Here is a 144,179-nt window from a genome sequence, read left to right as displayed (position 1 = left end):
TGGGCAGAGTCAACACGGATTTATGAAAGGGAAATCGTGTTTGACAGATCTATTCGAATTTTTTGAGGTTGTAACGAGCAGAATAGATAAGGGGGAACCAGTGGATGTGTGTATTTGGATTTACAGAAGGCATTCGATAAGGTGCAACACAAGAGGTTATTAAACAAAATTAGGGCTCATGGGATTGGGGCAATATATTAGCATGGATTGAGGATTGGTTAACGGACAGAAAACAAAGAGTAGGAATAAACGGGTTATTTTTGAGTTGGCAGGCTGTAACTAGTGGGATACCGCAAGGATCAGTGCTTGGGCCTCAGCGATTCACAATCTATATCAACGATTTGGATGAGGGGACAAAATGTAATATATCCAGGTTTGCTGATGATACAAAGCTGGATGGGAATGGGAGTTGTGAGGAGGATGCAAAGAGGCTTCAAAGGGATTTAGACAGGCAAAGTGAGTGGGCAAGAACATGGCAAATGGAATATAATTTGGAGAAATGTGAAGTTATCCACTTTGGTTAAAAAAAATAGAAAAGCAGAGTATTTTTTAAATGGCGAGAGACTGGGAAATGTTCGTGTTCAGAGGGACCTGGGTGTCCTTGTGCATGAATCACTGAATGTTAACATGCAGGTACAGCAAGCAATTAGGAAAGTAAATGGTATGTTGGCCTTTATTACAAGAGGATTTGAGGATAAGAGTAAAGACTTCTTACTGCAATTATATAGGGCCCTGGTGAGACCACACCTGGAGTATTGTGTACAGTTTTGGTCTCCTTATCTAAGGAAGGATATACTTGCCATAGAGGGAGTGCAACGAAGGTTCACCAGACTGATTCCTGGGATGGGGGGATTGTCCTATGAGGAGAGATTGAGTAGACTAGGCCTATATTCTCTAGAGTTTAGATGAGAGGTAATCTCACTGAAACATACAAAATTCTTACAAGGCTTGACAGGATAGATGCAGGGATGATGTTTCCCCTGGTTGAGGAGTCTAGAAACAGGGGTCACAGTCTCAGAATAAGGGGTCGGCCATTTAGGACTGAGATGAGGAGAAATTTCTTCACTCAGAGGGTGGTGAATCTTTGGAATTCTCTACTCCAGAGGGCTGTGGAGGGTCAGTCGTTGAGTATATTCAAGACAGAGATAGATTTTTGGATATTAAGGAAATCAAGGGTTTGGGGAAAGTGGAGTTGAGGTAGAAGATCAGCCATGATCTTATTTAATGGCGGAGCAGGCTCGAGGGGCCAAATGGCCTATTCCTGCTCCTATTTCTTATGTTCTCATGTTCTAATTCTCACCCCAAGTTAAAAACAAGACTTAGACAGGATTAAAGAGGATAAACGGCACAGAAATAGGCCATTCGGCCCAACATAGAAACATAGAAGATAGGAGCAGGAGTAGGCCATTCAGTCCCTCGAGCCTGCTCTGCCATTTAATGAGCTCATGGCTGATCATCCAAATTCAGTACCCTGTCCCTGCTTTCTCCCCATATCCCTTGATCCCTTTAGCCTTAAGAAATATATCTAACTCCTTCTTGAATATATTTAATGAATTGGCCTCAACTGCCTTCTGTGGTAGAAAATTCCACAGGTTCACCACTCTCTGGGTGAAGAAATTCCTCCTCATCTCAGTCCTAAATGGCTTACCCCTTATCTTTAGACTGTGACCCTTGGTTCTGGACTCCCCTGCCATCGGGAACATCCTTCCTGCATCTAGTCTCTCCAGTCCTGTTAGAATTTTATAAGTTTCAATGAGATCCCCTCTCATTCTTCTAAACTCCAGCGAATATAAGCCCAATCGACCCAACCTCTCCTCATACGTTATTCCTGCCATCCCAGGTATCAGTCTGGTGAATCTTCGCTGCACTCTCTCCATGGCAAGAACATCCTTCCTCAGATAAGGTGACCAAAACTGCACACAATACTCAAGGTGTGGTCTCACCAAGGCCTTGTACAACTGCAGCAAGACATCCTTGCTCCTGTACTGGAATCCTCTCGCTATGAAGGCCAACATACCATTTGCCTCCTTAACCGTCTGCTGCACCTGCATGCTTACCTTCAGCGACTGGTGCACTAGGACACCCAGGTCTCGTTGCACTTCCCCTTCTCCCAATCTACTGTCATTCAGATAATAATCTGCCTTCCTGTTTTTGCCACCAAAGTGGATAACCTCGCATTTATCCACATTATACTGCATCTGCCATGCATCTGTCCAATCGCCCAACCTGTCCAAATCATACTGGAGTTTCTCGGCATCTTCCTCACAGCACACACGCCCACCCAGCTTTGTGTCGTCTGCAAACTTGGAGATATTACATCTAGTTCCCTCGTCTAGATCATTAATCTAGACCATGCTGGCGTTTACGCTCCACTCAAGCCTCCTTCCGTTTTTCCTCATCTAATTTTATCAACGTAAGCCTCTGTTCCCTTTTCCCTCATATGCTTGTCCAGCCTCCCCTTAAATGCATCTGTACTATTCGCTTCAGCCACTCCCTGTGGTAGCGAGTTCCACATTCTCACTACTCTTTGGGTAAAGAAGTTTCTTCTGAATTCCCTATTGGATTTCTAGGTGACTATCTTATATTGATGGCCTCCAGTTATACTCTTCCCCACAAGTGGAAACATTCTTTCTGTATCCAGTCTATCAAAACCTTTCAGAATTTTAAAGACCTCTATTAGGTCACCCCTCAGCCTTCTTTTTTCAAGAGTAAAGAGACCCAGCCTGTTCATCCTTTCCTGATATGTATATCCTTGAATTTCTGATATCATCCTTGTCAATCTTCTCTGCACCCTCTCCAATGCCTCTATATCCTTTTTATAATATGGCGACCAGAACTGTACGCAGTACTCTTAAGTGTGTTCTAACCATGGTTCGATACAGGTTTAGCATAACTTCCCTACTTTTCAATTCTATAACTCTAGAAATAAACCCTAGTGCTTGGTTTGCTTTTTTTCTGGCCTTGCTAACCTGTGGCGCAACATTTAGTGATTTGTGTATTTGTACTCCAAGATCCCCTTGTTCCTCTTCCCCATCTAGACTCGCACCCTCCAAGTGATAAGTGACCTCCATATTGTTCCTATCAAAATGTAATACCTCACATTTTGCTGTGTTGAACTTCATTTGCCAATTATTTGCTCATTCTGCAAGTTTATTAATGTCCTCCTGTAATTTGTCGCAATCTTCCTCAGTCTTGACTATTTCCCCCAATTTGGTATCATCCGCAAATTTAGAAACTGTGGGCTAGAAATTCAGTTGGTTGCGCCAGCCGTTAGCGCCTTAGGAGGAGTAGATGTCGAACGCTAGGCGCTTAGCGCCCGGGCGCAGCACGATCTGCGCCTCGCCCCAACTTCAGTAGACATTTAGCGTCGGCGCAAAGTCTTTGCGTGCGCTCAGCTGCGCGCGCAGATCATGACATCATTTCCTCGTGCAACGCCCTTTGTGCGCCCCAACCGGATCTTCAGTCGTGCCACCCCATTGTGCGCGTGGCGGCCCTAGCGACTGTTGACTGGAACGGTGCTCAGCCGATGCGGGCTGCGGGGAGCGCAAATTAAAGAGCACTTCCCCTGCACTATAAAAGGCTGCCATTTTGCAGCACTCATTCTTGTGAAACGGATATTTGGAGAGAGACCAAGGTAGAGAGCTTACTGCTTTGGCCCAACACTAGGACAGGTACTTCTGGCTTCAGGCCACAGCTTTGCAATTGTCTTTGCCTTCACTGATATCTCATTGTTTGCCAGCATATTATGGGGGCTGCAATGGGTGTCAACGCTGGCTTTCTGCATTACGTCCAAAGGGCTCACAGACGCCGTGAGAGAGTGGCAGCCCTGGCTAGACGGAGAGGGGGCAACAGGCGTCGGCAAGGGAGGCCTTACCCACCCAGGGTATACCGCCAGCAGTTCTCCTATCTCAACATGTCTGACGAGCAGTGTGTTAGGAGGCTGCGATTCCGAAGGGAGGTGGTCACAGAGATCTGCCAGCTGCTTCAGAGAGATCTGCAGCCACAGCTGAGGTGCAGGACGTCTCTGTCGGTGGCAGTGAAGGTGACGGTGGCTCTCAACTTCTATGCCACTGGCTCCTTCCAATCCGCTGCTGGGGACATTGCTAACATCTCCCAGTTCGCCGTGCATTGCTGCATCCGCCAGGTGACCAATGCCCTTTTCAGAAGGAGACTTCACTTCATCTCCTTCCCCATGACCCTGGACAAGCAGCAACAGCGTGCAATGGGGTTTGGAAGAATAGCGGGCTTCCCCATGGTGCAGGGTGCCATTGACTGCACGCATGTGGCTTTGCGGGCACCTCTGGAGAATGCCGAGGATTACCGCAACCGGAAGGGCTACCATTCCCTCAACGTACAGCTGGTGTGTGACCACAGGCAGCTCATCCTAGCTGTCAATGCCCGCTTTCCAGGCAGCAGCCACGATGCCTTTACCCTGCGACAGGCTAATGTGGCTGACATGTTCCAGGCACAGCCTCACCCAAGAGGATGGCTTATCGGGGACAAAGGCTATCCTTTGTGTACCTGGCTCATGACCCCGCTCCGCGCGCCCAGGACCCCTGCTGAAGAGGCATACAACGATAGCCATCAAGCGACCAGGAACATCATCGAACAAACAATTGGCGTCCTGAAGCAACGGTTCCGCTGCCTGGATCGTTCCGGCGGAGCCCTGCAGTATTCGCCGGAGCGAGTCTCCCATTTCGTGGTCGTTTGCTGCATGCTGCACAACCTGGCTATCCGCAGGACTCAGGCACTGCCACCACAGATTGGAGCACCACCTCAGGAGGAGGAGCAGGAGGAGGAGGACCAGCACAGGAGGGAGGCACAAGGTGCAAGGGCCGCCCGTCTGCGGCTTATTGAACGTAGGTTCTAGGCCCCCTCTCAGGGAATGGCTTGTGCCAATGAAAGAACATGAATGCAGCCGCTCCGCAAGCCCTCAGCCGGTCAAGGCAACAAAAACTTCAAAGTTCAAACATGGACAATCTGAATAAAGAAAATTGTTTATTCCACAAACTCTGTGCCCTTCCCACATGACAAACAAAAACAGAAAAAAAAAAACAAAAACAGTCAGACACATAACTCGCTCCCACAACCTGGAGAGGATTAACAAAACAGTGAAACAAAAATGACCGTCATCCTCGGCCTTCGTAAAAAACAAACACAACATCCTCGGCCTTCATAAAAACAAACACAACATCCTCGGCCTTCAAAAAAACAAAACATTTGCCCACACCTTCTACTTTTTGGCCCGCGAGGGCGATGCCTTGCGCATACTTGTGCGGCCCCTGCCCGCCCTGCTGCTCCTCCTCAATTGGAGCCCAGTGGCTGCAGCAAGGCTGGGGGAAGGCTCCTGAGGGGCACATGGCGAGACGGCAGATGCCCTTGGGGGTCGGCCTGCACGAGCTCTGGCCCTCGAGGGGCCGGCTGGTGACTGCTGCAGCTGTGGCTGGGCGGCATCAGTGTGTCCAGCAGCTGGTGGCAGCTGCACTGGTGGAGTGGCAGTGTCGGCTGCAGGAATGGGGGCAAGCTGGCTGATGGCAGGCGCTCGCTGGTCGCCTGATACAGTGGCAGTCGCCTGGGCCAGCACTGCAGCATGCGCAGCAAACTGCTGAAGGACAGCCCGCTGGGCAGCTGCAGCGCGGCGGGTGCCATGGCGATGCCTGGCTGATGCAGCCAGTGTGGCACCAGTTAGTGCCCGTGTTGCCCTGGTCTGTGACCGCATAAGACCAGCCAGTGACTGGACGGCACGACTGAGCACTTGGGTACTCGCCGACTGTGCTGCCCCGAATTCCTCCACACTCCCAGCCAGTGACTGGACGGCACGACTGAGCACTTGGGTACTCGCCGACTGTGCTCCCCCGAATTCCTCCACACTTCGAGCCAGTGACTGTATGGAGTCAGGCATCTGTGCCACTACCCCCATGAGCTCCGTGTGCCTGCGCTCCGAGTCGACGGCCATTTCCTCTAGGAGGCGCACCTCCTCTGCGCTGACCGTCGCAGGACTGGAGGCCGCACTCACCCTCTGGGGAGAAGGCCGCCGAGCTTCCCCACCCCTCCCGCGTTGCTGCAGGCCGCTGGGCCCAGGAACTTGACTCTCCTCCGACCCTTCCCCCAGGCTCCCCTCCAGGGAAGCCGTGTCCCCTACATCGCCATGGGCTGTCGCGGCTGAGGGTGCCACTGATGGGCCGGCTACCTCTTCCTCCTCCTCCTCCTCCTCTTCCGAGGGGCTGTCACTGGCAGCTTCAGGGGCCGCCTCCTCACCTGGCGATTCACCATCTGAAAGCAGGAAGGCACAAGAGTAGCTTTACAGTGAGGACAGGGCGTCAGCGAGGGAGGCATGAGTGGTGCCATTCACCGCATTGGTCGGACAGTGGCAAAGGATGTTGATCTGATGCGCAAGTGGAACGAGAGAGGTCCAAAAGGTGATGTCCTTACCATTGGTGCCCAGAACAGGGTCGGCATCTCCAGTGGCAACGGGGCCAATCACACGGACTCCCATAATGCGCTCCACGCGCTGGTCTAGGTCGGTGAGCTCTTGGTGCTGAGGTCGGCCTCCCCTGGTCGCAATCTGGCTATGCTTGTTGTTAGCCAGCTTGGCCTGCAAGAGAAAGGACGGCCTCTAAGTACGGTGTGTAGCCCTGATCTTGTCTGCACTGCCTCCCATGGTCGAATAGCTTGGACATTGTGTAGCCCTGATCTTGTCTGCACTGCCTCCCATGGTCAAATAGCTTGGACAGTGTGTAAAGTGCAGAATGTGCAATTGATGTTCATGCCAGTCCCATAGCTGCTGGATGAGGGCTGGCCATTAGGGCTTTCAGGTCCCTTTGTCCATAATGTGAGGTGCACATGCAAGGATGAGGAGGACACTGGAAAGGGTACTCACCCTGACAATCCGAGTGAGGTCGTTGAACTTTTTCCTGCATTGTACAGGATTCCTGGCAACCACACTGTTGGATGTCACCCTGTTGGAGACCTCCCTCCAGGCTTTGCGGTAGACGCTGGGCACCGGCTTCTTGCCACTGTCAGGAAACAAAACATGGCGTCTTCGCTCCACTGCGCTAACCAGCAGCCTCAGGTCACCTTTGCTAAAGCGCAGCGCTCTCTCCCGGGCCTTCTGCATCGTCCTGGGCGGTAAACAGTTGCAGCAGCAATGCTCAGGCCTAGGTGGAGGGCTGCAGTGTCCAGGGCATGGCAGCCAAACAAATCGACCCTTCCCCCTTTAAGAGATGGCCGGCGCCAGCGTGTCTGCCGTCAATGAAGAAATCACCGCACCTGCGCTGCGCCCAGCCTCGGCGGTATCACTCAGCACCACCGGCTTAGCGCCTAAAGATAGTCGTGCATCGCCAGTTTTAGCGCTGCAGCAACCTCTTAGGGCGATGCTACTGAATATCGGCGAAGTGGCCTCGGCTTTGCGCCGGGCACAAACTTTAGCGGCCGCCCGACTTTACCGCCCCAAAAGTGGCTATACTGAATTTCTAGGCCTGTGTTTTTGATTCCAAAATTCTAAATTGTTAATGTAAATTGTGAACAGCAGTGGTCCCAGCACTGATCCTTGTGGAACACCACTGCCCACCCTCTGCCACTGTGAATAGCTACCCTTTGCTCCTACTCTCTGCTTTCTGTCTTAAAGCCAGCAAGCAATCCATTCTGCTACTTGTCCCCTGACTCCGCATTCTCTGACCCTCATTAGTCTATAATGGGGTACCTTATTGAAGGCCTTTTGAAAATCCAGATAAATTACATCTACTGCATTACCATTGTCTACTCTCTCTGTTACCTCTTCAAAAAATTCAATAAGGTTGGTGAAGCAAGATTTTCCCTTTTGAAATCCATGCTGACTATTCATTATTATACTTTTTGGTTTCAAGACGTTCTTCTATTTTCTCCTTTAGTAGGGATTCCATTATTTTTCCTACCACCGATGTTAAGTGGACTGGTCTATAATTCCCTGGACATGTTCTATCCCCCTTCTTAAATATAAGTATTATGTTAACTACCCGCCAGTCCTCTGGCACTACTTTTTCTAACAAATTATTAAATACGTGTAGTAATGCCTCTGCTATCTCTTCCCTAGATTCTTTTAAAATGCATGGATGCAATCCATCTGGACCAGGGGTTTTATCCTCTTTGAGTTTGATTAGTTTAATATATTCCCTTTTTAAATTTTAAATGCACTTATCTCATTACTCATCTCATCATCCAATGTCATGTCTACCTGTTCTATCTCCCTGGTAAATACCAAAGTGAAATAATGATTTAATATTTCTGCCATCTCCCTGTCGTTACCTATGGTATTGTCCTGTCTGTCCCATAATGGCCCTATTTCCATTCTAACCTTCCTTTTTTTATTGATGCGCCTGTAAAATATTTTACTATTTTGTTTTATGTTCCTTGATAATTTAATTTCATAGTTCTTCTTTGCCTTCCTAATTGTTTCTTTGACTTCTCTCCTAATCCCTTCGTATTCTCTCTTATCATGCACTCCTCCGCTGTCTATGTACTTAATGTATGCCTTACCCTCAATTGTTTCCTTATGTCTTTATTCATCCATGGAGACTAATGAGTGTTTAGTTTGTTCTTTCCTTTTAGCGGAATATATTTTTCCTGCACACTGTTTTAAATGTTTCCCATTGTCATTCTACATTGTTGTTTGCCAATATTGTTGCCCATTTTATCTTTCCAAGTTCTATTCTCAGCCCCTGAAAATCAGCTTTTCTCCAATCTATTAACCTGTTTTTTGTCATACTTATGTCCTTCTCTATCATCATCTTAAAGCGTATTATATTATGGTCACTATTGCCTATATGTTCCCCTACTTTTACTTCTCTTATCTGCTCTGGCTCATTCCCCATAACTAGATCCAATAATGAATCCTCCCTTGTTGGGCTTTTTACATATTGGGTTAGAAAGGAGTGGTGTAGACATTGTAGGAACTCCATTCCCTTATCCCCTTTACCTACCTCTTCTGTCCAATTAATATCTGGGTAGTTGAAATCCCCCATGATTATTATTCTATGTTTTTTTACTAATTTCTCTAATTTGTTGGTATAGTTCTTCCTCCACCTCCCTTCCACTTTTAGGTGGTCTGTAGACTATGCCTATTAGTGTGATTGATCCTTTATTATCTTTTATCTCTATCCATATTAATTCTATTTTTGTCTTGCTGATATCTACTTCCCTTTTTCTACTGCCATTGTGTTGTCCCTAATAAGTACAGCTACTCCCCTTTTTCCCTCTCTATCTTTTCTAAATATGTTGTACCCTGCAATGTTGAATTCCCAGTCCTCATTTTTCTGTAGCCATGTCTCAGTAATCCCTACTATGTCTGGTTCCTCCCAATGCATGATTGCCTCCAGCTCCCCTCTTTTATTACAGACATTGTGTACATTGCTGTACAGACAGTTGACTCATTTTTAATAGGAGTTCCTTTCACTTTATGTTTAACCATCTTTTTAGACTCCTGTTCTATTAACTCTATTTGCTCCCTTGCCGTCAATATCCTCCCTTTATTCTTTCCTATGCTCACTTTTCCTGTTTTGTTTATAATTAGGCTGCTTAAGTTGTTTGTAGATCCCTCCCCACTTCTTACTTGTTTAAAGCCTTTGCCACCTCCCTATTTACCCTCTCTGCTTGGACACGGGTCCCATCCAGGTTCAGATGGAGCCCGTCCCATTGGTGCAGCTCCTTCCTGTCCCTGAACTGGTGCCAGTGTCCCATGAAGAGGAACCCCTCTTTCCCACACCAGCCCTTTAGCCACGTGTTAATACTCCTGATCTGTCTGCTTCTATGCCAATTTACACGTGGCTCTGGCAATAATCCAGAGATTATTACCCTCGAGGTCCTGCTTTTTAATTTAGATCCTAACTCCTGATACTCTTTCAGCAGGACCTCCTCCCTGTTCCTACCTATGTCGTTTGTTCCAACATGGACCACGACAACTGTATTTCCACCCTCCCTTTCTAAGTTCCTCTTGAGCTGCCGTGAGATATCCCTTGCCGTGGCACCAGGTAGGCAACACACCCTTCAGGATTCTTGTTCTTGGCTGCAGAGGACACTATCTATCCCCCTAATTATAGAGTCCCCTATCACTACCACATTTCTATTCTGCTCTTCCCCCACTTGGACAGCCTTCTGAGCCACGGTGCCTTGGTCTGCATTGTGGCTGTCCTCCCTGCAGTCTTTCTCCTTGTCCTCACAGGTAGTGAGTACGTTGTACCTGTTGGACTGGACCAGTGTCTGCGGGACCTCCTTCTCAACCTCTCCTAAATCCCCGCTACCCATCTCCCTAACAGTCACACCCTCCCTTTCATGAACCTGTGCTTTCCTCTGGGGTGTGACTGTATTCTGGATAAAACTGTCAGAAATTCCTCTCCCTCCCTTATGTGTCGGAGTGTCTCCAACACGCACTCCAGCTCAATGACTCTGAGCCAGAGAGATTAGAGATGGAGACATCTCCCGCAGACGTGTTTGCTCGGGACAGTCTCGCTGTCCACCAACTCCCACATATTGCAGTCCAGGCACACAACCTGCCCTGCCATATCTTAGACTAGCCTTATTTTATTTATTTAATTAGTTAAAAGTCTTTAATCAAGAATTATTCAGTTATATTAATTAGTTTCACTGGTTAAGCTATAAATTTAATACAGTATGTTATAGTTTCCTGCTCCTAATTTAAACTGCTCTCTTAGTTTAGAGAAAAAAAAACTTAATACTCACCAACCAATCGCCTACCTGCTGTCCTGTCATGTCACACCTTGTTTTTTTTGGAAATCGTAGAAGATTCTGCTGCTGCTGCCCCCGCCTCCGATTAGGTCCGCGCTGTTCTTCCTCTCTCTCCTTTATGTCTTGCCACCGCCACTGCCTCTGATTAGGTCTGCGCTGTTCCTCCCCTCTTTCCTTTATGTCCTGCCACTGCCACTGCCTCCAATTAGGTCTGCGCTGTTCCTCCTCTCTCTCCTTTATGTCCTGCCGCTGCCACTGCCTCCAATTAGGTCTGCGCTGTTCCTCCTCTCTCTCCTTTATGTCCTGCCGCTGCCACTGCCTCCAATTAGGTCTGTGCTGTTCCTCCTCTCTCTCCTTTATGTCCTGCCTCCGCCACTGCCTCCGATTAGGTCCGCGCTGTTCCTCCTCTCTCTCCTTTATGTCCTGCCACCGCCACTGCCTCCGATTAGGTCCGCTCTCTCCTTTATGTCCCGCAGCCGCTGCTGCCTTCTTGTATTTTCTTCTGACATAATTGCTTCTAATTCCCCCAATTTATTTCCCACATTTTAAGCATTGCAATAACTGCACTTTATCTTTGTTTTGTTTGTATTAATGCTATTCCTTTTCTCTTGTTTTTTTTGTCCAAACTAACTCCTCGTTCCTTTATCTCAGTCTTTTTCCTGCTTGTAGCTAGTCAATTTTTTTTCCTCCTGTGATCCCTTTACTCCTTCTGCATGCTGTCCTTGCTAAATTTTTTAAAGACTACTAATTAGGCTGTCCAAGACACGGAACAACTATGCAAAGCATGCTCTGCTCAGATGACGGCCAATTTTGCATCAAAGTTATAAAACCACGGTTAGGACCTCGATTTACATATTGAATGTATGTAGCATGTTTCAGGAGGGTGCCATGCACACTTGGAAGTCGCCGATGCACTTCTGAGAGACATGAGGTGCAAGAAATTGCAGTCTGTGGCGACACGCCACCACTGGACATAATCCGCTCACGGCGGCACGGACAGTTTAAGCAGACGCCCCCAGCCGGGGGCCCTTTCCTCCAGCAACTTGTTTCCCGCAGGGACAGGCTGCCGGGAGCACTTCCTGTCTGGGGAGTATTTAAGTGGTTGCGCGGGCTTTTCCAGTTCCTCTTTGCCATGAGGTTGATTAAAGCAGTTGTGTTTCACTAACTCTGGTCTCGACTCCCACGTTTGCCGCGGTATCTCAACAAGCCCATAATTCATTCCCCCAACGCTAATTTTTTGCCTAAAATAACAGCCGCAACTATGTTCAATTTCTAACCCTACCAACCTTAATCTCCTAAACTCCTTTTACAGGATTTTAAGTCTTTCCTTTCTGATATTTTTGACTGAGTGTTCTCCCTCCCCTTCTATACTCTTTTCAGGCTTTCTGGAATGTTCCTTACCCCAGCACCTGGGGGCAACAAACCATCCAGGAGTCTCGGTCTGGATTTAAAAAGATAGTATCCACCCTTCTAACTCCTGAATCAATTATTCCTATCACATTTCTAACTAAATTGCTAATCTCCCACCCCCAAGCCATTTCATTTTTTTTTTGGTGCCATTATAATCCATCTGATAATCTTGCCCAGAGTCCTCATCCTTTCCACAGGAAGCCAATATTTCAAACTTGTTGGAAAGGATCATTTGCTTGGGACAGTCCTGTCCTAAACTGCCCCCCACTCCCTTTTTTTGACCCACGAATAGACACCACTCTTTCCACTACCACTGCCAGCTCCCATGAGAGACAGTGTGACTACCATCTGAAACCGTTCCCCTCCCTGAAGTGTTGGATTGTCTTCATCTCTACCTCAGGTTCTGAGAACAGAGTAGCAGGCAGAACAACAAATCAGAACATTCATGGGGAAACAGACAAGGCAACAAATGGATCCATTATTGGAGCAGCAAGCACCACTGAATTAATGGACCAGTGGGTAGAACAATAAACCAATTGGGCCACACCAACAAATGAATAAATTCATGAGCCGCAGGCCCAGTGAACTAATTCCCATTTTCGATCTTTACCACTGCTGTTTCCTGCTCGGTAGATTCTAGCTGACTTCTGTTTGCTGGTTTCACTGACAGTTTACTTCCCTAACGTTATGAGTGACTAGCATATATTTGCTGAGTGTAAAGTTAAGTTTAAAAAAAAACTAAAAGCCTCTTTCAGACCACATGAGGCTTTCAGTTTGTTCAGACACTTAAAAAGTTGACATCATGTACTTGCGTTGTAGAATTACATACACAGAATCTACAGCATAGAGACAGACCATTCTGGTCTGTGCCAGTGTTTGTTATCATCAGTGTGAGTGCTTATAAACATTCCTGTTCTTTAAAAAGTCAGTGGCTTCGTCACCATGAAATGACTTGGAGCAGAGTAGTGATTTGGGTAAAAATAAGCAGAGTGGGCCAGGAAGGGACAAAGAGCTTAACAAAGGTAACAGCGCATTAGAGACTAAGGTGACATCAGGGAAAAATAGAAGAGATAGGTGGAGTCAACACGAATTTATGGAAGAGAAATTGTGTTTGACAAATCTGTTAAGAATTTTTTGAAGTTGTAATTAGCAGGGTAGATAAGGGGGAACCAGTGGATGTAACATATTTGGATTTTCAAAAAACATTCGATAAGGTGCCACACAAGAGGTTATTACACAAGATTAGGGCTCGTGGCATTGGGGGTAATATATTAGCATGGATTGAGAATTGAATAATGGACAGAAAACAGAGAGTAGGAATAAACGGGTCATTTTCGGGTTGGCAGGCTGTAACTAGTGGGGTACTGCAAGGATCAGTGCTTGGGCCTCACCTATTTACAATCTATATTAATGACTTAGATTAGGGGACCGAGTGTAATGTATCCAAGTTTGCTGATGATACAAAGTTAGGTGGGAAAGTAAGCTGTGAGGAGGACGCAAAGAGGCTGCAAAGGGATATAGACAGGTTAAGTGAATGGGCAGGAACATGGCAAATGGAATATAAAGTGGAGGAGTGTGCAGTTATCCGCTTTTGTAGGAAAAACAGAAATGCAGAATATTTTTTAAATGGTGAGAGACTGGGAAATGTTGGTGTTCAGAGGGCCCTGGTGGGTGTCCTGTACATGAATCACATAAAGTTAACATGCAGGTACAGCAAGCAATTAGGAAAGCAAATGGTATTTTGCCTTCATTACAAAGGGATTGGAGTATAAGAGTAAAGGGGGGAGAAATTCAGTATCGCCCCGTTTGGGGCGCAATTATTGGCCGGGCGCAAAGTTTAGCACCTGCCGCTAATTATCGTCTCCGACTGCAAACTTGGCTTCTATCGCCCCCGGAGGTGATTGGAGCGCTAAATCAGGCACTACACACCTCTCTTAAGGCGTTAACGCCGAGGAACGAGGCGCTACCTCAGAGTGCTGGCAAAGCTCATGTGATGTCAGTCAGCAATGGAACACAGACACACTGGCGCCGGCCAGTTCTTAAAGGGGAGGGTCGATCTTGCACTCCAGCCTTGAATCTCGTCCTGGAGAGTTCTGTACATCAAATCTGCTGGAAAGAACAATGGAGAGGCCCAGGGAAAGAGCTCAGAGTGCAGCCCCCAAAGTCTCTTCTAAATCGATGCAAGGAAGATCAAATCAAAATGAACCTGCAAAGTGCTGCTCAGTACCCAAAACTCCTCAACACAGCATTGAATCTCTCCAGAAGTATCTCTCAGTCAGAATGCATGGTTCAAAAATGTCGCCGACAAAAAAAGGCAGGAAGCGGCCACCTTTAAATAGCACTCCCCCAGTCCCTTCCCGATTGCAAAATGCTCCCCTCAACTGTTGTTACTAGCGGCAGGCGGTAAGGCAGGGAGCGTCCGGGGCGTTGCACGCTCGATTGACGTCACGATCGGCGGGCGCAGGAGATCGTGGCGGGAGTGTTTAGCGCTGCCACAAAATGTCTGGTCAATTTCGCGAGCAGCACAAACATAGCTGCGCCCAGGCGCCAGTTCCTTTGTGCCCCATTAGTGCCCTCTTAAGGCGCTAATGGGAGGCGCAAACCAATGGAATTTTTCCCCCTAGGAATCTTACGGCAATTATACAGGGCCTTGGTGAGACCACGCCTGGAGTACTGTGTACAGTTTTGGTCTCCTTTCCTAAGGAAGGATAAACTTGCCTCAGAGGGAATGCAATGATGGTTCACTCGACTGATTCCTGGGATGTGGGGATTGTCCTCTGAGAGATTAAGTTGACTGGGCCTATATTCTCTAGAGTTTAGAAGAATGAGAGGTGATCTCATTGAAATATATAAAATGCTTAAGGGGCTTGACAGGGTAGATGCTGGGAGGTTGTTTCCCTTGGCTGGGGAGTCTAGAACTAGGGATCACAGTCTCAGAATAAGGGGTCGGCCATTTAAGACTGAAATGAGGCGAAATTTCTTCACTCCATGAGTTGTGAATCTTTGGAATTCTCTACCCCTAAGGGCTGTGGATGCTCAGTTATTGAGTGATGTAATAAAACTCACTACGCACTTGGTTTGAGCATAAAGCAAGGCTTTAATCAACTTGTTTCAGAACATGGAGGTCTTCACTAGTTCCTTGTCTTATAAAATGTCCCTGGCAAGCTGGGCCCACGCCCAAGTATTTATACTCCTTGGACGGCGCCACCAGCTGGCCGTCTAGCATTATTTCACAAGTAGTTTCTTGATGAATGATGAGATTTATAACATTCTTCCTGCCTAAAAGATTTGGAAGTCCGACGACTTCCTCTTAGCGGATTAGGCGGACCACGAATAGCCGCAGTCTTTTAGGTTTTTGTTTATGGCTCGAAGGCATGTCTCTCCAGACCATGTCTTGGTCTCTGGGCTGTTTGATCCATACCGGTGGATCGACAGGGCTCGTGTTGCTCTGATCGACCCGAGGGAGGCTGGGGAGATCGTGACTCCGGGTGCGGGTCCCCACCGGCGCAGAACTGCCTTCATCCTGTTGGATAGCCGGGGATTGACCGGCGTCCTGGCCTCGGGTGGCCATCCCACGGGGAGCGCTCGGCTCCCCGAGTGGATCCGGTGGGGCAGCTGGCAGATCTCTCGATGTCCCAGGTAGGGCGTCATCTTCGGGGGAGCGTAGAGTGGACTCCCGGCCATCAGGGTACCGCACATGCACGTACATGGGGTTGACATCAGTGAGTTCTACCTCGTTGATGAGAGGATCGTTTTTAGATGATCGGACGAATCTTCGGAGCAGCACGGGGCCAGGAGCTGCCAACCATGATGGTAGAGACATCCCATGGGTGGAGCGACACTGGAAGCTGAAGAATCACTCGTGAGGTGTGACATTGGCAGAGAAAGGAGAGACCTGATGGAATGCAACACGTCAGGGAGCATAGTTTCCCACTGCTGGTCTGGTAGGTTGCGTGACCGTAGCACAAGACGAACAGTTGTATCTCTCAACCTGTCCGTTACCTATAGGATGGTACGATGTCGTTTTACTTGTGGCGATTCCCCGTTGGGAGAGATAACTTTTGAGTTCGCTTGACATGAAGGAGGGACCCCTATCAGAGTGGATGAAATTGGCCGTACCACAAAGGGAAAAGACTTGATCAAGGCATTTGATCACTGTGGAAGTATGCATATTGGGACAGGGGAAAGCAAAGGGAAAGCGTGAATATTCATCCACCATAGTCAGTAAGTAGGTGTTTCGCGTTGAGGAAGGCAATGGCCCTTTAAAGTCAATGCTGAATCGCTGCATAGCGTGTATGAGCGAGCCATCCGATGGACGGAAGAATTGCGGTTTTAATTCCGCACAAATTCTACAGGAGGAGCACGTTCTTTTCACATCTTCCATAGAAAATGGGAGATTTTTAGATCGCACAAAGTACGGGTAACGCCAGGATGGCATAAGTCAGTATGAAGGTCCGCCAGAGTCGAAGTTGACATAGAAGAGCAGAATGCCCGCGTGAGGGTATCAGGGGCCACATTCTCTTTGCCGGGTCGATAATGTATGGTGTATCCAAAGGCGGCCAATCCATCCTCCAGAGTTGTATTTTGTTATTCTTGATCTTAGTGCGTTTCCGGTTATCCAGCATAAAGGCCACAGTGCGCTGATCGGTTATAAGTGTGAAATGGCGACGAGCGAGAAAATGACTCCATTTACGTACCACTTTGATGATGGCCGCAGCCTCTTTCTCGACAGGAGGATAATGGAGCTCGCTACCCTGCAAAGTTCTGGACAGAAATGCAACGGGTCGACCACCTTGATTCAAGGTAGCAGAGATCGTCACATCCGATGCATCGCACTCGACCACGAAAGGAAGATTTTCATCAATGGAACGAAGCGTGGCTTTTTCCAGTTGTCACTTGAGGAGGTTGAAAGCTGAAATAGCCGTTGCCTCTAATGGAAATGACTTTGCGTGAAGCAGGGGCTGGATCTTGTCAGAGAAGTGGGGTATCCATTTCGCATAATAGGCGAACATGCCGAGTGCCCGACGAAGAGAGGCGAGATTCGTAGGGGGTGGGAGCTCCTGAAGCGGACGAAGTCACTCTGGATCCGGTTTGATGACACCGTTGCCCACCCAGTAGCCAAGGATGTTGACTGATGGTACTGATTTCACAGATTTGGACTCATTTAAGGTTAAGTTGCGATGACGGAGAACGTCAAAAAATTTCTGGAGGTTGGCATCATGCTCCTTCTGGTCATGACCAGCAATGCTGATATTATCTAGATATGGAAAAGTGTCAGTTAAGTTCTCCTGTTTGATTAGGCTATCCATTGCCCGTTGAAAGACGGCCACCCCATTGGTGACCCTAAATGGAAGGCGACAAAACTGGTAAAGCCAACCATTGGCCTCAATGGCCGTATACTTCTTGTCAGAGTCCTTCAACGGCACTTGATGATATGCGCTCTTTAAATCAAAAGTTGAAAATACCTTGTAGTTGGCAAGGTTATTGACCATGTCATCGATGCGTGGTAGTGGGTAGGCATCCGGGTCGGTATACTGGTTAATAGTTTGCGAGTAATCGATGCAAAGACGTTTCTTGTGTTGCTTCAGAGGATTTTTAACAATGACGACTTGAGCCCACCAGGAAGATGAACATGGCTCAATGATACCGTCAGCTAGAGGGCGACAGATTTCTTTCTCGATAAAGGATCGATCATCTTGGCTGAAATGTCATGATTTAGTGACTATGGGGGGAAAGATTGGCAAACAAGGAGGGCTTGTCGAGTGAAGCCGCCGAAAGCGCACAAAATGGTACTGTGGAAATTGTAAGCTCCGGCTTTGACCCTCCAAACTCGAAAATGAGTCTTTTGTGTTGTTTCTGGAAATCCTGTCCCAGGAGCACATCACTGCAAGGTTCTTGAGCACCCCGTGCCGGGTGGCGAAATAAGTACGGCCATTGAGAATAAGGTCGACAAGACAAAAGCCGGAAGAATTGGTTGTCAGTGTTGTCAGAGCCATTGCAATTTCCCTGTCTGAGGGGTAAATACGCAGTTTTAACTTACTGACAGCCCGCTCACTAATGAAGCTGTCAGAGCTGCATGAGTCGATTAGTGCACTCAAAATGTGTCCATTTATTGAAACCTTCGTGGCTGCATGGGACAAACTTTGGGGGAAAACAGCTGTGATGGGAGGAGGGGCAGTTTTACCCTTGACAGCTGTAACCTTAGTAGTGGTTCTTGGGGGAGGAGCAGCTTTATAGATTGCAGCTGTAACCTTAGTAGTGGCTCTTGCGGGAGGAGCAGTTTCATAGATAGTAGCTGCAAAACTAACAGGAACTCTCGACCGGTATACCTTAGAAAAGTGGCCTTTCTTACTAACAGCGGCTCTTGACTGGCATACCTTAGAAAAGTGACCTTTCTTGCTGCAATGATTGCAGGTCGCGTTACGAACAGGACAAAATTTCCTATAATGGAACGCACCTCCACAGAAGAAACACTTCCTTCCAGATTGCCAAGATGCCGCTAGGGTGGGGTCGTCATCAGTGTAGGTTTCTAGGGTAGGGTTGTCATCAGCCGGGTTGGAGTCGTCATCCGTGAGGGCTTCCGCCCGAAGCCTATCGAAGGAGTCACTAAAAGTGATAGCAGCAGCCCGTGCACGTGGTGAAAGATAGGTATCTGCATTCCTCTTTGCTAAGTCCAGAGAACATGCCTGGTCATAGGCAGCCTGTAACTTGAGGGTTTTATTCTCCAACAGACGCTGACATATGAAGGGAGACGCAATCCCATTAATAAAAGAATCATGAATTAACTCCTCCTGGTACTACTCAGCTGTAACAGGTTTAAGATTTCAATCCTTGCTGAGCCTGCAAAGTTTCTGAAGGAATTCGTCAAGTGACTCTCTGGGTTGTTGTCGAGTTGTGGCCAGTAGATGCCGAGAAAAAATTTCATTTGGGGATTGACATATAGCTGCTGTCGTATTTGGATAGTGACGTCATAGTCTACACAGTCTTCGATATAATCAAACACATGAGGGGATACATAATTAGCAAGCATTCGTAACTTGTTAGGAACATTCTCACCACACTCCTCAAGGAAGTTGCTAAAGGTACGATACCAGTGTTTCCATACATTAGCGGCTGTAAGTGAATTCGGGTCCAGGTCGAGACGGGCGGGTCTGAGTAGCTTCTCCATGATGGATCGATTACTTGTCTGAGTTCCCTTCTACGGTTCGAGTCGTAGCTGGCAGTTCCCGAATCACCCAAAGCGTGGAGTCGATATCAAGTTGATTAAACTGACGTAATAAAACTCACTACGCACTTGGTTTGAGCATAAAGCAAGGCTTTAATCAACTTGTTTCAGAACATGGAGGTCTTCACTAGTTCCTTGTCTTACAAAATGTCCCTGGCAAGCTGGGCCCACGCCCGAGTATTTATACTCCTTGGACGGCGCCACCAGCTGGCCGTCCAGCATTATTTCACAAGTAGTTTCTTGATGAATGATGAGATTTATAACATTGAGTACATTCAAGGCAGGGACTGAAGGGATATGGGCATAGTGTGGTAAAGTAGAGCTGTGGTAGAAGATCAGCCATGATATTATTGAATGGTGGAGCTGGCTTGAATGGCTGAATGACCTACTCCTGCTCCTATTTCTTATGTTCTTATGCAATAAAAGGTCACTGCGACGAAAGCAACCAGAAAGAGGTTGTAGTGCAGTTAAGTGGGTGGTAGGAATGGGTGTGGGAGGTCAAAGGTTACAATGACCGGGTATGAGACCTGAGAGATCATTGGTCGCAAGTCATACTGTAAAGGTAGTGTGAGCCCTTAAGTAGTAGACTTAACGTTAGAAACATAGAAAAATATGAGCAGGAGTAGGCCATTCGGCCCTTCGAGCCTGCTCCACCATTCAATATGATCATGGCTGATCCTCTATCTCAATACCATATTCCCGCTCTCTCCCCATACCCCTTGACACGTCTTGCATCTAGAAATCTATCTATATATACTTAAATATATTCAGTGACTTGGCCTCCACAGCCTTCTGTGGTAGAGAATTCAACAGGTTCACCACCCGCTGAGTGAAGAAACTTTTCTTCATCTCAGTCCTAAATGTCCTACCCCATATCCTGAGACTGTGACCACTCGTTCTAGAGTCCCCAGCCAGGGGAAACATCCTCCCTGCATCCAGTCTGTCTAGCCCTTTCAGAATTTTATATGTTTCAATGAGATCCCCTCTCATTCTTCTAAACTCTAGTGAATACAGGCCTGGTCAACCCAATCTCTCCTCATACGACAGTCCTGCCATCCCAGGAATCAGTCTGATGAACCTTCGCTGCACTCCCTCTATGACAAGTATATCCTTTCTTGGGTAAGGAGACCAAAACTGCACACAGTACTCCAGGTGTGGTCTCACCAAGGCCCTGTATAACTGTAGTAAGACATCCTTGCTCCTGTACTCAAATCCTCTTGCAATGAAGGCCAACATACCATTTGCCTTCCTAACTGCTTGCTGCACCTGCATGTTTGCTTTCAGTGACTGGTGTACAAGGACACCCAGGTCCCAATCTATCACCATTTAAATAATACTTTGCCTTTCTCTTTTTCCTATCAAAGTGGATAACTTCACATTTATCCACATTATACTGCATCTGCCATGTATTTGCCCACTCACTCAACTTGTCTAAATCGCCTTGAAGCCTCTTTGCATCCAATTCACAATTCCAACTAGTTTCATGTCGTCAGCAAACTTGGAAATATTATATTTGGTTCCAGCATCCAAATCATTGATATATATTGTGAATAGCTGGGGCCCAAGCACTGATCCCTGCGGTACCCCACTAGTCACCGCCTGCCACCCCGAAAAAGACCCATTTATTCCTACTCTGTTTCCTGTCTGTTAACCAATTTTCAATCCATGCCAGTATATTACCCCCAATCCCATGTGCTTTAATTTACACACTAACCTCTTATGTGGGACTTTATCAAAGGCCTTCTAAAAATCCAAATACACCACATCCACTCATTCTCCCTTATCTAGTCTACCAGTTACATCCTCAAAAAACTCCAGTAGGTTTGTCAAACATGATTTCCCTTTCATAAATCCATGTTGACTTTATCTAATCCCGTTGATATTTTCTAAGTGTCCTGTTATCACATCTTTATAATAGACTCTAGCATTTTCCCTACTATTGATGTTAAGCTAACCGATGTGCAGTTCCCTGTTTTCTCTCTCCCTCCTTTTTTAAATAGTGGGGTTATATTTACCACCCTCCAATCTGCAGGAAATGTTCCATAATCTAAAGAATTTTGGAAGATGACAACCAATGCATCCACTATTTCCATGGCTACCTCTTTTAGTGCTCTGGGATGCAGATTATCAGGCCCTGGGGATTTATCGACTTTCAGTCCCATTAATTTCTCCAGCACTATTTTTTTACTAATACTAATTTCCTTTAATTCCTCCTTCTCACTACACCCTTGGTTCCCTAGCATTTCTGGGAAGTTATTTGTGTCCTCTTCCGTGAAGGCAGAACCAAAGTATTTGTTTAATTGCTCGGCCATTTCCTTGTTCCCCATTATAAATTCTCCTGTTTCTGACTGAAAGGGACCTACATTTGTCTTCACTAATATTTTTCTTTCTACACACTTAGAAAAGCTTTTACAATCCGCTTTTATGTTCCTTGCAAGTTTACTCTCATACTCTATTTTTCCCCTCTTAATCAATCTCTTGGTCCTTTTTTGCTGAACTCTAAACTGCTCCCAATCCTTAGGCTTGCTACTTTTGCTGGCAAATTCATATGACTCCTCTTTGGATCTAATACTATCCTTAATTTCTTCTGTTAGCCATGGTTGGGCTGCTTTTCCTTTTCCTTTCATGTTTTTGCGCCAGAAGAGAATGTATAACTGTTGCAGTTCATGCATTCGTTTCGTAAATGTTAGCCATTGTCTATCCACCATCATGCCTTTTAATGAAGCTCCCCAATCTATCATAGCCAACTCACTCCTCATACCTTCGTAGTTTCCTTTGTTTAGAGTTAGGACCCTAGTTTCAGATTGGACTTCTTCATTTTCCATCTTAATGAAGAATTCTATCATGTTATGGTCACTCTTCCCTAAAGGACCCCGCACAACAAGGTTATTAATTAACCCCTTCTCATTGCACAATACCCAATCTAGGATAGCCTGTTCCATAGTTGGCTCCTCAATTTAAACTTTAAATAGGTAATTGCCAGCAAGGAGAAGAGTCAGCAGAGAGTGAGGCCAAATTTCCACTCCAACACCCACGAACATTCCATGGAGTGCTCCACCAAAAGGCTGGTTTTTCAACTTATTTCCCTACATTAGCACTTAAGCAGAACTTTGCAGGAGTCAACTGGCAACCAGATAAAAAATATGGAACAAATATAATAAGTTCCTTATTTCTAAGCAAGAAATTAACCACAGAACCTCCCTGTTGGCAAGCACCAGACTGCAGCTGCAATAAATAAAAGCCTGGCACATTCACACTCTATTGCAGCCCAAGTCCCAGCCTACAGACTTTGCACCCCCATTGTTTCCATTGAAAATACCTGCACACCCCTTCCCTCCCCTCATAAAGCTGATAAAACTTAGCTTCTCACTACTAAAACTAAACCCTTAAGTCGGAAGAAAATAATTTTGCTGGGAAATAAGGGACCTTAGATGACATATGCTGTCATTGAAATTGTCAATGCTGAATATGAAGTCCTATCCGGCAGAATTGTTTTGCATAGTTGTTATTTCTCTTCCAAACCTCCAGAAGCTGCCAAATCCTTGTTGTGGCCTCCAACGAAATGGCATGGATTCCTGCTGAACAGCCTTGCTGTTGTCAAAAGCTTCAACTGTTTGCAGTGACTTAAGATGTGCAGCCTTGTGATAACTCACCCATCACCATTCTTCATTTATAAGCTTACACTTAAGAGTGTCTGGAGTCTACTCACCCTTGGAACATCCGATCCTGTTTTTATCCAATATCTATTTCCACTCACTTTACAATAGTCACTGGATGGCAATCAGGAGTGCAAACTCTGGCTGATTTTTCTCTCTCTCCCTATCCCAGGGACAGTACTGCCACCCTGGATCAGATCAGACAACTCAGCACAGATTGAGGATTGAACCTGGAATATTCTTAGTCTATATGGCTCAACCACAGTGCACTTAGCCATTCAACTATTGTGGTGTCAACTGTTACCTCTGCGTTAGAAGGTTGTGGGTTCAAGCCCCACTTGAGCATATATTCTGGGCTTGAGCACATAATCTGGGCTGACACTTCAGTGCAGTACTGTCGGATGTGCTGTGATTTGGATGTCTCGGGTGGAAGTCAAAGATCCCATGCCACTTTTCGAGGAAGAGCAGGGGAGTTCTCCTGGTGTTCTAGCCAAAATGTATTCTTCAACCAACATCACTAAAACAGATTATATGGTCATTATCTCAATGCTGTTTGCAGGACTTTGCAGCGTGCAAATTGTCTGCTGCGTTTCCTACATTACAACAGTGACTACGCTTCAAGAGTACTTCATTGGTCATGAAGCACATTGGGACATCCTGAGGTTATGAAAGGCACAATATAAATTCTTTCTTTCTTATTAGGGTAACACTGGGTGTCTTTCTGAACAGAAAAATCATCTAATTTGGTGTCATCATAAACTTGTCAGTGCGTTCTTTACTTCTCACAATCAACATGCAGATATCCAGAAGAAAAAATTGCTGATGTCTTTGGGAAGTTCTTGAAGGAAGAAGCCATTGGGACCATGGCCATTAATAATGGCAGGTTTCCTTCTGATACTAACAAAAAAAACAGTTGCAGGCGTAAAAATAAACTGCCTGCTGAAACTTTCAATTTCTTTGTGGTGGGATGTAATGTTAAAAAAATTAGGATGAAAGGGAAATGCAGAATTGTGTATAAATTGTGGGTCAGATTTTTTTTTTAAATACTAGATGTTAGTGTCGCTGGCAAGGCTGGCATTTATTGCCCATCCCTAGTTCCCCTGTGAATTCTCTGTAGTGGGCCGCCTTCTGGAATAATTTGATATAACTAAATGGCTTGCTAGGCCACTTAAGAGGGCAGTTAATAGTCATCCACTTTGGTGTGGGCCTGGAGTCACAGGCTTCCTTCCCTAAAGGACATTAATGAACTAGTTGGATTTTTACGACAATCTGACAGCTTCATGGTCACTTTTTACTTCCAGATTTTCGTTTAAACTGAATTCAAATTCTGTGTTGGGATTTGAACTCGCATTCATATCTGGATTATTAGTCCAGCCTCTGAATTACTAGTCCAGTAACATAACCACTACGTTACCATACCCCTAATACTCGTGTGAGGATCATTACATGTTGATTTAATCACGGCAAATCTCGTTGATGTGATTTTTAAATGCAACTGCAACCTCTATTTTGAAGTCACCTACAAGGATGATTCCAGTTCTATTGCTGTTTAACTTTGTGTTTGAATTGCTGATTTTTGTTTTAAGTGAAGGTGGTACTGCATTACAGTTCCTGTTTTTTCTCAACACTTTTCTCATGTTAACAGCCGGATGAGTATCCATAAGCAGAGTTACAAAGTCAGGACTGTTGCAGATATCTTCTTGGGTACAGTGGTGCCAGTCACGACCTTAAGCAGGCTAAGCGCCTATTTTTTTATGGAAGTTGACTCCCACTGCCCAACACCTCTTCATGTGGTAGTGCGACCCAGGAGTTTAACATTGAACCCAAGCCCATGAAATTCAAACAGAACAAACCAGAGAAGAAGACACCTTAGCACAAATTGAATGCAGTTAACTTTGCTTTTTGGGCCAGACTGCTAGGATTTGTGGGCTGCAAGTTGACATCATCGGGGCCCACCAAGGAAAACTTGGCTTCCCCCCTCCCTTGACGGGGATTCCCCACCTGAAGCCCTCTGATGGACTTTTCTGTGAGTCCCTCACGGCACCTTCCTGCCACCCAAATTCCCACTCCTGCCCACCGGTCAGACAGTGATTACTCATTTCCTCCAAATCAAAGGTGTTGCCATGGGTACCCACATGGGTCCTAGCTATGCCTGCCTTTTCGTGGGCTATGTGGAACAATCTTTGTTCCAGTCCTACTCGGGTCCCCTCCCTCACCTCTTTTTCCGATACATTGATGACTGTATCGGTGCCGTTTCCTGCTCTCGCCCCGAACTTGACAATTTCATTCACTTTGCCTCCAATTTCCACCCTTCCCTCACCTTCACATGGTCCATCTCGGACTCTTCCCTTCCCTTCCTCGACTTCTCCGTCTCCATCTCTGGGGATAGGTTATCGACCAATATTTACTCCAAGCCCACTGACTCCCACAGCTACCTGGACTACACTTTCTCCCACCCCGCTTCCTGTAAGGACTCTATTCCATTCTCCCAGTTTCTCCGCCTCCGCCGTATCTGCTCCGACGACGCCACCTTCCACACCAGTGCTTCAGACATGTCTTCCTTTTTCCGCAACCGAGGATTCCCCTCTACTGTGGTTGACACTGCCCTCGACCGTGTCAGTTCTATCTCCCGCACTTCTGCCCTCACCCCTGCCCCTCCCTCCCGGAACCACGATAGGGTTCCCCTTGTCCTCACCTTTCACCCCACCAGCCTCCACATTCAACGGATCATCCTCCGGCATTTCCGCTACCTCCAAAGTGATCCCACCACCAAACGTATCTTCCCCTCCCCTCCCCTTTCAGCATTCCGCAGGGACCGCTCCCTCCGAGACACCCTAGTCCAATCCTCTATCACCCCAAACAGCCCTTCCTCTTCGCCTGGCACCTTCCCGTGCAAGCGGAGGAGATGTAACACCTGCCCCTATACCTCCCCCCTTCCCACTGTCCAGGGCCCCAAACACCCCTTCCAGGTGAAACAGCGATTTACTTGTACTTCTCGCAATCTAGTATACTGTATTCGCTGCTCACGATGCGGTCTCCTCTACATTGGGGAGACCAAATGCAGATTGGGTGACCGCTTTGCGGAACACCTCCGTTCAGTCCGTAAGGGTGACCCCGAGCTTCCGGTCGCCTGTCATTTTAATTCACCGCTCCATTCCCACTCGGACCTCACCGTCCTTGGCCTCTTGTATTGTTCCACGGAAGCTCAACGTAAACTCGAGGAACAGCACCTCATCTTCCGATTAGGCAGTCTGCAGCCTTCCGGACTCAATATCGAGTTCAACAATTTCAGATCATAAGCTCGGCCCCCATTTCATTTTCTCTTGTAATTGTTCCACTCCTTTCCCCCCCGCCCCCTTTCCTTTTGTTTCTCTCTCACACCTGGCAGCTATCTTTTGCCCTGCCAGTACACTTTACACCTAATCCCAGCCTATTACCACCTCGTCTAGCTTCTAATCTCTTTTACTTCTTTTGTTTCTTTTATTCTTTTGTCCGATCGCAGCCCTGCCTCCGATCTAGTTTCTTTTCTTTCCAGTTTTGAAGAAGGGTCCAACCCGAAACGTCAACTCAAATTTCTCTCCACGGATGTTGCCTGGCCTGCTGAGTTTTTCCAGCATTTTCTGTTGTTATTTCGGATTTCCAACATCTGCAGTATTTTGCTATCGTACTAGTGATTACCGCCATGTTCAGGCGGAAGATCGATCTTGCTTATGTAAATAAGGCCCGGGAACTAAAATCTCCCCAGGCCTAAGCATGCAAGCTCGTCGGTAACCCTGGAACCCCCATGCACTGATCCCACCTATAGTTAAAATTGAGGCCCTCCAGTCAAGTACCATTTAATATGGCGGTGAGGCAATACATACAGCTACTACTACTACAATTCTGTTAACACACCTTGCCCCATATTCCAGCTTAGATCATGCGACTTGAAACATTATAGTCATGTTGCATTCCAATTTACTGGCCAAAATATCAGTTTGCTGGATTCTAACTTATGATTGAAGGATATAGCCCTGGATGACCAACTTGGTCATATTACAAACACCTCTCTAAATAAGGCCATTACTCATATAAATAATTGTTGCCTGCATCATGGTGAGGGATACAACACATGCAGGATGCCTGGGGTTATGATGGTTTTACTGTCCACTACTTATAGTGGGCAAGTCGCGATAACACCAATGCATCCGCTTTAAGCAGTGTGGTCTGTACCCTGTGCGATCACCTCACAGATGCCTCCTTTCCAGCTAGACAGCACAACTCTCTCCAGTTTTTCTTTCGTACTCAGATCCCTCAAACTAGGGATCAAACTCGTGACTCCTTTCTGCACTGCCTTCACTTGAATGTCTTCCTTGTTTCTCAGTAACCAGATCTGGGTACAGTACTCGAGTTGTAGTCTGACCAGAGCACTTTGACCAGGTTGATCATCAATTGCTCTAAATTCTACTGTTTTGACTATGTATTCTATTGTTCTTGGCTGTGTACTTTCCAGCATTTTGCCTTTTAAGCCAAAAATAATTTCTGCTGGAAGAGTTACAGAATTTTATATAGGAAAATAAAAGTAGTTCTAGGGACTTCAACAAACATTGTTGATTGCTGCTTTGCATTGATCGGACATGTTGAGCATTCAGTCTTCTCGGACTCCTAGGTCTCTTTCAACTTCATTCATGGAGTATTTTTGTTGCCCATTTTTCCTTCCTATATGCAATAACTTAAACCTGTTTGCATTAAATGTCATCTGCTATTGTTCTGCCTGCTCCCATGTTTCGTTTCGCTCATTCTGTAGCTTCTGGGCTACCTCCCTCAATTCCACTGCCCCATCTCATTTGATATCATCTGCAAATTTGCATTAAGTTTCAGAATACAAGTCATTGATGTAAATTAGAAACAGTTGTGGTCCCAAGACGGAGTTCTGGGCACCCCTGGCATTACCATTCGAACCAGTAACCATTGTTTTCTACCCTTCAGCCTCTTTCTTATCCAAACCCAGATTTTCTCTGAATCCGCACAGCTTTGATCTTATTTAATAACCTTTAGTGTGGAACTTTATCAAATGCCTTCTGGATTTCTAAGTGTCCAACATGGACAGTTTACCACAGTTAACTTGGGTTGTCACTTCCTCAAAGAAATCAAAGAGAATGGTCAGGCAGAATCTTCCTTGTCCAAAATAGTGTTGACTTGTTTACTAGGTTGTCAAGCAAGTCTGATGACATCATAAAACACAAGTAAAGCTCAAGTAATTTATAAATAGCAACAGAACAGAAGATTGAATTTCCAACCTTAAATTCTGCTAGCTCTTTAATAATGCATACAACTCAATTTTATTTCTTTTTGAAGTGGCTTGAGATGTATTACAGCGATGCTTCTTGGCAGCATTAGTAATGCATTTATCATCCAATTTTAATTGAGTTACAATTTGTTTTTGACACCAGCACATTAAAATTACAGAGAACTATGGTGCTCTTTGTACTCTTGGAAAAATGTTAACAATTGTGGCCAGCTCCCCTATGACACTTGAAAACCTCAACTTGAAACTTGCATGTAGAGGTGAAGATGCATGAAATTTGCATGTAAAAGTTGCTGGAAATTTGAAAATATTTTTGTCACATATCTTGGAAAATCAATCATTTTTCAAAATGATATTAAATATCAAATGTACATTTGCTGTCAATACCACACCATCTAGGCCTATATGCAAATCATTTATGTACACCATGCACAGAACTGGCCTTAGAACTGAACCATGGGACACCCACTTCCAACCACACTGAAAAACTGTCGTTAATACCAATGTTATTTTCCCCCATTCCAACCAATTTTTAATCCAAGTTGCTATCCTCTCCTAATTCCATATCCCTTAATCTTCTTTAATTAACTCCGACATAGTTCCTTGTTAAAGACTTTCCTAAAGTCCATATTCACTACATCCACTACATTTCCCCCAACTACCATGGCTGTTACTCCCTCAAAGAATTCTATGAGGTTTGTCAAGCTTTAGTTTCCTGGAGCACTGAGTCTGCTTCTGGGGAAGGTGGGACCGGTACAAGTCGGAGAGGTTGCACCTGAACCGGAACGGGACCAAAATCCTTGCGGGGAGGTTTGCTAGTGCTGTTGCGGGGGGTTTAAACTAACTTGGCAGGGGGATGGGATACGGAGTGGAGCTATAGTAGGGGGTGACGCACAGCCAAATATAGAGGAAAAAACAAGTCAGCCTGGAAGGCAGAGCAAATATGTAACGGCACAAGGGAGTATGGTAAGGTTGGATGGCATTTATTTTAATGCAAGGAGTCTTGCGAGTAAGGCAAATGATTTGAAGGTGTTGATGAACACATGGGAGTATGATATTGTTGCTATCACAGAGACATGGTTGAGGGAGGGGCAGGACTGGCAGCTCAATATTCCGGGGTATAGAATCTTCAGGTGAGACAGAGCAGGGTAAGAGGAGGGGGGTGTCGCAATATTAATCAAGGAGTCAATTACTGCAGTAAGGAGGGATGATATCTTAGCAGGGTCCTCTAATGAGGCCATATGGGTAGAACTTAAAAACAAAAAGGGGGCAAGCACTTTGCTGGGAGTGCACTATAGGCCCCCAAACAGTCAGGGGGAGATAGAGGAACAGATATGTAGGCAAATCTCAGAGCAGTATAGAAAGAATAGGGTAATAATAGTAAGGGATTTCAACTTCTCCAATATTAACTGGGATTGTCAGAGTGTGAAAAGCTTAGAGGGTGCGGAATTCTTAAAGTGCATCCAGGAGAGCTTTTTGAGCCAGCATGTAGAAAGTCCTACAAGACAGGGGGCGGTACTGGACCTAATTCTAGGGAATGTAGCCGGGCAAGTGGTAGAAGTGTCAGTGGGAGAGCATTTTGGTGACAGTGACCATAATTTGGTGAGATTTAAGGTAGTCATGGAAAAGGACAAAAATGGACCGGAAATAAAGGTTCTAAATTGGGGGAAGGCCGATTTTTAATATGATAAGGCAGGATCTGGCCAAAGTGGACTGGGATCAGCTACTTGTAGGAAAATCCACATCAGAGCAGTGGGAGTCTTTCAGAAAGGAAATAGAGAAAGTACAACACCAACATGTTCCAGTAAAGGTCAAGGGTGGGACCAACAAACCCAGGGAACCCTGGATGTCAAGGGATATATAAGAATGGATTAGGAAAAAAAGGGAGGCTTTTGGCAGATACAAAGGACTAAAAACAGTGGAAGCCCTAGAGGAGTATAGAAAGTGCAGGGGGTACTTAAAAAATAAATTAGGAGAGCGAAGAGGGAGCATGAAAAAACACTGGCGGGCAAAATAAAGGAAGATTCCAAGGTGTTTTATAAGTATATTAAGGGCAAGGATAACCAGGGAAAGAGTAGGGCCCATTAGGGACCAAAGTGGCAATCTGTGTATAGAGCCGGAAGATGTAGGTGAGGTTTTAAATGAATATTTTGCATCTGTGTTCACTATGGAGAAGGACGATGTAGGCATAGAAATCAGGCAGGGGGATTGTGATATACTTGAACAAATTAGTATTGAGAGGGAGGAGGTACTAGCGGTTTTAGTGGCCTTAAAAGTGGATAAATCACCAGGCCCTGACGGGATGTATCCCAGGCTGCTGTGTGAGGCAATGGATGAGATTGCAGGAGCTCTGACACAAATTTTCAGAACCTCTCTGGCCACAGAGGAGGTGCCAGAGGACTGGAGAACAGCTAACATAATACCATTGTTCAAGAAGGGTAGTAGGGATAAACCAGGGAATTACAGGCCAGTGAGCCTAACATCAGTGGTCGGGAAATTATTGGAAAAAATTCTGAGGGACAGAATTAGTCTCCACTTGGAGAGGCAGGGATTAATCAGGGATAGTCAGCATGGCTTTGTCAGGGGGAGATCATGTCTGACCAATTTGATTGAATTTTTCGAGGGGGTGACTTGGTGTGTGGATGAGGGTAGTGCAGTTGATGTAGTCTACATGGACTTCAGTAAGGCTTTTGACAAAGTCCCGCATGGGAGACTGGTCAAGAAGGTAAGAGCCCATGGGATCCAGGGCAATTTGGCACATTGGATACAAAATTGGCTTAGTGGCAGGAGGCAGAGGGTGATGGTTGAAGGTTATTTTTGTGACTGGAAGCCTGTGTCCAGTGGTGTACCGCAGGGATTGGTGCTGGGTCCTTTGCTGTTTGTAGTGTACATTAATGATTTAGATATGAATGTAGGAGGTATGATCAGTAAGTTCGCAGATGACCCGAAAATTGGTGGAGTGATAAATAGCGAGGAGGGAAGCCTCAGGCTAAAGGATGATATAGGCGGGATGGTTAGATGGGCAGAACAGTGGCAAATGGAATTTAACCCTGAAAAGTGTGAGGTGATGCATTTTGGGAGGACTAACAAGGCAAGGGAATACACAATGAATGATAGGACCCTAGGAAGGACAGAGGATCAGAGGGACCTTGGTGCGCATGTACATAGATCCCTGAAGGCAGCAGGACAGGTAGATAAGGTGGTTAAAAAGGCATATGGGATACTTGCCTTCATTAGCCGTGGCATAGAATATAAGAGCAGGGAGGTTATGATGGAGCTGTACAAAACGCTAGTTAGGCCACAGCTGGAATACTTTGTGCAGTTCTGGTCGCCACACTATAGGAGGGATGTGATTGCATTGGAGAGGGTGCAGAGGAGATTCAGCAGGATGTTACCTGGGCTGGAGCGTTTCAGCTATGAAGAGAGACTGGACAGGCTGGGGTTGTTTTCCTTAGAGCAGAGAAGGCTGAGGGGGACCTGATTGAGGTGTACAAAATTATGAGGGGCATAGATAGGGTAGATAGAAAGGAACTTTTCCCCTTAGTAGAGGGGTCAATAACCAGGGGGCATAGTTTCAAGGTAAGGGGCAGGAGGTTTAGAGGGGATTTAAGGAAAAACTTTTTCACCCAGAGGGTGGTTGGAATCTGGAACTCACTGCCTGAAAGGGTGGTCGAGGCAGGAACCTTCACAACATTCAAGAAGCATTTACATGAGCGCTTGAAACGCCATAGCATACAAGGCCTCGGACCAAGTGCTGGAAAATGGGATTAGAATAGAGAGGGCTTGATGGCCGGCGTGGACATGATGGGCTGAAGGTCCTCTTTCTGTGCTGTATGACTCTATGGGCTGGATTTTCATTCAGCAGTCGGGAAGGAGGCGGGACAATAACTTTCGGGTTTTAGTCCCGCCTCCATCGACATCGGGCCAATCCACGCGATTTTCCCTTGATTGAGCTTGTTCAGCCCGCCTAGCGGGCTGAGCAGGCCAATTAATGGCCACCCGGCAACAGGTGATGTCATAGACTGAAATTTCATCCGTCAAGAGGTGTCGACAGATGACATATCAGTGTTTCACAGCTGTTTGAAGCTGTCAAACACTGACAGTCTGACTTCTTCCCTGAGTCCTTCTACGCAGACTCAGTTAGAACTCTCAGCGGCACTGAAAACTGCAGGCTGTCACTTTTGACAGATCGCAGCCATTCTGCTTTCAGTGCCGGCTGAGTGATGGACTCCCGACGCCTAGAGGAAGAAAGGTTGTTAAGGTAAGTACAGGTAATTTAAACATCTTTACACACTTTAGAGACGCCAAACACACTCATGCACCCATCACTCACCTGAACACCGACATCGCGACCCCTCCAAGTCCTTCAACCCGATGGCCTGCCTGCTCTAACCTGGCGTGGTTTGGAGCCGTCGGGAATCCCACAGGACACCCCTCAAAATAGGGATTAGGCTAAAAACTGCCTGTTAACTGGCAGTTAATTGGCACTAATCCCTTTCCGCCTCAGGTCGGCGGGTCCCAGTGCGGGGCGGGTACCCGCCTCCTTTGAAACTTACGTGGAGGCGGGTTTTGGGCGGGATGGTGTCGGGACCCCCGAATTCGGGATTTTAGCCCGCCGCACGCCTAAAAGCCTGCCTCACGGCACACTGAAAATCTGGCCTATGACTCTATGATTGTCCTTTTTGAAATTGCAAGAAGTACAAGTAAATCGTTGTTTTGAGTGTTTGGGGCCCTCGACAGTGGGAAGGGAGGAGGTAAAAGGGCAGGTGTTGCATCTCCTGCGCTTGCACGGGAAAGTGCTGGACGAAGGAGATGGGGTACTGGGGGTGATAGAGGAGTGAACCAGTGAGTCGCGGAGGGAGCGGTCTCTTCGGAATGCTGAAAGATTGTGAGAGGAAGTTGTGTTTGGTGGTGGGATCACGCTGGAGGTGGCGGAAATGGCGGAGGATGATCCGTTGAATTTGGAGTCTGGTGGGGTGAAAGGTGAGGACAAGGGGAACCCTATCGTGGTTCCGGGAGTGAGGGGAGGGGGTGACAGCAGAAGTTCGGGAAATAGAACGGACAGGGTCAAGGGCCATTCAACCACAGGGAATCCTCAGATGAGGAAAAAGGAAGACATGTCAGAAGAACTAGTATGGAAGGTGGCATCGTCAGAGCAGATGTGGCGGAGACGGAGAAACTGGAAGAATGGAATAGTGTCCTTACAGGAAGCGGGGTGGGAGGGAGTGCAGTCCAGGTAGCTGTGGGAGTCAGTGGGCTTATAGTAAATGTTTGTCAATAGCCTATCCCCAGAGATGGAGACAGAGAAGTCAAAGAAGGGAAGGGAAGAGTCGGAGATGGACCATGTGATGGTGAGGGAAGGGTGGAAATTGGAAGCAAAGTGAATTAAATTTTCTAGTTCAGGGCGAGAGCAGGAAACGGCACCGATAAAGTCATCAATGTCCCGGAAAAAGAGGTGAGGGAGGGGACCTGAGTAGGACTGGAACAAAGAATGTTCCACATATCCCACGAAAAGGCAGGCATAGCTAGGACCCAAAATAACAACAGAAAATGCTGGAAAAACTCAGCAGGCCAGGCAACATCCATGGAGAGAAAATAGAGTCAACTATAGCTAGGACCCATGCGGGTTCCCATAGCACCACCTTTAATTTGGAGGAAGTGAGTGGAGTCAAAGGAAAGTTGTTCAATGTCAGAACAAGTTCAGCCAGGCGAAGGAGGGTGGTGGTGGAGGGGGACTGCTTGGGCCTCTGTTCAAGGAAGAAGCAGAGCGCCCTCAGGCCATCCTGGTGTGGGATGGAGGTGTAGAGGGATTGGACGTCCATAGTGAAAAGGAGACGGTTGGGGCCAGGAAACTGGATACTGTTAAAGTGGCGGAGGGGCGTCGGAAGAATCGCGGATGTAGGTGGGAAGAGACTGGAGAAGGGGAGAAAAAATAGAGTCAAGATAGGAAGATAAGTTCCGTGGGGCAAGAACAGGCTGAAACGATGGGTCTACCAGGGCAGTCCTGTTTGTGGATCTTGGGAAGGAGGTAGAAGCGGGCTATGCGGGGTTGGGGAACTATAAGGTTGGCGGCCGTGGAGGGTAGATCGCCAGAGGAGATGAGATCAGTGACAGTCTTGGAAACAACGGCTTGATGTTCGGTAGTGGGATCATGGTCCAGCGGGAGGTAGGAGGAGGTGTCGGAGAGTTGGCATTCAGCCTCCGCTAGGTAGAGGTCGGTTCGCCAAATAACAACAGTGCCACCCTTGTCAGCAGGTTTAACTTTTTCCAGTTCTGATGAAGGGTCATTGACCTGAAACGTTGGGCTCAATTTTAACTCAGCCGTCAGGTGGGCTTTGAGGCGTGTGGGGGGTTAAAATTGCAAAACCTGGGGGTCGGGACCGCCCCCCCGCCTGGTTCCCGACACCTAGCCATTTTAACCCAGGCGTGTCTGATGGTCCCGAATCAGTCCCGCCTGTCTTTAGGGCCCTTAAACAGCACTAATTGGCCTTTATAATCCCATTTTAACAGGCCCTTGCCTGTTTAACCCTTTTCCCACGTAAAACACGCCTGGTGGGGATCACGCCTGTGAAACCTGGTGTGAGCACTATTGGCTTGCTGACTATCAGCTGCAGGTCAACCATTAAAGAGGAGATTTGATCAGTCATCATTTGCAGGTGGCAGGACTTTGTTGTCTCAGGCCTGGGGCAACTTTTACCAGGCTTAACCACACCTGTGGAAGGTTGGAGCCTCACACACTTCTCCAGTGTGACCTCCTGCGAAACCCCTCTCGCCACCCTCACTCAGCGCTTCCTCAACTGAGGCATCTACCAGAAGCATGGGAGGCCTTTTTTTCCTTCCCTTCTTGGCATTAGAGAACCAGCAGAACCAGGAACAACAGCAGCACCAGCAGCAGCAGCGACAGGCTGCTGCTCACCCACCTGAGGCAGCACAGGAGATACCCCCCAAACAGGGTCTACAGACACAGGGTCAGCTACCTCAACATGACTGAGCAGCAGTGCCAAAGGTGGCTCCGACTTTCGCGACAGGTAGTGATTGACATCTGCGCAATGATACAGCAAGACCTGCTGCCCAGAGGACCAGGTGGACACTCCTTACCAGTGGCCATCAGAGTCACCACCGCACTCAACATTTTTGCCTCAGGCTCATTCCAGGGATCAGCAGCAGACATCAGCGGCATCTCCCAGTCGGCCGCACACACTTGCATCACGCAGGTAACCGATGCCCTCTTTGCCCTCACGCACAATCACATCCATTTCACCAGGGATCGTGCAAATGTGATGGCACGAGTGGTTGGATTAGCTCATCTGGCAGACTTTCCAAGGGTGCAGGGCATCATTGACTGCACACATGTGGCCCTTAGTGTACCCTATAGTAATCTGGGATGTTATGATTAAGGTTATCCACCAGGTGGTGCTGTAGCCAATGCTGCTGCTAAGGTCAGAGGTTTGCTTCCTGTTAAGGTTGGAGGTTTGCTTCCTATCAAGGTCAGCAAAGGTGCAATGCCTGGATGCAAGCCTGCTTGGTTGTTTCGCAGTCGTTTAATAAAGTACTCTTATTAATCCTAATACCTCGCCTCTTCGAGTCCTTGTCTCACTACATGGATTTATCACATACCCCATCGCAATCCAGGTATTTTTGTCAACCGCAAGGGCTTCCACTCCCTTAACGTTCAGCTGGTGTGTGACCACAAGAAGGAGATTGTGCATGTTTGTGCCAAGTACCCTGGCAGTTGCCATGACTCCTTCATACTGCGGCAGTCTAGTGTGCCTCCGCTATTCAGTCTGCCAGACCAACTTCACGGATGACTGCTTGGAGACAAGGGCTATCCCCTGAGGACTTGGCTAATGATGCCGTTGAGGCCAGCCAACGAAGCTGAGGAGCGCTACAACTCCAGCCACATTTCCACTAGATCCGTAATCGAACAAACCATCGGCTTGCTGAAGATGCGCTTCAGATGCCTGGATAGATCAGGTGGAGCCCTACAGTACTCAGCAGCCAGGATCGTCGTGGTTTGCTGTGCACTCCACAACATGGCACAGCGTCATGGCTTGCAGATTCCTGAGGACCAAGTGGCTCCTCACATACCCTCCTCAGACGATGACGAAGAAAAAGAAGGAGGATGAGGATGAGGAGGAGGAGGAGGAGGAGGAGGATCCTGCAGAGGCCCATCAACCAGCGGCAGCATTACGTGAGAACATTGCTGCCCGGGATGCAAGGAACGCACTCATCCTGGCCAGATTTGCTTAGCCTAGTAAATCAAACTCTTTTGCCTCGCAGCTTCTTACCTGAGCATCGACAATGGCCAAACCCTGCGGATTCCGAGCTATTTGACCAGCATCCTGACAACTGCAAGTAATCCTAAGCCCTCAATGTGAAAGCCTCATTCGCGAAATGACACACGCCATAACTGCAGCAGTTGCCATCAGAATTTTTATGCAAAACAAACTGGTGGCATTTTTACAAAATACACATTTCACCCAAGTGACTACCCTTGTGGCTATTTGTGCTTTATTTTCCTCTTACGCGTGCTCCTACGTAGTGGTTCCCCTGTGGCTTCAGCAGATGTGGAGGCCCCTTGCTCACTTTCCTGCTGCTCCTGTCTCGACACCTTTGGTGGGCGTCCTCTGGGGTGGTGAGCCTGTGAGGAATCATCAGTAGTCTGCTGCTCCTGCGGCTGTGCAGGAGTTGAGAAGTCTGTCTCAGTTGGGTGTGGACTCCGGCGGGGCTCTGACCGAGGGTTCTGCAGTGGCATGGAAGTGTGAGCGCTTGGAGAGGAGCCCCCACTTCCTTGAGGTCTGCCACCAACCTCCCTCTCATGGGTCAGGTCCCCCTCAGTGCCTGCAAGTGGCTTGAGAGCACCTTGCTGCACATCAGGGGAGCCATGGGTACCCGTTCCTACAATGGCAGTCCTACTCAGAAGGACTTCCACGAAGGTCTGGTTTCTCTGTTCAATAGATGCCCATCACTCCTCAAGAGATGTCATTCTATTCTGAACACTCACCATGTTTTCCATACCCTGGCGACTAACCTCCTCCATGGCCGTAGCCCTCCTCTCCTCTACCGCAGCCCTCCTCTCCTCTACCGTAGCCATCCTCTCCTCTGTGGTAGTCAGCCTTACCACGGAGGCAGCAATCATTTCCACGTAGGTAGCCATCCTTTCCGTGTTGATGCGTTCATGCATCACTGACTCTACAAAGGCTCTGCTCATGTTCACTATGGACTCCTCCATTCGCTCCACACTCGCAGCGACCCTGGAGACAAAACCTGCCAGAGACTCCTGCATCTGTGCACGGAGTTCCATCACCTCTGATCTTACGGATGGACGCAGAGGCAGAGGGTCGACATGCAGCTGAGCCGAGCTGGCAGAGTCCTGCGCCCTCCGACGAGGACTCTCCACTGCTGTCCCTGTCTCCACAATCTGCTGATGCTCACTTGTGAGCTGTGATATACCAGGTGACAACTCTACTTTATGTCCCGAAGGTCCCACCGAGGTGTGAGTGTCTGCGCTGGTGCTGAGTGCGCTTATTTCTGCTGGCGCTGCGCCCTCAGAGGTTGCAGATTCCTCTGAGGAGTCTGGCATCTCAGGCTCTTCCTCCTTCACACTGGGGACGGGGGCTCTCGATGGTCCTGTGGGGGAGTCAAGAGAAAAGTTAGAGATGTGATGCCAAGGTTACATGCACATTGCATTTTGCAGATGATCATAAGTCCATATGATGTAGCTTCTGAATCATTATCAGCGACTCATGCAATGCCAATGAGAGAGATGGAAAACTATTCTGTCACCAGCTTGCGGGGATGCACCTGTCTGTCCTTCCCCAACTTCCACATCTCTGTCAGCCCCGACAATCTCCAGGACGGCTTCTTCCCAGGGGGTGAGCTGGGCTAATGAGGGCGGCCCTCCTCCTGTCCTGGCTCACTCTCTCCTGTTGTGAGCTCTCTTTTCCTGCAATGAGGGAGACAAGTGGAGGTTGAGTGAGAATGAAGGACTGAGTGCAGAGATTGCATAGCATAGATACTTAGAAGGAGACAAAGATGGAGTGAGGTTGCAAGACCAAGGGCCCTCCCTGTGTGTTGTCAGTTGTGTTCAAAGCATCAGAGTGAGAGGGAGTGTAAGGGCTGCATGGTGAAATAGTTATGTGGATGTGTGCATAGAGAGAGAGGGAATGGGTAAGGGTGCATGGATGTGAGTGTCAAGTGGGATGTGGAGGAAGAGATTGCTAAAGCTGAGTGCTGGTGAGGAAAGCCAATGGGGATCAGATTGAGGGTGATGGAAACTTCATACAGTACTTACTTTTCCAGTGCAATGAAGGTCATGGAATCTTTTCCTGCACTGCATCCAGGTGCGCCGTGTGAGCCCCAAGGAGTTGACTTCCCCAGCCACTTGTAGCCACACAGCCTTGGTCTGACTGGGAGGCCTCTTCCTCTCTGAAGAAGGGAACAGGACCTCCCTGTGGGCCCTAGCACCATCCAGCAATGTCTGGAGTGAAGCCTCATCAAATTTTGGGGCAGCTCTTGCCCTCCCGCTGGCCGTTGCTCCTGCAGGCTCCTGTGCCATCTTAATGGTGAAGTTTGGAAGCCTGCAGAAGAAGCGAGGCTTGCTGTGGACCTTAAAAGCAGCAGCAATGATGACGTCATATTCTGTGACTTTCTGACTGGAAATACTCAATTGCCAAGGCTTCCCACACTTTGGAAATCAATTGGCCAATTGAGTTAAAATTGCATCAATCTCACAGACCCATTTAGATTCGTGTGGGAAACACTAAATTTGGGGAACCCGACAATTCCCCGCACCCGAGTTAAAATTGACCCCGTTAACTCTGTTTCTCTCTCTGCTGCCTGACCTCCTGAGTATTTCCAGCATTTTCTGTTTTTATTTCAGATTTACTAACAGTAATCATGGGTGACTTTAATCTATATATAGACTGGCCAAACCAAATTAGCAATAATACTGTGGAGGATGAAATCCTGGGGTGTGTAGAGATGGTTTTTTAGACCAGAATGTTGAGCAGCCAACTAGGGTACAGGCTGTCCTAGATTGGGTATCGTGCAATGAGAAGGGGTTAATTAATAGTCTTGTTGTGCGGGGTCCTTTAGGGAGAGTGACCATAACATGATAGAATTCTTCATTAAAATGGAAAGTGAAGAAAACAATCCGAAACTAGGGTCCTAAATCTAAACAAAGGAAACTACGAAGGTATGAGGAGTGAGTTGGCTATGATAGATTGGGGAGCTTCATTAAAAGGCATGACGGTGGATAGGCAATGGCTAACATTTAAGGAATGAATGCATGAATTGCAACAGTTATACACTCCCTTCTGGCGCAAAAACACGAAAGGAAAAGGAAAAGCAGCCCAACCATGGCTAACAGAAGAAATTAAGGATAGTATTAGATCCAAAGAGGAGTCATATAAAGTTGCCAGAAAAAGTAGCAAGCCTGAGGATTGGGAGCAGTTTAGAGTTCAGCAAAAAAGGACCAAGAGATTGATTAAGAGGGGAAAAATAGAGTATGAGAGTAAACTTGCAATGAACATAAAAGCGGATTGTAAAAGCTTTTACAAGTGTGCAAAAAGAAAAATATTAGTGAAGACAAATGTAGGTCCCTTTCGATCAGAAACGGGAGAATTTATAATGGGGAACAAGGAAATGGCCGAGCAATTAAACAAATACTTTGGTTCTGTCTTCACGGAAGAGGACACAAATAACTTCCCAGAAATGCTAGGGAACCAAGGGTCTAGTGAGAAGGAGAAATTAAAGGAAATTAATATTAGTAAAAAAACAGTGCTGGAGAAACTAATGGGACTGAAAGCTGATAAACCCCCAGGGCCTGATAATCTGCATCCCAGAGCACTAAAAGAGGTAGCCATGGAAATAGTGGATGCATTGGTTGTCATCTTCCAAAATTCTATTGATTATGGAACAGTTCCTGCAGATTGGAGGGTGGCAAATGCAACCCCACTATTTAAAAAAGGAGGGAGAGAGAAAACAGGGAACTACAGACCGGTTAGCCTAACATCAATAGTAGGGAAAATGCGAGAGTCTATTATAAAGGATGTGCTAACAGGACACTTAGAAAATATCAATGGGATTAGGTAAAGTCAACATGGATTTATGAAAGGGAAATCGTGTTTGACAAACCTACTGGAGTTTTTTGAGGATGTAACTAGTAGAATAGATAAGGGAGAACCAATGGATGTGTATTTGGATTTTCAGAAGGCCTTTGATAAAGTCCCACATAAGAGGTTAGTGTGCAAAATTAAAGCACATGGGATTGGGAGTAATATACTGGCATGGATTGAAAATTGGTTAACAGACAGGAAACAGAGTAGGAATAAATGGGTCTTTTTCGGGGTGGCAGGCGGTGACTAGTGGGGTACCGCAGGTATCAGTGCTTGGGCCCCAGCTATTCACAATATATATCAATGATTTGAATGAGGGAACCAAATGTAATAATTCCAAGTTTGCTGACAACACGAAACTTGGTGGGGTTGTGAGGAGGATGCAAAGAGGCTTCAAGGCGATTTAGACAAGTTGAGTGAGTGGGCAAATACATAGCAGATGCAGTATAAAGTGGATAAATGTGAAGTTATCCACTTCGATAAGAAAAACAGAAAGGTAGAGTATTATTTAAATGGTGATAGATTGGGAAATGTTGATGTACAGAGGGACCTGGGTGTCCTTGTACACCAGTCACTGTAAGCAAACATGCAGGTGCAGCAAGCAGTTAGGAAGGCAAATGGTATGTTGGCCTTCATTGCAAGAGGATTTGAATACAGGAGCAAGGATGTCTTACTACAGTTATACAGTGCCTTGGTGAGACCACACCTGGAGTACTGTGTGCAGTTTTGGTCTCCTTACCTAAGAAAGGATATACTTGCCATAGAGGGAGTGCAGCGAAGGTTCACCAGACTGATTCCTGGGATGGCAGGACTGTCGTATGAGGAGAGACTGGGTCGACTAGGCCTGTATTCACTAGAGTTTAGAAGAATGAGAGGGAATCTCATTGAAACGTATAAATTTCTGACAGGGCTAGACAGACTGGATGCAGGGAGGATGTTTCCCCTGGCTGGGGGGTCTCGAACGAGGGGTCACAGTCTTAGGATACGGGGTAGGACATTTAGGACTGAGATGAGGAGAAATTTCTTCACTCAGAGGGTGGTGAACCTGTTGAATTCTCTACCACAGAAGGCTGTGGAGGCCAAGTCACTGAATATATTTAAGAAGGAGATAGATAGATATCTAGACACAAAAGGCGTCAAGGGGTTTGGGGAGAGAGCGGGAATATGGTATTGAGATAGATAGAGGATCAGCCATGATCATATTGAATGGTGGAGCAGGCTCGAAGGGCCGAATGGTCTACTCCTGCTCCTGTTTTTCTATGTTTCAATTTCCAGCATCTGCAGTATTTTGCTTTTGTCTTAACTTCCCTTATCCTGTTCTTAACCTCTTTTTTCTTATTCTTTACGTTTTTCATGATTATTATAGTCCTAATAGGCCCTCTTATTCAATTTTAATTGGTTTTCAACCCTTTTATTTATTCATGCATTCCTGAAACTATGAGTAGTTTCCTTCTTTGTAACCAGTTTTTAAAAAAAACATCCCATTGTTATTCTGCAATCCTTTGTGCCAATTTCTTCTTTCAGTTCACCACAGCTAGCTCGCTCCTTATCTTTTTAAAATCAGCTCTAATACAATCTGGTGCTCGCATTTTTGTCCTGACTTTTTTTCTTTCTAGTTGGATCTTAACCCTCATCATATTGTGGTCACTACTCCCAAGGTGCTCACCCACAATTAGTTCATCTATCTTATCTCTTTCATTACTCAGAACCAATGTTCCCTCTAATTTTTTTGTGTGCGCAGTTTCTTTAAATTTGCTGCACGGCCCGCATGTGCAATATCTTTTCCAGCAGCAACAGCTGGTGAGTAGCCTGCGCAGGATCTCCCGATCGATGTGCGTTCCCGTGCACCTTAGGAGGAATGTTGCTCATAGCGCCTCTGCCCTTGTCGGGATATTAACATACTGATTGAGAAAAGAATCCTGTACACATTTTGGATTACAATTCCCTTTTCTCGATTGACTTCCTCTTTGTCCCAATCGATAGGTAAATAAGTTATTGCTTCTCATCTTTCTAATCTGACTGCAGATTTCCTCTTACATTTCCTTCCCACAATTTGGAGATCTTTAATGCAGCCCAACTAATGTAACAAGCCCCTTTTTATCATTGAGGTCCAACCATATTGACTCTGACAGTATCACTTTATCAACATCAACCCTCTCGACAGTATGTCTTCCCTCTTCAGATTGCCACTCCACCTCCTTTCTTTTCTTTTCTATCTCTCTGAAATATATTAAACCCAGCTATATTTATTTTTCATTCTTGTCCAGATTTCTGTTAATGCTATTAAGTCTAGATATTACTGAAAAATAAGTGCTTCCAGTTCCCCCAGTTTATTTCCCAAACTTTACACATTACAATACATGAATTTTAAGATTTTTTGTTTAACAATATTCCTTTATCCGCTACCTTTACCCATTTATAACTACAACAATACAAAAGCAAAATACTGCGGATGCTGGAAATCTGAAATAAAAACAGAAAATGCTGGAAATACTCAGTTGGTCAGGCAGCATCTGTGGAGAGAGAAACAGAATTAACATTTCAGCTCAATGGCCTTTCATCAGAACTGGAAAAAGTTGGAGATGTAACAGATTTTAAGCAAGTGCAGGGGCAGGGAACAGGGAGGGGAGGAAAGAACAAAAGGGAAGGTCTGTGTTAGGTTGGAAGGCAGGAGTAATTAAATGACACAAGGTGTGATTGTACAAAGCAAAAGGAGATGGTAATGTGACAGGTAAAGGAACAAAAGATGGGTCTAGAAGAGGTGTAAATGGGAATAGCAGAATCATCAACAGCTGTCATGTGAAAAAAATTGGGGCAGAGGTTATGGTCTGCAATTGTTGAACTCGATGTTGAGTCCAGAAGATTGTAATGTGCCGAATCGAGTTCAACAATTTCAGACCATAACCTATTTTTTCAGATGGCAGCAGTTGATGATTCTACTATTCCCATTTACACCTCTTCCAGACCATCTTTTGTTTCTTTTCTTGTCCCATTACCATCTCCTTTTGCTTTGTACTACCATACCTTTTGTCATTTCTCCTGCCTTCCAACCTGTCACAGACTCTCCCTTTTGTTCTTTCCTCCCCTCCCCCTTTCCTTGCCCATGCACTTGCTTAAAATCTGTTACATCTCTAACTTTTTCCAGTTCTGATGAAAGGTCATTGACCTGAAACGTTAACTCTGTTTCTCTCTCTGCAGATGCTGCCTGACCTGCTGAGTATTTCCATTCCCCATTTATAGCTAGTCCATTTGATTTTATTGCTCTCCTCCATATCCCTCTTGCTAAATTATTTTCCGCATTAATATTATTCTCATCTATTTTCTCATTCCACCATCAGTCGATCCTGGTTAGTTTTATTTTCTCAACAGCCCCTCTTATTCTGAGTTTAAATACCTTGTCACTCTCCATTTAACCATTTTGCCAGTATATTAGTCCCCTTGCTGTTCAGATGTAGCCCATCCTTGCAGAACAGCTCCCACCTTTCCCAGAACTGGTGCCAGTGCTCAACAAAGTGCAATCTCTTTTCCTGTCACCAAACCTTTAGCCGTGCACTTATTTGCCTAACCTTCCTGCCCTTCCCTATTCGAGCACATGGCTGGGGAAGTCATTCTGAGATTACCACCTGCGAAGTCCTGCTCCTAAATTTGCTTCCTAATCTTCTAAATTCATCTTGCAGCAATTCAGTCCTTTCTTTACCTACATCACTGGCTTCCACATGACCGACAATGCCTGGTTGTTCTCCCTTTCCTTGCAAAAACGTTTCCAGTCTATGCAATATGTCTGTTATCATAACACCTAGGAAGCAACAAAGAATCTGAGATTGTCGATCTGGACAGCAAAAGATCATTTCAGTCCTTTTAACTACTAAATCTCCTGTCACTACTGCATTTCTAGCTATGTTGCTGATCTCCCCCACCCCCATCTTGAATCATCTCATGCTTGTTGGTGCCAAGGATGTTTATTTGATGGACCAGCCCAAAGTCTTCATTTTCCCCATAGGAAGCTGGAGCTTCAAAATCTATTTGAGAGCATCAGTTGCTCTCCTGTTCTAACCTTTCCTTCCTGTCCCTTGGATAGGCACCCATCTTTCCTCCCCCGTTGACTGCTCCCTACCTCATTGATGTGACTACTCTCAAACTCTTGTTCCAAAAATTTCTCTCCATTCCTGATATATCAAATTATCTCCATTTCCTTCTCAAGTTCTGAGGTTTTGAGCTTGAGCTTGAGCTTGTGCTGGTGACACGTCCCACAGATGTGTTTGCCAACGTCAACACTGGTGCTTGAAACTTCTTGCAGGAATGACACATCACTGTCTCTTAGAATCATAGAATCTTACAGCACAGAATGGGGCCATTCAGCCTGTCGTGCCTGTGCCTGTTCTTTGAAAGAGCTGTCCAATTTAGTCCCACACCCCAGCTTTCTCACCATAACCTTGCAAATTAATTATCTTCAAACACAGAGGTGAGGTGAGAGTGACTGCCCTTGACATCAAGGCAGCATTTGACTGAGTCTGGCATCAGGGAACCCTAGTAAAGCTAAAGTCAATGAGAATCAGGGGGAAAACACTCCACTGGCTGGAGTCATACCTAGCACAAAGGAAGATTCAAGATTCAAGATTACTTTATTGCCATATGTAACTGGTACAATGGAATGCTTACTCCCCACTCACTCCCACAATATATAAGTGTAAATATAAGAAACAAAAGTAAAAACAAGTATAAATATAGAAACAATAAGCAAATAAACAAATATGTATAGCTTGTCCAAGTTGCAGGATATGATGAATAGTGCAAAAAGCCTCTATTACCACTGGAAGTAATAGTAATGTAATATGATAAGTGTATGGTAGTATAAGTATAATAAATATAAGTATAAGTTAAAATGCAGTGTACAATGTACAAATGAGTTATAAGTTATAAGTTAAGGTTGAGGTCCAAAAGTCCTATGTGCACACAGTCCAGTGATCAAGAATGTTCTTGTGCGCTCACGGTTCATGTGATATACAATTCCAGGGTGGGGGGGGAGAATGTGACTATGATATGTGGGGCAGTGCGGTTAGCAGTTCAGTAGACGCACTGCCTGAGGGTAGAAACTGTTCTTGAACCTGCTGGTCCTGGTTCGGATGCTGCGGTACCGACGGCCGGACTGCAGGAGGGAGAACAGTTCGTGCCCAGGGTGATTGGGGTCCTGGTCTGAAAGATCTCCTCGATGGACGGAAGTGCACACCCGATGATCTTTTCTGCCGTCCTCACAACCCTCTGGATGGCTTTCCTGTCCTGTGCAGTGGTGTTACCATACCACACATTGACACCACCCGTCAGGACGCTCTCTATGGTGCCGCGGTAAAAGTTCACAAGCCACTGTGTGCTTATGCCGCATTTCCTCCAGCACCGTAGGGGGTAGAGGCGCTGGTGTGCCTTCTTCAGCATGGCCTCAGTATTGTGGTTCCAGGCCAGGTCATCGGAGATCTGCAGTCCCAGGAATCGGAAGCAACTGACGACATCCACTGGTGTCCCGTCTATACTGATGGGGCGGTGGTTACCTTGGTGGCTTCTGAAGTCCACGATGAGCTCCTTAGCCTTGCCAACGTTCAGGGCAAGGTTGTTGTCATTGCACCATCTCATCAGCTGGACTATCTCATCTCTGTACTCCGTCTCGTCGTCGTTGCTTATCAGGGCAATTACTGTGGTGTCGTCGGCAAACTTGATGATCCGGTTGTTGCTGTGTATGGCTGTACAGTCATGTGTAAACAGAGAGTACAGCGAAGGACTGAGGCAGCAGCCTTGTGGCGCTCCGGTGTTGAGGACCAGAATGGATGAGGTGTTGTTCCCTATTTTCACCACTTGAGGCCTGCCAGTCAGGAAATCCAGAATCCAATTGCAGATGGGGGTGCCCAGGCCTAGGTCCCTCAGTTTCAGAACCAGCTTGGAGGGAACAATAGTATTAAATGCAGAGCTGCAGTCAATGAACAACAGTCTGACGTAAGTGTCCCTCCTGTCTTGGTGTTCCAGGGCAGTGTGTAGTGTTAGGGAGATGGCATCGTCCACAGACCTGTTCGCCCTGTATGCGAAATGGAACGGGTCCAAGGAGTCGGGGATGATGCTGTTTATGTGTGTCATGACCAGCTTGTCCAGGCACTTCATGGCTATAGGTGTTAGAGCCACGGGTCGATAGTCATTGAGGCCTGTTACCTTGGTCTTCTTAGGGAACGGCACAATGGTTGTCTCCTTGAAGCACACTGGTACAACAGACAGCTGCAGTGAGATGTTAAAAATGTCTGTGAACACAGGAGCCAGCTGGTTGTTCAATGAAGTTCAATCATCACAGCCCCAGTGTAGTGTATGTACCTTTAAGAGAGAACTACTTTTACAGCTCCTGTATACTGTAGCACCGGCAGTGACCACACCTGTATATAAGCCTTGAGCATGCCTCTGTACCCCCAGTCTTGAGACTACCCTACTCCAGTAAACACCTGTTGATTGTTAAGTTACAGCATCCGTGTATTTATTTGAAAACATCATACTCTCAGAATCACGGATCTAACAGTGGCAACGAGTGTCGATTCGAATCTACCTGCAACTCTGCATTTCCCTTCAAGGATTCGCTCCGGGAGGGCGGTGGAAGAAAGTCGAGGCCAGAAGCACGGGCGTCGACCACGAGCAACTGCCCAGTCGTCCGGCAGAGAGTGAACATCGCAGGGGAGGCTGTTGAGAGCCGGGCTTGGCTCCCCAGCCACGACGATCCAGCAACAGACCCTTCCCGGACAGCGGCGACTGGAGCCGACCGACGGCAGAGAAAAAGCCGAGCAGCGTCGACGGGGTAAGAGAGAGGGTGAAGCGCACAGGGCGCAGCCGGGGGTTGAAAATCGAGCGGCGTCGAGGAAAAACAAAACGGAGATAAAGAGGGTAAAGCAGCAGCCGGGTTCAGGACCGAGCGGCGGAAACGGGGAAGGCGCACAAAAAAAAAAAAAACGGGCAGCGCACAGCCAGGGCTCAAGGGCTGAACAGTGTCCACGGGGAGAATGGGAGAGCACGGGAGATGCCATTTTTAGAAACCGCAGCGGAGAAGAAGAGCGAGCGCGGGAAGAAAGGGAAGCGCGGGAGATGCAATTTTGTGCCAGCAGAGAAGAAGGGAGAGCGCGGGAGACGCCATTGTTGACAGTTAAATCACACCCAGGGATGCCGAAGAGTGGCAGTATCTCTACGTTCGACAATGAAGTCGAAGATTGGGCAACATATGTGGAACGTATTGAGGTGTACTGCAGGGCGAATGAAGTGCCAGATGTTAGGAAAGCACTGGTTTTGTTAAATTCCATGGGTGCAAAAACTTATGGCTTACTGCGAAACCTAATCACCCCAGAGAAGCCCGTGAATAAGAATTTCGAAAGCATAGTAGAAATCCTACAGGACCACTTAAACCCCACACCGCTGCTGATAGCAGAAAGATTTAAGTTCCACAAAAGGAACCAGCATAAAGATGAAAGTAATGCTGAGTACTTAACGGAACTGCGCAAGCTATCGAAACACTGCCAGTTTGGAGTGGGACTAGCAGATACGTTAAGGGACAAGTTTGTGTGTGGGCTTCAAAGTGAAGGAACCCAGAAACGGCTTCTATCAGAAAAGGATCTTACGCTGGACAAGGCTTTCAGCATGGCAGTAGCACACGAAGCAGCCGCAAGGGGCGCTGCAGAGATACAACGGAGGCCGCAAGAATATGGCACCAATGAAATGTCATATGGAACAGGGAAGTGTTATCGCTGCGGCAGAACAACACACGACCAGAAGGATTGTTGGTTCAAGGACCAAGTGTGCAGACAGTGTGGAAAAGCAGGACACATAGCAAGAGTCTGCAGGTCAGGGAAGAAAACCAACAGCAAGAAATCTCCACAGGAGAAGTACAAAAAGGTACATAAGGTGATGGACAGTAGTTCAGACGAACAGAAAAGTGATACAGACTCCGGAAGCAAGGAGCTGGGTTGTCTGAAACTACATAAGGTAACCAAAATGGAGGATCACCAGACTATCTGGGTCACACTCAAGATAGACGGAGTCCAAGTGAAAATGGAATTGGACACAGGATCAGCCCTAACAGTCATAAACCAAAGGGACGACAAGCGGCTATTTTCACACATACCCTTGAAAGCTACAGAGATTGTCTTGAAGACGTACACGGGGCAAAAATTCTACCCCAAAGGAAAAATAAGGGTGAAAGTGATATACAAAGGCCAGGAAATACCTAAAATGGACCTATATGTATTGCCAGATGGAGGACCACCACTACTAGGACGTGAATGGATCCGGAAGATACAATTAGATTGGCATTCCATACAGGCACTGAAGGTTGAGGCCAAAAAGGATGACGACGTCACACCTGGACGACTGTCAAAAATGCTAACTGACGCAAAAGAAGTGTTCCAGGAGGGACTCGGAACACTAAAAGGCAAAACAGCAACGATTAAAATAGAGGAAAATGCAAGCCCAAAGTTTCTTAAGGCCAGACCAGTGCCTTATGCGATCAGACCAGCCGTTGAAGCAGAGCTGGAAGGGTTGGAACGTTCAGGAGTACTGTCCAAAGTAGACTGGAGTGAGTGGGCTACACCCATCGTTCCTGTAATGAAGAGGTCGTTGAGCAATACGCCTGGGGAACCAAAGAAGGTCCGCATCTGTGGGGATTTTAAGGTGACAGTGAACCCAGTCCTTCACACGGTACAATATCCGCTTCCACGAATTGAGGATATTTTCGCCTCGCTATCTGGAGGTAAACGCTTCACCAAAATTGATCTAGCCCAGGCGTACTTGCAAATGGAGGTAGAAGAAGCCTCGAAACTACCTCACGATCAACACTCATAAAGGTCTCTACCAATACAACCAGCTGGTGTTCGGGGTAGCATCGGCTCCGGCTATTTGGCAAAGGGCGATGGATCAAGTCTTGCAAGGGATTCCAGGGACCCAGTGTTATTTGGACGACATCCTGGTCACGGGTGAAAATGACAGTGATCACCTCGCCAACCTGGAGAAGGTGCTCACAAGATTAAAGGAATATGGGCTACGAGCTAATCGCCACAAGTGCGAGTTTTTCCAGAAGCAGATCTCGTATTGTGGCCACGTTATCGATGAAGAGGGGTTACATAAGTCCCCTGAAAAGATTGAGGCAGTAGTCAAGGCTCCAGCACCGGAAAATGTGTCACAACTGAGGTCGTTCCTCGGGCTGTAAACTACTACCATAAGTTCTTGCCAAATTTGTCTACAGTATTACACCCACTGAACACCCTACTGCAAACAGGGGTACCATGGAAGTGGAATGACGAACGTAAACGAGCTTTCCAGAAGTGCAAAGAATTGATCACATCAAAAGAGGTGTTGGCCCATTTCAACCCAGCACTACCAATTCGTTTGGCATGTGATGCATCACCCTACGGTATTGGGGCGGTGCTGTCGCACAAATTCCCAGACGGGTTGGAGAGGCCAGTAGCCTTTGCATCTCGGTCATTAACCTCAGCCGAGCGCAACTACGCCCAGATTGACAGGGAGGCCCTCAGCCTAGGATGGGGAGTAAAAAAATTCAACCACTATCTGCATGGGCAGAAGTTCACCTTGCTGACTGACCACCAACCACTTGTCTCCATCTTTAATCCAAAGAAGGGCGTTCCGGTGATGACTGCACAACGGTTACAAAGATGGTCCCTTTTTCTAGGGGCGAACCAATATGAAATAGAATATAAAGGCATGAAACAGCATGGAAACGCTGAGGGGCTATCACGCTTGCCACTGCCTACTGTGGAGGAAGCACCAGCAGTGGACCCTATCGAGATATTTTATTCGACAATAATTCAACGATTGCCAGTAACTAACACGGATATAGAGAAGGAGACCCGCAATGATCCGACACTGTCTCGGGTATATGATTTGACGGTGAGGGGATGGCCAACACATGGCGACTCACTGTTGCCAGCATTCTCATCCAGAAGAGAACAGCTGTCAGTATGCCAGGGGACAGTGATGTGTGGATCCCGAGTGGTGATTCCACCCAAGTTAAGGAAGAGAGTGCTAAATGAGCTTCATGAAGGTCATCTGGGAGGGGTGAAAATGAAAAGCCTTGCTAGGGCTTATGTGTGGTGGCTGGGGATCGATCAACAAATCGAGGACCTAACCAAGAGCTGCTCAGGATGCCAGAAGGTCCAAAATGCACCACCACATGCCCCTCTACACCCATGGGAGTGGCCCTCCTCTCCATGGCAACGGGTGCATATTGATTTTGCTGGTCCATTCATGGACTCAATGTTCTTAATAGCAGCGGATGCTCACTCGAAATGGCCTGAGGTGATAAAAATGTCCTCAACCACTACAGAGAAAACGATTGCAGTCCTACGGACCATATTTGCCAGGAACGGCTTGCCAGAGCAGATTTGCTCTGATAATGGACCACAGTTTGTGTCCGAAGAGTTTCGGAAATTTATGAGAAGGAATGGGGTAAGGCATTATACATCCGCCCCATATCATCCAGCCACAAATGGATTGGCTGAGAGGTTCGTACAAACCTTTAAAAAGGCGATAAAGGCCATGTGCGACGATGAAACTCCACTACAGCATAAGGTGGACAATTTCCTATTAGCCTACAGAAATGCGACACATGCAGTCAACAACCAGACCCCGGCCATGATGTTCTTTAACCGAAGGTTGAGATCTCGTCTGGATTTGCTCAGACCAAATGTGCGAAGAAATATTGAGGATAAACAATTCCAGCACATCAATGAGAAGCCGACAAGGAGCTTCAATGTAGGACAACCAGTCTTGGCCCGTGACTACCGAACAGAGAAATGGCAACCCGGAACGATATGCACAAGGCAGGGGCCATTAATGTACACAGTGGATGTCGGGGAGAACATTGTGAGACGCCACGTCGATCAGATCTTAGCGTCACAGGAACGAGTCAACCCCATGTCTCGAGTACCTGGGGATGAACCCGACATACCGGTAGCATCTACCTCAGAACCAGTAGCAGTGGAAACTGATGAACTAACCGACGAAAAGGGGCCAGAATCGCCTCCGCACCAAGAACAAGAACCTCAGGAAAGGCGCTATCCAGAAAGGATCAGGAAGCCGCCCCAAAGACTGAATCCATAAATGGACTACTTTTGTTTAATGTGCATGTTAAAGTGTTAATTGTTATTTGAATATTATGGGTACTGCTAATCTAAAAGGGGAGGAATTGTAGTGTATGTACCTTTAAGAGAGAACTACTTTTACAGCTCCTGTATACTGTAGTACCGGCAGTGACCACACCTGTATATAAGCCTTGAGCATGCCTCTGTACACCCAGTCTTGAGACTACCCTATTCCAGTAAACACCTGTTGATTGTTAAGTTACAGCATCCGTGTAGTTATTTGAAAACATCATACTCTCAGAATCACGGATCTAACACCCAGGACATCGCTGCAGGAGTTCCTCAGGGCAGTGTCCTAGGCCCAACCATCACCAGCTGCTTCATCAATGACCTTCCCTTCAACATAAGATCAGAAATGGGGATGTTCGCTGATGACTGCACAGTGTTCAGCGCCATTCGCAACTCCACAGATAATGAAGCAGTCCATGCCTGCATGCAACAAGGCCTGGACAATGTTCAGGCTTGGGCTTATAAGTGGCAGGTAACATTCGCACCACAAAAGTGCCAGGCAATGACTATCTCCAACAAGTGAGAGTCTAACCACCTCCCCTTGACATTCAATGGCATTACCATCGCCGAATCCTCCACTATCAACATCCTGGGGGTCACCATTAACCAGAAACCTAACTGGACCAGCCACATAAATACTGTGGCAACAAGAGCAGGTCAGAGGGCAGGTATTCTGCGGTGAGTGTCTCAGCTCCTGACTCCCCACAGCTTTTCCACCATCTACAAGGCACAAGAAAGGAGTGTGATGGAATACTCTCTGATGTAATAAAACTCACTACGCAATTGGTTTGAGCATAAAGCAAGGCTTTAATCAACTTATTTCAGAACATGGAAGTCTAGTTGTATCCACTAGCTCCCTTGTCTTTACAAAATGTCCCTGGCAAGTTGGGGCCAACGCCTTGGGCATACTCCTTGGACGGCGCCACCAGCTGGCCGTCCAGTGTTATTTCATGAGTAGTTTCTTTATAATGATGAGATTTCTAACATTCTTCCTGCCTAAAAGATTTGGAAATCCGACGACTTCCTCTTAACGGATTAGGCGGACCACGAATAGCCGTAGTCTTTTAGATTTTTGTTTATGGCCAGAAGGCACGTCTCCCCAGACCGTGTCTTGGTCCCTGGGCTGCTTGATCCATGCCGGTGGATCAACAGGGCCCGTGTTGCTCTGATCAACCCGAGGGAGGCTGGGGAGATCGTGACTCCGGGTGCGGGTCCCCACAGGTGCAGAACTGGCTTCGGCCCGTTGGTTAGCCGGAGATTGACCGGCGTCCTGGCCCGGGGTGGCCATCCCATGGGGTGCGCTCGGTTCCCCGAGCGGATCCGGCGGGGCAGCCAGCAGATCCCTTGATGTCCCAGGTAGGGCGTCATCCTCGGGGGGGCGCAGAGAGTCGGCCTCATCCCTGCGGGTCCCTCCATCAGTCAGGTCCATGGAACCGGCCGGACAGGGAGCCAGGTCCCGGAGCGAGACGGTGGACTCCCGGCCATCCGGGTACCGCACGTGGGCGTACGTGGGGTTGACGTCTGTAAGTTCTACCTCATCGACTAGAGGATCGGTTTTTGATGATCGGATGAATCTTCGGAGCAGCACGGGGCCAGGAGCTGCCAACCATGACGGTAGAGACGTCCCATGGGTGGAGCGACGCTGGAAGCTGAAGAATCGCTCCTGAGGTGTGACATTGGTAGAAGCAGAAAGGAGAGACCTGATGGAATGCACCGCGTCAGGGAGCATAGTTTCCCACTGCTGGTCTGGTAGATTGCGTAACCTCAGCGCAAGACGAACAGCATTCCAAATGAAAGCGTTGTATCTCTCAACCTGTCCGTTACCGATGGGATGGTACGGTGTCGTTTTACTTGTGGCGATTCCCCGTTGGGAGAGATAATTTTTGAGTTCGCTTGACATGAAGGAGGGACTCCGATCAGAGTGGATGAAATTGGCCGTACCACAAAGGGAAACGACTTGATCAAGGCATTTGATCACTGTGGAAGTAAGCATATTGGGACAGGGGAGAACAAAAGGAAAACGTGAATATTCATCCACCATAGTCAGTAAGTAGGTGTTCCGCGTTGAGGAAGGCAATGGCCCTTTAAAGTCAATGCTGAGTCGCTGCATAGCATGTATGAGCGAGCCATCCGATGGATGGAAGAACTGCGGTTTTAACTCCGCACAAATTTTACAGGAGGAGCACGTTCTTTTCATATCTTCCATAGAAAATGGGAGATTTTTAGATCGCACAAAGTGCAACATACGGGTAACGCCAGGATGACATAAGTCAGTATGATGATCCGCCAGAGTCGAAGTTGACACAGAAGAGCAGAATGCCCGCGTAAGGGGTATCCGGGGCCACATTCTCTTTGCCGGGTCGATAATGTATGGTGTATCCAAAGGCAGCCAATTCCATCCTCCAGATCTTAGTGCGTTTCCAGTTATCCAGCATAAAGGCCACGGAGCGCTGATCGGTTATAAGTGTGAAATGGCGACGAGCGAGAAAATGACTCCATTTACGTACCGCTTCGATGATGGCCGTAGCCTCCTTCTCGTCAGGAAGATAATGGAGCTCGCTACCCTGCAAAGTTCTGGACAGAAATGCAACGGGTCGACCACTTTGATTCAAGGTAGCAGAGATTGCCAACTCCGATGCATCGCACTCGACCACGAAAGGGAGATTTTCATCAATGGAACGAAGCGTGGCATTTTCCAGTTGTCGCTTGAGGAGGTTGAAAGCTGAAATAGCCGTTGCCTCCAATGGAAATGACTTTGCGTGAAGCAGGGGCTGGATCTTGTTGGAGAAGTGGGATATCCATTTCGCATAATAGGCGAACATGCTGAGTGCCCGACGAAGAGAGCCGAGATTCGTAGGGGGAGGGAGCTCCTGAAGCGGACGAAGTCGCTCCGGATCCGGTTTGATGACACATTTGCCCACCCAGTAGCCAAGGATGTTGACTGATGGTACTGATTTCACAGGTTTGGACTCATTTAAGGTTAAGTTACGACGACGGAGAACGTCAGAAAATTTCTGGAGATTGGCATCATGCTCCTTCTGGTCATGACCAGCAATGGTGATATTATCTAGATATGGAAAAGTGTCCGTTAAGTTCTCCTGTTTGACTAGGCTATCCATTGCCCGTTGAAAGATGGCCACCCCATTGGTGACTCCAAATGGAAGGTGACAAAACTGGTAAAGCCGACCATTGGCCTTAAAGGCCATATACTTTTTGTCAGAGTCCTTTAACGGTACTTGATGATATGCGCTCTTTAAATCAAAAGTTGAAAATACCTTGTAGTTGGCAAGGTTATTGACCATGTCATCGATGCGTGGTAGTGGGTAGGCATCTACTATGTCCGTGTGTAATTGAGACACGGACTGCAGGAGTTGGTTACAACAGGTCTTTACTGAGTGGAGACAAACTGGAACTAACTATGCAAAGTTACTACACAGGCTTATATACAGGGGTGGTCACTACTGGTACTGCAGTATACAGGGGCTGCAGAATATAGTTCCTTCTGCAAAGTACATACACTACAATTCCTCCCCTTTTAGCTAAACAGTACGTAACATTCAATTAATAATTAAATAACATATTTACAATTACAGTTGTCATATACATTAGCTGAAGTTAAGCAATTATAAGTTCAGTCTTTGAAGAGGCTTCCTGATTCTGTCTGGATAACGCCTCTTTGGGGTATCAGGTTCTTCTGGCAGAGTTGATTCGGAATCAACGTCGTTGTTGGGTTCGTCTGCTTCCAATATTCCCGATTCTGAGGTAGATGCAATTGGTACTTCGGTTCCATCATCAGATGTATCGGATCATGGTGTGGAATTGACGTTTTCCAGTGACTCTAGAATCTGGTCAGCATGGCGTCTTACAATGCTCTCTCCAACGTCCACGGTATACATTAGAGGTCCTTGCCGTGTACAGATCGTTCCTGGCTGCCATTTCTCTGTGCGGCAGTCCCGGGCCAAAACTGGTTGACCTATCTTAAAACTCCTGGTCGGCCTTTCATTCATATTCTGAAACTGCCTGTTCTCCACATCTCTTCTGATGTTTGGCTTAACCAAATCCAAGCAGCATCGTAGTCTTCGATTGAAGAACATCATGGCTGGAGTTTGGTTGGTAACCGCATGTGTTGCATTCCGGTAGGCAAACAAAAAGTTATCCACCTTGTGTTGTAGGGGTATGTCTTCATTACACATTGCCTTGATAGCCTTCTTGAATGTTTGAACGAACCTCTCAGCCAATCCATTGGTGGCTGGATGATATGGGGCGGATGTGTAATGTTTAACACCATTGTTCTTTAAGAACCTCCGGAACTCTTCAGACACAAACTGTGGTCCATTGTCGGAGCAAATCTGTTCAGGCAGCCCATTTCTGGCGAATATGGTTTGTAAGACTGTGATAGTTTTTTCTGTGGTGGTTGAGGACATTTTTATTACCTCTGGCCACTTTGAATGTGCATCCACCGCAATTAAAAACATCGAGTCCATAAATGGACCAGCAAAATCAATGTGCACCCTTTGCCATGGAGATGAGGGCCACTCCCATGGATGTAGAGGGGCATCAAGGTTCCTCTGCACACTGACAGCTGTTCTCTTCTCGGCGAGAATGCTGGCAACAGTGGTTCGTCATGTGCTGGCCATCCCTTCACCATTAAATCATAGACCCTGGAGAGTGTCGGGTCATTTCGTGTTTCTGTTTCTATGTTTGCTTCTTCCACCATCGGCAACGGTAGGCGTGACAATCCATCAGCATTCCCATGCTGTTTAGTTCCTTTGTACTCGATGTCATATTGGTGTGCCCCTAGGAAAAGGGACCACCTCTGTAGCTGTCATTATCGGGATGCCCTTCTGAGGGTTGAAAATGGAGACAAGAGGTTGATGATCAGTTAGTAGAGTAAATTTCTGACCGTGCAGGTAGTGATTGAACTTCTTCACCCCCCACACCATGCTGAGGGCCTCTCTGTCAATCTGGGCGTAGTTACGCTCGGCTGAAGTTAACGAGCGTGACGCAAAAGCTATTGGCCTCTCTGAAACATCAAGGAATTTATGTGACAGTACCGCTCCAATGCCGTAGGGAGACGCATCACACGCCAGTCTTATCGGTAGTGATGGGTTGTAGTGAGCCAATACTTCTCTTGAAGTGATTAGGTCTTTACTCTTCTGAAAGGCCCGCTTACATTCATCGCTCCATTTCCATGCTACTCCAGTTTGTAGTAGGGCGTTCAGTGGGTGCAGAATTGTGGACAAATTCGGCAAAAACTTATGGTAGTAATTCACCAATCCGAGGAATGACCTCAGTTGCGACACATTTTCAGGTGCTGGAGCCTTAACTACCGCTTCAATTTTGTCAGGGGACTTATGTAACCCCTCTTCATCAATCACGTGGCCACAATACGATATCTGTTTCTTAAAAAACTCGCACTTGGGGCGATTGGCTCGTAGCCCATGTTCTCTTAGTCTAGTGAGCACCTGCTCTAGGTTGGCAAGGTGTTCACTGTCATCTTCACCTGTCACTAGGATGTCGTCCAAGTAACACTGAGTCCCCGGAATCCCTTGCAGGACTTGTTCCATCGCCCTTTGCCATATCGCCGGAGCTGATGCTACTCCGAATACCAGTCGATTATACTGGTAAAGACCTTTGTGAGTGTTTATCGTGAGATACTTCCTAGAGGATTCTTCAAGCTCCATCTGCAAATATGCTTGTGCTAGGTCAATTTTTGTAAAACGCTTCCCTCCAGATAGTGAGGCGAAAATATCTTCTATCCTCGGGAGACGATACTGTACTGTGTGAAGGACTGGGTTCACCGTCACCTTGAAGTCCCCACAGATGTGAACCTTCCTTGGCTCCTCAGACTTATTGTTTAACATTTTCTTCATGACAGAGGGGTAAATACGCAGTTTTAACTTACTGACAGCCCGTTCACTAATGAAGCTGTCAGAGCTGCATGAGTCGATTATTGAATCCTTCGTGGCTGCATGGGACAAACTTTGGGGAAAAACAACAGTGATGGGAGGAGGGGCAGTTTTACCTTCGACAGCTGTAACCTTAGAAGTGGCTCTTGGGGGAGGAGCAGTTTTATAGATAGTAGCTGCAAAACTAACAGGAGCTCTCGACCGGTATACCTTAGAAAAGTGGCCTTTCTTACTAACAGCGGCTCTTGACTGGCATACCTTAGAAAAGTGACCTTTCTTGCTGCAATGACTGCAGGTCGTGTTACGAGCAGGACAAAATTTCCTATAATGGAACGCTCCTCCACAGAAGAAACACTTCCTTCCAGATTGCCAAGATGCCGCTAGGGTGGGGTCGTCATCAGTGTAGGTTTCTAGGGTACGGCTGTCATTAGCTGGGTTGGAGTCATCATCCGTGAGGGCTTCCGCCTGAGGCCTATTGAAAGAGTCACTAAAAGAGATAGCAGCAGCCCGTGCACGTGGTAAAAGATAGGTGTCTGCATTCCTCTTTGCTAAGTCCAGAGAACATGCCTGGTCATAGGCAGCCTGTAACTGGAGGGTTTTATTCTCCAACAGATGCTGACGTATGAAGGGAGACGCAATCCCATTAATAAAGGAATCACGAATTAACTCCTCCTGGTACTGCTCAGCTGTAACAGCTTTAAGATTTCAATCCTTGCTGAGTCTGCGAAGTTTCTGAAGGAATTCGTCAAGTGATTCCCCGGGTTGTTGTCGAGTTGTGGCCAGCAGATGCCGAGAAAAAATTTAATTTGGGGACTTGACATATAGCTGCTGTAGTATTTGAATAGCGGCATCATAGTCTACACAGTCTTCGATATAATCAAACACATGAGGGGATACGTAATTGGCAAGTATTTCTAATTTATCAGGAACATTTTCACCACACACCCTGAGGAAGTTGCTAAAAGTACGATACCAGTGTTTCCATACCTTAGCAGCTGTAAGTGAATTCGGGTCCAGGTCAAGACGGGCGGGCCTGAGTAGTTTCTCCATGATGGATCGATTACTTGTCTGAGTTCCCTTCTACGGTTCGAGTCGTAGCTGGCTGTTCCCGAAATCACCCAAAGCGTGGAGTCGATATTAAGTTGATTAAATTGACGAAATAAAACTCACTACGCACTTGGTTTGAGCATAAAGCAAGGCTTTAATCAACTTGTTTCAGAACATGAAAGTCTAGTTGTATCCACTAGCTCCTTGTCTTTACAAAATGTCCATGGCAAGCTGGGGCCAACGCCCGAGTATTTATACTCCTTGGACGGCGCCACCAGCTGGCCGTCCAGTGTTATTTCATGAGTAGTTTCTTCACAATGATGAGATTTATAACACTCTCCACTTGCCTGGATGAGTGCCGCTCCAACAACACTCAAGAAGCTTGACACCATCCAGGACAAAGCAGCCTGCTTGATTGGCATCCCATCCACCACCTTAAGCATTCACTCCCTCCACCACCGGCGTACCATGGCTGCATGTGTACCATCTACAAGATGCATTGCAGCAACTCGCTGAGGCTTCTTTGGCAGCACCTCCCAAACCCGCGACCCTTTCCACCTAGAAGGACAAGGGCAGCAGGCGTATGGGAACGCCACCAGCTCCAAGTTCCCCTCCATGTCACACACCATCCTGACTTAGAAGTATATCGCCAATCCTTCATCGCCGCTGGGTCAAAATCCTGGAGCACCCTACCTAACAGCACTGTGGGAGTACCTTCACCACACGGACTGTAGCGGTTCAAGAAGGTGGCTCACCACCACCTTCTCAAGGGCAACTAGGGATGGGCAATAAATGCTGGCATTGCCAGCGACGCCCTGATCCCATAAATGAATTAAAAAAATACATGTCCAATTGCTTTTTGAAAATTCCTATGGAATCTGATTCCACCACCCTTTCAGGTCGTGCATTCCAGATCAAAACAAACCTCTGTGTGTAATAGAAACATAGAAGATAGGAGCAGGAGTAGGCCATTCGGCCCTTCGAACCTGCTCCGCCATTCAATGAGATCATGGCTGATCATCCAAATTCAGTACCCTGCCTTCTCCCCATATCCCTTGATCCCTTTAGCCTTAAGAAAGATATCCAACTCCTTCTTGAATATATTTAATGAACTAGTCTCCACCGCCCTCTGTGGCAGAGAATTCCACAGGTTCCCCACTCTCTGGGTGAAGAAATTCCTCCTCATTTCAGTCCTAAATGGCTTACCCCTTATCCTTAGACTATGACACCTGGTTCTAGACTCCCCGGCCATCAGAAACATCCTTCCTGCATCTAATCTGCCCAGGCCTGACAGAATTTTATAGGTTTCGATGAGATCCCCTCTCAATCTTCTAAACTCCAGTGAGTATAAGCCCAATCGACACAATCTCTCCTCATACGTCATTCCTGCCATCCCAGATATCAGTCTGGTGAATCTTCGCTGCACTCCTTCCATGGCAAGAACATCCTTCCTCAGGTAAGGCGACCAAAACTGCACACAATACTCAAGGTGCGGTCTCACCAAGGCCCTGTACAACTGTAGCAAGACCTCCTTGTTCCTGTACTCGAACCCTCTTGCTACGAAGGCCAACATACCATTTGCCTTCTTAACCGCCTGCTGCACCTGCAAGCTTACCTTCAGCGACTGGTGCACAAGAACACCCAGGTCTCTTTGCACTTCCCCTTCTCCCAATCTATTGCCATTCAAATAATAATCTGCCTTCCTGTTTTTGCCACCAAAGTGGATAACGTCACATTTATCCACATTATAGTGCATTTGCCATGTTTCTGCCCAATCACCCAACCTGTCCAAATCAGACTGGAGTTTCACGACAACCTCCTCACAGCATACCCTCCCACCCAGCTTTGTGTCGTCTGCAAATTTGGAGATATTACATCCAATTCCCTCGTCCAGATCATTAATATATATTGTGAACAGCTGGGGTCCTAGGACCGATCCTTGAGGTACCCCACTAGTCACTGCCTGCCACTCGGAAAACGACCCGTTTATTCCAACTCTTTGCTTTCTGTCCGCCAACCAGTTCTCTATCCAAGTCAATACCTTGCCCCCATTCCCATGTGCCTTAATTTTGCACGCTAATCTCTTATGTGGGACCTTATCGAAAGCCTTCTGAAAGTCCAAATACACCACATCCACTGGTTCTCCCTTATCTATTTTACCAGTTACATCCTCAAAAAATTCCAGTAGATTAGTCAAGCATGATTTACCTTTTGTAAATCCATGTTGACTTTGTCCGATCCTGTCACTGCTTTCCAAGTACTCTGCTATTACATCTTTTATAATGGACTCTAGCATTTTCCCACCTACCGATGTCAGGCTTACCGGTCTATAATTCCCCGCTTTTTCTCTACCACCTTTTTTGAATAGTGGGGTAACATTAGCTACTCTCCAATCCATGGGTACTGTTCCAGAGTCTATCGAATTCTGAAAGATGACCAGCAATGCATCTACTATTTCTCGGGCCACTTCCTTAAGTACCCTGGGATGTAGATTATCAGGCCCTGGGGATTTATCGGCCTTCAGTCCCATCAATTTTCCGAACACCATTTCCCTACAAATACTGATTTCTTTCAGTTCCACCCTTTCATCAGAGCCTATGTTCCCCGGCATCTCTGGGAGGTTATTTGTGTCCTTTGTGAAGACAGAACCAAAATATGCATTTAGTTGGTCTGCCATTTCTTTGTTCCCCATTATAAATTCCCCTGACTCTGACTGCAAGGGACCTACGCTTGACTTCACCAATCTTTTTCTCTTCACATATCTATAAAAGCTTTTACAGTCAGTTTTTATGTTCCCTGAAAGCTTACTCTCATATTCTATTTTCCCTTTCTTAATTAATCCCTTTGTCCTCCTTTGTTGAATCCTAAACTGCTCCCAATCCTCAGGATTATTGCTTTTTCTGACCAATTTATATGTCCTCTCCTTGGATCTTATGCTATCCCTAATTTCCCTTGTTAGCCACGGTTGAGTCACCTTTTTTGTTTTATTTTTATGCCAAACAGGGATGAACAAATTCTGTAGCTCATCCATTCGGTCTTTGAATGTTTGCCATTGCCTATCCACCGTCAACCCTCTGAGTGCCATTCCCCAATCAATCCTACCCAACTCGCTCCTCAGACCATCGTAGTTTCCTTTATTTAAATTGAGGGCCCTTGTCTCTGAGTCAACTACTTCATTCTCCATCTTAATGAAGAATTCGATCATATTATGATCGCTCCGACCCAAGGGGCCTCGTACAACAAGATTGCTAATTAATCCGTTCTCGTTACATAATACCCAGTCTAATAATAATTTTTCCTCATTTCCCCTCTAGTTTTCTTGCCAATTATTTTAAATCTATGACCTCTGGTTATCAACTCATGTGCCAAAGGAAACAGTTTCTCCCTACTTGCTCTATCAAAACCCTTCATAATTTTAATACCTCTATCAAATCTCCCCTTAACCTTCTCTGCTCTCAGGAGTACAATCCCAGCTTATCCAATCTCTCCACCTCTCCTCTGTTCTCTCTCCAAGGCCTTGACATCCTTCCTAAAGTTTGGTGCCCGGAATTGTACACAATGCTCCAGCTGAGGCCTAAACAGTGATTTGCAAAGTGAGTTAATGACACTTCCCATAAGTGTGTTTGCCTACGTCAATGCTGGTGCTTGAAACTTCTTGCAGGACTGCCTCTTCCTGTGCTGCCATTTATAGGTATATTTAGTTTGTTCCACTTGGAGGTTTATCGTACTTATATCGGCTAGTCTACTTATCACATTCTTCACCCTCTGTATCGAATTACCACTCTCATCAAACAGCTCGAGCTACACCCCTCATCTATACCTACATCTCCTCAACAGTTCACTCCATTTTTCTCCTACATTCCTCATCTTTGGTCACTCGGTGCAAAGAAGGGTGACTAGATCAGAGGACCTCTTGGGTCTGGCAAAAATCTCCATCTGCAGTTGCAGGATGCGCAGGATCAGGAAGCAGGGGCAGTTCTCCAATTGCTTGCCACTATTTTCATTGTATAAAGGAATGTTACAAGTTTTGGAAACTGGCATAAAACCTTCAAACAGAACACCGAACGGGGGAGCTTCATACAGTGCTTATCCTACCTCTTTATTTCCCTCGTAAACACAGCATATATAAGTTTGACTGCAGAGGAAACCCTATCACTTGTTAAACCAGGGTTGTTAGACAATGCATCAGACCACAGAAAACCATCAACTTGCCTATTAATACTCGAAAGCTACTTTTATATTGGTTTTGTGTTGTGTTAGTGCCACTGGATTAGCATACCTAGCAGCAACCCCGAAGTAAACTTACTGGATGCATAAGAACATAAGAACATAAGAAATAGGAGCAGGAGTAGGCCAATCGGCCCCTCGAGCCTGCTCCGCCATTCAATAAGATCATGGCTGATCTGATCCTAACCGCCAATCTACTATCACAGAACCATCTCCTGAATCTAACAGAATTAGACACACGAAATAGGAGCAGGATCAGGCTCATGCCAGCAGCTGAGAAGGCTTTTTAAAAACAAATTCTCTGAGTCTTCTGAGTTCTCAGTAATCACCAGGTCCAAATTTGTAAGGACAGCTCTTCTTGACACAGGAACTCTGGCTGCATCCTGTTGTTATCTCAGCTAACACAAAGACAAAGTTCATTGCTCCAATATCTACTTCACAGCACCAATTTGTTAAATCATTTCAGCTCCAGTAAAGAACATATTTTGAAGTGAATATTTTCCACTTCTCTGATAGAAGCCGAATGTGAAAGTAGGTTTGTGTGGGTTACAGTTCCTAACTTCGAAGTTACTGTTGAAGAAAAGCACTGGTATTTTTATTATTTAAAGCATTAACTTTTTTCTCTTATTTTCTCATATACCTGTTTTGAGGTTGTTATTTGCTTTTCTTCCTTTTGTTTTGTTTCACTTCTGTTTTGTACCCAACTTCTTCTGCTTTCCTGTTTGCACTGCTACCTGGAAGGAGTCGGCAGCAGAGGCGGCAGAGAATAAACAGAGCGGGACCCGAGGACAGCACGGACCTGGAAGGAGGAGGCGGCAGAGAATAAACAGAGCGGGACCCGAGGACAGCACGGACCTGGAAGGAGTCGGCAGCAGAGGCAGATATAATTCCAGTGAATTACAAAAGAACAGCAAAATCAAGGAGTGATGTCACAGGACAGCAAGTAGGTGATTGGTGGGTGAGTATTCATGGTTTATTTGCTCTAACTTAACTAAATAAACTAATTAATATAACTTTAAATAATCGTGTGAATAAAGACTTTAACTAAGAGAGCAAGAGAAGTGGCCAGAGAAAAAGGTAGGCCCGACTTTTAAGATTCTTAGTCTTAAGTTTATTTCTCCAAGTTAGTTAATAGTCAAATAAATAGAGGCATGGCAGGGCAACTCAGTCCCATGGAATGCACATCCTGCGTCATGTGGGAAATCCAGGACGCTTCCCGTGCCCTGGACAACCACATGTGCAGGAAGTCCAATTCTGGACACCGCACTTTAGGAAGGATGTGAAAGCCTTACAGAGGGTGCAGAAAAAATTTACGAGAATGATTCCAAGGATGAGGGACTTCAGTTACATGGATAGGCTAGAGAAGCTGCGGTTGTTCTCCTTAGGGCAGAAAAGGTTCAGAGGAGATTTGAAAGAGGTGTTCAAAATCATGAGGGGTGAAGACAGAGTAGATAGAGAGAAACTGTTCCCATTGGCGGAAGGGTCAAGAACCAGAGGACACAGTTACAAGGTGATTGGCACAATAACCAAAGGCGACATGAGGAAAAACTTTTTTACGCAGCGAGTGGTTAGGATCTGGAATGCACTGCCTGAGAGGGTGGTGGAGGCAGATTCAGTCGTGGCTTTCAAAAGGGAGTTGGATAAGTATCTGAAGGAAAAAAATTTGCAGGGCTATGGGGAAAGGGCGGGGGAGTGGGACTAGCTGAAGTGCTCTTGCAGAGAGCCAGCATGGGCTCGACGGGCCGAATGGCCTCCTTCTGTGCTGTTGTAACCATTCTATGATTCTATACCTTTAATTTGTCAAATTTTGCAGTATTTTGTGAATGAATTTTTTTCAGGAATATTAATAACAATCAGATGTAACTTAATAGCAGCCAGAATTTAGTTCTATTTGGATATCTGTTTGGGTAAAACTAGTCAATGAAAGAGTGAATCTCCTTTCCTTTTAATCCTTTTCACCAGCAAGAAAATCCACCTAACTGGCAGTAATTGATGTAGTACCTGCTTCTTGCCATTGGGTGGTGGTATAATTTATTTCTACCGTGATGAAATTGATTATACAGTTTTTAATTATAGAAACTGGCCTCTAAATTTCCTTATAATTCTACTTTACAACTGCAAAGTAATGCACTTACATAAGGAAAATGACGGACAGGAAAAGACCTATTGGTCCAGCCAGTCTGTCCCATATAGTTGTGATGCCTTGTGCATCACAATACATAGACTCCACATGCCACCTGGAAGTCATATATCTCCTGTGAGAGGCAAAAAAAATGAAAAACACAGGCCAACTAGTGGGAAAATATTCGTAAAATTCCTCTCCCCAGGAGATCGAAACGAATCCAGGAGACCACTCTGGCTCTGATTAATGTTACCAGGTACTTGTACAAGGTGATCTCCGCCCCAGCCAAAAACAAGTTCAGCTCTCACTTGAAGGAATTCAGCGAATCAGTGCTCACCGCATGAGCCGACAATCTGCTCCATAGGTCCACTATTCCCTGGGAAAAGAAGAACTTCCTAACATCTGGCCTAGTTCTGCCTTTACATAACTTGAGAGTGTGACGCCTGGTCCTCCCTAACCTATTTAGTTGAAACAATTTGTCAACACAACACAATTTAATCCCTTCGTCATCTAATAAAACTCAATCAAAATCACCCCTAAGCAATGTTACTGTTCAGCTGCACGGACGTGTGGCCGTGCAGCTGTCTGAAGCTCCCACGCAAGCCACTTACCGGTTTCTCAATGGAAAAACCGCGCATGTGCACAAGTTTGAATGGGCCACGCAGTCCCTTAAAGGGGCTGCGCACCCAAAGAAAATTACAGGGAAACATTGCCCCTAAGTTTAGGCTTCTCTAAAGTATATAGACCCAGCTCTTTGAGCCTATCTGGGTAACTAAAATGCTTTAAACAGGAATTAACGTTGTGGTCCTCCTCTGCACCCTTTCCACAACCTCAATAGAGACCAAAACTAGACACAATATTCCAACTGAGGCCGAACCATGGTCTTGTATAAGGACAAAAGAGTATGTTTTGCTTTATCGTGAATTGTCCTGTAAATACTCTGTAGCACCCAATTTGCACCAGCAAAAACTTCACGGCATTAATCATGAACCTTTAGAGATCTATGCAACAGAACACCCAGATCTCTTCCTTTCACCACTAGCTTTCGTTCTTTTCCCTGAAAGTTTTATGCAGGTTCAGCATTTGACCTGCTCACATGCATAAAACTGCACTTTTCCAAGTTAAATGTCATTTACTAATCATGGGCACAATCCCCCAGTACCTCGGAATCTGCTTACAGTAGTCGAGGATCCTCAACAATCCCAAAAGTCACACACACCTTGTCATCGCCTGCAAACTTGCAGATCATTCTGCCAACACATGCATCTACATCATTAATGAAAATAGTAAATAGCAATGGTCCCAACACTGGTGACCGGTCTCCAAGCAGATCCAAATCCAGCTACAACCACTTTCTGCCTACAGGCACAGTCAATTTTCAATCCAGCACAATAGATTACCACTAATTCCAGAAGATTTAATCATTTAAGAACATAAGAAATAGGAGCAGGAGTGGGCCATTTGGCCCTTCGAGCCTGCTCTGCCATTCAATAAGACCATGGCTGAACTTCTACCTCATCTCCACCTTCCTGCACTATCCCCATATCCCTTGATTCCCTTCATATCCAAAAATCTATCGATCTCTGTCTTGAATATACTCAACGACTGACCCTCCACAGCCCTCTGAGGTAGAGAATTCCAAAGATTCACCACCCTCTGAGTGAAGAGATTTCTCCTCATCTCAGTCCTAAATGGCCGACCCCTTATTCTGAGACTGTGACCCCTGGTTCTAGACTCCATAGCCAGAGGAAACATCCTCCATGCATCTACCCTGTCAAACCTTGTAAGAATTTTGTATGTTTCAATGAGATCACCTCTCATTCTTCTAAATTCTGGAGAATATCTACTCAAGTCTACTCAATCTCTCCTCATAGGACAATCCCCCCATCCCAGGAATCAGTCTGGTGAACCTTTGTTGTACTCCCTCTATGTTAAGTACATCCTTCCTTCGGGAAGGAGACCAAAACTGTACACAATACTCCAGGTGTGGTCTCACCAGGGCCCGATATAATTCCAGTAAGATGTCTTTACTCTTATACTCAAATCCTCTTGTAATAAAGGTCAACAAACCATTTGCTTTCCTAATTGCTTGCTGTACCTGTATGTTAACTTTCAGTGATTTGTGTACAAGGACACCCAGGTCCCTCTGAACACCAACATTTCCCAATCTCTCACCATTTAAAAAATACTCTGCTTTTCTATTTTCTAACAAAAGTGGATAACTTCACACTTCTCCACATTATATTCCATTTGCCATGTTTTTGCCCACTCACTTAGCCTGTCTATATCGCCTTGAAGTCTCCTTGCATCCTCCTCACAACTTACATTCCCACCCAGCTTTGTATCATCAGCAAACTTGGATACAGTACATTTGGTCCCCTCATCCAAATCATTGATGTAGATTGTGAATAGCTGAGGCCCAAGCACTGATCCTTGCAGTACCCCACTAATTACAGCCTGCCAACCCGAAAATTACTCTTTTACTCCTACTCTCTGTTTTCTGTCCGCTAACCAATTCTCAATCCATGCTAGTATATTACCCCCAATCCCATGAACCCTAATTTAGTTTAATAACCTCTTGTGTGGCACCTTATCGAATGCCTTATGAAAATCTAAATACACCACATCCACTGGTTCCCCCTTATTTATTCTGCTCATTACAACCTCAAAAAATTCTAACAGATCTGTCAAACACGATTTCTCTTGACTCTGCCCAATCCTATTATTATTTTCTAAGTGCCTTGTTACCACATCTTTAATAATAGATTGTAGCATTTTCACTACTACTGATGTCTGGCCAACTGGTCTGTAGTTCCCTGTTTTCTCTCTCCCTCCTTTCTTAAATAGTGGGGTTACATTTGCTACTTTCCAATCTGCAGGAACCTTTCCGGAATCAGTGAAATTTTGGAAGATGACAACCAATGCATCCACTAGCCACCTCTTTCAAAACCCTAGGATGTTGGCTATCAGGTCCTGGGGATTTATCCGCTTTCAGTCCCATTAATTTCTCCAGTACTATTTTTTTTACTAATACTAATTTCTTTCAGTTCCTCATTCTCACTAGACCCTTGGTTCTCCACTATTTCCGGGAGGTTTTTTGCGTCTTCTTCCGTGAAGACAGACACAAAGTATTTGTTTAATTTCCCCCGCCATTTCCTGAATCCCCATTATAATTTCTCCTGTCTGAGCCTGTAAGGGACCCACATTTACTTTCGCTAATCTTTTCCTTTTTATATACCTATAGAAGCTTTTACAGTCTGTTTTTATGTATCTTGCTAGTTTACTCTCATATTCTATTTTCCCTTTCTTTATCAATTTATTGGTCCTCCTTTGCTGAATTCTGAAATCCTCCCAGTCCTCAGGCTTACTACTCTTTTTGGCAACATTATAAGCCTCTTCCTTTGATCTAATACTATCTTTAACTTCTCTTGTTAGCCACGTTTGGACCAATTTTCCTGTGGGGTTTTTGTGCCTTGAAGAAATTTAGAGAAGTCTCATATGCAGTACCTTGTCTAAAGATTCCTGACAGTCCAGGTAAACAATATCCATTGGGTTTCCCTCAACAAATTATCCTGGTAACCTTCAAAAAATACAATCAGATTGGTAAGACAGGTTCTTCTTTTTCGGAAGCTGTGTTGAGTGGCCCTGATATGTCCTTCTCTGTCTACATGGTCATATAGTACATCCTTATTGATTCCCTCAAGCAACTTCCCAATTACTGACTTCAAGCTAATGTGCCTACAGTTATATTTTCCTAGGATTTCAGGATTATGCCAATCTGACACCACAGTCAATTTAAAAAGAGAGAAAGAAATACTTGCATTTGTATAGCACCTTTCATGACCACAAGATGTCCCAAAGCGCTTTACAGCCAATTAAGTACTTTTGAAGTGTGTGAAACAAGGAAGTCAATTTGCGCACAGCAAGCTCCCACAAGCAGCAATGTGATATTGACCAGATAATCTGTTTTAGTAATGTTGATTGAGGGATAAATATTGGCCGGGACACCGAGGATAACTCCCCTGCTCCTCTTCAAAATAGTGCCATGGGTTCTTTTACATCCACCTGAGAGAACAGGTTTTAAAGTCTCATCTGAAAGACGGCACCTCCGACAGTGCAGCACTCCCTCAGTACTGCACTGGAGTGTCAGCCGAGATTTTTGTGGTCAAATCTCCGGCGTGGGACTTGAACCCACAACCTTCGGACTCAGAGGCGAGAGTGCTACCCACTGAGCCACAGCTGACACTAACTTAAGGATTACTTGTGCATTGTTTTAATTTCATTGATATTTTAGTAAATATATTAATCTGTCCAATAAAATATTTTATAGCTATCGTAACTCTGTGACTGTAATATGTGAAGTGACCATGTGCCAATTTTGCTCTTCCTTCCAGTTAAACATACACAGTCTGTGCTTTTATGTTTACCAAGTGACTGGGTGCAAAGTTCGGATCTGTAGCGCCTGTTATTTGGGCACTACGAGTGCCCTTAGAGCTCCAAAATGGCATCTGCGGTGTGTGCATACACTTGTGTGGTGAATTGCGCCAGATGCCATATTGCTGAGGGTGTTAGCATGCGTGAAGTGAATGCCCACCGGAAGTATGTAGGGGAGGTAGATCATGACATCAATCAGCATGCTTCGCACACAACGCTCTAGCTAATACCATCTCTTAACTTCGCACAGCTGAACATGTATTCAGCAGCAGGAAGGACCTCTCCACGGCCACCAGCGCTATTTAAAGAGATCATCAACTACTTACAGGTTAGTTGCTGGTTGATTTCTTCTGGTTGTTGGAATACTTCTACAAGTGTTTGGTGCTTTCTATAGTTATTTAAAGTTGGTGCTGAAGGACTTTTTCCTGACTTCAAAGCTTCTGCACAAACCACTTGCTGCCAGACATGGGTACAGTAGTAGAAATTCCACTTGGAATACAGCATAACTTGGAGAATGAACAGAGGGCACGCAGAGCAGGACAAACTGCTGGAAGAGGGAGGAGAAGGAGTGGGAAGAAGGGCTCCCAGCAAGAAGCCATATCCACTTAGGGTGTTCAGGGAGCAATTCTCCTACTGCACCTCAGCGAGGAACAATGTGTGAGATCTCTGCGCTTTAATAAGGATGTCAACAACAACAACTTGTATTTATACAAGTCTCATAGTGCAGTTTGCCATTCACTGTTGCATAAGGGAGGTCACTGAGGCTATCTATTCAAAGAGAGATATCTTCATTCTCTCTTGCCAGAGAGCAGTAGGCGCAGCGAGCACATGGCTTTGCTATGATGGCAGGCTTCCCCATGGCGCAGGGTGCCATTGACTGCAGCACATCGCTTTGCGGGTACTGCATGTAAACTCTGTCATATACCAGAATCGTAAGGGATTCCACTCCCTCAACGTCTAGCTGGTGTGCGACCACAAGCAGCAAGTCAATGCCCGGTATCCTGGCAGCAGTCATGATGCCTTCATTCTGCGCCAGACCGCTGTGCCATCTGCATTTGAGCCATCACTGCAAACCTAAGGGTGGCTACATGGCAACAGAGGCTATCCGCTGACAACATGGCTGATGACTCCGGTGCACAACTCATGCACATGTGTGCTGTATGCATACAATGAAAGCTGTGCTGCCACACAAAATGTGATAGAGCAAACCATTGGCACGCTGAAACAACACTTCCGCTACCTGGACCACTCTAGAGGAGCCCTGCAGTACTCAGCAGAGCAGGTGTCAAGATTCGTGATGGTCTACTGCATGCTGCACAACCTCGCCATCATGAGGGCACAGCCCATGCCACCAACTATACGGCGAGCAGCTGAGGAGCAGGAAGAGAAGGAAGAGGAAGAAGAGGAGGAGGAAAAAACGGAAGGAGGCAACCTAGACAGCCCCTTTCTGGCCGGGCTGTCCATGAAGAACTCATCCGAGTGTGTTCCCCCGAAGGTGCGTGCTGCGCACCAATCGCGAGGTCCCGCACAGGCCGCTCACCAGCGGCTACCACTGGAAGAGATACCACGGCTGCACAACAAATTTAAAGAGTCCGCGCAGGGAAAAAAAATTAGAGGGAACACTGCCGATAACTGCAACCCCAATTTCCTATTCACCAACAGTCCCACACCTTACCTTCTCTCTGTCATTGACCATCACAGCTTTTGCTTGGCCACAATGCGAAAATAAAAGCCTCCACAAAATAAACATTCAAAACCAAATTTATAAATCAAATCATACCATATTGCATGCAAACGTTAATTAATCACCCTTGTGCATTCCCTTAGTGCCTGTCTTCCGTGTGCCTTTGCCTGTCCTAGGGCTCCTACACAGTGCTACCCCAGTGACTGCAGCATGGCTGGTGGAAGGCTGCTGACTTTCAGGGGTGGAGACTGCAGATGGCCTTGGAGGACGACCTAAAGCAGCTGTGGGCCTAGACGGCCCGGCTTCAGATTGCACCATCTCGGCATGGGTGGTAGCAGTCTGGGCTGGCTGGCTGACAGGCAACACCAAGGGCACTGGCGGAGTGGATGTGGTGGGAGAATGAATGCAGTCATCCTGAGAGAGGACAGCAGGTTCATGCTCCACGGAGCTACTGCCCCTCCCCCCGGGGCGGCGCCAGAGCAATCCTAGTAATCTGTTGGAGGACAGATTGCTGGACTGCTGTGACACCCTGCAAGCCCCCTTGAACACTGTAATCTAGAGCCATGATGGCATTAGTCTGAGCTTCTACTGCAGCACTCAGACGTTAGCTTGCATTGTAGCACAAGCAACGGCCACCTGAGACATTGGCCATCAGACCCTGCATCATCGTTGGGTCCACAAGTGTGCTAATAGAGTTGGCCACCACTTGCATGCTAGAAAGGATGGGCTCCAAGCTCTGCACAAAGCCCTGTGGCAAGTTGGTGCCTGATTCCTCCATGCTCCTTGACATTGCACGTAGGCCTTCTGGCAAGCTTCCCAATACACCAAGCATTTCATTGTGCATACCCATCAGCCTTCTTTGGTAGCCTGCCCCATCGAAGTACTCAACTGAGTCCTCTGCAGCAGAACTCATGTGTGACCTTGCTCTCCGGCAAGCTGGCACCTGCGCTATTTTTGCCCCCTGCCCTGGCTGCAGGCCACTCGTGCCTGGTGTCTCACCACGTGCAGATCCTGCCTCTATGCTATTCTCTAAATTACGTGCAGTGTCAGTATCTGAGCTGGTAAGTGTGAAATCGAATGACGGTGTGTCTTCATCATTACTGTCTTGTTGCTCTTCCACCACTGCCTGGCCAGGTTACAGTTCTTGGGTATCTGAAAGGAGGAAGGCACAAGGGTAAGGTTATGGTGAAGGGAGTTGGGAAATCAAGAGGTGCATGCTTACACCATCTACAGCTTGTAAATCAGAAGAGATTGTGGGTTGAGGAAGAAGTGGGATGTGAGAAGGAGGATTAGACATGAGAAGAGCATCATCTTCTATGGTTTCAGCCCCGCCACTGGCCACGGCCTCAGTAATAGCCGTTCCAATAATGACCAGCACCGTCTCCTTCATGGGGGTTAGGACATGCAGGAGTACAGGTTACCCGCTAGTTAGCTCCTGCTGCCTCCAGTTGTGCGCCTGAAAGAGAGAGGGAAGTGTATCAGTGAGTGTCATGGAATCTGTTTGGGTGATGTGGCTGTCATGGTGGAATAGCTGGCAGTGTGTGCAAGCTGTGAGATGTGGGTGTGAAGCTTCCAGCAGTGGTAAGTATGTGAGGCTGAGGTGAAGCTATGAATGTGAGGTATGAGTCCTGATTGATAGAGATTGTTGGTAGGTGGGTAATGGGGGTGTGGTCCATTGAGCAGTGGCTGAGGCAAATGGTGGTGCAGTTGGTCAGATATGGCATTTGAAGATGCATTCATTGATATTTACCACTCGTGAGGTCATTGAACTTCTTGCGGCACTGCATCCAGGTCCTCAGTTGACTCTTGGTATTGACTGCCACGACTATCTGCTCCCACTTCCTTCTGACCATGTATCTGGAGGGCCTCCTGGCCCCCTATGGATACAGCACACCTTTCTTCCTTTCCACCTCCTCCACCAAGGCCTCCAGTGCAACGTCAGAAAACCTTGGAGCCCGCTCGCTCCCATGTTGAGCCATTATTGAGTGTTTCCCAGGTCAGAATCAGTTGTAGAACGACTTCCAGCACCTGCTCCAGCCACAATGCACCTCCCCTTTAAGAGGTGCAGGCTGGCTTTGAGCAGTGCAGGCTAGCTTTAACTGGTGCTAGCTTCTACAATTTTGGCCCCCTGCTGATGCATCCAGCCAACGAACAGCATGGTTAGCACTAGCTGCATGGAGAAATCATGTAACTAAGCAGGCAGCACGAAGTTGGCGTGCTGACTGTATTACACTGAACACGCACTGGTTAATCGTGCATCGCGATCCCTGTGTCCGTTTTCGTTATAGAATTTAGCCCCCACTATCTTCTACTATTGTGGTCTCACCTATCATATTTCACAAAACTGCTTTGCTCTTCTCCACATCCCCCCTCCCCCGCTGTGGCAAAATACTACTCAATCACACTGCAGAAAAAGTATTGTTTCTCCAAGATACAGTCACCATGACAGTTCAAGACCAACCCACGAGAAACTCCTGAAATAAAATTTATTATATAATTAAAAGTATAGATTCTGCATTTTTATCCTTTAACAGTTTGCCAGTTTGGATAAAAAGAACGTACTAAAGTTCACAAAAGGAATAAAAAATTACAATCAGAAAAAGAAATGCAAACAGATAAATTACTCACTATATATTGCATAGTCACTATGCATCTCTCTCAAAACGTAAACTACCATTTATAGCTCCTTTGTGATTACAGAAACCATATTAAACAACCTGTGTGAAAACAAACTCCTCTCTAAATTAGAATTTTTATATATCCCCAAGGACAGTTAGTCTCTACTGTATTTAATGAGACTTCTGAAACTGGGTGAGCCTATTGTATGAATAGAGTGACGATAATAAACTGTATTCTATGTACAGTATTGCACAAGTCAATTTTTCCAGTCTGTTCTTTTTATAATTTAAATCAGCTGTTTGAATTTTTATAATTACACCCACTTTTTTGGCAATTTGCCTTGCATAGTTACAGCAAAACATGTAGAAACTTTATCAACGCATTGGTGAACTGAGAACATGTTAGCCATGATTATAAACACAGGAGGAGGATAAAAAAACAACAACATAATAAAATCCTAATAATTTGTCGGCAGATTGCATCAGACTGTTTTACAGACTGTTCGTTACAATGACTTAAGTGGAAGGAAATAAATTCAATTTTATCTTACTTACTATTTTGGTTCAGCCCGTCGTCTCGCTAGTTCAATGTGCAGATAAATGTAAACAATGAACACTAAATCAACTCCTCCCACAGGCCTTGTGGTAGCGATGACAGGTGCCATTGCCTGACAAATGCAGAGAGAGAGAGCTCTATTCAATACTGTTCATTTTTGTTCACTGAATTACCAATCCAAAAGCTTAACACTGCAAATGGCAATACCAATTAGGAAAAATCAGACCTGTGTTCTCAGACAGAGCAAAATGCAGTTTGCCTTGCCACATGCAGGGCCTTTTTATTTGTGAAATCTGTATCATTTTGGAGGTTAGGGTGAAATAGCAACATTCGGGCATTAGATAATCATAGAATTTACAGCACAGAAGGATACCATTCCACTCATCATACCTGTGTAGTTTGTTAACTTTAGCTCTGTCTTACCAATTTTTGCAAAAAAATTAAAATTGTTGTTTAACTAATCAGAAATCAAAATTAACTTTTCTGAGCGCTTGCCCTTATAATTTTACTTGCCTGAATGGTTTTTTTTCATCAGATTTTTCTGCCAAAATACAAGTGATATGTGAGCAGAAAGATCGTGAAACATGAAGAGTGGGCATAGAATGGTTACCGCACAGGAGGCCATTCAGCCTGTTGAGCCCGTGCCAGCTCTCTGCAAGAGCACTTCAGCTAGTCCCACTCCTCTGCCTTTTCCCTGTAGCCCTGCAAAAAAAATTCTTTCAGGTACTTAACCAATTCCCTTTTGAAAGCCACAATTGAATCTGCCTCCACCACCCTTTCAGGCATTGCATTCCAGATCCTAACCACTCACTGCATAAAAAATGTTTTTCCTCATGTCGTCTTTGGTTCTTTTGCCAATCACCTTAAATCTGTGTCCTCTGGTTCTCGACCCTTCCGCCAATGGGAACAGTTTCTCTCTATCTACTCTGTCTTGACCCCTCATGATTTTGAACACCTCTTTCAAATCTACTCTCAACCTTCTCTGCTCTAAGGAGAACAACCCCAGCTTCTCCAGTCTATCCACGTAATTGAAGTCCCTCATCCCTGGAACCATGTTCCATATATCCCTGGCATATGTTCGAATGACTCATAGAAAAAAACCATGCTGCCGCTAATGCTTTCCTGAAATTGTAAATTATTTAAATATTAAATGTGATGCCCGAGAGTCTACTGTGTAGAAGTATTAATGCAACATTCACTGGAAATCAAGGAAATTAAAAATCTGTGTTATGCTTTTGAGCACGCTAAACCTACAGTTGTTGATTTCAGATTAATGTACCAAGTTTGAGCATAAAATAAAAAACAGAAAATGCTGGAAATGTACAGCAGGTAAATCAGGATCTGAAGAGAAGGACATTCATTTGTGCTCGTCCCAGAATTTGTAGTTTTCCATTTTATCTGTGATTCAAGCCCAATTTATATTTAGGATGAATGCACAAAAATACTTATAATTCTTGGATATATATTTTCACATCAGGCTTTCATCTGGAATCAACTACATTAAAGTATAAATAAGTATTAATAAATTATGTTTTAGCCACCCCTAGTTGCTCTAAAATGCTCGGTGACAAGTTGACGATCTGGCTTAATTAAAAAACTTACATATTTTGGTGTTTCTTTTAGTTCTTCTAAAGTTGAGTGGAACATTTTCTAACTTTTGACATCCAGTATCAGCAAGTCGCAGTCTGGTATATAGAGGTTAGTTGCAAGCTAAGGCTTCCTCACTTTAACCTCTAGCCACTCCAACAACAACTTGCATTTATATCGCGCCTTTAACGTAGTAAAATGTCCCAAGGCGCTTCACAGGAGGATTATCAAACAAAATTTGACACCGAGCCACATGATACTTGGTCAGATAAGTTTTAAGGAGCGTCTTAAAGGAGAAAGAGAGGTAGAAGGTGGAGAGGTTCAGGGAGGGAATTCCAGAAATTAGGGCCTCTGCAGCTGAAGGCACGACTGCCAATGGCGGAGCAATTAAAAGCGGGGTCAGAATTGGTGGAGAGCAAATATCCAAGGGCTGCAGGAGGCTACAGAGATAGGGAGGGGCGAGGCAATGGAGGGATTTGAAACAAAGCATGAGAATTTTAAATTGGAGGTGTTGCTCAACCGGGAGCCAATGTAGGTCAGCAATGGGTGAATGGGACTCACCGCTGCATCAATGAGAATGCCTCTATTTTATACACTAGCCATATTTATGGGCTGTTTGAGTGAGGCTGCTAATTTAGTGCCAATTATTTCATGCTGAATGACAGACAGTTTTGCACGGTGGAAGAAAAAAAGGAAAGACTTGCATTTTTTAGCACCTTTTAAGTCCCAAAGCACTTTACAGTTAATTAAGTACTTTTGAAGTGTAGTCACTGTTGCAGTGCAGGAAACCCGGCAGCCAATTTTCACACAGCAAGCTCCCACAAGCAGCAATGTGGTAATCACCATATAATCTCTTTTAGGGATGTTGATTGAGGGCTAACTGTTGGCCGGGATACCGGGGATAACTCCCTTGCTCTTCTTCAAAACAGTGCCATGGGACCTTTTATGTCCACCTGAGAGGGCAGACAGGAACTTGTTGTAACATCTTATTTGAAAGACAGCACATCAGACAGTGCAGCACTCCCTCAGTCCTGACCTGGACTGTCAGCCTAGACTTTTGTTCTCAAGTCTCTGGAGTGGAATTTGAACTGCCAACCTTCTGACTCAGAGGCAAGAGTGCTACCCCACTGAGCCACAGTTGACACATGGACCTACATTCATAAGAAACTGAGCTGAAACTTGCTACTCAACAGAGAAGACATCATTTTATCAGTTTGGATAGATTGATCCTAAATTCCAAAAGTGTAACACGAATTTTCCAACCTACCAAGCCACCATAATCGGTTTTAAATAATTTTGAACTTTAATGTTATATTTGTTATTGAAGTAGAAACATCGCTATTTGTTCTAAAATACAAAATAAATAATCAGTGACTTATAACAAAGCATATATCTGAAACTGACATTAGCAAACAAAAATGCATTGCCTACAACAACAGCTGAACTATTAAACAACCATTTTCCTACTCCAGTGAGCAGTTGAGCTGTACAGATTTCGTTCTTGAACTTTGTGAATTAGCTGGTCTCAGGCAGAATGGCAGTCGCAGCACTATATCTGGTCTCAGCACCCTGGCAAGGGACGGTCATGGGTTCCACACCTGGTTATTAACTGTAGTGTATGTACTTTGCAGAAGGAACTATATTCTGCAGCCCCTGTATACTGCAGTACCAGTAGTGACCACCCCTGTATATAAGCCTGTGTAGTAACTTTGCATAGTAGTTCCAGTTTTGTCTCCACTCAGTAAACATCTGTTGTATCCAACTTCTGCAGTCCGTGTCTCAATTATACACGGACATAATACTGGCGACGAGCAGATCCGAACTTACCTACAGTTCTGCACCACCTCATGGGGATTCATCCCTGAAGCGAAGTTGTAGAGGTCGAGGCCAGAAGGAAGAAAGAAAATAAATAAATAAATAAAACAAACAGAAGAAACGGGCGTCGACCGTGGGCATCCGCCTCTGATTCATCGGAGTTGAAGATTTGCAGGAGAGGCTGTCGAGAGCGGGGCTTGGTTATCCTGTCTATGGTGTCCCAGCTAATCGGGCTGGTGGCAGGTAGTACACTGATCCTTCCTGGGCTGCGGCGGGCTAGAGCTCGATCGGGTGGCTTTTCAACGGGGCCAAGCAGCATTGTCGGGAAGAGGAGAGAGAGAGAGAGGGTGGAACACACAGGGCGCGGCCGGTGCTACGAAGCCGGGCACCGTACAGACCCGAGAAGAGGGAGGAAAGTGTCTCGTAGGGTTTGCTCTGACGACGGGAAAATAAAAAAAATTAGAAACGCAGAAAGCCGCGAGGAGCTGCAGTTTGCCACGGGGACCGCGGAGAGCGGCGTTAGCAGCAGCGCGGGGGGGAAGTGCGCGAAGACCATAGGGCGTCGCCATCAAGGCATAAAAACACCAGCAACAGCGCTAGCAGCAGCGGAGAAGACAGAAAGCGCGGGAGGCGCCATCTTAATCCAGCGGGGAAGAAGGCAAAGCACGGGAGGCGCCATTTTGTTCAATCGGGGAAGAAGGCAAAGCGCGGGAGGCGCCATCTTAGATTTCCAAGATGCCGAAGACTGGCAATATCACTGCCTTCGATAATGCAATAGAAGACTGGACCACGTATGTGGAAAGAGTCGAAGTATATTGCGAGGCAAACGAAGTAGCCGATGAGAAAAAGGCATCGGTACTACTAAACTTAATGGGCGCAAGAACGTACGGCCTATTGCGGAACCTGATTACTCCAGCCAAACCGATGGCGAAGAGTTTTAACGAAATTGTTGATATCCTACAGGAACACCTAAATCCTACACCGCTGCTGATAGCAGAAAGATTTAAATTCCACAAGAGAAATCAGCATAAAGATGAGAGCAATGCTGATTACCTTACGGAACTACGCAAGCTATCAAAGCACTGCCAGTTCGGAGCAGGACTGGCAGATACCCTACGGGACAAATTTGTCTGTGGACTCCTGAGTGAAGGAACCCAGAAGAGGTTACTCTCAGAGAAAGAGCTGACGCTAGATAAGGCTTTCAGCATAGCAGTATCGTACAAAGCAGCAACAAGGGGAGCTGCGGAAATACAGCAAAAGCCACAGGAATACGGCACCCATGAAATGACACGGGAATTTGAAAAATGTTATCGCTGCGGCAGAACAACCCATGACCAGAAGGACTGCTGGTCCAAGGACAAAATATGCAGGCAATGCGGAAAGATGTGACACATTGCACGAGTTTGCAGGTCTGGGAAGAAGACTAACGACAACAAAAAGGCTACTAAGGAACAGTACAGGAAAGTACAAAAGATGACGGACAGTAGTTCCGAAGACCAGAAGAGCGATAGTGAATCCGGGAACAAGAGACTAAGCTGTCTCAAACTTCACAACGTAATCGCAAAAGAGGATCACCGAACCATTTGGGTCACCTTCACGATAGCAGGGTCCCAAGTCAAAATGGAATTGGATACAGGATCAGTCCTGACCGTCATGAATCGACGAGACTACGAGCGGCTATTCTCACACATACCCTTGAAAGAGACATCCATTGTCTTGAAGGCGTATACGGGGCAGAAAGTATACCCCAGAGGGAAAATAAGGGTGCCTGTCGAATACAACGGCAAGGAAATACAGAAATTGTATCTGTACATATTGCAAGATGGTGGACCACCGTTATTGGGACGTGAATGGATCAGAAAGATAAATTTAGACTGGCACTCCATTCAGGCACTGACTGTGGCTGGTAAAAAGGACGACGACGTCACACCTGGACGATTGTCAAAAATCTTAGCTAATGCCAAAGAGGTATTTCAACAAGAACTGGGAACTCTTAAAGGCGTAACCGCCTCGATAAAAATAGAAGAGAATGCAATTCCCAAGTTTTTCAAAGCAGGACCAGTACCGTATGCAATTCGCCCAGCCGTCGAGGCAGAGCTGGAGAATCTGGAGAATGCAGGCGTGTTATCCAAGGTGGACTGGAGCGAGTGGGCGACACCCATCGTTCCTGTCATGAAGAAAACGTTAAACAATAAGTCTGAGGAACCAAGGAAGGTTCGCATCTGTGGGGACTTCAAGGTGACGGTGAACCCAGTCCTTCACACAGTACAGTATCCTCTCCCGAGGATAGAAGATATTTTCGCCTCACTATCTGGAGGGAAGCGTTTTACAAAAATTGACCTAGCACAAGCATATTTGCAGATGGAGGTTGAAGAATCCTCTAGGAAGTATCTCACGATAAACACCCACAAAGGTCTTTACCAGTATAATCGACTGGTATGCGGAGTAGCATCAGCTCCGGCGATATGGCAAAGAGCGATGGAACAAGTCCTGCAAGGGATTCCGGGGACTCAGTGTTACTTGGACGACATCCTAGTGACAGGTGAAGATGACAGTGAACACCTTGCCAACCTAGAGCAGGTGCTCACTAGACTAAGAGAACATGGGCTACGAGCCAATCGCCCCAAGTGCGAGTTTTTTAAGAAACAGATATCGTATTGTGGCCACGTGATTGATGAAGAGGGGCTACATAGGTCCCCTGACAACATTGAAGCGGTGGTTAAGGCTCCAGCACCTGAAAATGTGTTGCAACTGAGGTCATTCCTCGGATTGGTGAATTACTACCATAAGTTTTTGCCGAATTTGTCCACAATTCTGCACCCACTGAATGCCCTACTACAAACTGGAGTAGCATGGAAATGGAGCGATGAATGTAAGCGGGCCTTTCAGAAGAGTAAAGACCTAATCACTTCAAGAGAAGTATTGGCTCACTACAACCCATCACTACCGATAAGACTGGCGTGTGATGTGTCTCCCTACGGCATTGGAGCAGTACTGTCACATAAATTCCTTGATGGTTCAGAGAGGCCGATAGCTTTTGCGTCACGCTCGTTAACTTCAGCCGAGCATAACTACGCCCAGATTGACAGAGAGGCCCTCAGCCTGGTGGCGGGGGCGGGGGGGGGGTGGGGGGGTGGTGGTGAAGAAGTTCAATCACTACCTGCATGGTCAGAAATTTACTCTACTAACTGATCATCAACATCTTGTCTCCATTTTCAACCCTCAGAAGGGCGTCCCGATAATGACAGCACAACGGCTACAGAGGTGGTCCCTTTTCCTCGGGGCACACCAATATGACATTGAGTACAAAGGATTGTCGCGCCTTCCGTTGCCGACGGTGGAAGAAGCACCTGCAGTGGAGATATTCCACTCGACCATAGTCGAATGTCTACCTGTGACGAATGCAAACATAGAAAAGGAAACACGAAATGACCCGACACTCTCCAGGGTGTATGATTTAACGGTGAAGGGATGGCCAGCACATGGCGAACCACTGTTGCCAGCATTCTCGGCGAGAAGAGAACAGCTGTCAGTGTGCAGAGGAACCTTGATGTGTGGATCCAGAGTAGTAATTCCACCCAAATTGACGGATAGATTGCTCAATGAGCTTCATGAGGGTCATCTGGGAGGGGTAAAAATGAAGAACTTAGCCAGAGCATTTGTGTGCTGGCCGGGAATCGATAGAGAAATTGAAGAGATGACCAAGAGCTGTACAGGATGCCAGAAGGTCCAAAACGCCCCACCACAAGCCCCTCTACATCCATGGGAGTGGCCCTCATCTCCATGGCAAAGGGTGCACATTGATTTTGCTGGTCAATTTATGGACTCGATGTTTTTAATTGCGGTGGATGCACATTCAAAGTGGCCAGAGGTAATAAAAATGTCCTCAACCACCACAGAAAAAACTATCACAGTCTTACGAACCATATTCACCAGAAATGGGCTGCCTGAACAGATTTGCTCCGACAATGGACCACAGTTTGTGTCTGAAGAGTTCCGGAGGTTCTTAAAGAACAATGGTGTTAAACATTACACATCCGCCCCATATCATCCAGCCACCAATGGATTGGCTGAGAGGTTCGTTCAAACATTCAAGAAGGCTATCAAGGCAATGTGTAATGAAGACATACCCCTACAACACAAGGTGGATAACTTCTTGTTTGCCTACCGGAATGCGACACATGCGGTTACCAACCAAACTCCAGCCATGATGTTCTTCAATGGAAGACTACGATGCCGCTTGGATTTGGTTAAGCCAAACATCAGAAGAGATGTGGAGAACAGGCAGTTTCAGAATATGAATGAAAGGCCGACCAGGAGTTTTAAGATAGGTCAACCAGTTTTGGCCCGGGACAACCGCACAGAGAAATGGCAGCCAGGAACGATCTGCACACGGCAAGGACCTCTAATGTATACTGTGGACGTTGGAGAGAGCATTGTAAGATGCCATGCTGACCAGATTCTAGAGTCGCTGGAAAACGTCAATTCCACATCACGATCCGATACACCTGGTGATGAAACCGAAGTACCAATTGCATCTACCTCAGAATCGGTGCTATTGGAAGCAGACGAACCAAACAACGACGTTGACTCCGAATCAACTTTGCCAGAAGATACCCCAAAGAGGCATTATCCAGACAGAATCAGGAAGCCTCCTCAAAGACTGAACTTATAATTGCTTAACTTCAGCTAATGTATAGCGACTGTAATTGTAAATATGTTATTTAGTTATTAATCGAATGTTATGTACTGTTTAGCTAAAAGGGGAGGAATTGTAGTGTATGTACTTTGCAGAAGGAACTATATTCTGCAGCCCCTGTATACTGCAGTACCAGTAGTGACCACCCCTGTATATAAGCCTGTGTAATAACTTTGCATAGTAGTTCCAGTTTTGTCTCCACTCAGTAAACATCTGTTGTAACCAACTCTTGCAGTCCGTGTCTCAATTATACACGGACATAATATTAACTAGTTGTGTACATGATCGGGCTTGATTGTCATTTCCTCCTCCTTTATTCTCCCCACCACAGTATCCAACTGTTAGTGTCAAATTTTATTATCTGCATATATGAAAAAACTAATTCATTTGGATCGTGATTGGATGTTTAAATGAGGACCAACTTTATTCATGCTAAATCAAACATCTGCAATTATGAACAAAGAAAATATTACAGATTTTAAGGCATATTGATGTTTTTGTTAGCCAGATATAAATATAGATTTGGTCCATTTTAGCTCATCCCAAGTGTAAAATAAATAATATTTCTTCCATCATATTCTCCAACTGTATCTTGAATGGATCGAAGTTTTTCGCCTCCAGAGCCCTGCCCAAAACATCATTCCAGGTTTTGATCACTGCGTTAAGTTCTTACCATTTGTCCTAAATTCTCCTTTCACCAGTTTTAGCATATTCAACAACAACTTGAACTTATATAGCATCTTTAATGTAAAAAGTGTCCCAAGGTGCTTCACAGATAGATGTAAACAGATGCCAGGAAGACAGAGATTAGGAGGGGTGATCTAAAGCTTGGCCCAAGAGATAAATTTCTCAAAAGTTTTTAAGAGAAAGATGGAGAGGTTTAGGGAAGGTTTTCCAGACATGAGATCCAGGATATTCAAGGCTCTACCACTAATGGTGGATCGGGGTGAAGACTGCACAAAAGGCCAGAGTCAGAGAACAGGGCAACAAATGAGCAGGACAACATCTCTACCATCAGCCTATCTTAATTTAACTTATCCATGCCACTGAATATCGTGTACATGTCTATAAGGTCGTCTCTCAGTCTAAAAAGCCTCAGTTTCCCCCTCTGTCATTCTTTATCACTCAACCTTTGATGACAGGGATCAGTCTTGATGCTCTTCACTGCACTGCATTCATTTGAATGTTTTCTTTGTTATCAAAATGGAACACAGTGCTCAATGTGTGGTATACTCAACTGAACGAGCAATAAAATTTAGTACTGCAAGGTTTTGTGTATTACTATTCCACAGTGATTGACGTGCTAAGTGCCAAATGTACTCACACTCCCAGATCCCTTTCCAATCTCCTTTAGCTATGTCTACGCCATTCCTAGAATATTTATGATGCCCACTTTTCTTGCAATACATAATACCTTGCGTTGTCTATATAGATTTGCCCACTTTTCCATCTTTCGGATTGAGATGGTAAACCGAGACCCCGTCTGTTCTCAGGTGAAAGATCCCATTTCGAAGAACAGCAGGGGAGTTATCCCCGGTGTCCTGGCCAATATTTATCTCTCAATCAACATAACAAAAACAGATCATCTGGTCATTATCACATTGCTGTTTGTGGGAGCTTGCTGTGTGCAAATTGGCTGCCGCGTTACTTCATTGGCTGTAAAGCACTTTGAGATGTCTGGTGGTCATGAAAGGCGCTATATAAATGCAAGTCTTTCTTTCTTTTTGTAGATTTGATCCTTGACTGTTCTCCCATGTTTAATGCCACTACCAACCTAATATCACTGACCCAACAGCGTTCTTCCCTTCATCCAATTCCTTATCAACATCCAAGTTTTACCTTCAATTCCCACTGTTTTCAGTTTCAATCCTTTGAAATGAATTTAATTAAAGGCTTCTTGCAAATGTAGAAACACATCACAGTTCACACCATCCCCTCACATAACTCCCTCAAAAGATTCAGGCATAATTTTCTTTTAGATCCATGTTGGTTGTTATTTGCTAGATTATTTCCATACAGGTGTGTTTGCTGCTGATAATCAATTGAATTATTTCACCAAACGTTGATGGGCCTGCAATTATTTGAGCTAGTTTTATCCTTTTTCTTAAAAATGGGCACTACAGTGCTCGTTTCCAATCTATTGAGCTTTTGCTTTTGATTAAAGGCTTGGTTATATTAATATATAATAGCAAAAAATACTGCAGATGCTGGAAATCTGATTGCAATACATAATACCTTGGTTATATTAATACTTATTTATATTATTACTTGAACAAGTCCCAAGTCAATAAATAAATTGTAAACAGTGGAAATACACAGCAAGTCAGTCATCATTCGTAACAAAAAGTACAGAAAAAGACTAGCTCGGCCAGCAAGCTGGTCCCATTCTGACATCTTCTTCTTCTTCTTATCGTGTCCACGGACAGTCAGAGCTGGACACATTTTTGCGCCTTGTTGTTGACTTCGGCAAGATCTGCAACAGTGCAGGGTTCCTCTAACGATGGGCATTGCAGGAGATGTTGCATAGTCTGTGCCTCAGTTCCACATTCACAAGTTGTCAGGCTGGTTGAATATCCCCATTTGTTTAGTGACACCTTTGAGCAACCTACACCGGTCCTAAGTCTGTTAAGGCACTTCCAGGTTGCCCAGTTGCAATTAGCTCCTGGGGGAAGGCTTTCATCAAGTAAAATTTCCATCGCTGGGGGTTGTTCAAGACTGGCGAGCCAGTCTTTCCACAAGGCGATACGGGCTTCAGATGAGGTTGATTGTAATGGAACAACACTGTTCATGAAGCTCTTTCTTGACTTTAGGCGGCTGGGTGTAGGTGTATGACAATGCAGAGGGTGTCTCTCATCTGATGTTTGACGGAGTCGTTCTTTCTTGCTGGCTACCGTTCTTCTTATATCAGGTGAAGCGATACCCGCCAGGATATACAGGCTGTTGGTGTTTGTTGGTTTTAAGCAACCTGTGATAAATCGGCAGCTTGCATTCAGAACGGCATCCATCTTCTTGGCATGAGTAGACCTTTCCCATGCAGGGCAGGCGTATTCGGCAGTGGAATAGCAAAGAGCAAGTGCACTGGTTCGCAATGTTTTCGGGCTTGTTCCCCATCTTGTGTTAGTGAGCTTATTCAGGATGTTGTTTTGTACGCTCACTTTTGCCTTTGTCTTCTCGATGTGGTTCTTGAAGGTGAGGCATCGGTCAAGGGTGACTCCTAAGTAGATAGGGTGCTCGCAATGCGTCAGTGTTGCTCCACACCAGGTTACTTTCAGCTGGCGTTTGGCTTCACGGTTTCTGAGGTGGAATGCACAAACTTGCGTCTTTGATGGGTTTGCGCGAAGGTGGTTTTTTTCACAGTAGGATTTTAGTCCCTCCAAGGCCTCAGAAAGCGTTTTCTCCACGGTGTTAAAATCAGTGCTTTGGGCAGACACATAAGTCATCAGCATATATAAAACGGCGTGTAACACCGTCTATAGGTTGGTCATTCGTGTAGATGTTGTACAGCAGCGGTGCAAGCACGCTTCCCTGAGGAAGACCATTCTTCTGAATACGCCACCTGCTGCGCTTCCCACCTAGTTCAACACAGAACCGGCGATTCTGACATGATGCAAGCTCTACACACCATCAATCGCAACCCAACTCCCACGTCAGACGCACAATCTCCTGAGCAAGATAAAACCTGAGTTAAATGTAGGGAAAAGTTCAGGGAAATTCCTCTCTTGCTCTTGAAGGCGAGCAAACAAGCTCGAGGAAACCAGTGATTTGCATCACCCGTTTCTGGCCTCTTGCGCATCTCCCACTTCCTTCGCCCCACCATTGGTGACTGTGCCTTCAGCTGTCCAGGCCCTATACTCTGGAATTCTATTTCTAAACCTCTGCCTCTCCACCGTTATGACGCTCCTTAAAATCTACCTCTTTGACCAAGCCATTGGGCACTTGTCCCAGAATAGGGTTGCAAAGGGGTGGAAAGTTTCCGGTAAATTTCCGGAAATTTTCCACGGGAAGTTTAGCTTGGGAATTTTGCCCAAAAAAGCACATGCTAGCATAATATTGTTTTTTTTGTATTTCTTTCTTTTTTTTCCACAGGTCCTCTCTTAAAATTACTAACAGAGATGGAATCGTAATTATTAAGGAATTTCTTAATCAATATATGTTTATCTTCTTACTTGGCTTGTTTTAATAATTACAAGTTTTGTGTGTGACTGTGAACAAATGTGTCCTGATTGGTTGGATGAGCGATTAGCTCCCTCTATTTGTAATATTTGCATATCGAATTGTGATTGGCCTGCAGGCATCTGTAAGACTGCTATAGTTTTTTTAAGATCCAGGTTAGGGGTCCTGAGGGAAGTCATTTTGTTTTCTGCTGATGTTGTGATGATGCAGTAAGTAAATCAGACTTTATACCAAATAAACCAGTTACTTGTTGAACTCTGTTGTCCTTCAATTTAAAATATACAAAATAATACACTATTGGTGATGTAGCGTCGTGTGTGTACAGGTCATGCTTCCATCACATGGAGCATCAGCAAAAATGTACTCACCCTGTTGTAATCGTGCTGATCGACCGCAGTTCGACACAGAGATAAATGCCCTTTATTTCTCTGCATAGAACAATGCCACGTTTACTGTCGGATGTGTGGAAGCATTTTACCCCAGGCATTAAAGATGGAAAGACTGTGTACATGTGCAAACACTGTAGAAAGCCATATGTAAAGAATGCCACAAAGATGCAGCAGCATTTATCCAAATGCAACAACTTCACTCAAAGCTCACAGCAGTCAGCCCAGAGTTCCTCTGCTTCCATTCAAGAAGATGATGGTTCTCATTTAGCATCAGGCTCCTTATCATCAGCAACTCCTGGCCCACTTGGAAGGTTCTTTGATACAATGGATAACCATAGCCAGAAGAATGCAGATGAGTGCCTTGCTCGAGCTGTATATGCAACAGGCTCACCCCTCATGCTCACAGCCAATGTGTACTGGAAGAGATTTTTCAATGTTATTTGCCCTGCATACTGTCCTCCCACCAGACATGCTTTGTCTACTTATTTGCTGGAGGCTGAGTATAACAGAGTCCAAGGAAAGCTCAAAGACACGAAGGACAACAGACACACAGGCACATACATTGCTGATGAGCTGAAAGCGGTCATCAACGATCTTGGATCACAAAAGGTCTTTGCAGTAGTTACTGACAATGCTGCGAATATGAAGGCTGCTTGGGCTCAAGTGGAGGAGGCCTACCCTCATATTACGTCTATTGGGTGCGCAGCTCATGGGCTTAACCTGCTCCTCAAGGACATCATGGGTTTGAGAACCATGGAAGCACTGTACAAGAGAGCCAAGCAAGTTGTTAAGTATGTCAGGGGAAAACAGGTAGTTGCAGCAACCTACAACTCCAAGCAAATGACAAAGAACAAGAACACCACACTGAAGCTGCCCAACAACACTAGATGGGGTGGTGTTGTCATAATGTACAACAGCCTTCTGGAGGGTAAGGAGTCGCTGCAAGAAATGGCAATATCCCAGTCTGGGGATATGGAAACCACCATCAAGAAAATACTGCTGGATGATGTGTTTTGGGAGAGAGTGGTTAGCAGCCTTAAACTACTCTCACCAGTAGCATCTGCAATTGCTCAGATTGAAGGAGATGACGCTGTCTTGTCAGATGTTCTCAGGCTTTTTACTGATTTAAAAGAACAAATCAGCATTGCCCTACCCACATCCCTGCTGCTCAAAGCAGAGGAGAAGGCAATTGTTCAATTCATACAGACGCGTCAAGAATTTTGTGTCAAGCCGATTCATGCTGCAGCATACGTGCTGGACCCAAAGCATGTTGGGAGACCAATACTTTCTGGAGAACAGATCAACAGCGCTTAGTGTGATTTCTACCCTCTCACACCATCTCAATCTGGATGTGGGCAAAGTTCTCTACCAAGCAAGGTCTTTGGAATGGGGATGGGAATCATGCAAGCATATCAGTGCACATACGTGGAAGGGACTTTGTGCATCTGAGGCCCTGTCACCTATTGCATCGGTGATACTCCAAATCCCACCTTCATCAGCGGCCTCTGAACGAAACTGGTCACTTTTTGGGAATACGCATACAAAGGTGCGCAACAGGCTGACTAACAAAAGAGAGTGGAGAAACTGGTGGCTATCCGGGCGAACCTACAACTTATTGAGCCAGATACAGAAGTGTCCACCACACAGCTAGACACTGACATAGAGGAGGAAATGGACACCTCAGAGCCAGAGTCAGAGAATCAGGAGGAGCAATGAGGAGTAGAAGACTCAGAAGACTCATGAGTAGAAGACTCAAAGGGACAAAATAAGGACAAATTACAAGCTAAATAAGCTGACACTCTTTTTATTTTATTTTAGATGGGTCTTTTTTGTGGGGGTTCAATAAAGTTCAAAATTATAACCTAAATAAAGTTTTGAAAGCCTGTCTTTATTTGTATGGAACAGTATGTCTATTTTGACGACAAGGATAATATAAGGGTCAAAGACAAAAACCATCAGTGTGCAAAAAAACTCAAAATTCCCGAAAATTCCCATGGAAAGTTTCCTCTTTTTAAAAACTCCCAGAATTTTGCAACCCTATCCCAGTATCACCTTATTTGGCTCACTGTCAATTTTCGTCTGATTACGCTACTGTGAAGCGTCTTGGGATGTTCTCCGACGTTAAAAGCAAGTTGTTGTTTACAGTTTATACAGTCCAAACATAAATTGTTAAAGAATAAGAACTGGCCGAAGTGTTGGATAATTTTTTTTTAAAGCCTTAAATTCGGGCCCCGCTTCGCAATCACAGCCTTATCTGAAATCATCCTCATTTCTCCATTTTGGTGGCAATTCACTCTCCACCAATCAGAAGGCAGAGTGAAAGCACGTGGCAACGGCGCGCGACATGATTTCCACTTGGTTCTAGGGCGCATGTGTAAACGGCAGCCCGGAGCGTAGGTTGCGGGGAGTGGCGCCGTGCAGACAATACGCGAAGTCGATAGTTTGATTATTATGTACTGCTTTTTGCACGTTTTAGTCTGCAAATACAACAGCTCGCGAGAGGCACTTGCGACAAGATTACCCAAAGGAGCAAGAAAATATGTGCCACTGAGGGACCCGTTACAAGTCAACGGATCCCAGCGACATACGCGCACTAGCGTTCGCCGTCGACTAGGCGCATGCTCAGTTTTGAGTGCGACCCAGCTGGAACTCTCCCAGCAGGCCCTGCGCGATCCTGCGCATGCGTGTAGTCTGGGAAGGGTTGTCCTCGACGAGCGAGTGTTAAAAGTTAAAAAGTGCAGCGGTGGGAGGCTTGATCAATGTTTCCGGTTCGGGGTCTAATCTGCGGTTACTCCGTATTCTCGGGGCACGTTTTCTCCACTTCACACTGTTACTGACGAGGTAGGCAAACCTTGGTCTGTGTGCAGACCGGCAGATTAATCCGAGGGATCGCCCTCACAGCCCCGGCGGGGCCACCCCGGCGCACCTACAGCCAGAGAGCTCTCGTATCGGTGAAATGATCAGTAACCGTACAGGGATAACTCTCATCTGTTTGCCCGACCCAGCCTCTGTTTCGTGTTCTGTGATGTGCCGCAATACATCAGTTATTTGGCCTGACGTCGATTGCTGCTTGTTTACAGTAACAACCTGCAACTTGATGCCTGTCTTTACTCGTAACTTCAATAATTTCGATGAGACGCAGAATCGTTTATTATAGTAGGTTAGCTGGTGTAACTGGTCTTTTATTTGAGCAGATGGTGGACGATTCACTTGGAAAAGTGAGACGTCAATTTGATATTGTGTATAGAATATGTCGAGGAATCCCCTACTTAGTATTTGTTCATCATACCTTGATTGTTTTGTTTTTAACCATACGAACTAAGTAGTTAACCTAAGAATAACTGGTAAAGCCACTGTGTTGGAGTAACAGTGAATATGATACTTGCACAGTAACTACTGTATCGTTAACGCTTTTTAAGAAGTTTAATGGTGTTTTGAAAATAAGATGCTGTTTTTGCAATAGATTTACTGGAGCTGTTGAGAAAGTCGAATTGACTTGGTGTCCCCAATAGTTATAACGCAGAGTGTTTAAGAATGGGTTGGGTATGTTTTATTTTATAAAAAGTACAAATTAATGTGGAGAAATGTGTTGTAATTTAGTATAAAACCATTGCCCCATCCCCCTCGCATACAGAACATTGTACTGGTCTGATGTCAATTGGTGGAAGTAGATAGAACATTTAAACTTGAACGATAACTTGCTAATGGAAAACACTATTTCTATACAATATATTACACATATTAAGACAACATATCCTGCTTGTTTTCTAAAAAAAACGAACTTGCCTCTGTTGTCAGCATTTCTCGTTCTAAATGACCGTGTTCATATTTGTAATAGAAACTGCTTCTGTAAACTTATGTTGTAATTGTATTCACCAAGTAGTGATGGCTGTGTAGTGCCTTGTTTTTGTTTCCCAGCTCTTGTGCCCAACCAACTTAACTTGCCAAGTTGCTATAAGTTTTTCTATTTAATAAATTATTGTATAAAATTGAAGATTCTGTCTTATGTCACTTTAAAATGGGTACTTAATTAAATCTGCAGGTCCTTATCCAGTTATTTTCTATCCTCTATCCCCACTTAACTACATAAAGTGCCTATAATACAGCTTTTAGATTGCTTAACCTTTATCTACAATGACCAAAAACTTGGATTTATATGGCTGCTTTAACAGAGAAAGTGCACTTAAGAGGTGCAAGGGAAAAAATGGATGTTGTGCCAAAGGAATGTTTGGGGTGGGGGGGGCTCATTAAAAGCTTGATCTAAGAGGTGGGCTTTACAGTGGAGATATGAGTCTGAGAATTTAAATTGGAGGTGTTTTGGGGACAGGAGCCAATGTAGATCAGCAAGGATAAGAGCGGTCGGTGAGTGAGTGATCCTTGATACGGGCAGTTAAGTTTTGGGTGAGCTGAAGTTTATGCAAGGTGGATGATAGGTGTCCAGCCAGTCAAGTGTGGCAGTGACAAAGATATGGATGCTGCTTTCAGCAGCAGATATGCTGATGTGGGTATTGTGCTGTTGGAAGTAGTCAGATTTTGCAATAGACAGAATATTGACTTGGAATGTCAGTTCGTGGTCAAATAGGGCACTGAGATTTCAAACGGTCTGGTTGAACCTGAGACACTGGCTGAGGACGGGGTTGGAATCGGTGGCAAGGGGGCTCAAGATGTCTTCCTAATGTTTAACTGGAGGAAATGGCAACTCATCCAATACGGGATGTTTCTACAAACAGTCTGACAACACAGGCAGTGAAGGGGTCTAGGCAGATGGTGGCAAATTGGAGCTGGTTGTCATCAGAAGCTTGCCCTATGTCTTTGGATGATGCCACTAAAGGACAACATGTAAATGAGGAAGAGGAAGGGGCCAAGCGTAGACCCTTTTTGGACTGCAGAAGAAATGATGTCGTGTGAAGAGAAGCCATTTTTTGGAGATGCTCTGGCTTTGAAACGGTGAGGGCAGCTGACTGAGGAGAGGTATTGAAGGAGGATGGTGGACTGTGTCTAGGGTTGCAGAGAGGATGATAAGGGTGAGGCGTTAAATGCATCATGGCTACAGTTCTGAGTGTCATTTATCACTTTGATTAGCGATACAGTGCTATGGCAGGGGCGGAAAGATGTTTCGGGAAAGATGGGCATCGATTTGGGGAGGGCAAGATGTTCAAGGACTTTGGAGAGGAGAAGGAGTTTGGAGCTGGGGCAGTCGTTTCCAAGAACAGTGGGATCAAGGATGTTTTTTTTTTGAATAGGGGACCCTCACTCTGCTCTGTTAAAACTGCTCACTACTCCAGGATCATCTTAAGCCTCTCTTCAGGACTCAATACCTCCTTCAAACAAAAACACAAAGGCCGAGAAATTCGTGTCAGGGGCTTCCCGCGGGTGCAAGCCCCCGACCTACACTTACCTAGCGCGCCGGCAGTTGAAGCCTGGGCCTGCGTGGATTTCCTGTCTGTGGCCCGGTTCAGCTCCCAGCGCGCTGTGCTTGTGTGACCCAGCAGCGTACTTAGTGCGATGCGTCGGCTGGGATCACGTGAGCACTGGGCAACCAATCGGAGGATGCAAAAGTTCATTCATGAGTTTGACAGTAAGAACTGTCAAACTCATGAAAACTCCGGGCGCCCAAAACCGTACTTAAACTTGAAATAAAATTAAAAAAAAATCACACTATTTAAATGAACTATAAATAATTTTAAATAACTGTTTTAAACAATAAATTAAATTTTTGAAAAAAATAATTTTATAAAAAATCGGGGCTAAAAATACACTTGCCTTACTGTGAAGTCTTTAAAAATAATAAACCTGTGGAAAAAAATTTCTAATTCTAATTATTAGACCACTTACCTTCTTAAAATTAAGTCCTTGCGTCTGCTTTTTTTCAAGTGTAAAAAGTGGAGGCCTTCACGCACGGGCAAACCTGGAAAAAAAAGGAAGTTCAACGCGCACGTGCAGACTCCTGCGCGCACGCGTTCGACCTCTGAACCCCTTGGTTCAGAGGATCGGAAATGCCGGTTTCCCGTGCATGCAAGATTCCGGCACTTCCATCGGGTCCACGCATGAGTACTCCGTACTCACGCGTTGGGACCGGAATTTCTGGGCCATAATGCTGGAAATACTCGGCAGGTCAGGCAGCATCTATGTAGAGAGAAATAGAGTTAACGTTTCAGGTCGATGACCTTTCGACAGAACTGAAATGTTAACTCTGTTTCTCTCCACAGGTGCTGCCTGACTTGCTGAGTCTTTCCAGCATTTTGTGTTTTGGTTTCAGATTTCCAGCATCCGCAGTATTTTACTTTTGTTTCTCCTTAAAACCTCCTCTTAAAAAACTTCTCCTATGCCTCTTCCTATTTGACCCTGAGCTGAGTTTCTGACCCCATATCCCATCCATTGCAAAGACTGACACTTTCCACCTTCATAACAGTGCCCACTTCTGCCCATCTGCTGCTGAAAACCCCATGCGTGCTTTTGTTAACCCCAGTCTCGACTGGCTGGCCTATCGTCCGTAAGCTTCAGCTCATCCAAAACTCTGTTGCCCCAATCCCATTCTGCACCAAGTCCCACTCTCCCATCATTCCTGTCATTGTTGATCTACCATAGCTCCTGGTCCTCCAACGCCTCCAATTTAAAATGCTCACCCTCATGTTTACATCACTGCGTGGCCTTACTGCTCCCTATTACTGCAACCAACAACCCCCTCCACCAAACTCTCTCTTCCTCTGACTCTGGCCTCTTATGCATTTCGTCCTCTGTTTGTTCACCAGTGGTGGTCATGTCTTCAGCTGCCCTGACCTCGCTCAAATTCCTTCCTTAAACCCCATGGTGTCTTTCTTTGAGACCCTCCTTAAAACCAATCCCTTTGACCAAGCTTTTGGTCACCACTGTGAATGTCTTTCTTCGACATGGCATCCATTTATTTGTCTTAGCACAAATCCGTTAAGCCCCTTGAGTTTTTCTGTGTTAAAGGTACTCCTAGATGCAAGTTGTTGTCTTTGTGAGTTGGTGTCGGTACAGCAATTGAACACATAACAGAGTACAGTCGTGAGGGAGTGATGCATTGTTGAAGGTGCTGTTCAACTGAGATTTTAAATGAAGGTCCTATCTGCACATTCTTGTGGTTCAGATCCCATGGGACCATTTGACGAGTGGGGAGTTTTTCTTATGTCTTGGTAAACAGTCGTTCCTCAATCAACACCATTAAATGCAGATTAATTGGTTGTTTATCTTGCTGTTTATCAGATATTTTGTGCCTCCTTTGGCTACATTAAGTTTCCTCACTTCAAAGTAATGAATTGTATGTGAACCATTTTGAGACATTAAATGTAAAAAGATGCTATATGAATGCACATTTTTTTTAGAAACTTGTTTGCTCTGAAGTGGGGCATTTAAATGTTTAAAACATGAAGTGTTGACCTAACATTCAGGATTAAGTGATATCTAATTTAGTTTAGATCAGGAAATAAGCAACATTCCTTTTTGATAGTTTTTAAAGTGGATTCAGCATAATCTGTGCACTTTGATATGTGGATGAGGGAGGAGATAAATGTCTGAAAATCAATGTCCCTAGTGTTTCAGCCTCTTTGTTTTGGTCAATCGTCGATATTATCATTTCAACGTTGATTTAAATTAGCAGTTTTTTAAATGAAACATTAAATTTAACAAAATACAAAAATGTATATTTTTACATATTTTTGGGGGTTAATTGAGGAATGGAGGCTGAAAGCTTGACATGTTTTAAGCATGATTGCCATGATTTGATGTTGACCATTAGATTAGTAAGTTACAATTCTGAATTCTGTTTCTGATTTTTTTTTTTCCTTTTTGGGACTCTTTCTGAAAATACGTTCTTTTAACCATATTGGACTGTAATCTGTTTGATTTTTTTTTTCTTAAGTTGGAGTAGGTGGCAAAGAGAAGTAATGCATTTTATGGGAAAAAGAGCAAGATAATAAAAATAAAGTTCGGTGGGGGTGCTTGTTTCATGTTGGTACCAGAATTGATGTGTGACTTGCCCATCCAAATTAAAAGCTAAATGCAATTTCTATCACTTTATTTGCTTAACATGATATAACAATGAGGTCCCCTAGTAGTTAAATGATTTATCCTACTTGTGGCATTGGTCTTAGATCTGTTAACTTTGCTCCTTAGTTTTCTAGGTTAGTCAACTCATGATCGAAATAATACCCATGGCACCTCACCTTGCAAGTTGTTGCTATAAGTGACTATAAATATTCTGCAAATCAAGAACAGCAGACAATATTGCAGTTGGTAATTAGATCTACATGTGGCAATTTTTAGATTAAAAAAAATATTTATAATGTCTTGTCTGACTAATCTAGTTAATTTTTTTGAGATCAGTACTATGGTGGATATGGATCGTGTCTATGCATTTTGTGTATATGGACTGGTAGAATGCAGTTGATAAGGTTCCGCACAAGATTATTAGCAAAATTGAGAGCGCATGGAATTGGAGGTAACCTTGTGACATGGGTTGGTAATTGGGAGGGAGGAGAGTCGGAATAAAGGGCATTTACTGATTGGCGGAATGTGACAAGTGGTGTTCTCCAGGTCTCTACTGGGGCTTCGGCTTTTAACCATATATGTTAATGACTTGGATGAAGGAATAGAGTTGTATATCCAAGTTTGTAGATGATGGTAAGTTAGGAGGTACAATAAGTTGTATGGATGGGAGGAGGAAGTGAAAAAGGGTCATAGAAAGATTAAGTGAGTGGGCAAAACTATAGCAGATGGCGTTCAAATTGGGGAAGTGTGAGGTCATCTACTTTGGATCTGAGAAAGACAAATCAAAATACTTTCTTAATCGTGTGAGGCTAGAAACTGTGCAGGAGCAAAGGGATTTGGGTATCCAGGTACATGTATCTCTCAAAACTAGTGCACAAGTACAAAAAGTAATCAAAACAGCTAATGGAATGTTGACATTCATCTCAAGCGGAATATAAAAGCGAGGAAGTGATGCTTAAGTTGTGCAGAGCTTTGATCAGACCCCATCGGGAGTACTGTGTTCAGTTTTCAGCACCGAACTTCAGGAAACATGTATTGTCCATGTAAGGGGTATAGTGTAGATTCACCAGAATGACATCTGGGCTTAAAGTGTTAAGTTATGAGGACAGGTTGTGTAAATTTGATTTGTATTCCCTTGAGTTTAGAAGGTTGCTGGATAATCTAATTGAGGTCTTGAAAATGATTAAAAGATTCATTTGGATAGATACAGATTATTTAGGAGTTAAATCCAGAAGCAGTTTTTCATACGAAGAGTAGTGAAAATCTGGAACTCGTTCCCCAAAAGGCTATGGATGCTGGGTCACTTGAAATTTCCTAGACTGAGATCAATAGATTTTTGTCAGGTAACTGTATCAAGGGATATAGAACAAAGGTGGGTAAATGGAGTTGAGGTACAAATCGGCCATGATCTAACTGAATGGCGGAACAGGCTCGATCGAGGGGCTGTTTACGTTCTTGGAGCAGCAGATGCTGGAGTGTTGCGTCTGTGCGACAGATTACAGAATTTGAGCTTTTGCAGCCAGTGGTGTGTTAGAATTCCACTCTATTTTTGTTTTTGCTGCTCTTTTCAATTTAATTAAATCTAAATTCAGTTAATTTAGATATATGAAGAAACTGACAAAAACTGGTGATCTCAGTCAAACAGGCTTTCATAACTTCTGGTACATAGAATATTAACATGTTATTGTATTGAGTAGCAGCATATTTATTCTGTGTTGCATGTATCTAGCATTGATGGTATTTCAACAACATTTAGCATTTATATGGCACCATTAATATAGAACTGTTCTAAAGTGCTTCAGAGGGGGAAAAAGGCAGGATAGCAAGACTTTGGGAGTTCAGAAATGACGGGACTTGGTTGAAGCAAGGTTTTGATTAGGCCTTTAAAGGCAGAGAGAAAAGCAGAGAGTTTTTAGATTGGAGTCACAGAGAACAGGACTGAGATGACTGAATGTTCTGCCATCACTGGTAGAATAGGGTGGGAAGAGATGCACAGAAAGCCAGCTTCAAAGGAGTAGATGGCTGTGGGAGAGTACGTAAGGCTGGAGAAGGTTGCGGACATCGAATGATGTTGCGCCCTGAAAGGATTTGCAAAGGAGGAAGAGGATTTTAAATTTGAGGTGTTGGATGGTTAATTCTTTGTGTCAATGGATGGTGCCACTGAATTACATCATACAAATGAGTAAGAGGTGAGGGCCTTGGGGGAATTCTGGAAGTGATTGTTCTCCGCACATCCCCGCACAATGTGTGAGAGGAGTAAGGATCGTCTCGTGTTCGTATGTTCATGGGGCAGGATCCCTGAAAAAGAGAAGTGGAGAAGATTATTGTGCTTGACCGTCAAATGCAGCAGTGAGGTCAAGGAGGGATAAGGCATCACAGTCAATATTGTTTATGACTTTGACCTTGTGTTCGGACAAAGTCAACATGTAAAAGGTAAATCGCGCTTGACTAATCTGGAATTTTTTGAGGATGTAATTGGTAAAATAGATAAGGGAGAACCAGTGGATATGGTGTATTTGGACTTTCAAAAGGCTTTCGATAAGGTCCCGCATAAGAGATTAGCGTGTAAAATTAAGGCACATGGGATTGGGGGCAAGGTACTGACTTGGATAGAGAACTGGTTGGCAGACAGGAAGCAAAGAGTTGGAATAAACGGCTCTTTTTCCAAGTGGCAGGCAGTGACTAGTGGGGTACCGCAGGGATCGGTCCTTGGACCCCAGCTATTCACAATCTATATTAATGATCTAGACAAGGGAACCAGATGTAATATCTCCAAATTTGCAGACGACACAAAGCTGGGTGGGCGTGTGTGCTGTGAGGAGGATGCCGAGAAACTCCAGGACGATTTGGACAGGTTGGGTGATTGGGCAGAAGCATGGCAGATGCAATATAACGTGGATAAATGTGAGGTTATCCACTTTGGTGTCAAAAACAGGAAGGCAGATTATTATCTGACTGGCAATAGATTGGGAGAAGGGGAAGTGCAACGAGACCTGGGCATCCTTGTGCACCAGTCGCTGAAAGTAAGCATGCAGGTGCAGCAGGCGGTTAAGAAGGCAAATGGTATGTTGGCCTTCGTATCGAGAGGTTTTGAGTACAGGAACAAGGATGTCTTGCTGCAGTTGTACAGGGCCTTGGTGAGACCACACCTTGAGTATTGTGTGCAGTTTTGGTCGCCTTATCTGAGGAAGGATGTTCTTGCCATGGAAGGTGTAGTCTATGTACCTTTAAGAGAGAACTACTTTTACAGCTCCTGTATACTGTAGTACCGGCAGTGACCACACCTGTATATAAGCCTTGAGCATGCCTCTGTACTGTCAGTCTTTAGACTACCCTCCTCCAGTAAATACCCGTTGATTGTTAAGTTACAGCCTCCGTGTAGTTATTGGGAAAACATCATACTTTAAGAATCACGGATTCAACAGAAGGAGTGCAGCGAAGATTCACCAGGCTGATGCCTGGGATGGCAGGAATGATGTATGAGGAGAGATTGGGTCAATTGGGCTTGTACTCGCTGGAGTTTAGAAGAATGAGAGGGGATCTCATCGAAACTTATAAAATTCGAACCGGACTAGACAGACTAGATGCTGGAAGGATGTTCCCGATGGTCGGGGAGTCCAGAACCAGGGGTCACAGTCTAAGGATAAGGGGTAAGCCATTTAGGACAGAGATGAGGAGGAATTTCTTCACCCAGAGAGTGGTGAACCTGTGGAATTCTCTACCAAAGAAGGCAGTAGAGGCCAATTCATTAAATATATTCAAGAAGGAGTTGGATATATTTCTTAAGGCTAAAGGGATCAAGGGCTGTGGAGAGAAGGCAGGGACAGGGTACTGAATTTGGATGATCAGCCATGATCTCATTGAATGGCGGAGCAGGCTCCAGGGGCCGAATGGTCTACTCCTGCTCCTATCTTCTGTGTCTGTTTCTATGATTGTGAGCAGGGCACAAGCTTGACTGCAGGGATTCTAAGAGAAACAAGGTCATCTTTGACCACTTCCTTATCAGTGGCTTTGAGACCTCTGAAATGACAAAGCATTGTGAGATAGCTCATTTGAGGTGCAGACTATGGATATGGATGGGAGAGTTGGCGTGAAGGGTAAGGTTGAATGAAAATAGGAAGGCAGAGACGTTGGCGGAGGGTGCGTAAGTGGAGTTTAGGTGCAGTGGGTGCCAAGAACTCTGTAGGAAAAATTGGGGGAGGAAGAGGAGCTGCTTGAATAGGCAAACAATTCTTTAGGATTAAGGAGAGAGGCTAAGGTGGGCTCGAGTGGTTGGAGCCATGGCAGTTTGGTTGGGAGGGGGTGCATGTGGTATGTGAAGCTGTGTGCCATGGCTTGATTAAGGTGTAAGCAGTTGTGGCTATTTGTCAAGTCCAGCACATCATTTGATCTATCCAACATAGATTTGTGGACAGAAAAGTCTTTGCAATGGTAAGCATTCAGAGCACAGTGGTTTGGTGGTTGATAAACTGGTGAGAACTGTGGATGGGGAAAAATGGGATTTGCAAGAGGTGAGCTTAATCTCTGGGCAGTAAGCTGGGTGGGAAGTTTACCAGGAACTGGTGATGAGGCAATTGAGATTGTTGCTCTGTTGGAAACAGCAGGGGATACTGCTATAAGCAAGTTGGAGGATACCTAGAGCAGAGAAAAGGCAAGTTGTGGTGGTCTGAATTATTAAGATAAAAATGCAATTCAAAAAGGAATGATCTAAACCTCTGAATTTAGTAGCTTATGACAAGCCTATGAAGTACCAATTGAATTTAACAAATCTAGCAATTGTTGTTCTCAATTTTCCAAGGCAACAGCAACAAGAACTTGAATTTATGTAGTGTCTTCAATATAAAAGTCCTGAGGTGCTTCACAGATGGGGGGTAAGGAAAGCTGATGCTGAGCCAGGAAGGACAAGATTTGGAGGGTGACCAAAAGCTTAGTCAAAGGGGTGGATCTTAAGGTTTCTAAAGTGGGAAGACAGATGGAGAGCTTTTGGAAGAGAGCTCTGAAGAGTTGGACCAAGGTTGCTGGAGGAGATTGCAGAGATAGGATAGGATTAAGTCATTGATGGATCTATAGATGAGAATTTTGAAATTAATGGAGAACTGGGAGCAGATGTCGGTCAGCAATAGCAGGGGGTGATTGGTCAGCAGGACTTGGTGTGGGGCAGGATAATCACATAGAATATACAGCATAGAGCCAGGCCATTTGGCCCAACCAGTCCATGCCGGTGTTTATGCTCCACTCAAGCCTCCGCTCATCTAACTTGATCAGCATAACCCTCTATTGCCACCTTTCTCATACTCTTATACAGCTTCCCCTTAAATACACCTCTATTATTTGCCTCAACCACGCCCTGTGGTAGTGAGTTCCAAATTCTCACGACTGAGTGAAGAAGTTTCTTCTGAATTCCCTATTTGATTTCTTGGTGCCTATCTTCTATTGATGGCCTCTAATTTTGCTCTTCCCTACAATTGGAAACATTCTCTGCATCTACTCTATCAAAATCTTTCATAATTTTAAAGACCTCTATTAGATCACCCCTCGGCCTTCTCCCAGCCAGTTCATCCTTTCCTGCTGGTTATAACCTCACATTTCTGGTATCATCCTTGCAACTCTTTTTTTTGCACCCTCTCCAGTGCCTCAACATCCTTTTAATAATATGGTGACCAGAAATATACATCGTACTCCAAGTGTTGTCTAACCAAGGCTCGATACAAGTTTCGCATAACTTACCTGCTTTTCAATTCTAGCCCTCTAGAAATAAACCCTTGTGCTTGGTTTGCTTTTGTTATGGCCTTATGGACCTGTGTTGCAACTTGTAGTGATTTGTGTCTTTACAGTCCCAGATCCCTTTGCTCCTCTACCCCACTTCCAAGTAATATGTGACCTCCTTATTTTTCTTAGCAAAATGTAACACAGGAAACTTTGTGCTATCCAGCACCGATGGGACCGAGCTGTTGCCGCCCCATCAAAACTGCCGGACACTCCAGTGCTAATGTTGAAAGAGATTTTGAGCTCCGTATTTGGCAACAAACCTTTAGCAACAGCATCTAAACAGTCAGCTGTACCTTGCAAGCGTCTCTGTAGCTTAGCAACAGCTTCAGCGAGACCTTGCAGAGCCTGACTGGTGGGAAAAAAAAAAGCATCGAAAAGAAAAAAAACCCCAACGAAACGGCTCCTGATTTTTGCCGGCGGCTCGAGCATTCCGGACAGTTAACCTCCGGATAAACCAAAGTTTCCTGTACTTCACACTTGCCTCTGTTGAAATTCATTTGTCAATTATATGCCCATTCTGCAAATTTATTGATGTCTTCCTGTAATTTGTTACAGTCCTCCTTCCTCATTGTTGACTATCCCTCCCAATTTGGTGTTGTCCGCAAATTTAGAAATTGTGTTTTTAATTACGAAGTCTAAATTGTTAATATAAATTGTGAACAACGGTGGTCCCAGCAGTGATCCCTATGGGAACCCACATCCTGTTTCTGCCACTCTGAATAGCTACCCTTTACCCCTGCTAACTGCTTTGTCTTTCAGCCAGCTAGCCAGCCATTCTGCTAATTGTCCCCTGACTCTGAATGCTCTGATCATCTTCATTAATCTATTATGTGGCTTTTTAGAAATCTCGATATATTACATCTACTACATTACCCTTGTCTACTCTCTTCATGGTGTGGAGATGCCGGTGGACTGGGGTGGACAAATCTAAGAAATCACACACCAGGTTATAGTCCAACAGCTTTATTTAAGCTGTGTTTTTATACATCTCTCCACTTCACCTGACGAAGGAGCAGCGCTCCGAAAGCTTGTGATTTCAAATAAAGCTGTTGGACTATAACCTGGTGTTGTGTGATTTCTTACATTACTCTCTTCGTTATCTACTTGAGAGAATTTTGGACATGTTTGAGTGTTTTGGAAGATGGGAGTCTGGACAGGCTGAAGGCATGTAAAAGTGCCTCGGAGGCATAGGGTAGAGGCAGGCAATGTTTGAGATGGAAGTCAGTGATGTTGGCGATGCTCAGGTTTTGTGGGGTTTGGAGGCAGAGCTGGGTAAATTTGCAATCTGAGTAGATTGCAAACAGCGTTGAGGCTGAGAATTTGATAGTAATTCGGTGGAGAGGAGGAAGGCGGTTTCTCGCATCAAACTCAAAAGAAGTGGTGGAGCCACAGAACTCTAGGATTTTAAGTTAAGGACCTAATATTTTGGTTCTTTGTATTTAGTATCTGGTTCTTGTTCAGCTTGAGTAAATAATTTACTCTTTTGGCTCGTTTGCTTTGAGGCGCGAATAAGAAAACTGCAGTGTAGTTTATACCTAGTTAACAGCAATTATATAAATCACCTTGTGTCTAAGGAGTTTATTTTAAGTTTCTAATTAGAATGGAGGGACAGCTACGACCCATAGCCTGCAATTCCTGTGCCATGTGGGAACTTGAGGACGCTTCATATGTCCCGGAGGTCCATGTTTGCAGGAAGTGCCTCCAGCTGCTCAAACTGCTGAGGGTTTTTGAATTTGAGGGGCAGCTGGATTCACTGCAGAGCATATGGGTGGCTGAATGTCCTGGATTGCAGGTTCCAGGATGTAGTTACCCCACAGCCCGATAGTTTAGAATGGCAAGTGGGTAGGAAGAGGCAGGAATCGTGTGATACACTCAACCCGATACTGAACATTGAACAGTGAGGGTAACGACACATCAAAGGAATGCAGTCCTGAGCGTGGCACTGTGAGGCAAAGGACTGCACAGGGGACTACATCAAAGTGTAGAAATGCAGTAGTAATTGGGGATGTGATCGTCAGGGGGACAGACAGGCAGTTCTGTTACCGTTGACATGAGACCTATATGTAATGTTGCCACCCTGGTGCGAGTGTAAGAGAGATCAGAGGGTGCAGAACATTCTGCTTGGGGGGTAAGGGCAAGAGCCAGAAGTCATGGTCCATGTCGGAACCAATGACATGAGGAAGAAGAGGGTTGAGGTCCTGCAATCCAAGTTTAAGGAGCTAGAGAACAAATTTAAAAGCAGGACCTCCATGGTAGTAATCTCTAGGTTACTCCCAGTGCCATGCGCAAGAGAGAGTAGAAATAGAAATGGCAGGTTAATGTGTGGTTAGAGACGTGGTGCAGGAGGGAGGGGAATGGATTCCTGGGACATCGGGATCAGTTCTGTGGCAGAAGGGACCTGTTCAAGATGGATGTGTTGCACCTGATGAGAGCTGGGAGCTCTAATTCTGCATCTAATTCTGCATTATTTCTAACTGTATCATAGAAAATACCAAGAGATCTAAGTTAGGTTTGGAGTGCATGTGTGTAAATGCACAAAGTGTGGTTAATAAGATCAGTGAGCTGCAGGCGCAAGTAGCCGCCTGGAAATATGTAGTGGCGATAACTGAGACCTGGCTCACAAAAGGGGAGGATTGGACGCTTAATATTCCAGGGTATAAGTTATTCAGTAAAGATAGGGAAGGGGAAAAAAAAGAAGGGGTAGCAGTTTTGATTAAGGAAAATATTATAGTGCTAGAAAGAGAGGGTGGCCTTGTGGGATCAAAGGCAGAATCTATTTGCTTGGATTTGAGAAACAATAAAGGAGCTGTTACGCTAATTGGTGTATTTTATAAGCCACCAAATAGTGGGATGGAGATAGAGGAGCAGATTTGCAAATAAATTACTGAGATGCAAGAACTATAGAGTAGCAATGATGGGAGACTTCAACTACCCTAATATTGAATGGGGCAGTGATTGTGTTAAGGGCAAAGTAGGGGTGAATTTCTGAAGTGTGTTCAGGAGAATTTTCTTGATCAGTGTGTTTCCTGCCCAATGAGGAAGGACAAATCTAAGAAGTCACACAACACCAAGTTCTAGTCCAACAGCTTTATTTGAAATCACAAGCTTTCGGAGCGCTGCTCCTTCGTCAAGTGAAGTGGAGAGATGCATATAGGCACAGCTTATATAGTCAGAGAATACTGCCATATAAGCTGTGCCTATATGCATCTCTCCACTTCACTTGACGAAGGAGCAGCGCTCCGAAAGCTTGTGATTTCAAATAAAGCTTTTGGACTAGAACTTGGTGTTGTGTGACTTCTTACATTTGTCCACCCCAGTCCAACACCGGCATCTCCACATCAATGAGGAAGGAGGCATTGCTGGATCTAGACCTGGGGAGTGAAGTGGGTCAACTGGAGAACGTCACAGTTTGAGAGCATCCGTGAAATAGTGATCACAAGGGTTTAGATTAGTTATGGAGAGGGACAAGGAGCAATCTACAATAAAAGAAAGACTTGCATTTATATAGCGCCTTTCACGACCAGGTCTCAAAGCGCTTTACAGCCAATGAAGTACTTTTTTGAAGTGGAATCACTGTTGTAATGTAGGAAACACGGCAGCCAATTGGTGCACAGCAAGCTCCCACAAACGGCAATGTGAAAATGCCCAGATAATCTGTTATTGTTATGTTGGTTGAGGGAGAAATATTGGCCAGGACACCAAGGATAACTCCCCTGCTCTTCCTCAAAATAGTGCCATGGGATCTTTTACGTCCACCTGAGCGAGCAGACGGGGCCTTGGTTTCACGTCTCATCCGAAAGATGGCACTTGTGACAATTTCAATTTTCAATTCAATTTTATTTTTATTTCCCACATGTACTAGTACAATGGAATGCTTACTCCCCGTAGGGACACGTCAGCTATTTTTACAGCGCTGTGTTCAGCAAGTCAATTCTTTGGCATCCAGTGGCAGTGGGAGCACGATGTCCCTCAGCCGCTCCGTCCTCGTCACCGTGGCCTCCTCCTCGCTGTTGCTGGCTCGGCTCCACGTGTGGTGGCCTGCTTCTCCCGCTCACCTTCTGGCCACCATTCCCGGCTCCCCTCCTCCCAGTCGGACTGCGAGTCGTCGTGGCTGCTGCTTGATGCGCAGTGCTGCCTCTGCCCGACTTGCTGAACACATCCTCCGGTCGCCGCGGCCTCCACCTCACCGTCGCCGGCTCCATGGTCCGACGGCCCGGGCCTGCTTCTCCCGCTTCTGGCCGCCATGCTCGGCTCCCCTCCTCCCAGACGGAATGCTTCCCCGCTGAGGAGCAGCCAGCTGACGTGCTCTAGCGGGTCGACGTGGCTGCTGCTGCTGCGTGCCGATGCGCTGCGCTGCCTCCGCCCGACTTGCCGAACACCTCGCTTCGGTTGCGGGAGCGAGCGGCAAGAGCGGGCCACCCGAAGCAAGGAGAGCGAGCTAGCGCTGGACCGTCTCGGTCGCCACAGTGCAGCACTCCCTCAGCACTGGAGTGTCAGCCTAGCTTTATGTGCTCAAGTCCCTGGAGTGGGACTTGAACCCACAACCTTCTGACTCAGAGGCGAGTGTGCTACCTGCTGAGTCACAGCTGACATTAAGAACTGGAGGAGGGCTAATTAAAGCAAATTGAAGAGAGATCTTGCCTGGGGAAATTAAAGTCAAAGACTGGCAGGCAGAAATGTAATGGAGCAATAGGTGGCCTTTAAAGAGGAGATAGTTCAGGTACAGTCTAGGTACATTCCTACAAGGGAGAAAGGGCGGGCAACCAAAGCCAGAGCTCCCTGGAAGACGAAGGAGTTGGAGAGCAGGATGAAGCAGAAAATGGGGGCATATGACAGATGTCCGCTTCATAATACAAGGGAGAATCAGGCTGAATATAAAGTACAGAGAAGAAGTGAAATAGGAAACGAGGGTCAAAGAGACAGTATGAGAATTGATTGTCGGCTAACATAAAAGGGAATCCAGAGGTCCTCTATAGGCACATTAACAGTAAAAGGGTTGTCAGAGGAGTGGTGGAGTCGATTAGGGACCAAAATAGAGAACTATTGCTGGAGGCAGAAGGCATGGCTGAGGTACTAAATGAGTTCTTTGCATCGATGTTTACCAAGGAAGAGGACTTTGCCAAAGCTTTGGTAATCGAGAGGTTGTTGGGATACTGGATGAGATAAAGAGGAGGAGAGCCAGCAAGGATTTATTAAGGGCAAATTGTGTTTGACTAACTTGATTGGGTTTGTTGATGTGGTAACAGAGGGTTAGATGAGGGCAGTGCAGCTGATGTTGTGTATATGGACTTTCAAAAGGCATTTGATAAAGTACCACATACTAAGCATGTTGGCAAAATTCAAGCCCATGGGATAAAAGGGGCAGTAGCAGCATGGATTCAAAATTGGCTAAGGGATAGAAAACGGAGTTGAAGTGAATGACTTTTTTCAGACTGGAGGGAGGTATACAGTGATGTTCCTCAGGGTTCAGTATTCGGACCACTGCTGTTTTTGATGTACATTAATGACGTGGACTTGGGGGTACAGGGCACAATTTCAAAATTTGCAGATGACCTGAAACTTGGAACTGCAGTAAACAGTGAGGAAGATAGTAATAGACGTGAAGAAGACATAGACAAGCCGGTGGAAGGAAGAATGAGGAGGGACTATACACACTAAATGGTACAGTTTTAAAGGGCGTGCAAGACCAGAGAGACCTGGCGGTGCTTGTCCATAAATCTTTGAAGGTGGCAGGAAAGGTTAACAAAGCAGTTAATAAAGCATGTGGGATCCTGGGCTTTATAAATAGACATGGTGTGGCGATGCCGGTGTTGGACTGGGGTGAACAAATGTAAGAAATCACACAACACCAGGTTATAGTCCAACAGCTTTATTTGAAATCACAAGCTTTCGGAGTGCTGCTCCTTCGTCAGGTGAAGTGGAGAGATGCATAAAAACACAGCTTATATAGTCAGAGAATAACGTCCGATGTTTACAGGTAATCTTTCTAACTGCCATTTATCACACCTAGGCAGAGAGATGATCACAGCAATCAAAGATGTGAATGGTGTCCAAACAGGTCAGTCAGGAAAACATTACATCAAAGAACAATGAGGTGGGGTCACAAGGGATCAAATATTGCAGATGCTGGGGTCTGTGTTGGACCCCTCCGGAGGGTCGCTGCCCTAAGCTTGACATGTATGCTCAAATAAAGCTGTTGGACTATAACCTGGTGTTGTGACTTCTTACACAGGAGGTTGTTAGACAAGATTAGGTCGCATTGGATTGGGGGTAATATATTAGCATGGATTGAGGATTGGTTAACTGACAGAAAACAGAGTAGGAATAAACTGGTCATTTTCAGGATGGCAGGCTGTAACTAGTGGAGTACCACAAGGATCAGTGCTTGGGCCTCCGCTATTTACAATCTATATCAATGACTTTGATGAGGGGACTGAGTGTTATATATCCAAGTTTGCTGACAGTAGAAAGCTAGGTGGGAATCTAAGCTGTGAGGGGAACACAGTGTCTGCAAATGAATATAAGCAGGTTAAGTAATTGGGCAAGAAGGTGGCAGGTGGACCATAATTTGGGGAAATGTGAAATTATCCACTTTGGTAGGAAGAATGGAAAAGCAGAATTTTTTTTTAAAAGGTGAAACTCATCAATGTTGATATTCAGAGGGATTTAGGTGTCCTCATACATGAATCACAGAAAGTTAACATGCAGGTACAGCAAGTAATTAAGGCAAATGGTATGTAGCATTTATTGCAAGGTGGTTGGAGGATAAGAGTAAGGAAGTCTTGCTGCAATTATGTAGGGCTTTGGTGAGACCACACCTGGAGTACTGTGCACAGCTTTGGTCTCCTTTCCTAAGAAAGGATATACTTGCCTTAGAGGCAATGCAGTGAATGTTCACCAGTTGGATTCCTGTGATGAGAGGGTTGTCCTATGAGGAGAGATTGAATAGAATGGGCCTATACTAATCTGGAGTTCAGAAGAATGAGAGGTGATCTCATTGAAACATATATGATCCTGAGGGGGATTGACAGGGTAGACACTGAGAGGCAATTTGCACTGGCTGGAGAGTGTCGAACTTGGTATCGTAGTCTCTGGATAAGGGGTCGGCCATTTGGGACTGAGTTGAGGAGAAATTTCTTCACTCAGTGGGTTGTGAATCTTTGGCATTTTGTAACCCAGAGGGCTGTGGATGCTCAGTTAATGAGTATATTCAAGACTGAGTGATAGATTTTTAGGCACTGTGATTCAAGGGATATGGGGATAGGGCAGGAAGGTGGAGCTGATGTACAAGTTCATCCATGATCTTATTGAATGGCGGAGCAGGCTCGAGGGGTACATATGGCCTACTCCTGCTCCTAGTTCTTGTGTTCTAAGACAGAGGGAATCATAAAACCGTATCGGGCTCTTAAGTACCGTGCCAAGTTCTGGTCACTGAGACATAAGTGAGAGGTGTTCAAGCATTGGATGTAGTGTTGAGAAGAGCCATGAGGCTGATCCCAAATGTAAGAGTTCTGAGTTATGAGGAACGACTGGAGAAATTTGGGATGTACAGACTTGTGCAGAGGCACCCGAGAGCTGATGTTTTCAGAGGTGCATCAAATAGTTTTTTAATTTGTTCATAGGATGTGGGCAATGCTTGCAAGGCTGCATTTATTGCCCATCCCTAGTTGCCCTTGATAATGGTTAGCCAGCATCTTAAACTGTTGCAGTTACTGTCGTCATGATGCTTCCACTATGATGTCAGGGAATTTCAAGAGTTTGACAAAGTGCCAGTGGGTGGCGGGGAGGAGAATGTTATTCCCACGACATTGCAGCTCTTGTCCTCGCTATAGAGGTTATGGGGCTGGTGGGAGCTCTCGAACTAACTAGTTAACACTATGGAAAAAGTAAATCTGGAAAATTGCTTCAAACTAAATTGCAACAGCAGACCAAGGGTCTCTGCTTGAAACTTGTAAAAGGCAAATTTCAAGAAGTTCTTCCTTGTACAGTACAAAGAGTGATCAATACATGGAGTGGATTTCCAGATGGGATAGCAATGCTGAAAACCTATGCGAGCTTCCAATTGGATGCTGTAAAGGGGGGACTTTAGTGTCTTTACGGAAAGATAAGCTGAATGGCCTTCCTCATCTGCAGTTATAATGTCATTTTGTGACGTGGCAAAGCCAGATCTGGAGATTGATGACTAAGCCAGTTGTCTGCCAAATACATTCAAACTTGTGCTCCTCTGACTTGAGGGTGTGAAGATGGGGACCATAGTAGGGAAGCAAGACAGGAAAAAATACATCCTGCAACAATATAGATTGCACATTCAAACATGGGTAAAACTAGAGAATTACATAGACCAAATGGCCTGTTTCTGTGCTGTAAATTCTAATAGGTTTATGCCGGTATTTATGTTCTTCATCTCACCCTATCAACATATCCTTCTATTCCTTTCTCCCTCGTGTACTAGCTTCTCCTTAAATGCATCTGTTATTCACCTCAACCACTCCATGTGGTCATGAGTTCACATTCTCACTTTGAGTAAAGAAGTTTCTCCTGAATTTCTTATTAGATTTATTATTGACTATCTTACATATATGAGCCCTAGTTTTGAACTCCCCACAAGTGGAAAGATCTTCTGTATGTCTACCCTATCTAACCCCTTCATAATTTTATAGACTTCTAATCAATCACCTCTGTCTTCTCTTTTCGAGAGAAAAGATCCGCAGCCAGTTCACTCTTTCCTGCTCGTTGCCAATGGGGTACTTGATTGTGCCCTGAAGGAGAGTTGAGAGGAGAAAAACAGTCGGTGCATATAGACAAGTTAGGGATATTGAGCTGATTTGAGGATGTGGCTAATTCTGGAACAAATTTAAGTTCCATGTAGTCATGGTTGAAAAACTTATGCAGAATTGTAAAACTAAGAAGGGAATCACTAAACAGCCAATTACTAATAGATAATGTAGAGTCACATTTGTTTAAAAAAAAAACTCCCAACTCCACACCAACGGAAGATTTAAAAAATTCAATTGAAGCATAGGAGTGTCATCAAGGGAATGACCCAAACCGAGTCATTCAGCTTCATCTCCCAAATGGTATTCAGGAAAACTTTGAGCCAGGGGTAGAGCACTTGTTAATGAATTGCATTGGTTTCTATCCATTCTTCCTGTGTGGACCAGGACAGTGAGTGTTGGCAGGCTATTTGACCGTCCGCAATTGAAAACCATACAAGTACTTTCTACAATAGCAAAATACTGCGGATGCTGGAAATCTGAAATAACAACAGAAAATGCTGGAAACACTCAGCAGGCCAGGCAGCATCCATGGAGAGAGAAACAGTTAACGTTTCAGGTCTGGGACCCTTCATCAGAACTGGAAGAAGTTAGGGATGTAACAGGTTTTAAGCAGGTGCAGGGAAGGGGGAGGGGAGAAAGGAACGAAAGGGGGGGTCTGTGCTGGAATGGAAGGGAGGGTCTGTGCTGGAATGGAAGGGAGGGTCTGTGCTGGAATGGAAGGGAGGGTCTGTGCTGGAACGGAAGGTAGGAGAAATTAAATGTTGCAAATGGGGATGGCAGAATCATCAACAGCTGCCGCCTGAAAAAATGGGGGCAGGGGTTATCGTCTGATATTGTTGAACTCCGTGTTGAGTCCGGCAGGCTGTAAAGTGCCTAATCGAAAGATGAGGTGCTGTTCCTCGAGCTTACGTTGAGCTTCATTGGAACAATGTAAGAGGCCGAGGTCAGAGTGGGAGTGGAGCAGACAATTAAAGTGACAAGCGACCGGGAGCTCGTGGAGCAGAGAATTAAAGTGACAAGCGACCGGTCTCGGAATTTACCATTCTAGCACAGACTGTCCCTTGAGTGCCTTCCTCCCCCCACCACCCCCCCGCCCCCCCCCCTGCCTTCCCTGCCTCTGCACCTGCTTAAAACCTGTTACATCCCTAACTTTTTCCAGTTCTGACGAAGGGTCACAGACCTGAAACGTTAACTCTGTTTCTCTCTCCACGGATGCTGCCTGGCCTGCTGAGTGTTTCCAGCATTTTCTGTTGTTATTTCAAGTACTTTCTAGCTTGGTTTAATGGGCAACTGTCCGAAGCAAGTACTGTTGTGGATTTGTTATTAATTGTTCCTCTTTGTTTATGGAAATTAATTACTAATAGGACATCCATATTTGAAAGATTTTAGACTTTTTTTGCCGCTTCCCAAAAGCATACTGCAAAACATGAAATTTATTCTGTATTCACATCTACATGGATTTTTTCAAAGTACTTTCAAACTTTGCTTAAAATGAATGTTGTACATGACTAAGATTTCCCCACAATTATCTATTCACTATGATCTAAAAATTGTTAATTTGTTGCAGCCTGATCTTTGGAACTGTCAAAACCAGCGAAGTTGATAAGTTTTGGAATGGTTCCATTTTTTTGTAGGATGATGAAAGGATTCTGGTTTTTCAGTTGTTTGCACTTTAGTAATTGTTTCTTAGAACCTAGGATAATTTGAACTTCAAATAACTGTACCTTAAATGTAATACTGAAAATCTGGGAATGCTAGTCAGTTTGGACAAAGGTAGTTCATAATTGAATGTCCCCTTCAGTTGTTTCTTCCCTGTGGGCCTAAGCTGTTCTGCAGTAATATTTTGTTTGACCAAACAACTTCCCGATGGTGACTTTTATGTTTTGCAGTTCAGGACATCCTGGGCCTGACCATTTTCCTTTACTCCTGTAAGAACTTTTATATTTTACAATTGCAGTAAATTTTCTAAACGGTGTTTTCCAATTTCCCCCAGTCCTATCCCCCCACCAATTTTTCTCCTTTCTAAAAGGCAAGTGATTCATGTTGGTGGGGTGTGGTGACAGTGGGACTTTATGAGCACTGGTGGACGGACGTCTTGAACCTTGCTCGAGTCCATTATTGACTTGTGAGCCAAGACAGGTGGTGGTTGGGGAAGAGGCCCGGCCAAACCCGATGCCATTTTCATATAAGTTCACCTTTCTAGTAGTTGTCGCTGGATCATAATTGGGATGGGAAGTCTAGTTTTTTTTTTAAGCTTCCTGCCCTCCAGCTCAGACACTTGATTGGTTACAATGCTCAGTTGACACCTGTCTGAGATCAGCCAAGTAAACACTTACCAGGGATCAAGTCTAACCTACTTATGTTATTGGCTTCTCTTCCTGCTCCCACACCATTGCCTCTGGAGTCTCCCAAGGATCTATCCTTAGCCCCCCTCCCATTTTTCATTTATGTGTCGCCCCTCGGTGACATAATCTGAAAACACAATCATCAGTTTCCACATGTACGCCAACGACACCCGGCTCTACCTCACCACCACCTCTCTCGACCCCTCCACTGCCTCTGATTTGTCTCACTGCTTGTCCGATGAGCAGAAATTTCCTCTAATTAAATATTGGAAAGATTGAAGCCATTGTCTTCAGTCTTCGCCACAAACTCTGTTCCTTCGCCACCATCTCCGCCCTTAACCCTGGCCACTGTCAGAGACTAAACCAAACTGTTAGCAACCTTGGTGTCCTATTTAACCCTGAGCTGAGTTTCTGAACAGAGCCTCTCCATCAACGCAACCGCCTACTTCCAACCCCGTAATGTCGCTCGTCTTCGCCCCTGCTTCCGCTTGTCTGCTGAAACCCTTATCCATGCCTTTGTTACCTCCAGACTTGACTATTCCTGACTGACCTCCCATCTGGCACCCTCCAAAATTCTGCTGCCTGTGTCCTAACTTCTCCCAAGTCCTGTTCACCCATCACCTCTGTGCTTGCTGCACTACATTGGCTCCTGGTCTGGCATCGCCTCAATTTTGAAGCGCTAATTCTTGTTTTCAATTCCCTCCATGGCTTCACCGCTCCCTATCTCTGTAACCTCCTCCAGCTGTGCAACCCTCCGATTTCTGCTTTCCCCCAGTTCTGGTATCGTGTGCATCCATGATTATCATTGATCCATCATTGGTGGTTGTGCCTTCAGCTGCCTAGGCCCTAAGCTCTGGAATTCCCTCCCTAAACCTTTCTGTCCTCCTTTTAAGATGCTCCTTAAACACCTGCCCCTTTGACCAAGCTTGTCGCCTGTCCTAATATTTCCTTGTGTGGTTCAGTGTCAGATTTCGTTTGATAATCCTCCTGTGTAGGGCCTTGGGACATTTTAATATGTTAAAGGCAATACTGTACTATATAAATGCAAGTTGTTAATATCACCCAGGTTATTGCATTTATAAAGCAGGCCATTTGGGGAACTCTTTCTTTCCTGTTCCTTGCACAATTATCAGGGAGTTTTTTTCACCAAGTGGTATCAGAATACGCATGTGACTGTTACCTTGTACTTTATTTTTCTGATTACTAAATAGGTGTGAAATTTGTACACCAGAAAAGCAGGGTTTTAGTTATTTATGTCTTATTTATAAAGACTTAAACTATGACTGTAATAGGTGGCCAGATAGCTATGTTCAAAACTTTGTTTTGTGCCTTAAATGTGGTACAATTTTAAATAGTGGAAAAAATATAGACTCCCTTTGTAAAGCAAGTATGAATCACTTGGAAACATCCAAGCCCCATTTACAGGTCTTGAAGTTGTATGTTGCTTTCATAATGTTTTAAAAAATCGGATGCTGTGCATTGGCCAACAGCAGTTCCTACCAATCCAATACATTAAAAAAAAATTTTGATGCAAGATACAGCTGGCCTCCTTTTATTAGAAGCCTAATTTTCATCCTATTTTCTATGTTGAGACTGCACTGAAGCAGGATGCCTCAACACACTCTACTTTTCATTGCACTCAGTTGAATATTTCTTGGGCATTGGGACACCCAAGCATTTACAGGAGACTTTGGTTTATCCAGAGGTTGTATGTCCGGAAACCTCGATCTACCGGCAGAAATCAGGAACGGTTTTGTTAGGTTTTTTTTTCTTCTCGTGGCTTTTTTTTCCAATAGTCAGGCTCTGGAAAGTCTCTCTGAAGCTGTTGCTAAGCTACAGAGACGCTTCCAAGGTACGGACCGACTGTTTGAAGCTGTTGCTAAGCAACAGTGTTTGTTGCCAGATACGGAGATGAAAACCTCCGTATGCTTCAACATTAACGCTGGTATGTCCGGCAGTTTTGATAGATCGGCAACAGCTCGGTCCCGTCGGTGCCGGATATAACAAAGTTTATAATGGCTTTCTAAAGCTGTTTAATATATGTAAAGCCTGATTTGTAGAATAACTTGTAGTTTGTTGAACTTCGGATAGCCTCTCTTACTAATTGACCCTCCCACAAATATCCTCCATGTATTCTTCCATAAACTTGAGCTCACCCAAAACTCTGCTGCCCGTATCCTAACTCGCATCAAATCCCGTTCACCCATCAACCCTGCGCTTGCTGACCTACATTGGCTTCCGGTTCAACAATGCCTCACTTTTAAAATTCTTATCCCTGTGTTCAAATCCCTCCATGGACTCTCCCCTCCCTATCTCTGAAACCTACTTTAGCCCTATAACCTTCTGAGAACTGTGTTCAGCCAACTCTGGCCTTTTGTGTGTACACCCACCCCCCCCCCCCCCCCATTTCCTTCACCCCACCATTGGCCGTTTAGGCCATAAACTCTGGAATTCCCTCCCTAAAACTCTGCCTCTCTTTTATAAGATGCTCCTTTAAAAGATTTTTTTTTTGACCGTGTTTGGTCACCTGGCCTAATGTCTGTTTCCTTCTTTGGCTTTGGTGCCAATTTTTGTCTCATTACACTTCTGTGAATCACCGTGGGACGTTTTACTACATTAAAAGTGCTATGTAAATGCATGTTGTAGTTGTAATATTGCTGGTAGAGCTGAAGGTGGGATGACGTGGGGGGATGGGGGGATGGTGAGTGGAGAGAAGAATCCTGGCTAATTGGAATTGAAAATGCAGTTGAAATCCTATTACGTGTGTCTTGTGAGACCATCCATTACATGTAAGGCCACATCTGCAAATTCCGGATTTCCGCGTTTCACTGCGCATGTCCGTACTCTGGATCTTGCTGTCCGATTTACTCCATAATAACTCTGAGCGCTGATAGCCTCGCTGTTGTTCTCACTGCAAAATCCAGGCCATTGTCTCAGTCAGTTTGCCTGTGTAATGATGAATATCTTGTTACCTCAATAATTAATTTGACCAGATTTCAAAAATGAAATAATGTTCAAAAACTTTGAAAAAAAATTGACTTTGGAATTTTGAAGAATTATGATTTAGATTTAATTTGAAAAAATATTAATGTGTGCTACTTTTCGATTCATTTTCAACAATGTTCAGTCACAAAATGGAATTTCCTTCTTGGAGAGTTTTTTTTAACCTCTGCAGTGGCAACTTCTTTGAGTGCATTTTAATTCATTTTAGAATTATTCACCTGATTTTTTTTCCTCCTAAAATTCCAATATTAGATTTTTTTTAACGAAGGGACTTCTTGTAATTTTAGCTTAATAATGACCTTGTTTCATCAAAGATCCAGTTACATGTGTTGGTTTGCTGACATTGTTGGCTCAGTGATGGCTCACTCACCTCTGAGGCAGAATATTGTGGGTTCAAGCCCCAGTCCCGAGACTGACACTTGTACTGAGTGCTGTACTGTTGGAGGTGTCGTTAGGATGAGACATTAAACTGAGACCCCGTTTGCCCCCTCGGGTGGATGTAAAGGATCTGATGGCACTATTTGAAGTAGGGGAGTTCTCTTGGGGTCCTGACCTATATTTATTCAAATTAGCTGGTCATTTATCTGTTTGCTATTTATGGAATTTTGCTGTGCAGAAATTGGCTGCCGTGTTGTACAACCTAACCGTGACGACACTTCAAAAGTACTTAATTGACTGACATGCTTTAGGATGTCCTGAGGTTGTAAATGGTGCTATGTAACTGCAAATTTGTTCTAAGTAATATTTTGCATACTATCGTTTCCCAAATTCAAAAATGTAACGGGTGTATGAAAAACGATAATTTTGCCATGATCACGTTGACCCAGAATTTACGAGGAACACAATGGCGAGTTTAATGCGCATGCCGTCATTAGTGTGTAAATAACCCAGCAATTTGTGGTGAGGAAGAGATACGGCGTGAGTTGCAAATCGCCAGAAATTGCTGGACGCTTTGAGCTGTTCCGCCATTAGCCTCATGGACACAGGCGCTCGCCATCCACCTCCCCATCAGTTTGAAGAAATTGCTGCATTTGCACCCGGCTACCGACCATAGAGCACATAGACCAGAAACGCTGTTTACGGAGGTCACGGTCCATCATCAAAGACCCTACCCACCCCAGCCACAGTCTGTTCGCCCTCCTGCCATCTGGGAGACGCTACAGATGCATTCGCACCCGTACAACCAGATTTAGGAACAGCTTCTTTCCCAGTGCTGTCATCCTACTGAACTCCACAAATAAACTCTAAAGCCTGCACATCTGCCAATGCACTTTATTATGGTTATGTTTATGTTAATGTATTACAAGCCAAATGTATGTTGAATGTTTAAATGTCTTCATCTAAATGTACACTCTCGGGAGCCGCAAGCCTACATTTCGTTGTACTGCACTTGTGCACTAACAATGACAATAAAAGTTGATTTGATTTGATTTTTTTGTAACGAATTAAACTTGCCGCAGAAAGTTAGGACTGGTATTTAATGACCGATTTATGTTCCTGTAATGCCACTCAACTTCTCTGGTCCAGAAAGGGACAATTAAAACTGTGAAGTCTCTCTCCTGCAGGCTGTAAATTGTTCCTTAGAGGTTTGTAAAAATTTTCATGTTAACATTTTTTTCTTGCGTTCCTTTCTTTCTCGCGGAATCCAATCTTTCTTCCCTCTTTATTTCTCTTTCTGTATTGAATTTCTCTCATTCACCTTATTTGGGTGTCCCGGACACAATTTCAAAATTTGCAGAAGACACAAAACTTGGAAGTATAGTGAACAGTGAGGAGGATAGTGATAGACTTCAAGTGGACATAGACAGGCTGGTGGAATGGGCGGACACATGGCAGATGAAATTTAATGCAGAAAAGTGCAAATTGATACATTTTGGTAGGAACAACGTGGAGAGGCAATATAAACGAAAGGGTACAATCCTAAAGGGGGTGCATGAACAAAGAAACCTGGGTGTTTATGTGCACAAATCGTTGAAGGTGGCAGGGCAGGTTGAGAAAGTGGTTAAAAAAGCATACGTGATCCTGGGCTTCATAAATAGATGCATAGAGTTATGATGAAGCTTTATAAAACACTGGTTCGGCCTCAGCTGGAGTATTGTGTCCAATTCTGGGCACTGCACTTTAGGAAGGATGTGAAGGCCTTGGAGAGGATGCAGAAAAGATTTACGAGAATGGTTCCAGAGATAAGGGGCTTCAGTTATGAGGATAGACTGGAGAAGCTGGGGTTGTTCTCCTTGGAACAGTGAAGGTTGAGAGTAGATTTGATAGAGGTGTTCCAGATCATGAGGGGTCTGGACAGAGTAGATAGAGAGAACTGTTCCCATTGGCAGAAGGATCGAGCACCAAGGGCAATTGGGAATGGGCAATAAATGTTGGCCTTGCCAGTGATGCTTACATCCCATGAACGAATAAAAAAACAAACAAACCAGAGGACACAGATTTAAGGTGAATGGCAGAAAAACCAAAGGCGACATGAGGAAAAACTTTCTTACGCAGCGAGTAGTTAGGATCTAGAATGCAGTGCCTGAAAGGGCAGCAGACAAGCTGAAGTGCTCTTGCAGAGAGACAGCATGGGCTCAACGGGCCGAATGGCGGCCTTCTGTGCTGTAACCATTCTATGATTTTATGATTTCCTTTGTTTCTTTAAATCTCATTGGTTATGAGATGGACTGTTAGTCCCCCCCCCATTCACCAAGTTCCCAGATGCCCATTGACCTTGCTACTCCGTTCGCAGTTCGCACTACCAGCAATTAGCGGCGCAAATTTTTTTTAAGCTGAAGAGTAAGTAAAATAATCTAACAAATGAGGAACACCACAAGCTGCCCTGCTGCAGCAAATTCTGGGCCACAGTTCCTTATTCGTTCAGCTCCATTGTAAAATAAAAAATTAATGTCCTCCTGTTGGGCAGGGGAAAGGAAATACCAAAGAGATTTTTCTTCAATTGCATTGTCCCATACTGATAGCCGGTCCTCATCCCTTCCCCATATAAATGTGCTTTTCTGAGCTATATCTTCAGTTCTTTTTCATCTGTTGATTCTGCTCACAAATAAGCTTCCACTTGATCTTCATTTTGTCAGTGTGTTGGCTTATTTTTAAGGTGTCAAATGTTTGCAGAAACAGTTTTGCCTTTGGTGGTGCATGCTTAGCAAATGTTTCAGCTCTGGTCTTCCAGTTCTAGTTTTTATTTACATATTTTTTTTCAGGATCAGTGTCTAAGAACTGGAGTGAACCTTTATGTATCCCATTTCTGGTAATAGTGAGCCCAGGAGTTGAACAGAAGCACTTAAACTTATTTAGTTTACCAGATCCAACACAAGCCCTCTTATGATCCGTTATTTCCAAAAGGCATTCGTTCAGGTGCCACACAAAAGGTTGCTTAAGGGCTCCTGGGGTTGAGGGTAATACACCAGCATGGATAGAGGATTGGTTAACGGACAGAAAACAGAGTAGGGATAAACGGATCATTTTCAGGTTGGCAGGCTGTAACAAGTGGGGTGCTGCAAGGACCAGTGCTTGGGCCTCAGCTATTTACAATCTATATTAATGACTTAGATGAAGGGACCGAGTACAGTATATCCAAAGTTGCTGATTATACAAAGCTAGGTGGGAAAGTAAGCTATGAGGAGGACTCAAAGAGCCTGCAAAGGGATATAGACAAGTTAAGTGATTGGGCAATAAGGTGGCAGATGGAGTATAATGTGGGGAAATGTGAGGTTATTCACTTTGGTAGGAAGAATAGAAAAACAGAATATTTTTTAAATGGTGAGAAACTATTAAATGTTGGTGTTCAGAGAGATTTGGGTGTCCTTGTACAGGAAACAAAGTTAGCATGCAGGTACAGCAACCAATTAGAAAGGCAAATGGCATGTTGGCCTTTATTGCAAGAGGGTTGGAGTACAAGAGTGAGAAAGTCTTACTACAATTGTGCAGGGCTTTGCTGAGACGACACCTGGAGTACTGTGCACAATTTTGGTCTCCTTATTTGAGAAAGGACATGGATGCCTTAGAGGCGGTGCAACGAAGGTTCACTAGATTGATCCCTGGGATGAGAGTGTTGTCCTATGAGGAGAGATTGAGTAGATTGGGCCTATACTCTCGAGTTTAGAAGAATGAGAGGTGCTCTCATTGAAACATACAAGATTCTGAGGGGGAATTGACAGGGTAGACGCTGAGAGGTTGTTTCCCCTGGCTGGAGAGTCAGGAACTAGAGGGCATAGTCTCAGGATAAGGGGTAGGCCATTTAAGACTGAGATGAGGAGGAATTTCTTCACTCAGAGGGTTGTGAATCTTGGAAATTCTCTGCCTGAAAAGGCTGTGGATGCTGAGTTGCTGAATATATTTAAGGCTGAGTTCGATCGATTTTTGGACTTGTAGGGGAATCAAGGGCTATGGAGATTGGGCGGGAAAGTGGAGTTGAGGTCGAAGATCAGCCATGATCTTATTGCATGGTGGAGCAGGCTAGAAGGGCCATACGGCCTACTCCTGCTCCTAATTCTTATGTTCTTGGAACCATAGAGATTTACAGTACAGAAGGCGGCCCTTTGGCCCATCGTCTCTGTGCTGTCTCCTTGCTGGAGTCTCCCAAAGGTATTCCCACTGCCCCACACTTTTCCCATAGCTCTGCTTCAAATATTTGTCCAATTTTCCCTTAATGGATGAAATGGTCTTTGCCTTAACCCCTTCTCATCGCAAAGCATTCCGTGCTCCAACAATCCTCTGTGTACAGAAATGTCTCCTATCCTTTCTCCTCACTCTGTGACAACTTTAAATTGATGACCCCTTGTCACTGACTCGCCAGCTAGTAGAAATAGTCTCTCCCTATTCAATTGATCAAAATCTTCAATAACAAATCTAGTTTTGCCTTTATGGACTTGAGAAAGCAGAGAAATGTAATGCTGTGTCAGATGGTGGTTTGGCTGTAAACTATAAGACAGATTTACTAAAAGCATAAACAGTGGCAAAGACTATATAACAATTTGCACTTTTTACAGAACTTTATTTATTACAGAAAATAATAAAAACCCTTGGCTTAAGAATAATCTTGTGTGGAATGCTTCTCAAATTCCCCCATGGAGCTTCCAGCCTTCCTTGCAGTGGTCTCAGAAGGGCTGATGATCTGATATATGCCTCTGGTACCCTTTAATTATATTTTTGATTCCTAGATAAAATTTAACATATAGACAAAGAAAATGCCAGCAGCTCGGAGGGCTACTCTTAAGAGTGTTAGCAGTTTCCATTCTTTGAATCTTTGTTGTATGCCCAACCAAACCGTTTTGAGCAGCAAAGAAAATGGCATGTGCAGAAAAAAATGTAAAGACTTTCCTGTGATATTAAATGTTATGAAACTCATTACAATGGTTTCTTGGTTAGCTTGCTCTCTCTTTTTTTGCCTGGCTTTAATATCTGTACTGAATGCCAGTAGCCATTGCTGTCATATGTTTTGTTGAGCAGGGTCTTTCTTATTTGTTTCTGGGATGTGGGTGTCGCTATAAAGGCCAGCATTTATTGCCCATCCTTAATTGCCCTCGAAGGTGGTGGTGAGCCTCCTTCTTGAACAGCTGCAGTCCGTGTGGTGAAGGTACTCCCACAGTGCTGTTAGGGAGGGAGTTCCAGGATTTTGACCCAGCGATGATGAAGGAACGGTGATATATTTCTAAGACAGGATGGTGTGTGACTTGGAGGAGAACTTGCAGGTGATGGTGTTCCCATGCATCTGCTGCCCTTGTCTTTTGAGGTGGTAGTGGTTGCGGGTTTGGGAGGTGCTGTTGAAGAAGCCTTGGCAAGTTGCTGCAGTGCATCTTGTAGATGGCACACACTGCAGCCATGGTGCGCCGGTTGTGGAGGGAGTGCCTGTCAAGCTGGCTGCTTTGCCCTGGATGGTGTCGAGCTTCTTGAGTGTTGTTGGAGCTGTACTCATCCAGGCAAGTGGAGAGTATTCCATCACACTCCTTACTTGTGCCTTGTAGATGATGGAAAGGCTTTGGGGAGTCGGGAGGTGCGACACTCGCCGCAGAATACCCAGCTTCTGACCTGCTCTTGTAGCCGCAGTATTTATGTAACTGGTCCAGTTAAGATTCTGGTCAATGGTGACCCCCCCAGGATGTCGATGGTGGGGGATTCGGCGATGGTAATGCCGTTGAATGTCCAGGGTTGCTGGTTCGACTCGCTCTTGTTGGAGATAGTCATTGCCTGGCACTTTTTTGGCGCAAATGTTATTTGTCACTTATCAGCCTAAGTCATCTAGATCTTGCTTTATGCGGGCATGTACTGCTTCGTTATCTGGGGAGTTGCGAATGGAACTGAACACTGTGCAATCATCAGTGAACATCCCCACTTCTGACCTTATGATGGCGGGAAATTCATTGACGAAGCAGCTGAAGATGGTTGGGCCCAGGACACTGCCCTGAGGAACTCCTGCAGTGAAGTCCTGGGGCTGAAATGGTTGACCTCCAATAACCACAACCATATTCCTTTGTGCTCGTTACGACTCCAGCCAGTGGAGAATTTTCCCCCTCATTCCCATTGACTTCAATTTTACTCAGGCTCCTTGATGCCACACTCAGTCAAATGCTGCCTTGATGTCAAATGCAGTCACTCTCACCTCACCTCTGGAATTCAGCTCTTTTGTCCATGTTTGGACCAAGGCTGTAATGAGGTCTGGAGCAAGGTGGTCCTGGCGGAACCCAAACTGAGCATTGGAGAGCAGGTTATTGGTGAGTAAGTGCCACTTGACAGCACTGTCAACAACCCCTTCCATCACTTTGCTGCTGATTGAGAATAGACTGATGGGGTGGTGATTAGCCAGATTGGATTTGTCCTGCTTTTTGTTGACAGGACATACCTGGGCAGTTTTTCACATTGTCAGGTAGAGGCCAGTGTTGTAGCTGTCCTGCAACAGCTTGGCTGGAGGCGCGGCTAGTTCTAGAGCGCACGTCTTGAGCACGATAGCCGGGATGTTGTCGGGTCCCATAGCCTTTGCTGTACCCAGTGCGCTCAGCTGTTTCTTGATATCACGTGGAGTGAATCAAATTGGCTGAAGACTGGCTTCTGTGATGGTGAGGAAGTCCAGAGGAGGCCGATATGGATCATCCACTCGGCACTTCTGGCTGAAGATGGTTGCAAGCCTAATCATTTGCACTCGAGTGCTGGGCTCCGCCATCATTGAGGATGGGGATATTCATGGAGCCGCCTCCTCCCGTTAGTTGTTTAATTGTCCACCACCATTCACGACTGGATGTGGCAGGACTGCAGAGCTTTGACCTGATCCGTTGGTTGTGGGATCACTTAGCTCTTGTCTATAGCATGCTGATTTCGCTGTTTAGCATGCAAGTCATCCTGTGTTGCAGCTTCCCTGGGTTGGTACCTCATTTTTAGGTACGCCTGGTGCTGCTCCTGGCCTGCTCTTCTGCACTCCTCATTGAAGCAGGATTGGTGCCCAGCTTGATGGTAAAGTGAGGGATATACCAGGCCATGAGGTTACAGATTGTGGTGGAGTACAATACTGCTGCTGCTGATGGCTCACTGTGCCTCATGGATGACCAGTTTTGAGCTGCTAGATCTGTTCTGAATCTATCCCATTTAGCACAGTGACAATGCCACACAACACGATGGAGGATGTCTTCAGTGTCAAGGCGGATCTTTGTCTCCACAAGGACTGTCTTGGACAGATGCATCGGCGACAGGTAGATTGGTGAGGGCGAGGTCGGGTCGGCTTTTCCTCTCGTGTTGGTTCTCTCACCACCTGCAGCAGGCCCAGTCTGGAAGCTATGTCCTTAAGGGCTCTGTCAGTACTCCCCCACCCAGAGTACATTCTGTGCCCTTGCTACTCTCAGTGCTTCTTCCAAGTGGTGTTCAACATGGAGGAGTACTGATTCCTCAGCTGAGGGAGAGCATTAGGTGGTAATCAGCAGGAGGTTTCCTTGCCCATGCTTGACCTGAAGCCATGAGACTTAATGAGGTCTGGAGTGAATGTTGAGGACTCCCAGGGCCACTCCCTGCTGACAGTATACCACTGCCGTCACCTCTGGTGGGTCTGTCCTGCTGGTGGGTCAGGATATACCCAGGGATGGTGATCGAGGAGTCTGGAACATTGGCTGAAAGGTATGATTCTGTGTGTATGATTATCAGGCTGTTGCTCAACTAACCTGTGGGACAGCTCTCCCAATTTTGACAAGTCCCAGATGTTAGTGAGGAGGACTTTGCAGGATCCACTGGGCTGGGTGTGCCGTTATCGTGTGGATTCTCAATCTTTTGGCTTCTGAGGTCCCCTCTTGTGTTCTAAAAAATCCAAGGACCCACTGTAACACAACAGAATTATTTTTTCCTGTATAAAAATTAATTATACAATTAAACATATTTATTTTTTGTTTTACTAACTTGCTGTGAAACTTGTTGACGGTGCTGAAGTTGAGACTGTATCCGAGGTTGGTAGAGTTCTGCTTAAGTTAGTAGACTGTCGCTGAATTTGATAGTGTTGCTGGAGCTGATAGAGTGTTGATAAGACCGATGGTGTTGACAGCAGGAACAACTCTCGGTTTTCTTCGAGACTGGACGCCGTCTGCTTGACAACACAGCAGACCATTGACCGTGAGCCTCTGGAGCCAAGCGGCAGTTCCTGGTTCCTCAGACAGGGACTAAAGTGATAGGAGCTTTGGATACTTGCTGCGAGGTCAGTGGGCTGTTTAAAACATGTTCTGGTGTGAAGGAATAAGCCAATATTAAGATATTAATACAGGAAACTCTTTTTATCCGGGACCGGCGTGTTGCCGGTTTATCAAAATTTCCAGATGACGGAGAGGGTTATCTACCGAGGCTATTTTTAACAAAGAAAAAAAGAAAAATCAAGAAATGTGCAGTATACAGTAATTGGGTACTCCCCTACAGAATGTTGTGTTAAATGGATGGTGGAAGATGCTTGATTTAAGTACAGTTGAGGGCAATGCAATGCAATGACTACCAGCAGCGTGGGAGACACACAGTCCCCCTGTAAAATGGCGGATCAGAAGCGACTACCAGCAGCGCGGGAGAGTCAGACTCCTGTTGCAGGGGTTTTGAGGTGTTCTGACTCCCGAGAGCGCCAAGAAGCCGAGTAGTGACAGTTTGGAGAACTACCCCCACTGACTAACTCGGCCACCGCAGGAGACTCTGACTCGGCAACATTTCCGGTTATTGAGGTGTTGTTTTCAGAGTATGAATTTTGCCGGTTATTAGAGAATTCCGGATATTTAGGTGCAGTTTAAACAAGAGTTTTCTGTACATGAGAAACTGGGTTTAAAAATCTAAAAAACCTTAGAGACATAAGCTGCAAACAGAAATACAGGCTTCTGAGATAAGATCAGTTGTTAGTAAAAAACCACAAGCTTTGAAATGGGAATTAGATAAAAATACTAAAACAATGAAAGATTGAAGCAAACCATTGGTACTTCCGAAAGGTCTATGGTTTGCAACCAAAACGATGAGAAGACCCAGTTTAAGGTATTATAAGCTAACACGTTGAACAGAAACACAAACATTAGAAGAACCATGTGCCTTTGAAAAGATGACATCAAGTAAAAGAAACACCTGCTGGTCAAATCGTTTTTATGTTAAACTTGGATGACAGGAAACATAAGATTAAATATGCAACCAATTGAGTTAGCTAGAAATGCATGAAACATTCAGTTAAAGTGGTTTTGATTTATATGTAGTAAAAACCATACCAACAAGAAGACTTTGAAGATATGACTTCAATAGATGACACCAAGCAATTACATTGTGTTTGTATTAAACTTGGATCACCACGGAGTCACAACGTCTGCTAAAACCAGTAAAGCCAATATTAAGAATTAAATGGAAAATCTTCGATAAGAATGGCATCAACCTGAAATCATTGCTGTCATTGTTTTTATGATGGTTTTTGAAACACCTAAAGGTAGAGACATAATTATGCATGCAATAGTTGAATTGACAGTAAGATAGAAATCATTCGAAAGAGGTATCAATAAAGACAATTAGCTGACATCAGCAGAGAACATCAAAGAATAAACCACTGCAAAAAGAGTATAAAACATAGACCTTTTCAACAGAAAGGCAGAACTCGCTGAATGGGCCAAGCGTTTCTCAACTCTTCAGAAGCATCTCTAAGTCTTTAACTTTGAGTCTCGGGTGATCAAAGAGGTACTATTATTTGATTTTGGTGGATGTTCTGGATTTAGAAATAAGTAAGAAAAGTAGAAATGTAACAAAGTTAACACTTGAAAATAAGGATCTCTGAGAAAGAAGAAATGTAAGTTATTTGTTTTTGGACTGTAATGTTGCGATGGATTCGCCAGCTGTTAACTACATGTCGGTTCTTTAATAAATTTATATATTTTTAGAATTGTCTCAAATTAATATTTCTGTATAAAACTCGCAAACTCAAATCCCTGTACATTCTTTGGTGAAGAGTTGCAGAGTTCTGGGGGTATTCTGGATCCTTTTAATATCTGGAAGGTTACAGTCTAGGTAAACTTATTAAAAATGCTATCTGGAGGACGGTAACATCTTCAGTCGGCTATCTCTAACTTTATTTGAAGGTGAACGTCTAGGGAATACGCCTGATCTGGGGTAGTCCAAAAGGGTTAGGACTTGTAATTATCCCTTCACTGGAGGCCAGGGGTTCTCAACAGGGGTCAGCGGTACCTGGTTGAGAACCCCTGCTGTAGAGTATGCTGTGCGGTTTTAGACATCACATTATAGAAAGGACATTAAAGCCCTAATGTGTACAGTATAAATTCACCAGGAAGAAAGGGATGAGAAACTTGAGATATTGGGATAACTTCAACCATTGTAGAGATGGCTCACAGGAGATTTAAGAGAAGTTTTCAAAATTATGACAATTTTATGCATCTGAAAGTATTTCCTCTGGTTGGAGAATCAGTAATAGAATGCTTTGCCACAGGGACTGGTTGAGATAGTGATTGTTATGTCTTTTAAGAGAAAACTGGATAAACATTTGAAGCATGTGATTATACAGTGCTATGGGGATAGATCACGACAGTGGGATTCGATTGCTCTGGCAAAGATTAAGCATAGACACAATGAACTGAGTGCCTGCATTCTGTACTGTAAACTTATGTAGTTCTGTGGTCCTTGACCTTTATCTTTGCTTACTGATGTACAACGGCAAAGGTCATGTAACTTTTAGTAAAAATATTTATTTTTATTGCCGTCCCTTTACAATTCCATTCTGTTGGGGAAACAATTCTAAACTTCAAAATATATTGAGTTCCAATTCAAAACTATTAAGTTTTAGTTTGGCTCACTTGGTGGTACTCCTACCTAGAAGTTAGAAATTGATGACAAGGCAAGCTGAGGGAGGACTGCATTTTTGGAGGTGTGGTCTTTCAGTTGAGGCATGAAACCAAGGTGCCACATCTTTGTTCAGGTGGATGTGGCACTATTTGAAGAAGAGCACTGAGTTCTCCTGGTATTTTAGCCAATAGCTGTGCCTCAACAAGTACCATCAAAGCAGATTAATTAGTCATTCATCTCATTTACTGTTTGTGGGAATTTGTGTGAAAATTGGCTGCTACTTTTGCGTATGTAACAACACTTTGAATGTCATTTCTTGGCTGTGAGGCACTTTGAGACATTGTGAGGGTGTGGAAGATGCTATATGAATGGAAACTCTTTTGTCCTTTCTTAGTGCAGCTTCAGCACCAGGTGAGTTTGCTCTTGGGAGTGGTCTATAAAGCATTCTCCATTATTCTGTGCTAGTTGACCACATTGAGAAGAGTGTGATCTTGAGAAGTGGGTGGGGTTGGATAGTTATTTTGAGATGCATTCATAAAGCTGTGCAATACCAGTGTCTGCCTTGAATCAATTTTCAAACAGTAATTGGCACTAATTATATAAGAGGACCTGACCCCAATAGAGTCCACATGTTGACACAATCTTGCAAACTATCAATCAAATTGAAATTATTCATTGACATCTCTATCATCATTCCTCGTGTCAGTGAACTCAAGTTGTGCTTTGGTTGTAAACCTGCTCTCTCATTGCTTGATTTATCCCATGTTTTTGAGAATCTTCTTCAATTGAATCATTGGAACACTTTGCGAACGAGGGAGGAGGACATGAAGGGGCATTTCCTTCATTGGAATATCTAGTAATGTTTCCTTTACGATGACTGATGCCACCTTCCTAATGCCGAGCTATTTTCCTAGCACTTGAACAAGGTTACATTTTCAACAAGTATGATAGCAAAATACTGCAGATGCTGGAAATCTGAAATAACAACAGAAAATGCTGGAAAAACTCAGCAGGCCAGGCAACATCCGTGGAGAGAAATTAGTCAACGTTTCGGGTCAAAACCCTTTATCAAGACTTGATAAAGGGTTTTGACCCAAAACGTTAACTCTAATTTCTTTCCACGGATGTTGCCTGGCCTGCTGAGTTTTTCCAGCATTTTCTGTTGTTGTTTTACATTTTCAACAATCTGTCTAATTCTGTTAGCCAAACAAGAAGCCCAATTTGCTGACTACCTTGGATTGAATATGCTTTTCAGGAATCTGATCCAGGTATGTGAACAGAGTCTTCATTGCAAGTACTTTCAGATCCTGTTCATTCTTAATGTTCAGCATGTTCACAAGATCTGGGCACAGGAGAGTATAATCATGGCAGAGATTAACTGGATTCTTGAATCTTCCAGGTTCACAACGTTGACGGCTCTCTCTGCCGCCTTCACTTAAAGGGTTGGATATGATTCATTGACCCACAAGGTTTCTTTTTTGATGGTTTGACCAGCCTGGCTATTTTATTTACTGTGAACTTAATCTAGCCTACCTCTCTGGCAAGTGTGAAATTGATATTTGAAAATGTGCAGAGATATAGAGTACAGCTTCTTTTGGAATATATGGAGACCCAGGCAGAGTGGATCAAGAATACTATTCCCTTTAGCAAGTGGGCCAATAACTAGACGTCATAGATTTAAAATCAATGGCAAAAGATCTAGAGGGGAGATACGGAGAAACTTTTTTCACCCCCCAAGAGTTGTTGGGATCTGGAACACTCTACCTGAAAAGTTGTTGGAAGTTGATTCCAGAAATAACTTTAAAAGGCAGTGGGACAGGTATTTGAGGATTAGGAACTTCAAGGGTTACGGACAAAAAGTGGGGATGCAGGTTGAAGCACGACTGGATTTTCAAAGAGCCAGCACAGGCACAATGGGCCGAATGGCGGCCTCCTGTGCTGTAAGTTTCTATGATTCTAAGCTGCAGGTGTGTTGGGACTGTATATGGAAATCTTGATGGTGTTTTCTGGTTGTCTGTGTTAGCAATGGATATCAAATTACTTTCATTATGGGAAGGATCCTAAAGAGCACAACTGTTGAAATATTTCTTTCTGGCATTTTGGTGCTTACTGTAAAAGAATTTTCACCTGAAAGTGTTACAAATGTTTTAAATAAGATAATTGTGCAAACTTCATTACAACTTTACAGTGGGAATCTAACCCCAGATCTAACTTGCATTTGTAAACTGAAACCTTTTGCATCGCACCGACAAACCCCAACTGACTGCATTCTATATTTGTAAGACAAAACTGGATCATTTTTGCATCTGTTCCTGTCCTGAACTGTCAGCTGAGAGACAGCCAGCGATTTCACAGATTGAGAGTATGCTGATTTAATCATTAAAACTTTTTTGAACAACCTTCAGAAATAGTATCAGTCATGTCAAAAATAAAAGTTTCAACTTGAGTTCTGATCAAGGTTTATACTGAAGTATTGATTTAGCTCTCTTTTGGATGTACATTCACTGTGCATTTAAAACACTTTATTTTGAAAGTTACAATACATGAGCTGAAAAATGATTTGACAATAATAGCCGATTAACATTTAATGTGTTTATATGCGTTCCTTTGTCCACTATTCAAACAATGAGATTAACCCATTTAATATAAACTGATTAATGTCTCCATTAAAACAGCAAATGGAGGAATGATGTATTCGCATTCAAGAACATCCTTATCTCAAAAAAGTGGCAGTAACTCATCTCGCAGAACATAATTCTTTATATGTAAGAGAACAGCTTGGCATGCTCCAGAACATTGCTTTCAGAACAATGGAGTTTTAAAACTTAGGTTCTAACAGTTCATTTGTTACATATTCATTATTTCCCCCCCCCCCCCCCCCAAATAATGAATAAGTACTCCTGCAACTGACCCTCCAAAGCCATTAGCTCATCTCTTGTCTCAGGTTTTTGTGCAATCAGGCTCTAGTTCTACTCTCTAACTGATCTGGTTGGTTCATTGCCAACCTTGGTCCACATAAAATTTAACAAAAACTTTTTTTTTCAACGAGCTGCCAACAGTCCAACTCTAAGTTGGCATGCATGCATTTTTTTTATGTAGAGTTGAACTACTTTGGTATGGTAGGTAAGCTTGCCATTTTCATTTGTAGTCACTCTAATTTTGGTCAACTTGCTTCTACAATTAAGTGTTAAGTGATTTTCAAAACAGACATTAAATTCGAGCAAGCTTTGCCAAAGATATGTACTCTGAATCCATGTTCTAGTGTAAATACAAACTTTGTCTTGGTGCATTTTTTATAGAACAAGAATAATATCTTTTACTGTTTCACTTATTTTTCAGAACAAGGGACATGCTTTAATCAGTCGGTGCTGAAGTCGCTTTTAGCACTGGATATTGTAGTGCCTTATTCAACATGGGGTTTGGAAGTGATCTCCGGAATTCCCATGAGGCTTTGCTAAAACTACAGGAATCTGAGCTTAAAGTCTTGGAGACATTGAAGAAGTTTATGTCTCTACGAGTGAAGAGTGACAAGGAATATGCATCCTTGCTACAAAATATTTGCCAGCAAGTGGAGAAGCATGAAACATCCTCCCCAGTGGATTCTGTTAGCAATGTCTCCAAGGTAAAGTAGTGATTCCCCCCCGCCCCGAATATCCCTACCTGTTAGATAAATGTTACGCCACGAGTGAGATGTGCATTACTGATACAAATTGATACGATGGAATTATTCAAAGTGTTAACAAATATAGAGTTCATATTTGATAATGTAAGTGGGCAATGTCATTCATGTTTCAGAATGGCAAGGAATGAATGTAAGTGCATGCATTTAATCAAGAGTGTATGATGCTTTGTGATGCAAATATGGGCCCAGTAATTCTGGTCCCAACGCGTGAGTACGGACGGGGTACTCGCGCGTGGGCCCGTTGGAAGTGCCGGATTTCAGCATGCACAGCGCATGTGCGGAAAACCGGCATTTCCCCTCCTCTGAACCAAGGGGTTAAGAGGCGGTTCCCTTGCGACGTTTGAGGCAGCGCGTACGCGTTGAACTTCGTTTTTTTTGACCGGTTTGTCCGTGCGTGAAGGCCTCCACTTTTTACGAATGTAAAAAGCAGACGTAAGGACTTAGTTTTAAAAGGTAAGTGGTCTAATAATTAAAGTTAGAATTTTTTTTCCACAGGTTTATTATTTTTCAAGAATTTACAGTAAGGTAAGTATTTTTGGACCCGATTTCTTGAAAAAATTTTTTTTGGCAGAAACTTGAATCATTGTTTAAAATAGTTTTTTAAAGTTATTAATAGTTAATTTAATTATTGGAATGTTTTTTTAACTTTTATTTAAAGTTTAAGTAGTGTTTTGGGCACCCGGAGTTTTCATGAGTTTGACAGGTCTTATGTCTAACTCATGAATGGACTTTTGTAAACTCCCATTGGTTGCCCAGTGCTCACGTGATCCCAGCCGGCTCATCGCACTAAGTATGCCACTGGATCACGCACGCACAGCGTGCCGGGAGCTGAACCGGGCCACAGACCGGAAATCCACGCAGGCCCAGTCTTCAAATGTCAGCGCGATATGTAAGTGTAGGTCGGGGGCTTGCACCCGCGCGAAGCCCCCGACCTGAATTTCTGGGCCATGGTGTTCTGACTTGCCTGCTCAGTTCCGGTCTTTCAGGACTGTCTTTCATTCTTGCTTTACAGTCTTGGGCCTGTATGGTACATCAGACAGAACAGTTAAGCAGGATAATGAAGACACATGCAGAAGACCTAAATGTGGGACCCTTGTACAGATTGACCATGATGATCAAAGATAAGCAGCAAGTGAAGAAAAGCTATCAGAGTATGCAACAACACATGGAAGCTGAAATGTGCAAGGTAGTTCAAAGACCAGACTGAGAGGTGGTACTTGGGTACACATTTAGTCCTTGCATTCAATCTGTTATGTTGCTGATCGTGGATACTGAGTGGATGCCATTTACTGCCTTTTAACAGCGAGTTGGACTGCTATTGTGCTCTTCTTGGGAACTGGTTTAGAACAGCATCAGTAGAGGTGCAGGAGCAGGTTGCTTGCTGATCCTCTTGTCACATTATTGTGTGGCCAAAAAAGATAAGGTGGTTGGAAAGTAAATAACATGGTCAGAGCCACCTGAACTTGCCCTATCCTAACCAAACAGACGGCTGCCCACTTGACCTTCTCATCATGTTTGGTGTTCTTCAATTATCAGGGCTCTCTCCGATTGCTTCCTCATCTTCCTTTCTCCTGCGTATCCCCCCCCCCCCCCCCACTCTTTCTGGTATGCCTTCTCGCTTTCCCCCAACTCTGATCCACCACCTGGATTGACATCAACATGTTTGTCAATCTCAAACAACTGCTGTCCTTGCTTAGATCCCCTTGTCTCCACTAGATCTCCAGACATTCTCCCATTCCAACCGCTACCTCCTTGGCCTTGAATCTGTTGATTATAAACGCTGGCATACAAGGCAATTGGTTGGCCTGGTTATCTATTGCAAATATGACTCCACCTCCTTGAACTCTTCTGTTGCTTTGTTCCCATGACCAACTCTTTTTACTACGCTATGGTATGATCATCCTTTTCTGCCCAACTATTTCCTCTGACTACTTTGACTGCACCCTCCTCACCTCAGACACCAATGTGGCAAGCTCATGGACTATATTATGTCCAAAAGAGAGGGCAGCTGCTCTGGTTCTGCTTTCTTTGACCTTTCCCTTCCCACCTGTTCACTCCTCCTCCAGGCACCTGGTCTTAGTCCATAGTAGCTCCTTCATCTCCTGTTTAATACACTTAGTTTGTCCATGAAGCCCCTTTCCATTCTTGCTTTTGGTCACACAGTTTCCCTTCTCAGTCCAATGATTTATCGACATAACCAACCTGTCCCTGTTCCCCAGCTTGGTTCCTATATCTTTCAAAACTACTTTGATGCCTCTTCTCAAAATCACCTACTTTCAAGTCCTCCATAATTTCCAGCTACTGCCCCATCTCCAAACTTGCCTTTCTTTGTAAAAACATGGACCATGTTACCTTGAACCCACCGCACTCTCTGCTAAGTCCTCCCTTGGGGTTCTGCCTGCCCACAGCACCAAGGCCACACTGGTTAAAATCATCAGAGATTTTTTTGCAACTGTGACCATGCCTCATTGTCACTTCTCATCTGCCCCAACCTCTCCAGTGCCTTTGACAAAGTTGATCAGTCCATTCTCCCTATGTGTCTTTCCTCAAAAGCCCCTCTCCGTGGCTCTGATTTCTTCTGGATTTGCACTTGGCAGTTGTACAATAGACCTTACCTTGCCTGCAGTTGGTTCTCCTCCCATGCCCCAAATCACCTCTGGTATCCCCTCAACTTCATCTTTTACATGCTACCTATTGACAATATTACGTGGAAACATGAGGTCAGCTTTCACGTCTGTTGATGACACCCTACTTTATCTCTGTCCGTGATCTCTTATTGATTATCCAACCATAAGATCTGGATGAGTAAAAGCTACTATTTGTCCAGTGTTGGCAAAACTGAAGCCATGCACTTTGCCTCTCATGCACCTTTGGTTTCAACTCCATCAACCGCCCTTCGGCTAAATAAGGGTGCAGTACCTTGGTGTACTTGATGCTGAGCTTAGCTTCCTGTCCTACAGCTGATCCACCACCAAGATTATGTTTATTCATTTCCAGAACCTTGTCTGTCTTTTCCTCCCACACCATGAAATTTAATCTCTGTGCATTTGGCTGCCACGCAGGGCCCAAGCCCATTACTTCTATCTGCCTTTTTCTGCCTCTTGGGCCATTCTCTCCTGTTGCTCAGTCATGCCACTTTGTATTTCTCCCATCTTGGTTACTTTACACAACCCTCAATCCAGGCTTGAAACCTCCCTCTTGTGCCTCTCATCCTCTGCCCAAAAGCCCAACGAGGCACCTGTTGCAGCCTCCTTACAAGCAGCAACGCCATCCTCCCTTCTCTTGACCTAATCACCCAGCCAGCTAAGCGCAGCAATCTCCTTCCCACTCACCACTGCTCCTTTGGACTTTGCCAACAGATCAACAATCACTGTCCTTCTTTGTGTTCCCTCCGGAATATCTGTTCTCTCTCAAACAAGGCACTTGCCTCTCCTGTCCTCTCTCCAACCTCACCTTTCATTTAAACTCTTCTATCCTTATTCATGACCATCCCTTGACCTTACCATCTCAATTAGCCTCTTTACATCCATGGTCTCGATCACAGAGAAGGCCATCTCTGACCACTTATTTGTATCCCTCACCACACAACTCCCTACTGTCCTTCCAACCTCACTTCTTTCTGTGTCTGCCTCTGGGGGAAAAAAAGCACTTCCCCCCCCCCCCCCCCCCCCCAAAGTCACTTACCATTACATTTGCAAGTTGCCTAACCTTTGGCCCTCCATTTGCCAAGATACGACTTCAGCTATCCATCTGCTCAACCACTCCCTCACCTCCATCTTTGACGCTCTTGTCCCCACCTTAATTGTTCCCACCAGTATGGCCCCCATCTTCAGTCCCTCAAGTCCAAGGGGCACAAAAAGGTTTAGCAGGGCCACATCGAGAGCTGTTGAGCATCTCTGCTGTGCCAAAAACGCTCACCACTCCAAGATCATCTGGAAAACAAATATATAACCCTAGATTCTTTGCTCCACTACCAAATATCTCCTTAAAGCCCTCCACCCCCCCCCCCCCGCCCCTTCCACCCTCCCCTCCAACAAGTGTAAGTTCATGGACTTCATTGTCGCTAAGATTGAGATGTTCATGGACTTATTTGCCACTAAGATTGAGACAATCTGTTCATCTGCCACTGTTACTTCCTCCCTTCCCCTTGACCCCTCAGCCAAACCTGGTCATAGGTTCCCTCCTGCACTATTTCTGAACCTATGACTTTCTCTACTTTATCTCCCTTTATGCCCTCTCCAAACCCATATTCTCACCGTACCCCTTTGATCCCATTCCCACTAAACTGCTGACCACCCATCTTCCCTTTCTGGCCTCCTTGCGAGTTGATACTCTGGATGGTTCCCTATTTTCAGTATTGCCCCCCTCCCTTTCAAATCCCCAATCACTGCCCCCTTCCTCAAAAAACCCACCCTCAACACCTCTGTCCTCAATTTCAGTTTCTGCCCTTGGCACTGATTCCATCCCTCCCCTACCACTGCTCCCAGTTGAACCAGATTATTCACAACCTCAATGTTGAACTGAGCATCCAACCTCATTTCAATTTTGTAACTAATAAAATTCATTGAAAGTCAGTGAATGTTACATTGCTGTTGAAAGTTGTCATTCTTGTACTGTATTTACAATGTGAAATGACCAACATATTTTCAGATTAGGCAGTGCAAAATTTGAGTTAACTGTAAAGTAGCTATTCATAAAAAGAAGGCTGCCTGTTGTGATTATTTTTAAGATGTAAATTTAACGCAAGAATCAGTGATCTGAGACCTGTATCTCTTCGACTTACAGTTACTCTTGAGTTAGTCAGGAAGGATGTGGTTTTACAGATTAAGGTTTCTATTGTCCAATATTAAGTTAGTCTTGCACAGTGCTTGTTTTCATATCCAGCAAGCAGGCGAAGTGTACAACACCATTTCAATTTTTGAGAAATTATACAATGTTTTTGAATAGTTAGTGGTCACTGCAGGGTTGGGGGGGAAAGCAACAAGTCCTTGTTTCAGTTTTGTACATAACAAGTGAATTTGGTTTCACATCAACATAAAATGTGCAGCTTGACTGTTCTGTGAAGTCACCCAGAATTAACTTTGGCAATTGATGAGACAATTTCACATAACCAATCTAGTATCTATGTAGCAAACTTATTAAAAAGTTCCTTTGGGGCCCAACTGACTGCCTAGGATCTTTTAACACTGAATTTTTTAAATGTATTTAATAATGTCAAGGCAGCTACTCTTGCCCTTCCACTGGCATTAAGTTCTTGAGTCCATGTCAGGATCAAGGCTGTGATGAGGCCTGGAGCCAAGTGGTTCTAGTGGAACCAATGCGGAGTGTCGATGAGCAGGTTACTGGTGAGTGAGTCAATGTTGCTTGATGGTATGTTGATGACTTCTTCAGCCGTTTTATTGATGTTTGGGAGGAAGCTTTAAACCGTAATTAAGTAAGATTTGTCTTTTGTGGATCGGACATAGCTGGACAGTCATTTACATTGTCGGGTGGATGCCAGTGTCAGCTGCACTAAAATGGCTTGGCTAGATGAGCGGCTGGCTTCAGTGGACAGATTTTCAGCACTACGGCAGGCGTCCATGTTCTCGGGGGGGTCCATAACCTTTGTTGCGTCTTGTGTACTTAGCTCCTTTTTAACTTGTCCACAGAGTTTGCTGTTTGACTTAACATCTCTGAGCACTTTGGGATATTTTTCTGCAATGAATTTGGTGTTAGGCTTGTTCTGTGCTATATAAATGTAAGTTGTTGTTTCTCTGGTGGTCGATGATGTGGCAAGGATCAACCAGGGGGAAAAGCCCCAGCCTTCAGCTGCACACACATCCCTGCTGCTGACGACTATCCTACCTCAGCTGCTACTGTTTCATCTTTGTAAATTAAGCTAACCCCCCTCCTTTATGGCCACATTTATCTTTACAAACAACCGTCTAACCTTTCAATTGCATTTCCGACCAATTACCTATCAGACCAGGTTTCAGAAATATGAGTTGAATTAAATGCTCATTGGAATCATTGCCTATAATTCTCGAATTTTATTTCTAATACTTTTAGGATTGGTATAAAAACATTTCAAGGAATTCCATGCATGCTTAATATTGTTCACCCTGTGTAAATTCTCTTGTTCCTTTACAGTTGAAATTAATTTGCATCAGCTGCCCTACCATTTTCAGATTGTCTTTTAGCACAACTCTATTGTGAACGCCATCCATTCTGAAATATTTGTCCTCCAGTTAACTTCATCACAAACTTTTCTTTTTTACTCTGTTTTTGGCCAGTCATTAAAACTAATGATCTCATTGTTCCTATCCAGTGTAAGTCAATAACCAGCAACAATCACTAATGTAACATGCTATCCTCCAATTTGCTGAACTTTCTCTTGTAACTGTACAAAAACAGGGCATTGCTTTCCTAACCATTATATAATTTGTACCAACTGTAAAGCAAATATATATTCCCGATTTCACTTCATAAAACCATCTACTGTTCCCTCTCTGTCATTGACCATAGCCTCAGGAAAACACGCAACTTTACTATGGTAAGACTTCCCTGTGCACGTTACGATCGGTGAATGTCGCAATAGAATCTCCAAAATAATACGCCTTCTAATTTTGGTATTTTTGGAGGTTGCAGTTTTAACAATTCTGTTCTGAGTTTGTGAATGGATATTCAAGTGGTCGAGACATCACATAACTGTTGTGAAGCTAGCTTGGATAGTCAAAACCAGGGAGCTAATCTATTGCATCTATCAATGTGATGAAATAACTGTTCTGGATTGTCTGTTGTTGTACTTGTTAATGTCTGGAATGTTTTACAGGTGTAACCACTAATGTTCCTCCTTAGCTGCGCCTTTATGGACCCTCCTGATTGGTGTGAGTCTTATTTATAAGAGCTGGGTTTTACTCATAAGGGCTGGGTCGGTGATGAATGATTGCCCTGTGTTAACTTGATGCCATGATTCTTACTTAATAAAAGCCTTTAGTTTTAAGTTTTAACCTCATGGATTCAGGCAGTTATTTGGCACATCAGTCACAAAATAGGCATTGGCTATATTTGATGATTATTGTTGCCACCTAGTACGTCCTCTGGAGGTGACAACTCGGTTTCTTGGAGGAATAAAAGAAAGACTTACATTTATCTAGTGCCTTTCATGACCTCTGGGCACCTCCAAGCTCATTATAGCCAATGAAATACTTTTGAAGTGTAGTCACTGTTGTAATGCAGCAGCCAGTTTGTGCGCAGCAGGCTCCCACAAAGAGCAATGTGATAATGACCGGATAATCTGTTTTAGTGATGTTGATTGAGGGATTAATATTGGCCAGGACTCCGGGGATAACTCCAATGATCTTGTTCGAAATAGTGCCATAGGATCTTTTACATAACCCAAGGCTGCATCTGCCCCCTCGGGTGTAACGTTTCCTTAGAAAGACGGCACCTCCAACAGTGCAGCACTCCCTCAGTGCGCTGGAGTGTCAGCCTAGATTTTTGTGCTCAATTCTCTGGAGTGGGATTTGAACCCACAACCTTCTGACTCCGAGGCGAGAATACTACCAACTAACCCACGGCTGAAAGGGTCAGTCCTGTGAGAGAAGAACTGGGCCATACCAGGAAGCAATACTCTGCTACAGAATAACATAAGCCAAGCCCAGAGTTCCTCGGTGTCTGTGTATTGCCTTCCCAGTTTAAACCACTGAATTTGCTGATCAAGTTAAAGGTATTCATACTGTAGTCATTGGACTGGAGCCTTTTTCCCTTCGTGGTATTCTTCAGGGTGGCCATAACTGAGGACTGACTCCAGGAACAACCTACCTCCGTTCGATCGTACTTGGTTGTAGCAACACTGGAATCTGCAGTCTTGCAACCCAGTGACGAGACTTCACTCAAGCAGTCAGTCTCCGACTTTTTTCTTTTTTTCTCTCTCCCTTTTACTTAAAGCTTCCCCCTCTTCATTGCAGATTTGAATTTAAATATAGTGTAGAACATGGAGATTTGAATAACAGCTGCTACTTGGCCATGATCTAGTATTCTGGGACAATAGAATTGGATTTAGTGCACAGATGATGCACTTCGTGTTCAGGATCCACTTGGGCTATTGGATTCTGGTCAGATTTTCTGTGCTAGCTAGTCTGTGATTTTCTGCCCATTCCCTTTTTAATAGGTGGAAAATTGTATGCTGTTGAGTGTTGAAGTGGAAAACCCCAGCCAGTATTTCTGTGATGGTTTACTTCAACTTTCTCCCTTCCTTTCTTAGTGGGCAGTTGGCCACATTTCTGCAAAACCTCCAGATGTTCTGTTGAATCTTATTTGGGAGAGCGCTGAGGAATTATTCAAATATAATTATGATTGAGGGGCTGTTTGACAGAGATGTCAACAAATGACACCACCGCCCCCCCCCCCCCCCCAAAAAAAAAACACCCCACTCCCAGTGGATTATATACACATTCTAAAGCCGCACCACAGACTCAGTTGTGTCAAGGTACAGTAATTGCTAAGTGAGAACCGGACTTCCTCTTGACAGTGAATGTTGAGTGTCTGATTTACATCACCAGTGCGCATTATGAACACTGGTGACAAAGTGAGGAGGCTTCTACTTGTATATTCGAATGACTGTATATATTTTTTTGCTACGGCTTCAGATTAGTGCTGATTGTTAAAACAATGCATGATTGAACAAGAGGTTATAAAGCTAAATGGATTGGAATGACTGCCAGTGGTCGTCATTATTTCTATCTGCTCGTGACCTATACATTTTAAAATCATTTATTCCACAAGGCCTTAAGTCCAGGATTACAAAAACTTTTTGATGGGCAACAAAAGCCAGCTGAGATCGTCAGTCCTTAGAAATGTTCAGGCTTGATCGCCTGAAATACATATCCAAACATCTAGTGACAGATCAGTGTCTTATTATGTTTAAAAAAAAAAAAAAAAAATTCCCATATTTTGCAGAAAATAAATTAATTCCTGACTGATCTTGCTGAAACATTTTAATTTAAGTACAAAACTTGTCTAAACTATTCCAGTGGAAGCCTTACCTGGATAACGTCTAGTTTTACAGCACTGTGTAATGCATTTTTTTGTAACCTAATGCACCAGTTTATTTCTACTGAATATTGTCTTGGTGCGTTAAGTGTGGAATGACTGGATGGCATGGGGTTTCTTTCGGATAATAGACAACATTGCTTTGGTGTTGTTACTGCACTCGGTCTCATTACTTGATGCTGTTGGGCTGTGCTCACCTGGTTTTAATTTCTTGGCGTCATCAGGGGAGTTCAATGGCTATTGTTTGTCTCTGTCATCTAGCCACTGGTTGTTACATGGGTTGGAGTAGGATCTAGACTGTGCAGATGTTTCTGATCATCTTTTGTCACTTGCCAATATTTTGGGTAGAATATATGCTGTTGATGTATATTAATTAGTATCACCAGATACAATTGCTCTTGCCTATTGTTAGCGACGGTTTTTTATTCTGATTGATTTTTGATGCAGAGAAGGGTGAATCCAAATGGCCTCATAAAATAGATTTGCTCCAGTACAGCATGGCCACTAATTTTGAGTTCTTACAACCATCAGTGGTTGTGAGGTGAAGATATACAGCCCTGGAAGTTGGTGGTAGGTTTGATCCCTCGTCTGATTTAAGTAGTGTCCTGTTGAATCAGATTGAGAATACACAGAGGACTAGTGTTCCCAAAGTTGATGAGCACCAAGATGGCAAGCCCAGAATAAGGCACGTTATTTGGAAAATGGGGCAATCCCACAGTTATTGGGCTTCCTTGTGTGTGGGGAAAGTCTGAGGTGAAATATGAAACACTTTTATCTGTGCTGCACCTAATAAGGAATTTAAATTTGTCAAAAGTGGAAGCGTTGTTGGTCATTTCAGCATTACAGAATTATAGCTGATGCATACAAATCTTCCAATTTTTCACTCGAACATTTTGTTAATTGTATTTAGGTAACGAAGACTGAACTTGAAAAGTTGAAGTCTGCCTACAGGCAGTTCGCAAAAGAAGCCACCACTGCCAAAGAAAAATATAAAGAAGCCATTTCAAAAGGTAAATTTAAAATATAAAACTGCTGCAGGACTTGGAAAAAAATCATTACCGCTTTGACCTTTACAATTTTTCAGGGTTTTTTTGTAAAAGTGAAAAAGCATTGAGTTTGTTGTTTGGCTAGTTATGTAATGGAAAATACACAATCATTTTAAGGGATATTATGTTCATCATTTGAAGACACAGGCTATTGGGAATAGTTGGCATGGTTTTGAAGCTAATTGGTAAATACCTTGTAAATCTGCTGGATTTTTTTGGAGAAAACAAATATAACTGGACAAATGTTATCCAGTACATTTCTAGGAATTTTGCAAGACATTTGATTTTGATATATAAAACTTTTGAAGAAGGCAAAAACTCATGATATTAAATTAATGGCGCATTAGCTGCTGGCTTGCAAGCTGGCTTGTCAATGCAAAGCAAGAGGAGCTATTAAATAGAAAAGATGCAGTGGCCTATTGTGAATACCTGTTCAATTGATTCATAAAGGCTATGGAAGGTATAACTGCCCTAACTTATATTACAAATGCTACATTGTTACTCCTAATGCCACACCTGTTTGCATTTATTACAGTTATAAATTCTTGGTGTACACAGTGACCAGCACATTCCAATTTGCAAACTTCTCTGACGAAACAACTACACCCTCATTAACTCAACTTTGTTTATTTAACAATACGGGCATTGTGGTTGCAACTCAACAGAAATAATAAATTGTGCATTACATGGTATAGCACTGCTGTCCTTATAAAACAGTATCATCTGGTTTACTGTGAGCAAAGCCATCAGAGATGCATTAATATTGATAAATTTGGCCACTGATTTACACTTTGAGCAGGGACAAATGTAAAATAGTTTTATAACATTGAATAGGATGTGACCCCAATTAAATAATTATTATACGGAACTGATAAATGTAAGGTGTTGGAATTTGGAACGTGCAACAGGACACACCATCAATTATTAGTTTGGAAAGAATTTGGATGTAATTTAGTAAAAATGTACAGCCACTGTGAAACTTGACAACAGACTACTAGAATTCTAGAGTGCTTCTTCGGGGCGTTGGATTATAAGATTGAAACAACAGGTTATTTTAACCCTGTATCATTCAGTGGTATGACCACATTTAAAATATGTTCAATTTTGGCCAAACTTTGAACGGAACAATGAACTGGAGATAGATCAGTAGAAAGATCAGGATGATTCTGGTCCTTGTGAATTTTGTCTTGGAAAAACCGACGAAAAAAAATTTGTTTCTGTTTGAGAATACAAGATTCAAATGGCATTGCTGGCTTTAAAGTATGGATGATGTAGGTGCAAAGACGTTTGCAGTAAGTGCCTGCATCTTGAGGAACTTCAGCTCAGAGTTTTTGAGCTGGAGTCGGAGGTGCAGATATTGCAGGGCATCAGGGATGGGGAGAGTTACCTGGACACTTTGATCCAGGAGGTAGTCAATGGTTAGGTAGTGGTTCAGGTCTGGTTATTGGTCAGGGACAGGAGGGTGTGACTGCAACTCAGGCAGGTAAGGGGACCACTGGTGCAGTGCTGAAGGAGCCTTAGCCTTTGCCCTTGTCCAACAGGTATGAGGTTCTTGCTGCCTGTGTGAATGAGGGAAAAGCCTGCAGGATGGATGAGCAAGCTCACCATGGTGCAGGAGGCTGTTCAAGTGGGGGGGGGAGTGAAAGAGAATGTAGTTGTGGCAGGGGACAGTATAGTCTGGGATAGATACTGTTCTCTACAGCCACGACCGAGAGTTCTGAAGGTTGTGTTGCCTGCTCGATGCCAGGATTAAAGACATCTCCTCACGGCTGGAGAAGCTTGAAATGGGAGGGGGAGGATCCAGTTGTCGTGGTCCACGTAGGAACCAACGACATAGGTAGAACTAGGAATGAAGTTCTGCTGAGGGAGTTTGAGGAGTTAGGATCCAAATTAGAACCTCAAAGGTAATAATCTCTGGATTGTTACCTGAGCCACGTGCCAATTGGCATAGGGACAAACAGATTAGAGGTTTAACTGTGTGGCTCAAAGAGTGGTGTGGGAGAAATGGTTTCAGTTCATCGGGTACTGGCACCAATGCTGGGGAAAGAGGGAACTCTCAAAGTCAAAGCCAAAGGCATTATATCTGAATGCATGAAGTATTCGCAACAAAATAGATGAATTAATAGCGCAGATAGAAATTAACAGGTTTGATCTAATAGCCATAAAGAAGACGTGGTTGCAAAGTGGCCAAGGTTGGGAACTAAATATTCCAGGATACTTAACTTTTAGAAGAGATAGGCAAAATGGAAAAGGAGGAGGGGATAAAGACAGTAGAGAGGATCTTGGCTCCGAAAATCAAGAAGTTCAATGAGTTTGGGTGGAGCTAAGAAACCGCAAGAGGCAGAACACCTTGGTGGGAGTTGTTTATCGGCCCCCAAACAGTAGTTGTAATGTAGGGCAGCTGCTCCCAAACTGACCCGACTCCAGTTTGTGACAGGTAGTTAAGGCAGTTTTTTTTTTCGTTTATGGGATGTGGGCATCGCTGGCAAGGCCAGCATTTATTGCCCATCCTTAATTGCCATTGAGAAGGTGGTGGTGGTGAGCTGGCTTCTTGAACCACTGTGGTCCGTGTGGTGATGGTACTCCCACAGTGCTGTTAGGTAGGGAGTTCCAGGATTTTGACCCAGCGACGACCAAGGATCGGCGATATACTTCTAAGTCAGGATGGTGTGTGACTTGGAGGGGAACTTGGAGGTGGTGGTGTTCCCATGCGCCCGCTGCCCTTGTCCTTCTCGGTGGAAGAGGTCGCGGGTTTGGGAGGTGCTGCCGAAGAAGCCTTGGCGAGTTGCTGCAGTGCATCTTTTAGTTAGTGCACACTGCAGCCACGGTATGCTGGTGGTGGAGGGAGTGAATGTTGAAGGTAGTGGATGGGGTGCCAATCAAGTGGGCTGCTTTGACATGGATGGTGTCGAGCTTCTTGAGTGTTGTTGGAGCTGCGCTCATCCAGGCAAGTGGAGAGTATTCCATCACACTCCTTACTGTGCCTTGTCGATGCTAGAAAGGCTTTGGGGAGTCAGGCGGTGAGACACTTGCCGCAGAATACCTAGCCTTTGACCTGCTCTTGTTGCCACAGTATTTATGTGGATCGTCCAGCTTAGTTTCTAGTCAATGGTGACCCCCCAGGATGTTGATGGTGGGGGACTCGGGGATGGTAATGCCATTGAATGTCAAAGGGCAGTGATTAGACGTTTGTTTGTTGGAGATAGTCATTGCCTGGTACTTGTGTGGTGCGAATGTTACCTGCCACTTATCAGCCCAAGCCTGAACGACGTCCAGGTCTTGTTGCATGCGGGCATGGACTGCTTCATTATCTGAGGAGTTGTGAATGGCACTGAACACTATGCAGTCATCAGTGAACATCCCCATTTCTGACCTTATGTTGGAGGGAAGGTCATTGATGAAGCAGCTGAAGATGGTTGGGCCTGGGACACTGCCCTGAGGAACTCCTGCAGTGATGTCCTGGGGCTGGGATGAGAGGCCTTCAATCACCACAACCATCTTCCTTTGTGCTAGGTATGACTCCAGCCAGTTAAAAGCCTGTCAACTGCAAATTGATAATCCTATTTTTATAGTGGTTTCCCATTTTCATGCCTCTGGCTCCTGTTTCCCGTCTTGCCAGAAACAACCCAGCTGCAAGGAGACGAGTTGGTGGAGGATATGATATGTAGTCATTATTGGTGCAGAACAAATGCTCCTGTAACCTGGCTGACATTCAAATGCAGCAACTTTGTTGTTGGAGGTTTGCCATAAGATTTTGCAAATCTACTGACCTTGTGCCTGTTCCAGCTGACACAAATCTGCAGTGTGACCTGAGCGGAATAATTTCAGGCCACTTTGAGTGTGCACTTAGAAGCTTCTTGCCTCAACTGAAATCTATAACAACGGGATGGGAACCATTTACATCCTCTCATCCTGGTCGTCCGATTCAGAGGAAGAGCAGCGCGGCTTAGTGCTGCAGGATGAACAAGTGGCTCAGCACACTGCCTCCTTGTAGGAGGAGGACGGGGAGTGATGACTTGCGGATCCGGATGTGGCCAATTCAACAGCAGGCAACCACATTGATGGCCGTCAGGCAAGGGATGCACTCGTCCATGCCAGATTCGCGTAAGCTAGCGCTTCAACCACAGGTGGCTGGCACATGGAGATGAAAATAAGTCCGACATTCTGGAGCTGTCCAATAAACAGTGGTTTGCGCTCAGTGTCACCACCATCATTCTACATGGAAATCGCCCTGAGCCCTCACTCTTGAACTTCCATTTCCCAGAACAGAGAGGCCACACTTTAGGTGATCTCAGCAGATCATTAAACCTTTTTCCACACTAAACCCATGTGCGTCTGCACACAGACCTCGAGCTCACCTCAGCAATTTGCAGCCAAGCTGCCTTGGTTTGCT

At 44.9% G+C, this 144,179-nt stretch overlaps 1 protein-coding gene across 2 annotated transcripts; it reads left to right on the top strand.

The window, feature by feature from the left end:
* Nucleotides 1–89,232: 89,232 nt before the first annotated feature.
* LOC147124468 (tyrosine-protein kinase Fer-like) lies at nt 89,233–139,782 on the top strand. 2 transcript variants are annotated; one of them, XM_085987528.1, is made up of 4 exons: nt 89,233–89,303; nt 129,365–129,647; nt 130,720–130,893; nt 139,651–139,782. In XM_085987528.1, the coding sequence occupies exons 2-4, from the start codon at nt 129,438–129,440 to the stop codon at nt 139,765–139,767; spliced, it is 501 nt and encodes a 166-aa protein (XP_085843654.1). In that variant the 5' UTR covers nt 89,233–89,303; nt 129,365–129,437; the 3' UTR covers nt 139,768–139,782. The 2 variants fall into 2 exon arrangements, with proteins under 2 accessions (XP_085843654.1, XP_085843646.1); XM_085987520.1 differs by lacking the exon at nt 89,233–89,303 and adding an exon at nt 89,561–89,691.
* Nucleotides 139,783–144,179: the final 4,397 nt, after the last annotated feature.

This window comes from Somniosus microcephalus, chromosome 1 (assembly GCF_052327205.1).
Source record: "Somniosus microcephalus isolate GS21.2 chromosome 1, FLI_Smic_1.0, whole genome shotgun sequence".
NCBI classification, from domain to species: Eukaryota; Metazoa; Chordata; class Chondrichthyes; order Squaliformes; family Somniosidae; genus Somniosus; species Somniosus microcephalus.
Note: the sequence above shows the minus strand (reverse complement) of the source record. Positions and strands in the feature narration are given on the sequence as shown.

Excerpts from the sequence above, each read along its gene's own strand:
- LOC147124468 (XM_085987528.1), top strand. The coding sequence starts at position 129,438 with ATGGGGTTTGGAAGTGATCTCCGGAATTCCCATGAGGCTTTGCTAAAA. Across the intron at positions 129,648-130,719 it reads CTGTTAGCAATGTCTCCAAG|TCTTGGGCCTGTATGGTACA; the intron begins GTAAAGTAGTGA and ends CTTGCTTTACAG. Across the intron at positions 130,894-139,650 it reads TGGAAGCTGAAATGTGCAAG|GTAACGAAGACTGAACTTGA; the intron begins GTAGTTCAAAGA and ends AATTGTATTTAG.